This window comes from Thunnus thynnus, chromosome 19 (genome assembly GCF_963924715.1).
Source record: "Thunnus thynnus chromosome 19, fThuThy2.1, whole genome shotgun sequence".
Lineage (NCBI taxonomy): Eukaryota > Metazoa > Chordata > Actinopteri > Scombriformes > Scombridae > Thunnus > Thunnus thynnus.
Genome location: NC_089535.1, coordinates 3,082,670 through 3,201,896, shown reverse-complemented (window position 1 = coordinate 3,201,896; position 119,227 = coordinate 3,082,670). Strand labels below are relative to the sequence as shown.

The window sequence follows — 119,227 nt, the reverse complement described above, 5'->3', positions numbered from 1 at the left end:
TATAAAGACAGAATTATGACACGAAAAGACAAAATTATGAGATAAAAAGACTATAAAAATCAAAGTTATCAGAAAAGCAAGTTTAAAAAGTCAAAATTATGAGATAAAAAGACAAAATTATAGATAATAAGTAAAAGTTATGAGTTGCTTGGTTTAAGTTATGAGATAAACAGTCAGAATTGAGATGGTAATTCAGTTTAGCAGCAGCACATTACCATGGTCGATGTCAGTGAGCTGAGCTGATCCTGAACCAGCCACAACAGGTTGATCCCAGTTGTTTGCAGAGGAGGCACAAAGAGGAGGGAGGGAGGAGTAAAGACAGAAAAAACACACTTTTAGAGTTTAAAGGGGTATATAGACATTTCCGACAGTAAAAGGAAAAGTCATGATTTCCAAAAAATGCAAAATTATTAGATAAAAAGTCAACATCAGGAGAAAAAATTCAAAATTTTGATTCACTAAGCCAAAGTTATGAGATAAATAGTCAAAATTTAGATAAAAAGTCAAAATTATGACATAAAAGACAAAGTTATGTAAAGAAGTCAGAAGTTCGACTTACTAAATCAAAGTTGTGAGATTAAAAGACACAATTATGAGATAATAAGTCAGAAAACTATAAGAAAAAAGTTAAAATTATAAGAGATAAATTATAAGACAACATTATGAGACAAAAAGACACTTAATTCAATTCAGTTCAATTCAGTTTTATTTATATAGCGCCAAATCATAACAAAGGTTACCTCAGGGCACTTATCACACAGAGCAGATCTAGACCATACTCTTTATTATGAGATGGTAAGTTAATAAACTATGAGCAAAAAGAGAAAAAATTATAAGATGAAAAGACAAAATTATGAGGGAAAAAAGACAAAAAAAGGCCACATTTTTGATTTACTAAGTCGACAGAGATAAAAAATAAAAAGACAAAATCATGAGATAGTAAGTCAAAATGTTGACTTAATATCTCATCATTTTCACTTATTAAATCAAGTTTTATCTCATAATGTTAAGACAGAATTTTGACTGAAATTTAATTATGTCATAATATTGACTTTATTTTATCATGACTAACTGTTTTTTTTCCCCTGGCGTTCATGGGCCTCCGTACTTTTCTTATCACATGACGCCATGTGGAAATTAGGTCAAAATTTTTCAATCTAATTCTGTTTCTTGCTGTTTGCAGAAGAACTCAGATCCTTTACTTGAGCACTACTAGTAAAACTACCGATACTACCCTGTAAAAATACTCCATTACATGTAAAAGTTCTGCATTCAAAATTTCAGTAAAATGTACTTAAAGTATCAAATGTAAAAGTATTCATTATGTATGTATGAGCCCCTTTCAGAGTGATCTTTTACTGATATGTTTATGCCTTTGATTGTTGTATACTTACTTATATTATTATGTTTATTATATTATAGGATTGTTAATATTGATGTATTAACATGTAAATAGCATTTTAATGTGGTAGCTGTTTGACGTGGAGCTAATTTTAACTACTTTACAGTTTGTTTTTTTATGTAAAATCTTAGTCTGAAAAGTAACTAGTGACTATAGCTGTCAAATAAGTTTTAGTGGAGTAAAAAGCACAATATTTTATGGTGAAACATAATGAATTAAAAGTGTAAAGTAGCACAAAATGGAAATATTCAAGTGAAAGTACCTTAAATCAGTAATTAAGTACTTTAGTGAATAAATCTCCAAGGATAAAGTGGATGAATGATTGAAAGCTCACATCTCTTAAATGTGATACAGTAAATCATTAGCATGGTTCTGAATCACCATGAAAGGGCTTAAAATACTTCAGTCATCTCTTAATCTGACACACATTTTAATATAAACTCTTAAAAAGCTGAATTTAGTCCTTTAGTTTGGTTTTACTTTCCAAGTTCCTACCTACCTTTAAACACTCGAGGGTTAAACTCTTAATACTGTACGAGGAGCTTGAGCGGCATAAAACCTGAAAATATAAAAACAGTTAAAACATGCCACGCTGAGGAGTGTAATGTATAACAAAGGAAGCCACACACACATGCGCACACACTTAAACACACACATTACAGCTCCCACTCGCAACTCAATTGTGGGTCCCCTGTGGAGAACAACCTGGTGGCAATTAAGATCCATTGCCTCGTAACCCACCCTCTGAGTCTTTTTGTTTGTTTTCTCCTTTATTTCAAGATCGTTCTTCACTCTCTTTTGTTCAACCCTGCCTCCTACAAATTACATTTATATTGTGCTAGTTTGAAAAAGCAAAGAAACTTAAAGGATAGGTTCACAGTTTTTCCAATTTTTTCCAGTTTTCCAGTGAAAGAGGTTTTTTTCCTCGCTGTAATCATTCCTCCTGTTCATACTGGATATTAAAAGATCCTTCAAATGTGTTTTCAATGTAAGTGATGGAGGCCAAAATCCACAGTGTGTCCACACAGTCATGTAAAAGTTGATGTGAAGCTTATATGAGGCTTCAGGATTAGGGTTAGGGTTATTTTAAAATTGTGAAGCTGTCCTTTAAGCTCAATTTTAAACCTGAATTTTAGGATTGGGGCTGAATTTCTGCCAGATCAGTTATCACTTGACATGCAGTTTGAGGTCACAAAACATCTGATTTATTAATTGCAGAAAGCCGAAATCAGATTCCCAACATTGCTGCTGTTATAAACTTTAATGAGCTTGTTTTAATGTGATTGAAGGATATTTGACATGTAGAGAACTGAACTTCACATCAGGTTGTTGCATCTGTGGCTCCAGATATTTCTGTTTTTCTTCTTACTTTATGAAAGTAGAATTGCACAACATTGATCCCTACAGTGTGAGCATAAAAATCACCATGCAGAAAGGAAGATTAAAACGTGCAGTGTGAGTTAACACAACAAACAAGATTAATAAAAAATTGCTCAGTGTTTGCACAGCTTAGTGTATAAGCTGGAAGAATAACCAGGGGACTACTCTGTGCTTAATGAGGCCTGCCCTCTTGGCTATAGTTACACGGCCATGGTGGTGGTTTAGCAATGATACACAAGGCTGAACTGAAACTGTCTCCCCTGCCAATGCCTCATCTTTCCTCTATTGAATACTTTGCTCTAAAATGTAAAACCTCCATACTCTCATCTACCGCCCCCCCAAAACCAAACTTATCTTTCCTCCCAGAAATACACGACCTCCCCTACTAACGCTGCTCCGTGTCAACCAACACTGTCCTCAAACAACGCTTCATACAACTGGCCTTCCATGAACATCAAAAGACTTACTCAAAGTCCATTAAAGATGCTCGCTTACAGTTCTACTCCAACCTAATTAATAACAATCCTGGCAACCCAAAGCATCTTTTTTTCTACCATAAATCATCTGAAGCCGCAATCATCATCCCCAACTGAGGCTATATAGAAGAGTGATGTAACAGCTTCACTGACTTTTTCAGAGCCAAGGTCAACAACATCCGCTCTCTGATGTCCAGCTCTTCCTCTCTGCCTCCTCCTGTCATCATTCCTCTGTATAGGAGCTCGGTGTCTCTACTCCATTTTTACTGGTGTCAGGCAGAGCCACATTTAGGAAATCCTCAGGAAGATGAAACCCTGTACTTGTGCCGTGGACCCCATTCCCACAGCTCTGTTCAAATCATACATCCCCATTCTCAGCCCCCTGATCTCCCAACTGTCACTCCTCTTCCTTCAAACTAGTAGAGTTTCATCTTCTGTCCAGGTCACTGTCATCCTCCTCAAGAAGCCCACTCTGGACCCAGAGGTTTTTGCCAGCTACAGACCTATCTCCAGCCTTCCTTTCCTGTCCAAGGTGTTGGAGAAGGTGGTTGCTTCTGAGCTTCAGGACCACCTTAAACACAACAACCTATTTCGGTTTTTGTTCAGCACACAACACTGAAACAGTTCTGCTCAGGGTTGTGAATAACCTGCTGATGGCAACTGATGCAGGCTCCCCTTCTCTCCTGATTCTCCTCAACCTGAGCGCTGTGTGTTGACACTGTGGATCACACTATCCTCTTAGAGCGCCTCCACACCACCATTAGACTGTCAGACTTTGCACTTAAGTGGTTTCAGTCCTAGCTTTCTGGTAGGTCTCACTGGGAGGATGCCGGTCCCATCCTGTTTACTCTCTACGTGCTCTTCCTCAGATGTGTCATAAGCAGACATGTGATGTCTTTTCATTGCTATGCTGATGATACCCAGTTGTACAACAAAACTGCCCCAAGCCCTTCTGCAGCCATGTCACACCTCAGCACCTGTCTTGAGGAGATAAAGGACTGGATTAGCACAAATTTGATCCAGTAAAACAGCAAAAACTGAAACTCTCTTTATTGGCACTCCACACCAGATCCCCCCCCCCCATATCCCATCTCACCTTTGACGGCCAGGACATCCCTCTTTCCTCTTCCGTCACTAATGTGGGTGTTAGGTTTGACCCTTAGCTGACTTTTCATGACCATATAAGACATCTATGCAAAACCTCTTTCTACCATCTCAAAAATATCTCTGAACTCTGCCTCTCTCTAACCCTGTCAGATGCAGAGAAACTCGTCCATGCCTTTATCTCCTCAAGACTGGACTACTGCAATGTGCTCTTGACAGGGATCCCTGGCAGGAGCATCCAGAACAGCGCTGCCAGGATCCTGATTAGACTGTGAAAACACAAACCATATAACACCAATTCTCTTTTCATTGCACTGGCTCCTTGTCTCCTTCAGGATTGACTACAAAGTCCTGCTACTCACATACAAATCCATCAACAGACATGCACCTCCCTATCTACAGGAAGTGATCATACCACAAACCTCCAACGCACCATCAGATCTGCCAGCAGCTTGCTCTTCCGGGCCCCCAGTGCTAAGCTCCATGGGGGATTGAGCCTTCTGCTCTGCTGCACCACGCTTGTGGAACCTAACCATCTGTGGGCAGCACAGACCCTAGACTCTTTTAAAAAAGGCCTAAAAACCTTTCTATTCAGAAAGACTTTTGCAACTACTATTTTCTTTATGTTGTGTGTTCTATATTATTGATACTGTAGCCCTTTGAGTTTCACTATAAATGAAAAGTGTAGTACAAATTAATTGTATCATTTATTTATTAAGCTATTTTATACGTTATCATTGCCACTATCATAAAGGCTTTTTAACTTTAGTACCTTGACGAAGCAACGTCTTTTGCAAATTTTTTTGTGGACATGAATTAGTAGCATATAAACATAATTTCTAGGAGACCTGGCTCTGTATGACTTTCTCTTTCTGTCTGGTTCCCTACAGCTGTCATGACTGAGTGAACCACATATTCATCCTTCCGCTTGTACCGTCTTTGAGTTTCCTCCATTAAACACACAAAGCGAACACTTGACTTCCTTGGAAACAAAAGAGGGATTTCCTCCCCATCGACACCGACAGACTCTGAAACCTCAACACCCACCCTTGAACACACACTGTACCAGCACAGTGCTTTCTGCTTATGTGCACACACTGTGGTCAGGGTCGGCTACATCCAACATCCTACTGTAGGAGGCAGATTTGGGGGTTACGACTGAGCAGAGGTATGCAATGATACCCCCTTAGCCTCTCCCCTCTTCCCCCCCAGGTCCTGCATAGCTTTGGGGGAGAGGATCTTCACTGTCTGGCCCTGAGCCAAAGACTGAACCCTCTCTGTAATCCCCTCCTGCTGATATACACAGCTGCTGGTGTGTGCAGCTTACAATGGCTGTTTCAGTGTCTAGCCACAGTTTGTGTTTTCTTTTTTTTTCATTCTTCCCCTCCAGCAGACCGGTCATATCTCAATCTGCCTGACAGGGTTGAAGAGGCCCATCAGGAATGTGATGGATTTTTTTTTTTAGCTCCATCACAAAGTGGGAAACATACTGAACCCTCCAGTAACACAAACCCACTCTGAACACTTGCAGGTTTCAGGTCTGTAACCCCTTTTCCTGCTTGTAATGGTGGAAATGAAACTGGAAACCTGGGCGTATTCCTGACTCCAGATGTGGTAATTCACTCTCTCACTCAATTTTCATCTCTGCTGACTAGAGCACAAAGAATACATTTGAGTCCAACAAAACTACTAGTCTACTGTCTACAGGTACAAGTAGTGAACTAGTAGATGTAGCTAATATTAAAAAGTAATAACATAAACCTGCATTAACTGATGTTTTGTCCACTAGTTTTCAGCAGAAACAAGCAGTGAACACAACACTGACATATCATCAACTTTTAAGTTGATATGTTGAACTTGTTAGCAAACAGTTGCTTGTTTCCACATCCAGCAGTTATGGAGCAACATTATCATTCATTTGGAGTCGTGTTTCTGTCCACCTGGTGAATGTAAGTCCAATATTCACTCTCTCCTAGCTCTGTTTTTACTCTCTACCAACTCCTGAGGGAAATATCTGGCTCTTTAGCTGCTAAATGCTCCACTATGTTCACCAGCTAGTCTACAGCTAACTGTGTCTGTTTGCCGTTTGGTGCTGAGCAGGTAGTGTACAGTGGCTTTTTACAGCTTTTTCTCTGAAAACAGCTGCCTGCTGCGGCCCAAAACGACACTATGAGAGCACTGAGAGTGAACCGAAACAGTAAAGTTGCAGCCGGACAGATAAACAATGAGCTGAAACTCACTATAAAGCTCCGTAAAGCCGAGAGGAGCTGCAGAGTCACTGATAATCCTCTGCAGGTGAATCACTACAAACCAAACACATTACACACTGACAGCTCAGACTGTGTTAATATAAAAAAATATACATTATAGATGCTTTAACAAATAATTTAATCTGTTTTTATTAATAGATAATGCCCCTAAAAACATGCTAGAACTGATCATCATTCAAAGATAACAGTACACAGCACTGTTTGTGGTAAAGATGGAAATCGAAAAGCGCCAAGTCAAACCGAGTCGAACCAAGCCAACACGTGTATGGAAAACCCCCACGTAGAGAGGGGGTAAAGCTGGATGGATGGATCAACAAAACATCAGACTTTAACATGAAAGTTATGTGTTGTCACATCATAAAGCATATTTATTCTTCAACAGTGATGTGTGACAGGTTTGGAAGGCACAGACAGATGATGTCATCCTGCTGATCGGGGCGTCAGATCAGAAAAGACTTCTGTGTGTCGTTCTAGACTTCACGGACCGACCGCAGTGTTTGTCCTTTAATGGAGGACTTGTTGGAGACGTTAGAGGCAGTTAGCTTACACATCGCAGCTATTTAATGACCAACAACCAGATGCTTTATGGGGAATATTTACACTTTTAACAGAAGTTGAAACCACAAATGAGCAGAGGTGGAAAGTAACTATAACATTTACTCAACTGCTATACTTAAGTATAATTTTGAGTTACTTTACCTGATTATTTCATTTTAAGCTAATTTATACTTCTACTCCACTACATTTCAGAACAAGATTTTAAAATAATACATTTACAATACATTTAATTTATATAGTGCTTTTCAAGATGCTCTAAGACTTTGGTTAAAGTTAAAAAGATCCTAAGTAACTAAAAAACAAAATCCCAAGGTAGCGCAGGATGTTAATCACACATTAAAAGCAGACTTTACGTTAAAAAAAACACTATATGCATATAAAATACAAAATATTAGTAAAGATGATCAGTGCCTCATTGGGGCCACTTGTCACATTTAATATGTCTACGTCTTCCCTCTAAACCTCTCAGATGGTTTAAATTAAATAACTGTTTCAGGCGATAAAATATTTCACAGAAAAAAAGATATTTGTGCAGCCAAATTACTTATTTTTTATAACCCTAGATTTATTTTGTGATCTAAGGATCTGAATACTTCCTCCACCACAGCCAGAGAGATGAATATGTTTTTTTAATTATTATTATTTGAGTGAATCAGTCCTTACATAACAGTGACTATCTATAAAATATGTGTTTCTGAACATGCATAGGTCACACAGATAGAAAGCTACACTCTAATATTTAGAAAACCCTCCATATCTGACTCATAAAAGATTTAAAGCGAGAGTGCATCCTGCTCCGATGGGTTTGGGTTTGACATACAGAACATACAGGGAGGTTTAACTCCAGATGAACTGTAAGCGATTTTTCATCTAGTGCCACCATGACGTTGACATGTTGGGATTTCAATTAACTGTTTTCGATGGATTGCTAAGAAATATAATACAGATATTCACGGTGCTGAGAATGTGAATCCTAATAACTCTGGTGATTCTCTGACTTTCCCTGTAGAGTCACCATCAGATCAAAATTTTCACTTATCCTGTGAAATATCTCAACATTTACCAGAGGGATTGGCACAACGTTCAGAACAGACATTTATGTTCCCCAGAGGATGAATCCTACTGACTCTGGCCAAAGTTTTATTATTCTTATTCAAGGAAAATATCTCAACATCTACTTGATGGATTAGTGACAAGTTTTGTTCAGACATTAATTTTTCCCCTCATAACTTGAAGTCCTTACTTTTCATCATGACTTTCTTGTCAGAATTTAAATATGGTCAAAGTTCCAAAATTTGAGATGAACATATGTAGAAATGCTGCCTGCAAGTCAAAAGCCAGGGCTTCAATCTGCTCTGATCGCTTCATTTGCAACGCTTTTTTCTACCTTGTTGACTAGCGGACGTCGGCTTGTCATGCACGCTCATAAACAGCCATCCGCTCTGTAGCCTTGGTCGCTATTGCTGTTTCTAAGATGGTTGCTAAGGTGTTTACATGTGTTGTCCACTCTCATATTTCAGATCTCATTCAGCTCCAACACGTAAGGATGGAAGAAGAAGTTGACATTTGGAGTAAAGAAGGAGAAGAAGAAGTGAAATCTTGCTCCTATAGTTTATTTATGTAGCCTCCGTAACCAGAGGAAGTTTCCTGTAGCTGGCCAATCAGAACAGAGTGTACTCATCAGGAGAGAGGCCTTAAAGGACCAGTATGTAGGATTTAGTGGCATTTAGCGGTGTGGTTGCAGATTGCAACCAACTGAAAACCTGTCCCCTCAAGCCCTCCCCTTCCAAACGCGTATGGTGGCTGCGATATTCGTGAAAAAGCCGTCTCTAGAGCCACAGTTTGGTTTGTCCGCTCTGGGCTACTGTAGAAACATGGCAGTGCAACATGGCGGGCTCCGTGGAAGAGGACCCGCTCCCTCTGTAGATATTAAGGGCTCATTCTAAGGTAACGGAAACCCAACCATTCTTGTTTTCAGGTGATTATACACTAATTAAAACATACTTATGAATATTATAGTCCATTTCTGCCAAGTATGATCTGTTAGATGCCAGTGAATTCTACAAACTGCGCCTTTAAAGAGACAAGCGCTAAAATGGCCTGTTTCAATACATCCCCCAATACGAAATAAGTTTACAGTTCAGGAGGGTTCACATGCTCATGTTCCCCTCAGGATGAACTGTAATAACCTTGGTGATTCTCCGACTTTTCATCTGGCGCCAAACTAAGATGGTGAACATCAACATATGAGTACTGTTATTGTGAACTTGTTAGCATGCTGATGTTAGCATTTAGCTAAACTACAGCCTCACAGAGCTGCTAGCATGTCTCTGGTTTCTCTCTCCTCTAATTGACTCTCTCTGTCAGTCTGGGAGGTTCAGTGTTAATTGTAAAGGCATGCAGTCATACTGATGGATATAACACATGTGTTCCTTCCATGGTTGTTACAGCTGGTCATGGCTGTGACCTGTGGCTGACCTTTATTGTGCTCTGCAGCTAAAACACAGGACTACATGTGTGCTGTGGTGATGATTTGATGCAACTGTACATGTGCATTCACACAAAATACAACTGAATGCTGTTTGCAAAGATATGAACTTTCTGAGCTGTTGGCTTTCTCACTTTTGTCCACATATAGCAGTGTGATCATCAGATACAGTTTGGGGAGTTTTAGTTAAAGGGCATGAGTGGTAAAGAAAAGAAGAAGTGAAAAGGGCTTGAAAAAGGTCAAAGACGTGAAAAATTGAGGTTAGGAAATGTTGGTTAGGGAAGTGAATGATACTGAAGTGTCAAACTGCAGCTGGAAGCACATTGAACATTTATAATTCCTTAAACAGGTGCGTTTTTGTACATGTTATAATATTTTACATCTTTATATTATAAAAGTTAAGTAATTTGAATAAAAATAACATTTAATTTGACAGGATTTCATGAACCATCCATTCTTCAACTTCCAATTTGAATTTTTAGCTTCTTATGTACAATTTTGTTTTCATATTGGCAAAATATCCATCTTCCATTCATCTTCGTAGTCCACAAGTGTGGGATCCCTTTATGTCCGCAGTTTCTTACAATGATGCGTTTAATAAGAATACTATACGACAATGATTTGTATATTTTGACTGGAACAGAGCTTATATTTGTGTCAGTAAGTGTCCGATCCTTGATAGTCTTTAGGGCCTTGAGTAATGTAGCTCTTCCGGTGTTGATGAAAGCACCATATGATGAATGAATCACTTCCAAATGCGTAGACACAATTCTTCTATAAAAAAGAGTCTGCAGTCATACTTAAGCCAAAAGCTAACATCAGGAAGCTAATGCTCACAATAGGTGCATTTCCGTTCACCTGTTTTTATTCACATTTTCAATTTGCACATAAAAAAAAACCTGAGTGGAAACAACAAAAATTTGAAAAAATTCTGAAATATCACAAAGAATTGTGTCCTGTTGTCTGAGGTGTAAAAGAAGTGTAAAATGTTGGAGAAATATAGAAAATGTGACTGGAGGGGCGTGTCGGTGTCTGTGTTTGATTGACAGCAGCTGGAGGGGTGTGTCGGTTTCTGTGTTTGATTGACAGCAGCTGGAGGGGCGTGTCGGTGTCTGTGTTTGATTGACAGCAGCTGGAGGGGTGTGTCGGTGTCTGTGTTTGATTGACAGCAGCTGGAGGGGCGTGTCGGTGTCTGTGTTTGATTGACAGCAGCTGGAGGGGCGTGTCGGTGTCTGTGTTTGATTGACAGCAGCTGGAGGGGCGTGTCGGTTTCTGTGTTTGATTGACAGCAGCTGGAGGGGCGTGTCGGTGTCTGTGTCTGATTGACAGCAGCTGGAGGGGCGTGTCGGTGTCTGTGTTTGATTGACAGCAGCTGGAGGGGCGTGTCAGTGTCTGTGTTTGATTGACAGCAGCCTGAGTGTTTACTGAAGAGTAACACCAGCATCTACTGGGGCTGAAGTGACAAGTGAAAATATCTTTTAAAGAAGAGTTTCCTGTTGTCTGAGGTGTAACAGTAACTGTGTGGATAAAAAGCAAATGTAAACAGACTGATGAATAAATGATGACGTACATGAATCATGTGACTTAAACGTCACTGAAGACCTGAAAACATCAGATCTGTGTGGAGCGATGATGAGGAGACTGTAACCTTCCTCACATCAATACATGAAACAAACAGAAATGTCATATTTCCTTCACGTTTTCCATCATTTGAGCTTTGACTGTCGCTGTTTTAATGATGTCATCTCGTTGTGTCCTCTTCTTCTGTAATGGTTTAATGGCACCGACTGGAGAATTAGCACTAACTACTGTTTATCTCCTAATATTCACAAACAGGAGAAACAAATGTTCACTACTGCAGATATTTGATCATAAACCAAAGTATTGGACAAATAACATCTTTCACCTGATGATGATGCTTGATGAGAAGTCAGAGGATCAAAGTTATTACAATTCATCTTCTGGGGAACATGAACGTGTGATCCAAATTTCAATCCATCCAATAGTTGTCATGATATCTGAATAAAGAACAAAAACCTCATGGTGGCACTAGAGGAAAAGTCAGAGGATCACCAAGAACTTTCTCAGCAGAATTCATCCTCTGGAGAACATGAACGTCTGAACCAAATTTCATAGTAACCCATCCGACAGTTGTTGAGATATTTCAGTCTGGACCAAAGTGGTGGAGAGACAAACAGATACTGCTGTTTCAAAATCAGGCTCTTCGTCGTCATTAAACGTACAATATGTAATTTCAGCCGCTAGGGGTCTCATTCAAAACAATAACAAAAGACAGAGTGTGATGATGGTGTGAAGTAGCAAGGGATCATGGGAGTTGTTGTCTTCGTTGTTAAATAACCAGCTTCACCGGGATAGGATTACTCTGGTGTTAATCATTTGGGATGTTTTTACCGGGAGCCAAATTATCCGCAGAGGTCTCCTCCTCTTCAGAACAAACGGACCCGGAGATTACAGGTAAAAACACTGAATAAAGATGTTTCACCTAAAAAAAACAGTGTTTCTCCGACAATGTACGGCGACCACTGGACGTCCGGTACGGGCTGTTAGCCGAGCTGCTGCTAACACTTGTTCGGTTTATTTCTCTTATAACTTTAGATCCAGACATTCGGCAGGTTTCTCCCGGGAACCGAATTATCCGCAGAGGTCTCCTCCTCTCCAGAAACAAACGTACACGCAGATTAAAATCATTAAAATACTAATTAAAGCTGTTTCACCTAAAAAAAATCAATATTTCTCCCATGATGTTTGGTGATCACCGGACTTCCTGGAGGGGCTGTTAGCCGAGCTGCTGCTAACGTTTGTCCAGTTTATTTCTCTGATAACTTAAGATCCAGACGTCCAATGACTAAAATCCTTCTTCCGGCTAAAAGATATAGTTAAAAACCACCTAAATTTATCATGAAAATGTGGCTTAAAACTGAATAAAAGTCCATTTATAACAGTTTGTGTGGAACAACCACAACGCCGATGTATTATCTTGTATGTGTGTAAGTGACTCTTTGGTAGACGCCATTGTAGCAGACAAACACAGCGCCGCCGTATGCATCGTGTGCGTGTTTACTCTTTGGTAGAGGAGGTATGACGCCATCGACAGGCGACCAAATGAAACGGTCCGTTACTTTGATTAAATTACAGATTTCTCTGGGTTTGAAAATTGTTGGAAACATTTGGGATAATGTAAGTACACAACTCAACAACATATATAACATAGGTCTAGTTGTTTTTAGACATTTTAATGTGGAATAATTACATATTATAGCTTTAAAGGTCTTTGCAGAAACGGTTTTATACCAGTCTCAGCCATTCTAACCGGTACTGGTTTTCATGCTATCACATTACTTCTGATGAGTGGAGCCACTTACAAGCTACAAGCTGATGAAACAATGAGCTCTGTCCTCGCAGGGCCGAAATGACACGAGGAACAAGTCAGCATAGAGATTTCAGCAAGGACACAGAGGGAATGATGAAATTTAGCTTCAGGCTGAGAACAACACAGTGGCTTATGTGTGTGTGTGTGTGTGTGTGTGTGTGTGTGTGTGTGTGTGTGTGTGTGTGAGGCTGCATGTTTATACAGCTCAAAGCTCATTACAGCTCAGAAACAGAGAGGAAATGAGACACTGTAAAAGCCAAACTCTCACTGTTAACCCCCCCCCACCGGGTGAGAACTGCAGCTCATTTACAACCTTTTCTCCGAAATTAGAAAACATCTTCTTTCTTTGTGGTTTCTGAAGTTCACTCTCTGTCACGGGATATGCATGGCTCTGGCTTTTGTTTACTTCTTCTGTGCAGTAATGCGTTTTAGTGCAAGGACACATGCATGTATGTAAAATGAAATGCTTCAGGAGTGAGGTCATCGCAGCTGTAGTGAAAGGTTATTGCTGGAGAGAGACAGCTGCTCGAAGAGGCTCTGATTGTCTGCACCTGGAAATCGGCATTAACATCTTCCAAAACGTCAGCTCATCACATATAATGGAAAGTTTGTTTTAGTTTTCTAAATCTATAGATTTATAGGATTATAAATTATCCAAACCTATCTGTCGCCAGAGAAGAACGTTGAGATTTACCTGGATTACCATCACTGACAAGGTTTGTAAAGAGGCTGTATCCTGCACATTTCCAGGTCTATATTTATATTCTGGGGCTCTGCTGGATAATCTTTGCATGATTTACAGTTAAAAACTCCTTATTTATCTTATACTGACCCTTTATGCAGCCCCTCAGTTCAGCCTCTGTCTGAAACAGGTCGTTTTAGTTCCTGTCTCTTTAAGGCCCCGCCTCCCGATGAGCCCAGCTTCAGGATGCTTTCACTTATTTATCTCCTTATTTACTCCAAATGTCAACCTCTCAAATCCATCTGTACATGTTGGAGCTGAACCACATCTGAAATATCAGAGTGGACAACACATGGAAACACTTTAGGGCTGTTTATGAGCGTATGCGACTAGCCGACATCAGCGAGGTAGAAAAAAAACCATCACAAACGAAGCATTCAGAGCAGGTTGAAGCCCTGACTTTTGACTTGCAGGCAGTGTTTCTACATACAAGTTTTGGATCTTTGACCATGTTTAACATCCAACATCAGAACAGCATATAAATAACATAAAACCACAAAAAGCATGATATGTCCCTTTTAAAATGTTCACTTCCTACAATATGTGCGCATGACAAATACGGGATGATTAAGGTCGTTGAAATAAAGGTATATTTCAAAAAGATACTCATTCGTTTAAATGAGACTAGTACCAACGCAGAGGACTTCAGCAAAACTGTGCAACATCATCTGGCAAGTTGCCGCAGATGTAAAAACACATTTTAAATATATTATATATTATGAATAACAACTCACTCACATTAATGTTGCCTGTTGCTTGCTGCATTTTTGTATTGCAGTGGTGTTTTCTGTGTGAACACCAACTTAGGGTCGGTTTATGATCAGTCAGAGCTGCTCTGTACGATGGGTTGTCCCACCTTGTTGGAAATCCGAAGTGTGTTTATAATTCTAGAAAGATGATGGTTGTGAACTCCAGTCTCCTGCATGAGAGCCAGATGTTCTACATGACCTCCACACCCTTAAAAGAGTCCTCCACAGATTCATCATTTCACTCCTAAGACTCACAATGAACTTTTTTTTTTCAAATTGATGTAGCTTCTCATCTAACTGTCAGCAAGCGTGTTTCCCCAAAATGTTTCTTTGTGCAACAGGCTGTGTCAAATATATATATATATATATATATATATATATATATATATATATATATATATATATATATATATAAGGGAAGAAACCTGTAGCATACTGCTAACTCTGAGAGTAAAAGGATGTTTTATGCTTTTGTTGCCATATGCAGAAAGATATTATAGGAAAACTAATGAAATATGCTGTCAGTGGAAGTTTTGCAGATGCGTTCATTAAAAGGAGTCCTCTACAGATTCATCATTTTACTCCTATAACATTGTCTGACTCACAGTGGACAGTTTTTTTAAAAAAAAGATCAAAATCAATCCTGCAGATTCAGAGATGTCGTTTTTTTCATTCCACACATTCTTCCTTGTCAAAACGTGGTGCCTACATTACCCACAATGCTTTTGAGCGCTATTCCTAGGTATACTGTCCGGGCTGATACCACCAGATGAGTTGTGTGTGAGTGTCGATGTTTGTACAGACTCTAAAAAACCTCCCACAGATAAAGAGAGAGGTGTGAAGGAGAATGTTAATGGTACCTGTGACAGGAAGAGCCGATAAGCAGAGCGGGTGAGGAGAGAGAGAGAGTGTGTGTGTGTGTGTGTGTGTGTGAGGGGTGGGGTGGGGGAGGAGGTGTATGAAGGGGAGGGATGGAGGGTGGGGTTGCTAAATAGGGGAAGAGGGGATGAGGGGGAAAAAAGGGGGGAGGGAGATGGGAGATTAGCCCCAGGGGGCAATTTACTCTTCAGCTTCAGTCCATCAATCACCCATTCATTTACTAACAGGATCGTCTGCCAGCTGTGTGTGTGTGTGTGTGTGTGTGTGTGTGTGTGTGTGTGTGTGTGTGTGTAAAGGGAAAACACTGTGTAATTAAATTAATGTCAACAAAGTAGTGTAACACTAGAGAATTGGATTAACACAGAGAGTGATGGGAAGTACACTGCAGTGTTTCCTGTGTAGACTTTATAGGTGCATGATGGTCCGTGCAAATACGTATATTTGCTGGAAAATTCTTGTACATACATATATATATATACATACATACATACGTATATGTATATGTATATGTATATGTATATGTATATTTTATTTAATGCTTGTTATTATTCTTATGTTCTGCCTGGAAATGTATTTAAGACTGATGGAGAAGTCTTGTAAAATGGTGCATTCAGGTGCAGTACAGCATGTAAATCTGACTTTTCTAATTATCAGTAATCGAGAATCAAAGTTTTTCACAGTTTGTTTGATTTTTCAAAACCATTAAACTAAAATTTTTGATGGAGACAATCTCAGCCTAAAGGTCCACTTACTAGCACCGGAGCTTTCAATCATATCTGACAGTGAACAGCTCTGATGCCAGCAGTAGTAATATTCTAATAGTAATATTCTCTCCATCAGATATTGTTTCCAAAGGTCAATAATGAACATCCATAGTCATATGAAATTTAAATATTGCCATTCGAAAAAACAAGTAGAAATACAGTACAGAGAAATGTATCTTTTTTATTTTTTATTCATTGCAGAAATTTTAAATGTAATGCTTAAAGATCCTCTAAAGCAGTGGTAGGCAAACAACGGCCCGTGGGCCAAATCTGGCCCTCCAGCAAAAACATTTGGCCCCTGAAGAAAGCTGCACAAACCAACTATCAGTAGAAAGCAAATCTGCTTTTACATCTGTAGCTGATAGAGCAACACAAAGCAACACATTTTCATCTAAGGGACATTTTTGCCAAATTTGTATTAATATAAGTTGCTCTAATTCTGTTGTTCCTCTCTTACTAATGAGAAAAATGATGTTTGCTGTTGGATACAGTCCTCAAAGAAACAGTTTCATCGATCAGTTACAGTATATTCTTAAATTAATTCATAGAAATAAAAAATATTGTAGAAATTACAGTGACAGAACTGTCCCATGGTTGAACAAAGGGACTTATTTGACTACTAATCTGTGTCTGATAAGGTTTTTCCACAAAAAAGTTAAATGTGCCAAAATAAGGACATAAGGTGTTGTATATTAACATTTAATTTTTAATCTCAAATGTTGTTTTAGCATCTTTCAGTGATGTTTGCCAGAATACTGACTGATGACACAACAACACAAAGTCCAGTCAGTGCTTTTCACCCCAGACATGATGCAACAGCACCACCTTCAGGTCAACGTCAGGTGCTCGGTGCAGGATGATCTGCTTACAGATGAAAACCAGAGTTCAGGTTCAAGTTGAAAAGTTTCCAATTATTGGAGTGTAGATTAATCAATTAGTTGATCAGCAGTAAATTACTTGTTAAAAACAGCAGCCTTTATCTGTTTGCTGTTTCTCCAGTGTGAATATTTGCTGCTTTTCTCTGTTTTATATCTTTGTAAAGTGAAAACTTTTGAGTTTTGGGCTGTTGGTCGGACAAAACCAGACATCTGAGGACATCAGCCATTGGTTAATGTATTCATTCTGTACATTCATTTATTTGTATCTGTACTGTTTGAAGTTTCTGATCAGATACTAAACTGCATTTTGTTGTGCTGTAGTTCAAGATTCAAGGTAGAATTTATTGTCATTGATGTTTATCATGTTCACCTTAAACAGTAACAACACATGTAGTCCTGTGTTTTAGCTGCAGAGCACTACTGATAGAAATGATGGACAGAACTACCAAATATTACAATAAACTGGAATTATTATCCAATCCAAGATCATTCTTTTCACAGCATGTTTTGCTTTTTTTTTAACTTTATGACAATTTATTGTTATAAATTGATCTGATTTTAAGGAAGAGTTACAGAAATATGGAGCCATCAACAAACCCTGACATGACAACAAGTATTTTACAGCTAAATACAAAAATGTTTTCAAATGGTGAGCAGGTTTTAACTGAGACTTCATTGTAAATGAAGAAACACAGTTTTAATTCACAGTATCGCTCCTCATCCTGATAACCTTCCCTGTTCTTTCAACACAACAAGCTCTCTGTGCACTGGGGAGTCATCTCAGATCCCAAGAACACTTTGGCACCAGAAAGCAGAGGTCAGCAGTGTTTTTAAGTGAGAAATGACACACAGTATGTCTTTAAAACGGCTCCTCTTCCTGAAATGAATCATTGATAACTCCTCCCTCTTCTGCTCTCAAACACAACAAGCTCCACCCTGTGCTCATACTGTGTTTCCTTGTTCCCTCCCCTTCAGATCTACAGTTTGAAGATGGGTGTAAGCAACATGTAATGTTGTACAAGAGCTGCAGGCTGCATTCACTGCAGAAACACATGTTGTTCAGATCAGAGCTCAAACTTCTTCAACTCAGAAAGTGAAACTCAGAAGGTCGTTGCCACTGAGAGCTGAAATGGAGCAGAAAGGAGATCAGCTGGACCGAGAAACCTTCTCTTGTACGATCTGTCTGGATCTACTGAAGGATCCGGTGACTATTCCCTGTGGACACAGCTACTGCATGAGCTGTATTAAAGGCATCTGGGATGAAGAGGATCAGAGGAAGATCTACAGCTGCCCTCAGTGCAGACAGACCTTCACATCAAGACCTGTCCTGGTGAAAAGCACCATATTAGCAGCTTTAGTGGAGCAGCTGAAGAAGACTGGACTCCAAGCTGCTCCTGCTGATCACTGCTATGCTGGACCTGAAGATGTGGCCTGTGATGTCTGCACTGGGAGGAAGCGGAAAGCCATCAAGTCCTGTCTGGCTTGTCCGGCCTCTTACTGCGAGAATCACCTCCAGCCTCATTATGATGCACCTCCATTAAAGAAACACAAACTGGTCGACCCCTCGGAGAAGCTCCAGGAGAACATCTGCTCTCGTCATGATGAGGTGATGAAGATGTTCTGCCGTACTGATCAGCAGATTATCTGTTATCTCTGTTCTGTGGAGGAACATAAAGGCCACGACACAGTCTCAGCTGCAGCAGAAAGGACTGAGAGGCAGAGAGAGCTCGAGGTGAGTCGACAACAAATCCAGCAGAGAATCCAGGACAGACAGAAAGATGTGAAGCTGCTTCAACAGAAGATAAAGGCTGTCAAGCGCTCTGCTGATAAAGCAGTGAAGGACAGTGAGAAGATCTTCACTGAGCTGATCCATCTCATCCAGAAAAGAAGCTCTGATGTGAAGCAGCAGATCAGATCCCAGCAGGAAACTGAAGTGAGTCGAGTCAAAGAGCTTCAGGAGAAGCTGAAGCAGGAGATCACTGAGCTGAAGAGGAAAGACACTGAACTGAAGAAACTCTCACACACAGAGGATCAAAACCAGTTTCTACACAACTACCCCTCACTGTCACAACTCAGTGCATCTACAGACTCATCCAGCATCAATATCCGTCCTCTTAGACACTTTGAGGATGTGACAGCAGCTGTGTCAGAGCTCAGAGATAAACTACAGGACATCCTGAAGGAGAAATGGACAAACATCTCACTGACAGTGAATAAAGTGGACGTTTTACTGCCACAACCAGAACCCAAGACCAGAGCTGGATTCTTAAAATATTCACGTGAAATCACTCTGGATCCAAACACAGCATACCCACTGCTGTTATTATCTGAGGGGAACAGAAAAGTAGAAGTAATGAGTCAACAACAGTCTTATTCTAATCACCCAGACAGATTCACTGGATTTTATCAGGTCCTGAGTAGAGAGAGTCTGACTGGACGTTGTTACTGGGAGGTGGAGTGGAGAGGGAGAGGAGTTCGTGTAGCAGTCGCATACAAGAATATCAGCAGAGCAGGAAACCTGCAGGAATGTCTATTTGGAGGCAATGACAAATCTTGGATATTATATTGTGGCACTAACAGTTCTTCATTCAGGTTCAACAACATCTCAACTCGCGTCTCAGGTCCTGGTTCCTCCAGAGTAGGAGTGTACCTGGATCACAGTGCAGGTATTCTGTCCTTCTACAGCGTCTCTGAAACCATGACTCTCCTCCACAGAGTCCAGACCACATTCACTCAGCCTCTCTATGCTGGACTTCGGCTTAAAGCTATTGGAGACACAGCTGAGTTGTGTAAACTCAAATAGACAGAAGTCATTTCAGACTTCATGTGTCAAATTCTGTTGTAATTCTTCATGTTTTTGTCTCCATTGTTTCTGAGAGCTCGTTGCTGTGGTGTTTCTGAACTGCACAGAGATCAGCTGTCAATCAAACTGGGATTGTCAACACTTTTTCTCTTTTCATTTGTTGTTATATTGATGTTTTGAGTTTCTATAAATGTCACTTCTTCCTGTGTGTTTTTATCCATGGAGGCTATCGCTGCTCATGATGACGTCTTTTACCTTAACTGACATTTCTTCAGATGAAAATATAAACTTCTCTTTGTTCTAAATGTTAGTTTCATGTTTGTATTGATGTATTTGTGTTCTGTTGTTTCTCTTCCACTTCAGTGTCTTTAACAGAGAAAACAGCAGAACTTCCTTCATCATAGATGTTTTGTTTTCACCACTTTGTAAATTCATAAAGAAATGTACAATCAAACTGTAATTATCATGAAAATAATCATTTATTATGTTCTTGTACATAGCTGACATTCTGGGTTAAACTAACTGATTGTGTGGATGAAGTGAATCTGAACATGAAATCATTGAACAAGAGTCATTTAACAGACTTTACTGATTGGATGTGTGAACAATCTGAAGCTAAACATAATCAATAAAGATGTTTTTTCAACAGTGAGCAAAGTATTTTCTTCTGTCTTCATCTCAGGGTCTCATTCAAAGCTTCTGGAGGAAAAGTGAAACTCAAATGAGTTTATTTGAGGCAGTTTTCCTCCTGAAACACCACAAAGTGCAGAGTTCATGGTCAGAGCAGACAAATATTTGTCAGTCAGTCTCTGTGCTTTCAGCTTTCTTCACTAAAGCAGCTTTGTTACAGAGAAAAGAGCAGAGTTTTCAATCGCTTGTTGCTTTTAACTAACAAGGTTTTCTTTGTACATTTAGTTGATAAAGTCTTTGTTATACAGGCCTAAAAAAACTGGAAAATAGTAAGAATTAATTTGATCAAGTTTAGGTGTGAAGAATCGTCAATCCATATCTTTCATTGGCTGTTCCTGCATGGGATCAATCATGTGATCACTTGAGTAAAAGTGACTTTTCCACGTTGCTGTGAGTAGGAGTATGTCACTTGATAAAAGTGTATTGCTCACACTCAGCCAGAAACTCTTTTACTTGTACTCGAGAGTTTTCTTAAGTGTCATTCAGAGAAGTTTGATGAAGATGAGTTTGTAAGGTTTAAATCCAGACTTGATTAAAACTAATTTTGTTCTGGGTGTAATCTCTCACTCCACAAAACTGCTGCTGGGCTGAAGAGTTTTTGTAATTTATATTAATTGACAACAAAGAAATGCATCTAAAACAGTGGTAATTAGTTTCCTGACTGTGATTGATTTATTGCAGCATCACAGGTAACGTTACTCTACTACTTACTTTTCTACTGCAGAACTCATTCAGGAATCATTTTATAAAAACTCTGCACACATGAGACACTGAATTCAGTTCAATCCTAATAAACATCAGAAGGAAAAAAACGTGTTCACTCCAGTTTGAAGCTGTGAAGACGCCATAATAGATGGTTGGTGAAGATTAATGTTGTTTCAAAGTTTTCTCAGTCGTCACTCAACCACTGAGTGTTACAGTTTTTACTAAAAAACTCATATTTGAACAACAACAACAAATTAAACAAATGTAGACTCTATCAAGTCCAGTCATAAAATGATTCAATTATAAACTGAACATGTAATTATTTACATCTGGTCACATGTATTTCTATGCCAGTCACTCAAATTTCAAGAAGTCAGAGAAATCACAGCCTGTAGCATCAAATCTCTCATTCCCAAGTTCTGTTTACAACCTGAAAGCTGATGTGAATAATATTTGTAGACTGGAAACTCTTCTCTCCCATCCCATGTGACCTGAATGCAGCGTCAGTGTTATAGGCATAGGCTGTCTTTGAAATCACACACTAACATGCTACCTACTACATACTCAATCAGTATTTACTGCATAGTACCTACTAACACAGTACACAGAGAGAAGTTTCCTACAAACTACTGAAGTGTAGAAGTTGAAGCAAGAAAATATGCCAATAAAAATCATAATTAAAGCTGCAAGCAGCGTTGAACGGACCCTCATGCCTCCGTGCACATCAGGCCACAACACAATTGAAGGGCTTCTGTCACGGGCATGTAGATGTCTTCAGACCCGGGCTGTTTTCAGACAGTGCAAGAAGGAGATGAACATCACTTCCTTTGTCCACTATTTTGCCTGCTGTTGGGGCTGCTTCGCTGAAATTTCGTGGGGGCGCTATTCAGCCAGTTTGCATCACTGATATTGTCATGTAGACGTGTTCAGGCCTGGAGAAGTTTGGTGAAGACTGGAGCATTTACAATAAAGTTATAGCAACTTACTCTGTCATGGCGAAACATCAAATCTCAACGGTGTGAGAATTTTCTGCAGGGCGAAACATGTCTGTCTTGCTCACACCTGTGTCATCAAAATTATGCAAGTTTTGGGCCCATTCACTTGAATTTCAATTAGTAAATTGAAAACTCTTGATGAGTTTGTGTGTTTGTGGTTTTCCTCCTGTCCTCCACAATTTTTTGAGTCACCAGCCGCCACTGGTGTGGGGGTTGAATGCAGCTCATTTTTGTAGGATACAGGAGAAAGGCCTATATACATGCAGTACATTATATACAAATTTTGTATGCAGTTTGGTGTTATTATCATTTATTTTACAATAATTATAGGTCTTATATTTATAATTCAGTAGTGGGGATGACCTATGAGGGGAGGGAAAAAATGGAGTGAGAGTGACAGTTTAATGATAAAGTGCTGCAGAAAAATACCATCAAAACTAAAATTTGTAGCTCTGTACTGCAGTTTTTCCTTTATTAGGGCCCGAGCACCTAGCGGTTCGCTCACACTCTCCATTCAAATATATGAGTATTTTTCTGTGTCCAGCTGCAGTTACTTATTGTCTCTACACACCTGACAGTACACATTTCAATCAAACTTTGACCAGGTCATGTGGGTTAAAAGTCTTTACTTTTCTAAAAATAGACTTGATGAAAATTAGGAAATTAATTTGTTTTACACACAAACTCATCAAAAGTTTTCAATTTACTAATTGAAATTCAAGTGAGTGGGTGCAAAACTTGCATGATTTTGATGTGAGCAAGACAGACATGTCTCACCCTGCAGAAAATTCTTATCCTCACACCGTTGAGATTTGATGTTTCGCCATGACAGAGGAAGTTGCTATAACTTTATTGTAAATGCTCCAGTCAGTTTGATAAGAGTCCCGGCCTGAACACATCTACATGACAATATTCCATCAGTGATGCAAACTGGCTGAATAGCGCCCCCTACGAAATTTCAGCGAAGCAGCCCCAGCAGCAGGCAAAACAGTGGACAAAGGAAGTGATGTTTATCTCCTTCTTGCACTGTCTGAAAAAAGCCGGGTCTGAAGACATCTACATGCCCGTCACAGAAGCCCTTCGATTGCACCGCAGCCCGATATGCGTGGAGGCGTGAGGGCCTGCAGCTTAAATTTTGCATGAATTTCAGTATTTTAGTTGATTGGGGTATCAGGTTAAGACATAATAACAAAAGTGTTTCTCTCCTGTGAAGAAAGTTAGTTCAGTCTGTTTATATGACAGCTCTGAACTTGTAAATTTCATTCTTACCTCAGAGAAAATTCTTACAACAAGAAAAGTGATGAATCCCACAACTTCCTACCTAGGAAGACAGCAAATATAACTTACTGAAAGTAAAGAAATACTTGTGTGTGTGGGTTCACTGCAGGTCCACCAAGCAGCGTCAAAGAAGTTTTCACTGATCAGATCGCTGGAGGGACACATGAGTCCTGTTACGTGAGTTTTCTGTCTGTCTGACAACATGTGTCTTACCTCTGTAGGAATTTGTACTCAAATAGCTTCATGATTTTATGGGGGAATTATGAGTTACTACTGTGCACAACTCCAACATGAAATTATTTGTCCGGTGACATAACTCATAGAGTAGGTATAATAATAGGGAAATAGTCCTCCTTGTTGGCCATACAAGGGAGGTCAATTAGAATTATGATTGTTATTAATTTTAATTATGACTTCATGAGAGTATATGTCTTTTAAGGTTAAGTGACTGAGATGCTAGCATAATAAAACACAAACAAGTCCACTTTAATTACATATACATTTATTAATAATACTACACCTACAAGTACTAAACACTACAACATTTTACAAACAAGACACAAAAGGGAAAGGGAAACTGGTACACAAGGCTTTGGCTAGTGTACAAATACTTGCTTGCTTGAAAGGAGTTTGATGTGCTGGGGTGAAGAGCTGGAGTCTGGATCTTGTAATGATGAGTATGTCGGCCGGACCGGACATGAAAAGTTCCCATTGGAGGAGAGTTCCTGGTTTATGCTCTCATGCTCTCCTAGGCTTGACCCTCAACTCATGACTCTAGATTCTGAGGTTTCACCTCCTGTTGCTCTGAGTCACATCTTCAGACTAGCAAAATGCACGCTTTCCACCAGCATGGCAGAAAGCAAGAAGAAAAGACAAAACCAAGATGAAACCGGCAGCCAGCAGCCAGCTTGGACAACCAGCCTGGAAAACCAGCCAGCAACAAGCAAAAAGCAGCAGCGTAAAGCCGTCTACAGTCTCAGAAAAGACACTGTTTTAAAGTTTCTGTCTGCCTGCCCAGAAGGTGCATCCTGGCCAATCTCAGGGATTGCAGAGTTCTGGGGGAGCAGGGTCAGTCCCCTCCTATCCATGGACAGGCGGGTACAATTCCTGAATGTGGTTATTCTTTTAATCAAAGTAGTTACAATTTAACAATTGCAAGATTCCTAATTTTGCAATTTCCATAGTAGCTTCAGCCTTCTGAAAGTGAAACAAGCAAAATGGTGCTAAACATGATAGTGTTGCATAATCATGGATGATGGGATTATGTTAGTGGTACATTTCTTGGCTTTAAAGCAATGGAGTAAAAGTCTAACTAAAGTACATAACAACATATGTTGTGATATACACACATATACTAACATACAATATGAATTGTCCTTAGAGAAAATATAAAACTGCATTTGTAATTCCATGGGTTTTACAGTTTCACAGATCTCACAAGAAAGTTGAATCTAGGTATAACACATACTGTGCTGTCACTGTCACAATGTACATATTATATGACAGTTAGTTAAACAAACACACCACACTGGGAGAGTTATTCCAGCATTGACATCTGGAATAGTTTACAGTATACCAGGGAAACCATTAATGTGGTTTCATCAGCTTGTCAGTGCAGGTTGAAAGGGAACAACAGTAAATCTGGATCACTGCAAGTTAAGTGAATCAAATGTATCATAAATGATAAAACCTTTTATTTATATCACACATTTCATACAAATGTGACCCACAAAGGGCTTCACCTACTGTAATACTGTACAAGCAAACATTAAAACCATTAAAAAGTTGTCAGGAAATAAAGCAAAACATGAATTATTCCTGATTATGATGTCACAGAGACCCCATCTCCTGAGGTCAGTCATCTTGACTTCCTCTCTAGTCGATTTTAGAGAGTTTTTCTTTTTTTCTTTTTTTATTTGCACACAGTGATTGAATTACTGCATTACGTGTAGTGGTCAAACTCTCTTGTGATATCATCGCGCAAGTTTTAAGACTGTGATACAGTCTGAATAAATATATATTTATTTAGTTTGACTTCCTCTCTTCAGTCATTTGGCTGACAGCGTTGGTCTTTGTTAAAGATTAGCTGATATGTGCCAAAATAAGGAAATAAGGTGTTGTATATTACCATTTAATTTTTAATCTCAAATGTTGTTTTTAGCATCTTTCAGTGATGTTTGCCAGAATACTGACTGATGACACAACAACACAAAGTCCAGTCAGTGCTTTTCACCCCAGACATGATGCAACAGCACCACCTTCAGGTCAACGTCAGATGACACGTACTCAATGCAGGATGATCTGCTTACAGATGAAAACCAGAGCTCAGGTTCAAGTTGAAAAGTTTCCAATTATTGGAGTGTAGATTAATCAAGTAGTTGATCAGCAGTAAATTACTTGTTAAAAACAGCAGCCTTTATCTGTTTGCTGTTTCTCCAGTGTGAATATTTGCTGCTTCTCTCTGTTTTATATCTTTGTAAAGTGAAAACTTTTGAGTTTTGGGCTGTTGGTCGGACAAAACCAGACATCTGAGGACATCAACCATTGGTTAATGAATTCATTCTGTACATTCATTTATTTGTATCTGTACTTTTTGAAGTTTCTGATCAGATACTAAACTGCATTTTGTTGTGCTGTAGTTCAAGATTCAAGGTAGAATTTATTGTCATTAATGTTTATCATGTTCACCTTAAACAGTAACAACACATGTAGTCCTGTGTTTTAGCTGCAGAGCACTACTGATAGAAATGATGGACAGAACTACCAAATATTACAATAAACTGGAATTATTATCCAATCCAAGATCATTCTTTTCACAGCATGTTTTGCTTTTTTTTTTTTTTTTAACTTAATGACAATTTATTGTTATAAATTGATCTGATTTTAAGGAAGAGTTACAGAAATATGGAGCCATCAACAAACCCTGACATGACAACAAGTATTTTACAGCTAAATACAAAAATGTTTTCAAATGGTGAGCAGGTTTTAACTGAGACTTCATTGTAAATGAAGAAACACAGTTTTAATTCACAGTATCGCTCCTCATCCTGATAACCTTCCCTGTTCTTTCAACACAACAAGCTCTCTGTGCAGTGGGGAGTCATCTCAGATCCCAAGAACACTTTGGCACCAGAAAGCAGAGGTCAGCAGTGTTTTAAAGTGAGAAATGACACACAGTATGTCTTTAAAACGGCTCCTCTTCCTGAAATGAATCATTGATAACCCCTCCCTCTTCTGCTCTCAAACACAACAAGCTCCACCCTGTGCTCATACTGTGTTTCCTTGCTCCCTCCCCTTCAGATCTACAGTTTGAAGATGGGTGTAAGCAACATGTAATGCAGTACAAGAGCTGCAGGCTGCATTCACTGCAGAAACACATGTTGTTCAGATCAGAGCTCAAACTTCTTCAACTTCTCAGGAAGTGAAACTCAGACGGTCGTTGCCACTGAGAGCTGAAATGGAGCAGAAAGGAGATCAGCTGGACCGAGAAACCTTCTCTTGTTCGATCTGTCTGGATCTACTGAAGGATCCGGTGACTATTCCCTGTGGACACAGCTACTGCATGAGATGTATTAAAGGCTTCTGGGATGAAGAGGATCAGAGGAAGATCTACAGCTGCCCTCAGTGCAGACAGACCTTCACACCGAGGCCTGTCCTGGTGAAAAGTACCATGTTAGCAGCTTTAGTGGAGCAGCTGAAGAAGACTGGACTCCAAGCTGTTCCTGCTGATCACTGCTATGCTGGACCTGAAGATGTGGCCTGTGATTTCTGCACTGGGAGGAAGCGGAAAGCCATCAAGTCCTGTCTGCAGTGTCTCGTCTCTTACTGTGAGAAACACCTTCAGCCTCACTTTGAATCAACTAAATTTAAAAAACACAAACTGGTCGACCCCTCGGAGAAGCTCCAGGAGAACATCTGCTCTCTTCATGATGAGGTGATGAAGATGTTCTGCCGTACTGATCAGCAGATTATCTGTTATCTCTGCCCTGTGGAGGAACATAAAGGCCATGACACAGTCTCAGCTGCAGCAGAAAGGACTGAGAGGCAGAGAGAGCTCGAGGTGAGTCGGCAAAACATCCAGCAGAGAATCCAGGACAGAGAGAAAGATGTGAAGCTGCTTCAACAGGAGGTGGAGGCCGTCAATCACTCTGCTGATAAAGCAGTGGAGGACAGTGAGAAGATCTTCACTGAGCTGATCCGTCGCCTGCAGAAAAGAAGCTCTGATGTGAAGCAGCAGATCAGATCCCAGCAGGAAACTGAAGTGAGTCGAGTCAAAGAGCTTCAGGAGAAGCTGGAGCAGGAGATCACTGAGCTGAAGAGGAAAGACGCTGAACTGAAGAAGCTCTCACACACAGAGGATCACAACCAGTTTCTACACAACTACCCCTCACTGTCACAACTCAGTGCATCTACAGACTCATCCAGCATCAATATCCATCATCTGAGGTACTTTGAGGATGTGACAGCAGCTGTGTCAGAGTTCAGAGATAAACTACAGGACATCCTGAGGGAGAACTGGACAAACATCTCACTGACAGTAACTGAAGTGGACATTTTAATGTCAGCAGCAGAGCCCAAGACCAGAGCTGAGTTCTTAAAATATTCATGTGAAATCACACTGGATCCAAACACAGCACACTCAATACTTTTACTATCTGAGGGGAACAGAAAAGCAAAAGTAATGAGTAAACATCAGTCTTATGTTAGTCACCCAGACAGATTCATTGGTAGTCGTCAGGTCCTGAGTAGAGAGAGTCTGACTGGACGTTGTTACTGGGAGGTGGAGTGGAGAGGGAGAGGAGTTCATGTAGCAGTCGCATACAAGAATATCAGCAGAAGAGGATTGTCAAATGATTGTATGTTTGGACATACTGAGAAATCTTGGATGTTAGATTGTGACACTGACAGTTATACATTTTGGTTCAACAACATCTCAACTCCCGTCTCAGGTCCTGGTTCCTCCAGAGTAGGAGTGTACCTGGATCACAGAGCAGGTATTCTGTCCTTCTACAGCATCTCTGAAACCATGACTCTCCTCCACAGAGTCCAGACCACATTCACTCAGCCTCTCTATACTGGACTTTATGTTCATAATGGAACCACAGCTGAGTTGTGTAAACTCAAATAGACAGAAGTCATTTCAGACTTCATATATCAGATTCTGTTGTAATTCTTCATGTTTTTGTCTCCATTGTTTCTGAGAGCTCGTTGCTGTGGTGTTTCTGAACTGAGAGGGGTACTATGAAGCGAGATTAGTGGGTTAACGAGCTATGTTGAGCTTGCAGGGTTTTCAATGTCACAAGGTGGCTCTCTTTTAACCTGGCTAGATCACCATGGTAACTGATGCTGCAAACTTAACCTGGTCCGGAGCAGATTATGTTCCAAGTTTTGGCTCAAATCAGCTATAAAAAGCGCCGCCCTTTCACTAACCACCTGATTTACTGCCAGGTCAGTTTAACACTGCTGCTACTGCAGCTATTAGAATATCTATTAGAAAATAGATTAGTCTATTGTTATTTGTCACAGATAATATTCAATATATAAAATTAATTTCACTTTGATTTGGCCGAAAACTAAAGTGATTTCTACTTATCCTTCATTATGGGACAGAGTCAGACCTAAACGCACTTCCTGAGTATAATGTTTAAATCTGCCGCATCAAGTTTAAATTTTAAGAGCTCTGGATGTGGGAGGCATTGAGAGAGCACTGAGTGGTAAAATAAACATATTAACTTACAGATTTAAACAATCAGCAATTTTCTGCCAGCATTCCTCTCACACCTTATTTACAGGAACAGTGTTGCTTTTTGCTGTGATAATGTCTTTATATTCTTCAAAGCCCTCCGTCATACTGACCTGTTCCTCCTGACTGAAGTAGGTAGCACGTGATTGGTCCATTTTGTGCGGAAGAAGAGTCAAATGACGTGCCAAACATCTCCCTTTTATGGGAACATGAACAGAGCCTGAAGCAGAAAGCCTGAAAACCACCATTGTGATACCACTTATCTCTGATTGTGAGCTTAGGGTTTGTCGAGCCAGCTCACATAAAGAAAGCCTGGGTATGTTGAACTTGCTTCGTAGTACACCCCTCTGTAGAGACATCAGCTGTCAATCAAACTGGGATTGTCAACACTTTTTTTCTTTTCATTTGTTGTTATGTTGATGTTTTGAGTTTCTTTAAATGTCACTTCTTCCTGTGTGTTTTTATCCATGGAGGCTATCGCTGCTCATGATGACGTCTTTTACCTTAACTGACATTTCTTCAGATGAAAATATAAACTTCTCTTTGTTCTAAATGTTAATTTCATGTTTGTATTGATGTATTTGTGTGCTGTTGTTTCTCTTCCACTTCAATGTCTTAAACAGAGAAAACAGCAGAACTTCCTTCATAGATATTTTGTTCTCATCACTTTGTAAATTCATATAGAAATGTACAATCAAACTGTAATTATCATGATGATAATCAATGAGGAGATCATTTATTATATTCTTATACATAGCTGACATTCTGGGTTAAACTAACTGATTGTGTGGATGAAGTGAATCTGAACATGAAATCATTGAACAAGAGTCATTTAACAGACTTTACTGATTGGATGTGTGAACAATCTGAGGCTTTACATAATCAATAAAGTTGTTTTTTCAACAATGAGCAAAGTATTTTCTTCTGTCTTCATCTCAGGATTTCATTCAAAGCTTCTGGAGGAAAGGTGAAACTCAAATGAGAGTTTATTTGAGGCAGTTTTCCTCCTGAAACACCACAAAGTGCAGAGTTCATGTTCAGAGCAGACAAACGTTTGTCAATCAGTCTCTGTACTTTCAGCTTTCTTCATTAAAGCGGGGGTTGAATGGAGCTCATTGAGTGAGAGTGACAGTTTAGTGATAAAGTGCTGCAGAAAAATAAAATCAAAACTAAAATTTGTAGCTCTGTACTGTAGTTTTTCCTTTATTAGGGCCCAAGCAACTAGCGGTTCGCGCACACTCTCCATTCAAATATATGAGTATTTTTCTGCGTCCAGCTGCAGTTACTTATTGTCTCTACACACCTGACAGTACACATGTCAATCAAACTTTGACCAGATCATGTGCGTTAAAAGTCTTTCCTTTTCTAAAAATAGATGATGAAAATTAGGAAATTTGTTTTACACACAAACTCATCAAAAGTTTTCAATTTATTTATTGAAACCAAAACTTGCATAATTTTGATGCCACAGGTGTGAGCAAGACAGACATGTCTCACCCTGCAGAAAATTCTCATCCTCACACCATTGAGATTTGATGTTTTGCCATGACAGAGGAAGTTGCTATAACTTTATTGTAAATGCTCCAGTCTGCACCAAACTTTGCATGTTTGATAAGAGTCCCAGCCTGAACACGTCCTCATGACAATATTCAGTCAGTGATGCAAACTGGCTGAATAGCGCCCTCTACGAAATTGTAGCAAAGCAGCCCCAATAGCAGGCAAAATAGTGGACAAAGGAAGTGATGTTTTTCTCCTTCTTGCACTATCTGAAAACAGCCGGGTCTGAAGACATCTACATGCCCGTCACAGAAGCCATTGGACTGCACCGCGCCCCGACATGCGCAAGGGTGCGAAGGCCCATTCAATGCTGCTTGGAGCTTTAATTTCATTTATTTTATTAAGCTACATAACAGTTTGGATTTTTCTGTCAATGAGGTTATTTTTTCGTGAGAAAAACAGTGTTAGTGGAGCTTTGAGTTGAAATTATTTTGTCACAGTACATTCAGGTGGTTGTGTTGAAGCTGAGCTGCTGCTGTCAGCAAGTACGCTGCTGTTCCACTTGCAGAATGATCATACTGCATCCTCTCGTCCCCGGGAGTTTGTACTCCCAAGTCGAACTTCCAAAGTCTGAACTAGTAAGCACGCAAGTCCGAACTTGTCTCGTCCACACCTGTCCAGAGGGTGGAGCACACCTCCACCCTTCCCTACCAGGGGAACCAGTAATGTGGTTTCATCAGTTAGTGTTAGTGTTAGTTGTTAGTGCAGATTGAAAGGGAACAGCAGTAAATCTGGATCACTGCAAGTTAAGTGAATCAAACGTATCATAAATAATAAATGCTTTTATTTATATCACACATTTCATACAAATGTGACCCACAAAGGGCTTCACCTACTGTAATACTGTACAAGTAAACATTAAAACCATTAAAAAATTGTCACGAAATAAAGCAAATCATTCATTATTCCATACTATGATGTCACAGAGACCCCATCTCCTGAGGTCAATCATCTTGACTTCCTCTCTAGTCGATTTTAGAGAGTTTTTCTTTTTTTAAGTGCACACAGTGATTGAATTATTATATTATGTGTAGAGCTCAAGCCCTCTCATGATATCTTCGTGCAGGTTTTAAGACTGTGATACACTCTGTCAGAATAAATATATATTTATTTAGCTTGACTTTCTCTCTTCAGTCATTTGGTTGAGAGCGTTGGTCTTTGTTAAAGATTTCCTGATAAAAATAAGGAAATAAGGTGTTGTATTTTTGTACATTTAATTTTTAATCTCAAATGTTGTTTTTAGCATCTTTCAGTGATGTTTGCCAGAATACTGACTGATGACACAACAACACAAAGTCGAGTCAGTGCTTTTCACCCCAGACATGATGCAACAGTACCACCTTCAGGTCAATGTCAGATGACACGTACCCGGTGCAGGATGATCGGCTTACAAATGAAAACCAGAGCTCAGGTTCAAGTTGAAAAGCTTCTAATTATTGGAGTGTAGATTAATCAATTAGTTGATCAGCAGTAAATTACTTGTTAAAAACAGCAGCCTTTATCTATTTGCTGTTTCTCCAGTGTGAATATTTGCTTCTTTTCTCTGTTCTATATCTTTGTAAAGTGAAAACTTTTGAGTTTTGGGCTGTTGGTCGGACAAAACCAGACATCTGAGGACATCAGCCATTGGTTAATGTATTCATTCTGTACATTCATTTATTTGTTTAAGTATCTGTACTTTTTGAAGTTTCTGATCAGATTCTAAACTGCATTTTGATGTGCTGTAGTTCAAGATTCAAGGTAGAATTTATTAATGTTTACCATGTTCACCATAAACAGTAACAACACATGTAGTCCTGTGTTTTAGCTGCAGAACACAATAAAGGTCAGCCAGAGGTCACACACGTCCATCAGTATGACAGCATGACTTTACAATTAACAAGACTAAGAGTCGACAGTCTGTTAGCAGTTCTGTGAGGCTGTACTTTGATTTCAATGCTAATGTCAGCATGCTAACATGCTCACTATAATAATACTGACATACTGATGTTCTGCAGGTATAATGTTTATCATGTTCACCATCTTAGTTTAGAGTGTTATCATGCAACCATGCGTCACAAAACATGAAAAAAAACATAGCAAGATGTGAGATATTGAAAGATTAAAAACATAAAAGAAATGATTTAAAAAAAGACAAATTACAGAAAGATTTAGATAATAACATTAAAAGTAGATAAAATGTCAATAAATGCTGTATGTGAGATAAAAAGCAATTTTAAAAAAACATGTAGCCTAATGACAATAATGTTGAATCTAATGTAAATGAAAGAGGTGTGTGTCTTTACATTTAGCTTTGTTTTTGTTGTTGTTGTTGTTGTTGTTGTTGTTTTAGCCCTTTAGTGCATTCCTGAAGTGTTTTACCTCCTGTGTTACCATTTTGTTTATTTTAATGATATCCTGAATATTACTGAACATAGAAACTCAGGACTCCCCTGGATAATGTAACGATCATATATGTTTATATTCTGAACACCATTTTCAAACTTTGTTCTTCTGAAATCACATTTTGTCTGTTATTTTGGTGGATGGATAACAATACTTTAATACCCATAAGCTTTGGCTGCTGTTGCTTTGGAGATAGGCGCGAAGCAGAGGGTTATTAATTCACAATGCTTTGTCGTTGAAATTATAAACAAAAAATGGTGCCATATTTTCTGAGTTCACTTAAAAGTGACCTGATTTACACTGCAGATTGAAAAATTTGTTTTTAAAAACGTAATCTTTAGCTTCCGCCCGCCGTTAGAGGCTCACGTGACTGATATTTAAGATCTGTGATTGAATGTTTCTTGACAAATGCACTTTGGGAGTCGTAGGTAACTTCATCCCTAAAGTTTTAATGTACAAAATAATGTACTTTCAATGTTTTCTTATTATTTTCTAATGATTTTCTAACACAGTTGTTCATCCTTTGTTGTGATTATTCAACCAGCAGAGTTTCATGTTGATCCAAACTGTAGAAGAGAGAACTGAGAGTCACTAACGTTGTCTGTGAGAAAAATGAAAGAGATTTTTACTTCTGGAACTAATTTTACCATGTATAAAAAATCCCACTTTTTCAGAATGAAAATGTATCATTAGCGCCATTGTTTACTGCAATAAACATGAAAACAAGATTCACTGGAACAAAGTTTGGTCTCGACCTCAAATATACTTTTTCACCAGTAAAGTGAAAGAAGTTTGGTGTAACAAACATTCTTTACTGTCTGTAGCAGCCATATTTACTCAAGCACTGTACTTAAGTACAATTTTGAAGTACTTTATTTGAGTATTTCCGTTTGATGCTACTTTATTCTTTCCATCCCACTACATTTATTTGACAGCTTTAGTTACTAGTTACTCAATGGATAATATAAAAAGCTCTTAAAATACGACACATTGTTAAAGATTAAACCAGAGGATCATGTGATTGTCAAAAGTCAACATTTATGAGGAGAGTGTTGTTAGATAAGATGACCTCTATGGTTTTACCTGCTTTTATTTCAAACACAGCACTGCTGCAGAGAAACGACATGATTATAACATGTGAAAGCTTTCTGTGCACTGGGGAATCATCTCAGATCCCTTTGGCATCAGAAAGAAGAAGTGAGCAGAGTTTTTAAATGACAAATGAGCTCCATTGTATAAACAGGTGAAACACACAGTATCTCTTTTAAACTGCTCCATCTCCTGGAATAAATCATTGATAACTCCTCCCTCTTCTGCTCTCAAACACAAAAAGCTCCACCCTGTGCTCTTATTTCCTTGTTCCCTCCCCTTCAGATCTACAGTTTTAAGATGGGTGTAAGCAACATGTAATGCAGTACAAGAGCTGCAGGCTGCATTCACTGCAGGAACACATGTTGTTCAGATCGGAGCTTAAACCTGTTCAACTTCTCAGGAAGTGAAACTCAGACGGTCGTTGCCACTGAGAGCTGAAATGGAGCAGAAAGGAGATCAGCTGGACCGAGAAACCTTCTCTTGTTCGATCTGTCTGGATCTACTGAAGGATCCGGTGACTATTCCCTGTGGACACAGCTACTGCATGAGCTGCATTAAAGACCTCTGGGATGAAGAGGATCAGAGGAAGATCTACAGCTGCCCTCAGTGCAGTGAGACCTTCACACTGAGACCTGTCCTGGTGAAAAACACCATATTAGCAGCTTTAGTGAAGAAGCTGAAGAAGACTGGACTCCAAGCTGCTCCTGCTGATCACTGCTATGCTGGACCTGAAGATGTGGCCTGTGATGTCTGCACTGGGAGGAAGCTGAAAGCCATCAAGTCCTGTCTGGCTTGTCCGGCCTCTTACTGTGAGAATCACCTCCAGCCTCATTATGATGTTGTTCCATTAAGGAAACACAAACTGGTCGACCCCTCGGAGAAGCTCCAGGAGAACATCTGCTCTCGTCATGATGAGGTGATGAAGATGTTCTGCCGTACTGATCAGCAGAGTATCTGTTATCTCTGTTCTGTGGATGAACATAAAGGCCACGACACAGTCTCAGCTGCAGCAGAAAGGACTGAGAGGCAGAGAGAGCTCGAGGTGAGTCAACAACAAATCCAGCAGAGAATCCAGGACAGAGAGAAAGATGTGAAGCTGCTTCAACAGACGATGAAGGCCGTCAATCGCTCTGCTGATAAAGCAGTGGAGGACAGTGAGAAGATCTTCACGGAGCTGATCCGTCTCCTCCAGAAAAGAAGCTCTGATGTGAAGCAGCAGATCAGATCCCAGCAGGAAACTGAAGTGAGTCGAGTCAAAGAGCTTCAGGAGAAACTGGAGCAGGAGATCACTGAGCTGAAGAGGAACGACGCTGAACTGAAGCAGCTCTCACACACAGAGGATCACAACCAGTTTCTACACAACTACCTCTCACTGTCACAACTCAGTGCATCTACAGACTCATCCAGCATCAATATCCGTCCTCTGAGATACTTTGAGGATGTGACAGCAGCTGTGTCAGAGCTCAGAGATCAACTACAGGACATCCTGAAGGAGAAATGGACAAACATCTCACTGACAGGGACTGAAGTGGACGTTTTAATGTCAGAACCAGAACCCAAGACCAGAACTGAATTCTTAAAATATTCATGTGAAATCACACTGGATCCAAACACAGCACACACATATCTGTTATTATCTGAGGGGAACAGAAAAGTAGAACGAATGAGTCAACAACAGTCTTATTCTAATCACCCAGACAGATTCACTGGATGGCATCAGGTCCTGAGTAGAGAGAGTCTGACTGGACGTTGTTACTGGGAGGTGGAGAGGAAAGGGAGAGAATTTCGTGTAGCAGTCGCATACAAGAATATCAGCAGAGCAGGAGGCTCGAATGAATGTGGATTTGGACGTAATGACAAATCTTGGGCTTTATATTGTGGCGCTAACAGTTCTTCATTTTGGTTCAACAACATCTCAACTCCCGTCTCAGGTCCTGGTTCCTCCAGAGTAGGAGTGTACCTGGATCACAGAGCAGGTATTCTGTCCTTCTACAGCGTCTCTAAAACCATGTCTCTCCTCCACAGAGTCCAGACCACATTCACTCAGCCTCTCTATGCTGGACTTTTTCTTAATTTTTCTTGTGGAGACACAGCTGAGTTGTGTAAACTCAAATAGACAGAAGTCATTTCAGACTTCGTGTCAGATTCTGTTGTAATTCTTCATGTTTTTGTCTCCATTGTTTCTGAGAGCTCGTTGCTGTGGTGTTTCTGAACTGCACAGAGATCAGCTGTCAATCAAACTGGGATTGTCAACACTTTTTTCTTTACATTTGTTGTTTTGTTGATGTTTTGAGTTTCTTTAAATGTCAATTTTTCTTGTGTGTTTTTATCCATGGAGGCTATCTCTGCTCATGATGATGTTTTTAACCTTAACTGACATTTATTCGGATGAAAATGTGAACTTCTCTTTGCTCTAAATGTTAGTTTCATGTTTGTATTGATGTATTTGTGTTCTGTTGTTTCTCTTCCACTTCAGTGTCTTAAACAGAGAAAACAGCAGATCTTCCTTCATCATAGATATTTTGTTCTCACCACTTTGTAAATTCATAAAGACATGTACAATCAAACTGTAATTATCATGATAATAATCAACGAGGAGATCATTTATTATGTTCTTGTACATAGCTGACATTCTGGGTTAAACTAATTGATTGTGTGCACACCAGTGGCGGCTGGTGACTCCAAAAATTGGGGAGGACAGGAGGAAAACCAACATGGAATCTTACAACAAACCGCATCAAACTAAATCATTGTCCCCCACCTGATGAAATCAGAGGGGTGGGGGGCAATTTTATATGCCGATAAAACAATTTGCTTTTAAAAACAAAAACCCCTGAGTGGTGTAAAGGCTGCTTCTTTAAAGACATTTAGCATATAAATATTGTTTCTAAACAAAAAAAAGAGCTCATTTTACCCATGGACTGGTTCAGATGTGTGATTTTACCGACAAATTGAAATTCAAATTTATAGTATTGTTCTATTGTGACAACAGATTTATGTTCTCATCGAAAACAGACAAGATATCACATGATTTACACGTGTTTCCTATGTATTATCTTAGTATACATTGTATGGGTGATGTGGCACTGCAACTTTCAGGGCTTATAAAATCCAAACCGTTCGAGTTGTTACAAAGTTTTTAACAACTTTTTTCAGCACAGTGTCATAAGTCATGTATCAAAGTTTGAAGTCGATACCATTAACACCCTCGGAGGAGATAGCGTTTGTTCGGAGGCCAAAATCGGGGCAAAGTCTTATTTTGAAAGGTTAATTGCGGACTTCCTGTTGGATTTAGGTCAGGGGTGTCAGTGTATTATTTGTAGGTCTTGATGAGACGAATAATTGAGTTTTGGTTTGATCTCTCTACGACATTCCTACGGGCCGTGGCGGCCATTTTAGTTACATAGGTGGTGCCAGAGAGCACATTTTGGCATTTTGGGGGTTAATTATTACATTTCATCAAATATTTCACCAGACCTGATGTGCGTGCCAAATTTGGTGAGTTTTTGAGCATGTTTAGGGGGTCAAATTTAGGTTTGATGTCCCGTAATAAGAAAGAAAGAAAGAAACAAACAAACACATGAAATACAATACTTTTTTAATTAATTACAAATCATGAAAGCACCAGGGTTTAAGCAAGTTGATGAAGGTATTGTACAAATACTTGCTTGCTTCCTGGGGTGGCTTCTTGTGACGAATGGAGTCTGATGCGCTGGGGTGAGGAGCTGGAGTCTGGATCTTGTAATGTGCTTGAAAAGTTCCCATTGGAGGAGAGTTCCTGGTTTATGCTTTCATGCTCTCCTAGGCTTGACCCTCAACTCATGACTCTAGATTCTGAGGTTTCACCTCCTATTGTTCTGAGTCACATCTTCAGACTAGCAAAATGCAAACTTTCCACCGGCATGGCAGAAAGCAAGAAGACAAGACAAAAGCAAGAAGAAACTAGCAGGCAGCCTGGAACACAAGCCAGCAACCAGCCTAAAGCAGCCTAGAGTCTCAGATAAGACACTGTTTTGAAGTTTCGGCCAATCCCAGGGGTTGCAGAGTTCTGGGGGAGCAGAGACAATCCCTTCCTGTCCATGAACAGGCGGGTACAATTCCTGAATGTGGTTATTCTTTTAATCAAAGTATTTACAATTTAGTAATTGCATGATTCCCAATTTTGCAATTTCAATAGTAGCTTTAGCTTTCTGAAAGTGAAACAAGCAAAATGATACTAAACATGATAGTGTTGTATATCATCATGGATGATGGGATTATGTTAGTGGTACATTTCTTGGCCTTAAAGCAGTGGAATAAAAGTCTAACTTAAGTACATAACAACATATATTGTGATATACACACATATACTAACATACAATATTGATTGTAATTAGACAAAATCTAAAACCACATTTGTAAGTCAATGGGTTTTACAGTCCTCTGTTCTCCCTGATCTGACTGCAAATGAAGGGAAATATCTAAATGCTCCACTATGGTCACCAGCTAGTCTACAGCTAACTGTGTCTGTTCACTATTTGGTGTTGAGTGGGTAGTGTACAGTGGCTTTTTAGAGCTTGTTTTGTGGCCCAAAACAATGCTATGACAGTCCTGTGAGTGAACCAAAACAGTAAAGCTGCAACCGGACAGCTACACAAAGAGCTGAACTCTCTGTAAAGCTCTGTAAAGTTGAGGGGAGCTGCAGAGTCGCTGATAATTATCTGTAGGTTCATCACTATGAGCCACAACCAACACACTGCCTGAGCTCAGACATTGTTTTAAAGAAGTGGAGAAACTTATCCCTGAGAGTAAAGTGACACATGAGACACATGATGTCTCAATTATCTGGTGTCTTGTGTGTTGACTCAATAATAGAGTAAAAAGTGAAGACTCATTTGCCTTCTTCTTCTTTTTCTTCCTTTTATTCTCAGAAACAGTTTTGGCGATCGGCTTTGAGCTGAAGGACATGATAGCTCCTTTTCCTGACAAGCAGCTCAGCAGCTGCAGTGGTCTGTGATTGTGCAACCCTGCAGGTCTTCTAATGTGTGTGTGTTTGTGTGTGTGTGAGTGTGAGATAGACTCCTCTGCAGGCCTCGTCCACAAGCGTCCAAAGGCTGGAGAACACCTGAAGTTCTTCACAAAGTGGCTCTGCTGCTGATCGAGCGTAAAGGATTTTAAAAAGACGTCATCCTGGTTTTAGGCCACCGCACACCTGGTTGTTAGTGATTGTCTTTGACTGACATTCATTCATTTGTTGTTTGTGTTTGATGTTCATTTGTCCATAATAAACAAAATTTTCAGTCACAAAAACTGTTATGAAGTCAGATGTTGAATTCAAACACCTGGGGAGAAAAAAGTACAAACACTTGGTTCAAATGGACACTGGTGAATTTCATGGTAATAAAATGTTTTCATTCTTTTTCTACTTTCTCTTCTTTTCAGACTCTTAGATCCACTATTTTAAACGTGCAGCTCACACTGATTATTTAAATAAGGTTGTACATGTTGGGATTAAAGAGGAGTCTTTCATTGAAACCAGCAGATGGCAGAAAAGACGACCAATCAGAATGATTCACATGACTGTATCACTGTTTTTGCTTTTTGTATAGCCCAATATCACAAATCACAAATTATCCTCAGGGAGCTTTACAGTCTGTACAGCAACACAACATCCTCTGACCTTAGACCCTCGATTCAAATAAAGAAAAAACACCTAAAAAGACCCTTTATCAGGAAAACAATGGAAGAAAGCTCAGGAAGAGCAACAGAGGAGGATCTAAACATTACTGTATACACAGTTTTGCTAAAGAGCACAGTCATTAAATCATCATATAAGGAGCAATAAATCATAAATGGACTTTGTTCTCAATGTCGTCTCAATCAGATCACACTTTCGTCTTTTCTTCAGAGGAAACATTAAACTGACCTGCTCGGGCAGAAGATGTCTTTGTCACTTTTCTTTTTAACCACACAGCAATTTAATCCTAATGTCCAAAGTATACCTTGTTTCAAAAAAAGAACAATGAATTATTATTTTAAAAAATAAAGATTTCTACTCTCTGCAGGGGGTGAAATGTCCCAATAAAATATCTCTTTAGTGAGCTCCTGTTTCGACGAGGAATGGTCATGACAATTTCTACATGAATTATTACATTATGTGTAGAGGTCGAACCCTGTCACGATATTGTCGTGCAGGTTTTAAGACTGTGATACACTAACTGAGACTTCACTGTAAATGAGGAAACGCAGTTTAATTCTCAGTACCGCTCCTCTTCCTGAAATGAATCATTGATAACTCCTCCCTCTTCTGCTCTCAAACACAACAATCTCCACCCTGTGCTCATACTGTGTTTCCTTGTTCCCTCCCCTTCAGATCTACAGTTTGAAGATGGGTGTAAACAACATGTAATGCAGTACAAGAGCTGCAGGCTGCATTCACTGCAGGAACACATGTTGTTCAGATCGGAGCTTAAACCTGTTCAACTTCTCAGGAAGTGAAACTCAGACGGTCGTTGCCACTGAGAGCTGAAATGGAGCAGAAAGGAGATCAGCTGGACCGAGAAACCTTCTCTTGTTCGATCTGTCTGGATCTACTGAAGGATCCAGTGACTATTTCCTGTGGACACAGCTACTGCATGAGATGTATTAAAGGCTTCTGGGATGAAGAAGATCAGAGGAAGATCTACAGCTGCCCTCAGTGCAGACAGACCTTCACATCGAGGCCTGTCCTGGGGAAAAACACCATGTTAGCAGCTTTAGTGGAGCAGCTGAAGAAGACTGGACTCCAAGCTGCTCCTGCTGATCACTGCTATGCTGGACCTGAAGATGTGGCCTGTGATTTCTGCACTGGGAGGAAGCTGAAAGCCCTCAAGTCCTGTCTTGTGTGTCTCGTCTCTTACTGCGAGAAACACCTCCAGCCTCACTTTGAATCAACTAAATTTAAAAAACACAAGCTGGTCGACCCCTCAGAGAAGCTCCAGGAGAACATCTGCTCTCTTCATGATGAAGTGATGAAGATGTTCTGCCGTACTGATCAGCAGATTATCTGTTATCTCTGCCCTGTGGAGGAACATAAAGGCCACGACACAGTCTCAGCTGCAGCAGAAAGGACTGAGAGGCAGAAAGAGCTCGAGGTGAGTCGACAAAACATCCAGCAGAGAATCCAGGACAGAGAGAAAGATGTGAAGCTGCTTCAACGGGAAGTGGAGGCCGTCAGTCGCTCTGCTGATAAAGCAGTGGAGGACAGTGAGAAGATCTTCACTGAGCTGATCCATCTCCTCCAGAAAAGAAGCTCTGATGTGAAGCAGCAGATCAGATCCCAGCAGGAAACTGAAGTGAGTCGAGTCAAAGAGCTTCAGGAGAAGCTGGAGCAGGAGATCACTGAGCTGAAGAGGAAAGACGCTGAACTGAAGCAGTTCTCACACACAGAGGATCACATCCAGTTTCTACACAACTACCCCTCACTGTCACAACTCAGTGCACCTACAGACTCATCCAGTATCAATATCCGTCCTCTGAGATACTTTGAGGATGTGACAGCAGCTGTGTCAGAGCTCAGAGATCAACTACAGGACGTCCTGAGGGAGAAATGGACAAACATCTCACTGACAGTGACTGAAGTGGATGTTTTACTGCCACAACCAGAACCCAAGACCAGAGCTGGATTCTTAAAATATTCACGTGAAATCACACTGGATCCAAACACAGCATACCCACTGCTGTTATTATCTGAGGGGAACAGAAAAGCAAAACGAATGAGTCAACAACAGTCTTATTCTAGTCACCCAGACAGATTCACTGGAGAGGTTCAGGTCCTGAGTAGAGAGAGTCTGACTGGACGTTGTTACTGGGAGGTGGAGTGGAGAGGGGGAGGAGTTTGTGTAGCAGTCGCATACAAGAATATCAGCAGAGCAGGAGGCTCGGATGAATGTGGATTTGGACGTAATGACAAATCTTGGGCTTTATATTGTAACACTAACAGTTCTTCATTCAGGTTCAACAACATCTCAACTCGCGTCTCAAGTCTTGGTTCCTCCAGAGTAGGAGTGTACCTGGATCACAGTGCAGGTATTCTGTCCTTCTACAGCATCTCTGAAACCATGACTCTCCTCCACAGAGTCCAGACCACATTCACTCAGCCTCTCTATGCTGGACATCGGCTTAATTATTCTATTGGAGACACAGCTGAGTTGTGTAAACTCAAATAGACAGAAGTCATTTCAGACTTCATGTGTCAGATTCTGTTGTAATTCTTCATGTTTTTGTCTCCATTGTTTCTGAGAGCTCGTTGCTGTGGTGTTTCTGAACTGCACAGAGATCAGCTGTCCATCAAACTGAGATTGTCAACACTTTTTTCTTTACATTTGTTGTTTTGTTGATGTTTTGAGTTCCTTTAAATGTCAATTTTTCTTGTGTGTTTTTATCCATGGAGGCTATCGCTGCTCATGATGACGTCTTTTACCTTCACTGACATTTCTTCAGATGAAAATATAAACTTCTCTTTGTTCTAAATGTTAATTTCATGTTTGTATTGATGTAATTGTGTGCTGTTGTTTCTTAAACAGAGAAAACAGCAGAACTTCCTTTATCATAGATATTTTGTTTTCACCACTTTGTAAATTCATAAAGAAATGTACAATCAAAGTGTAATTATCATGATAATAATCATTTATTATGTTCTTGTACATAGCTGATATTCTGGGTTAAACTAACTGATTGTGTGGATGAAGTGAATCTGAACATGAAATCATTGAACAAGAGTCATTTAACAGACTTTACTGATTGGATGTGTGAACAATCTGAAGCTTTACATAATCAATAAAGATGTTTTTTCAACAATGAGCAAAGTATTTTCTTCTGTCTTCATCTCAGGGTCTCATTCAAAGCTTCTGGAGGAAATGTGAAACTCAAATGAGTTTATTTGAGGCAGTTTTTTTCCTGAAACACCACAAGTTACAGAGTTCATGTTCAGAGCAGACAAATATTTGTCAGTCAGTCTCTGTACTCTCAGCTTTCTTCATTAAAGCAGCTTTGTCACAGAGAAAAGAGCAGAGCCTGCTGTGCTGTAGAGTTTTTGTAATTTATATTAATTGACAACAAGGAAATGTATCTAAAACAGTGGTGATTAGTTACCTGACAATTGTGATTGATTTATTGCAGCATCACAGGTAACGTAACTCCACCTTTTCTATTGCAGAAGCCACTCAGGAATCATCAACTCTGCACATATCAAATGCTGAATTCAGTTCAATCGTAATAAACATCAGAAGGAAAAAACATTGTTACTCCAGTTAGAAGCTGTGAAGATGCAATAATAGATGTTTGGTGAAGATAAATGTGGTTTCAAAGCTTTCTCAGTCGTCATTCAACTACTGAGTGTTACAGTTTTTACTAAAAAAAATTCATATTTGAAAAACAACAAATTAAACAAATATAGACTCTATCATGTCCAGTCATAACATTATTCAATTATAAACTGAACATATAATTATTCACAAGAAGTCAGAAAAATTGCAGCTTGTATCATCAAATCTCACATTCCCAAGTTCTGTTTCCAACCTGAACACTGATGTGAATAGTATTTGTGGACTGGAAACTCTTCTCTCCCATCTTTCCCATGTGACCTGAATGTAGCGTCAGTGTTACAGTTATAGGCTGTGTACGAAATCACATACATCATACTACCTACTACATACTCAATCAGTATTTACTGCATAGTGCCTACTAAATGAACAGTTAAGTATGTCATTACCAGACACAGATCTGCAGAGACACAGAGACAATTGTCACAGTCAGAGAAGTTTCCTACAAACTACTGAAGTGTAGAAGTTGCAGCAAGAAAACATGCCAATAAAAACTAAAAAAAAAACTAAAAACCCTCTTGGTAAACTGGCAGCCATGATGATGATAATAAGGTGAACAAAATATTAATTTTGCATGAATTTCAGTATTTTAGTTGATTGGGGTATTAGATTAAGACATTATCACTAGAATTCAAACAAGTGTTTCTCTCCTGTGAAGAAAGTTAGTTCAGTCTGTTTATATGATAGCACTGAACTTCAGAGAAAATTCTTAGAACGAGAAAAGTGATGAATCCCACAACTTCCTACCTAGGAAGGGGTGAGTTTTCTGTCTGTCTGATAACATGTGTCTGACCTCTGTAGGAATTTGTGCACACAAATAGCTTCATGATTTTAGGGGAGAATTATGAGATTATTTGTCCAGTGACATAACTCATATTAGAGTAGGTATAATAATAGGGAAATAGTCCTCCTTGTTGGCCACACAAGAGAGGTCAATTAGAATTAAAGCTGCAAGCAGCGTTGGTCGGGACCTCGCACTCTGGCCCGTCAGGATCAGATCATTTTGCTTTTTAAAAATGAGGGATATTTCTTACAAGTGTGGTGTGCTATTATTTTGAAAGTTTGATTGACATGTGTACTGTCAGGTGTGTAGAGACAATAAGTAACTGCAGCTGGACACAGAGAAATACTCATATATTTGAATGGAGAGTGTGAGTGAACCGCTAGGTGCTCGGGCCCTAATAAAGGAAAAACTGCAGTACAGAGCTACAAATTTTAGTTTTGATGGTATTTTTCTTCAGCACTTTATCACTAAACTATCACCCTCACTCCATTTTTTCCCCTCCCCTCATAGGTCATCCCCACTACTGAATTATAAATATAAGACCTATAATTATTGTAAATAACTGATAATAACACCAAACTTCATACAAAGTTTGTATATAATGTACTGTATGTATATAGGCCTTTCTGCTGTATCCTACAAAAATGAGCTGCATTCAACCCCCACACCAGTGGAGGCTGGTGACTCCAAAAATTGGGGAGGACAGGAGGAAAACCAACATGGAATCTTACAATAAACCACATCAAACTATATCATTGTCCCCCACCTGATGAAATCAGAGGGGTGGGGGGCAATTTTATATGCCAATAAAACAATTTGCTTTTAAAAACAAAAACCCCTGAGTGGTGTAAAGGCTGCTTCTTTAAAGACATTTAGCATATACATATTGTTTCTAAACAAAGAAGAGCTCATTTTAGCCATGGAGTGGTTCAGATATGTGATTTTACCAACAAAGTGAAATTCAAATTTATAGTATTGTTCTATTGTGACAACAGATTTATGTTCTCATCGAAAACAGACAAGATATCACATGATTTACATGTGTTTCCTATGTATTATCTTAGTATACATTGTAAGGGTGATGTGGCACTGCAACTTTTGGGGCTTATAAAATCCAAACCGTTCGAGTTGTTACAAAGCAGTACAAGAACAACTTTTTTCAGCACAGTGTCATAAGTCATGTATCAAAGTTTGAAGTCGATACCATTAACGCCCTCGGAGGAGATAGCGTTTGTTTGGAGGCCAAAATTGGGGCAAAGTCTTATTTTGAAAGGCTAATTGCGGACTTCCTACTGGATTTAGGTCAGGGGTGTCAGTGTATTATTTGTAGGTCTTGATGAGACGAATAATTGAGTTTTGGTTTGATCTCTCTACGACATTCCTACGGGTCATGGCGGCCATTTTAGTTACATAGGTGGTGCCAGAGAGCACATTTTGGCACTTTGGGGGTTAATTATTACATTTCATCAAATATTTCACCAGACCTGATGTGCGTGCCAAATTTGGTGAGTTTTTGAGCATGTTTAGGGGGTCAAATTTAGGTTTGATGTCCCGAAATAATAAAGAAAGAAAGAAACAAACAAACACATGAAATACAATACTTTTTTAATTAATTACAAATCATGAAAGCACCAGGGTTTAAGCAAGTTGATGAAGGTATTGTACAAATACTTGCTTGCTCCCTGGGGTGGCTTCTTGTGACGAATGGAGTCTGATGCGCTGGGGTGAGGAGCTGGAGTCTGGATCTTGTAATGTGCTTGAAAAGTTCCCATTGGAGGAGAGTTCCTGGTTTATGCTTTCATGCTCTCCTAGGCTTGACCCTCAACTCATGACTCTAGATTCTGAGGTTTCACCTCCTATTGTTCTGAGTCACATCTTCAGACTAGCAAAATGCAAACTTTCCACCGGCATGGCAGAAAGCAAGAAGACAAGACAAAAGCAAGAAGAAACTAGCAGGCAGCCTGGAACACAAGCCAGCAACCAGCCTAAAGCAGCCTAGAGTCTCAGATAAGACACTGTTTTGAAGTTTCGGCCAATCCCAGGGGTTGCAGAGTTCTGGGGGAGCAGAGACAGTCCCTTCCTGTCCATGAACAGGCGGGTACAATTCCTGAATGTGGTTATTCTTTTAATCAAAGTATTTACAATTTAGTAATTGCATGATTCCCAATTTTGCAATTTCAATAGTAGCTTTAGCTTTCTGAAAGTGAAACAAGCAAAATGATACTAAACATGATAGTGTTGTATATCATCATGGATGATGGGATTATGTTAGTGGTACATTTCTTGGCCTTAAAGCAGTGGAATAAAAGTCTAACTTAAGTACATAACAACATATATTGTGATATACACACATATACTAACATACAATATTAATTGTAATTAGACAAAATCTACAACCACATTTGTAAGTCCATGGGTTTTACAGTCCTCTGTTCTCCTCGATCTGACTGCAAATGAAGGGAAATATCTAAATGCTCCACTACGGTCACCAGCTAGTCTACAGCTAACTGTGTCTGTTCACTATTTGGTGTTGAGTGGGTAGTGTACAGTGGCTTTTTAGAGCTTGTTTTGTGGCCCAAAACAATGCTATGACAGTCCTGTGAGTGAACCAAAACAGTAAAGCTGCAACCAGACAGCTATACACAAAGAGCTGAAACTCTCTGTAAAGCTCTGTAACGTTGAGGGGAGCTGCAGAGTCGCTGATAATTATCTGTAGGTTCATCACTATGAGCCACAACCAACACACTGCCAGCTCAGACATTGTTTTAAAGAAGTGGAGAAACTTATCCCTGAGAGTAAAGTGACACATGAGACACATGATGTCTCAGTTATCTGGTGTCTTGTGTGTTGACTCAATAATAGAGTAAAAAGTGAAGACTCATTTGCCTTCTTCTTCTTTTTCTTCCTTTTATTCTCAGAAACAGTTTTGGCGATCGGCTTTGAGCTGAAGGACATGATAGCTCCTTTTCCTGACAAACAGCTCAGTAGCTGCAGTGGTCTGTGATTGTGCAACCCTGCAGGTCTTCTAATGTGTGTGTGTTTGTGTGTGTGTGAGTGTGAGATAGACTCCTCTGCAGGCCTCGTCCACAAGTGTCCATAGGCTGGAGAACACCTGAAGTTCTTCACAAAGTGGCTCTGCTGCTGATCGAGCGTAAAGGATTTTAAAAAGACGTCATCCTGGTTTTAGGCCACCGCACACCTGATACGGGAGAATCTCAGGTTGTTAGTGATTGTCTTTGACTGACATTCATTCATTTGTTGTTTGTGTTTGATGTTCATTTGTCCATAATAAACAAAATTTTCAGTCACAAAAACTGTTATGAAGTCAGATGTTGAATTCAAACACCTGGGGAGAAAAAAGTACAAACACTTGGTTCAAATGGACACTGGTGAATTTCATGGTAATAAAATGTTTTCATTCTTTTTCTACTTTCTCTTCTTTTCTGACTCTTAGATTCACTATTTTAAATGTGCAGCTCACACTGATTATTTAAATAAAGTTGTACATGTTGGGATTAAAGAGGAGTCTTTCATTGAAACCAGCAGATGGCAGAAAAAACGACCAATCAGAATGATTCACATGACTGTATCACTGTTTTTGCTTTTTGTATAGCCCAATATCACAAATCACAAATTATCCTCAGGGAGCTTTACAGTCTGTACAGCAACACAACATCCTCTGACCTTAGACCCTCGATTCAAATAAAGAAAAAACACCTAAAAAGACCCTTTATCAGGAAAACAATGGAAGAAAGCTCAGGAAGAGCAACAGAGGAGGATCTAAACATTACTGTATACACAGTTTTGTTGACGAGCACAGTCTTTAAATCATCATATAAGGAGCAATAAATCATAAATGGACTTTGTTCTCAATGTCGTCTCAGTCAGATCACACTTTGTTTTTCTTCAGAGGAAACATTAAACTGACCTGCTCGGGCAGAAGATGTCTTTGTCACTTTTCTTTTTAACCACACAGCAATTTAATCCTAATATCCAAAGTATACCTTGTTTCAAAAAAAGAACAATGAATTATTATTTTAAAAAATAAAGATTTCTACTCTCTGCAGGGGGTGAAATGTCCCAATAAAATATCTCTTTAGTGAGCTCCTGTTTAGACGAGGAATGGTCATGACAATTTCTGCTGACGATCTCACAAGAAAATTGAATCTAGATATAACACATACTGTGCTGTTGCTGTCACAATGTATGTATTATATAACAGTTAGTTAAACAAACTCACCACACTGGGACAGTTATTCCAGCATTGACATCTGGAATAGTTTACAGTATATCAGAAGAACCAGTAAAATGGTTTCATCAGCTTGTTAGTGAAGGTTGGAAGGGAAACATGATTATTATTATTATGATGTCACAGAGACCCCATCTCCTGATGTCAATCATCTTGACTTCCTCTCTAGTCGATTTGAGAGAGTTTTTCTTTTTTTTTAGGTGCACGCAGAGATTGAATTACTACATTATGTGTAGAGGTTGAACCCTGTCACGATATTGTTGTGCAGGTTTTAAGACTGTGATACACTAACTGAGACTTCACTGTAAATGAGGAAACTCAGTTTAATTCTCAGTACCGCTCCTCTTCCTGAAATGAATCATTGATAAGCCCTCCCTCTTCTGCTCTCAAACACAACAAGCTCCACCCTGTGCTCATACTGTGTTTCCTTGTTCCCTCCCCCTCAGATCTACAATTTGAAGATGGGTGTAAGCAACATGTAATGTTGTACAAGAGCTGCAGGCTGCATTCACTGCAGAAACACATGTTGTTCAGATCGGAGCTTAAACCTGTTCAACTTCTCAGGAAGTGAAACTCAGACGGTCGTTGCCACTGAGAGCTGAAATGGAGCAGAAAGGAGATCAGCTGGACAGAGAAACCTTCTCTTGTTCGATCTGTCTGGATCTACTGAAGGATCCGGTGACTATTTCCTGTGGACACAGCTACTGCATGAGATGTATTAAAGGCTTCTGGGATGAAGAGGAGCAGAGGAAGATCTACAGCTGCCCTCAGTGCAGACAGACCTTCACATCGAGGCCTGTCCTGGGGAAAAACACCATGTTAGCAGCTTTAGTGGAGCAGCTGAAGAAGACTGGACTCCAAGCTGCTCCTGCTGATCACTGCTATGCTGGACCTGAAGATGTGGCCTGTGATTTCTGCACTGGGAGGAAGCTGAAAGCCATCAAGTCCTGTCTGCAGTGTCTCGTCTCTTACTGTGAGAAACACCTCCAGCCTCACTTTGAATCAACTAAATTTAAAAAACACAAGCTGGTCGACCCCTCAGAGAAGCTCCAGGAGAACATCTGCTCTCGTCATGATGAGGTGATGAAGATGTTCTGCCGTACTGATCAGCAGAGTATCTGTTATCTCTGTTCTGTGGATGAACATAAAGGCCACGACACAGTCTCAGCTGCAGCAGAAAGGACTGAGAGGCAGAGAGAGCTCGAGGTGAGTCGACAAAACATCCAGCAGAGAATCCAGGACAGAGAGAAAGATGTGAAGCTGCTTCAACAGGAGGTGGAGGCCGTCAGTCGCTCTGCTAATAAAGCAGTGGAGGACAGTGAGAAGATCTTCACTGAGCTGATCCGTCTCATCCAGAAAAGAAGCTCTGATGTGAAGCAGCAGATCAGATCCCAGCAGGAAAATGAAGTGAGTCGAGTCAAAGAGCTTCAGGAGAAGCTGGAGCAGGAGATCACTGAGCTGAAGAGGAAAGACGCTGAACTGAAGCAGCTCTCACACACAGAGGATCACAACCAGTTTCTACACAACTACCCCTCACTGTCACAACTCAGTGCATCTACAGACTCATCCAGCATCAATATCCGTCCTCTGAGATACTTTGAGGATGTGACAGCAGCTGTGTCAGAGCTCAGAGATCAACTACAGGACATCCTGAGGGAGAAATGGACAAACATCTCACTGACAGTGACTGAAGTGGACGTTTTACTGTCAGAACCAGAACCCAAGACCAGAGCTGGATTCTTAAAATATTCACGTGAAATCACTCTGGATCCAAACACGGCACACACACTGCTGTTATCTGAGGGGAACAGAAAAGTAGAAGTAATGAGTCAACAACAGTCTTATCCTCGTCACCCAGACAGATTCACTGGATGGGTTCAGGTCCTGAGTAGAGAGAGTCTGACTGGACGTTGTTACTGGGAGGTGGAGTGGAGAGGGAGAGGAGTTAGTGTAGCAGTCGCATACAAGAATATCAGCAGAGCACAAAACTCGCATGAATGTGGATTTGGACGTAATGACAAATCTTGGGCTTTATATTGTGGCGCTAACAGTTCTTCATTTTGGTTCAACAACATCTCAACTCCGGTCTCAGGTCCTGGTTCCTCCAGAGTAGGAGTGTACCTGGATCACAGAGCAGGTATTCTGTCCTTCTACAGAGTCTCTAAAACCATGACTCTCCTCCACAGAGTCCAGACCACATTCACTCAGCCTCTCTATGCTGGACTTTGGCTTAAAGCTATTGGAGACACAGCTGAGTTGTGTAAACTCAAATAGACAGAAGTCATTTCAGACTTCATGTGTCAGATTCTGTTGTAATTCTTCATGTTTTTGTCTCCATTGTCTCTGAGAGCTCGTTGCTGTGGTGTTTCTGAACTGCACAGAGATCAGCTGTCAATCAAACTGAGATTATCAACACTTTTTTCTTTTCATTTGTTGTTCTGTTGATGTTTTGAGTTTCTTTAAATGTCACTTCTTCCTGTGTGTTTTTATCCATGGAGGCTATCACTGCTCATGATGATGTTTTTAACCTTCACTGACATTTATTTGGATGAAAATATAAACTTCTCTTTGTTCTAAATGTTAGTTTCATGTTTGTATTGATGTATTTGTGTGCTTTTATTTCTTAAACAGAGAAAACAGCAGAACTTCCTTCATCATAGATATTTTGTTCTCACCACTTAAAAACCACTTTGTAAATTCATATAGAAATGTACAATCAAACTGTAATTATCATGATAATAATCATTTATTATGTTCTTGTACATAGCTGATATTCTGGGTTAAACTAACTGATTGTGTGGACGAAGTGAATCTGAACATTAAATAAGAGTCATTTAACAGACTTCACTGATTGGATGTGTGAACAATCTGAAGCTTTACATAATCAATAATGAAGCTTTACATAATCATTCAAAGCTTCTGGAGGAAAGATGAAACTAAAATGAGAGTTTATTTGAGGCAGTTTTCCCCCTATCTTTGCTTTTCTTTTTAATTTTATGTCCTTTGCTTTGTATATACTATATTCTGTTTTTTATACATTGTTATATTTGAGTAAGTTAATTTAGTAATGGTATATATTTTAGCCTTTTTACCTACTCTCTTTTTTGTATTTTGATTTATGTCAAGTGGCTGCTGCAACACTTTAATTTCCCCCTGCCAGTGATAAAGTACTCCAGCTATATATATATATCTATACATGTTCTTCTGTCTCCCCCCTGTGGCATTTTATATTATATTGTTAAAAACTTTGTTATGAATAAAGGTTAAGACAAAAAATGTATTAAAAAAATCCATGCAGTTCACTTTTTGTAGGCGGATGCTTCATTTTATCACCCTCGATCACACCCTGTTTGTTGTCATTCAGGTCACACACACACACACACACACACACACGCACACACGCACACACAAGCAAGGGTAAGTCAAAGTGTTTACATAATGCATTAAAACATTAGGAAAAGAAAACAGCGTGACACCTAAACATGCAAATTAAATGAATAGACAAGTTTTTGAAAGGATATTGAAAAGTTAAAAATAGAGACATAAATCCAGTGGAAGTAATAGGTTAGAGACACAGTTTTAGTGCAGTAAGAAGTTCCCCAAAATGCTACAAAGGAAATAAAAGTACAGCAGAGAAACCGATCAATCAGTGGCCCAGGAGAACACACCCCGGGATAAAATGAATAAGGTGTATGCTCTCTTTCAGATACTTTACTCTCCTGCTGCTGATGAATGAACGAGGTGAGTATTTCTCTGAGAATGTGGTCGATCTGGTTTTTTATCTGCTCCCAAAACTGGTCTGACACATCAGAGTGAAGCAAAAATCTTCTCTGGAAGTCACAATAAATCAGAGCTGCAGTCGTTCAGCTCTGATACTGCGGAGCTTTTTATACAAAGACGGAGATTGTAGGATCATTTTTTTTATATATATATATATACATTTGGATTTTCCAGAAAGCTGTGCAGTTGTTTTCTCGTTCCTCCTCCTGAGTCTGTTGGTGTGAGTTTGTGTGGGATTAATATCAGCTTGTTTGAATCTGTGAATGAAGAAACCTGAAAGAAAATGGCAGTGAATCTGAGTAAGAACGGTCCTGCACTCATAGCTGCTTATAAAGAAGTGGTGGACGGCAAGTCAAACACAAACTGGTGAGTTATCTCTGAGTTAGAAAAGTTGTTACATATCTCACTTCCTTGTTGAGTGTAATCTGTGATCAGCAAACCCATCAGTGGTGGAAAGTAACTAAGTACATTTACTCAAGTACTGTACTTAAGTACAACTTTAATGTACTTGTACTTTACTTGAGTATTTCCATGTGATGCTACTTTCTACATTTCAGAGGGAAATATTGTACTTTCTACTCCACTACATTTATTTGACAGCTTTAGTTACTTTTCAGATGAAGATTTGACACAATGGATAATATAACAAGCTTTTAAAATACAACACATTGTTAAAGATGAAACCAGTGGTTTCCAACCTTTTTGTCTTTTGACGTCTTACAAAAAGCAGTGTGTAGTCGGGGTCACATTTCACATGTCTATGAGTTGTTAACAGCTCCACCAAATAGTGATTTTTCCCTCTAAACTTCTCACATGCTTTCATTTCAATAAATGTTCAAATGATCCAATATTTCAGAAAAAATCAAAGATTAGAGAAAAAGTCCAAAAACTGAAAACAGATTTGTGGATCAGAACTTTGTTTTTTCTTCTTTCCTCTCCCATTAATCATCTCACCACCCCTCAGATTTATCTGCTGACCCTTTGGAGGGGCCCGACCCCTAGGTTGGGAACCAGTGGACTAAACTAGCTAACTGTATATAAAGTAGTGTAAACTAGCTCCACTTCCAGCAGCTACAACAGTAACATGCTGCTCTAACACTGATGCTTCACTATTAATAATCTAATGATGTCATATATAATAATATATCAGTCAGAGGGACCAAACCACTACTTTTACTGCAATACTTTAACTACATCAAGCTCATAATACTTATGTACTTTTACTGCAATACTTTAACTACATCAAGCTCATAAATACTTATGTACTTTTACTGCAATACTTTAACTACATCAAGCTCATAAATACTTATGTACTTTTACTGCAATACTTTATGATCTGAGTTGACATCATGATAGTTTTATATCATTTTGTTTTTTATACATTTGTGTGTTTTCAGGGCGCTGTTTACTTATGAAGGGAACAGTAATGATATCCGTCTGGCAGAAAAAGGAGGTAAGATCTGATGGTTGTAAAACAGAGTGAACAGATGAGTGATTCTTTTACTCTTTGTCTTGAATAATATGATCCTGTGTGTGCAGACGGTGGATTAGAGGAGATGGTGGAGGAGTTGAGCAGTGGGAAGGTGATGTACGCCTTCTGTCGCGTCCAGGACCCCAATTCTGGTCTGCCCAAATATGTCCTCATAAACTGGGTGAGACGCACAAACACACATGAACACACGCAACATGCAAGACAAGCAAATATACAGATATTCCTTCATGAGTTACAGGTACAGAGAACTTGCCCAATCATCATTAAAATACCCCAATTTTTAATTTTAATTTAGATCTTAATATCAGCAAAGTTCTTGCACATCATCAAGTCTTAGTGACTGAAGCGTTGGATCAAAAACTTATATATACAGTATATATACTGTTTATATAAAAAAGGTGGTTCCTCAGCAGTTCTTTGGGGTGGTTGAGGTGCTAAATAGCACTGCTGCCATACATAGAACCTTTTAAGCCCCTGTATGGTTCTTCAGAGGTTCTCTACTGGTTCCTCTGCTTAGTTTAGTTTAGTTGGGGAAAGAAATAAAATACACTGTATTTCCTTTTATCGGTATACTGTAATTGTGCAAACTTAAAACCACAGTTACTATAATTATAATACAGAAAATATATAATAGAAATTAAAATAGAATAGATAGAATAGAATAAATAATGTTGCATTAAATGTTGAAAGTTCTCACTCATATGACGTGTTTTATTACAGAATTATAACAGAATTATAATTTGAATAGGAAAATAAAGTTTCATCTTAGTTGTAATGAACTGAAATGACATTATTTTAGTTTTGGTTTGAGTTATAATTTAACCTAAAGCTACAAAAAGTAGCCCAAATCATCACAAACTGCCCCAACTCGTCCAGTTTAATAAAAAAGAGTCCAGCTGGGAGGAAAACTGTCCAGTCTGGCAACACTGCTGCTGGTATACTGGTATTTATAAATGTATGTGTCATATATTGTATGTATGTATACACTCAACAGACAGGTGAAGGTGTGAAGGACTCTCGGAAAGGATTATGTGCCAATCATGTGAGCTCAATAGCCAACTTCCTAAAGGTGAGTCTGACTTTGTAATATTCCTCTAATATTGCTTCTTTTTTACAGCAGCAGATTTTCATCAGTGTTTTAGCCACACTAGCGACACGGCTAGCAAAATGGCCTCAAGACAAGACTGAAATATCTCAGCAACTATTAAATGGATTGTTGTAAAATGAGGTTCAGACGTTCATGTTCCTCAGAGGATGAAATGTAATAACTGATCCTTCATCACACCAAAATTTCTGTTTATCCAATACTTTTATTTATGAAAATATGTGCAAAACTATTCCCATCAGCCTCAGCTGTACTTTGTGTTTAATGCTAATTAGCAAAAGTTAGCATGCTTTTATGCTAAGCTAACAAGGTGAACACTCACACAGACTATAAAAATACGGACGTAGTTACCGTGACGTCACCCGTTGGTTTCGAAACTCAAAGTGAGCCGCTCCAGCCGTCGCCATCTTGGCAGTGCGTGACGCTGCCTAAAGTTGGGCATTTTAACATGGGGGTCTATGGGGAATGACTCGCTTTTGGAGCCTCAAGTGGCCGTTCAAGGAACTGCAGTTTTTGGCACTTCCGCACTGGCTTCATCTTACAGCGCCAGAGGTTGCCTCTTGGGTACTGCACTGGTTAAAAATAATAGAAGTGGAACCACTGCAAATTGCATGTTAGTCTAATGTAACATGTATGTTCCTAGAGGTGCAAAAGAGGAGAGAATGTAAATTCATACAAACATCTGCTGCATCTGATTTCTCAGCACAGACCGACCTCTGCAGCAGGAAACTGAATCTGCAGCTCTGTTTAATCACAGCGAAACAGAGAGACTGTATATATGTATTTATATATATAAATGTGTGTGTATAGATTCCTCTTTTAAATGTTGTCAACAGTCATTATTGGTACAGAACTTTGACAGTACTGTATTTTGTTATGGTCATGCTAATAAAGCTTTTTGACATGAATTGACTATAGCAGACAGAAACAGAGAGCGACACAGTTTTAAATGTTATAAAGTTAGTTTATCTTTCGGTTTCCCTCCTGCACATTATTCCTGACTGACAGCAGCTCCAGCGTGATGTGACTGAAACAGACAATTATAGTTATTAACTGTTATATTATCTGTTTACAGACACAATCTTGTCAAAGGAAGTTCGAGCAAAAATCTCCCACTGATGTTTCATAACTCATTCAATCTGTTTGTTGAGCTGACAACATGAAGTTATTTAGCTCATATTTCCTCAAATACGTTTATGTTCCTCATGCTGGATCAATACATTCATGCAGTTCTCTTCCACCAGTATTCAGCAGCAGAAAACACTTTCTGTTTACGCTTTATTTCTTTACAGACTTGCATTAAAACAGGCCAACATCAGATCTCACACACGAACTGCAACTCATTTACATTTTTAATCTCACCAGTAAATACCACTCTAAATTAAATTAAACAATAGTTGTGATGCAAAAGTTTGTGCCTGATGGTGACAGGCTGAGTTAATATCTCCTTTAGTCATGTTAACTGATGTGTAACTGATTTCTTTTCAAATCTCATCTTTATTTAAATTTAAGCAACATTTCCAAAAAAAATGCTGATTTGTGGCTGTTTTGTGGATGCAGCTGTGTAGTATGATCCAGGCTCATTGATGATCACTAACATGTCTGTGATCGCAGGGAGCCCATGTGACTATAAACGCCCGGGGAGAGCAGGACGTGGAGCCAGAGACCATCTTGTCAAAGGTGGCCAAAGCGTCTGGAGCCAACTTTAACTTCCACAAACAAACACAAGAATACAGAGACGCACCCAGAGGACCTGTGGTGAGACGACCTGCAGACCACAAACTAAAATATGGAAACTTTGAGCATCATTTATAATCTCACAGCCTTTTTCTCTGCTGATATAACAGGGTTCAGTCTATCGGAAAGTCAACGCTGTGGAGGAAATTCAACAAATCAACAAAGACGACTTCTGGGTCAAAGCTCAGGTATCATTAATCTAGCAGTAGAAGAAGTATCCAGATCCTTTACTGCAGTAAAAAGTACCAATACCATAAGTATTATGAGCTTGATGTAGTTAAAGTATTGCAGTAAAAGTACATAAGTATTATGAGCTTGATGTAGTTAAAGTATTGCAGTAAAAGTACATAAGTATTATGAGCTTGATGTAGTTAAAGTATTGCAGTAAAAGTAGTGGTTTGGTCCCTCTGACTGATATATTATTATATATGACATCATTAGATTATTAATAGTGAAGCATCAGTGTTAGAGCAGCATGTTACTGTTGTAGCTGCTGGAGGTGGAGCTAGTTTACACTACTTTATATACAGTTAGCTAGTTTAGTCCACTGGTTCCCAACCTAGGGGTCGGGCCCCTCCAAAGGGTCAGCAGATAAATCTGAGGGGTGGTGAGATGATTAATGGGAGAGGAAAGAAGAAAAAACAAAGTTCTGATACACAAATCTGTTTTCAGTTTTTTGGACTTTTTCTCTAATCTTTGATTTTTGCTGAAATATTGGATCATTTGAACATTTATTGAAATGAAAGCATGTGAGAAGTTTAGAGGGAAAAATCACTATTTGGTGGAGCTGTTAACAACTCATAGACATGTGAAATGTGACCCCGACTACACACTGCTTTTTGTAAGACGTCAAAAGACAAAAAGGTTGGAAACCACTGGTTTCATCTTTAACAATGTGTTGTATTTTAAAAGCTTGTTATATTATCCATTGTGTCAAATCTTCATCTGAAAAGTAACTAAAGCTGTCAAATAAATGTAATGGAATAAATGTACTTAGTTACTTTCCACCACTGCTAATCACTGACCACAAAACCAGAGTATTCAGCTTCATTTCATTTAAAATAAAACGTCTTCCTCAGAGGGACGAGGAGGTTCGTCGACAGGAGGAGAGCAAGCGAGCGGAGCTGGAGAGGCAAACGCTGGAGAGGGAGAGGAGGGAGATGGAGGAGAAGCAGACGAAGGAGAGGGAGAAGAGAGCGAAGGAGAGAGCTCTGCAGATTGAACAGGACAAGTGAGTCAAAGAACACACACACACACACACACACACACACACACACACATTACCCAAGAATCAAAGCTACTGTTGTGTGTTTGTGTGTCAGGATTTATCAGAAGCAGAGAGAAGAAGAAGAAAGAGAGAAAGAGCAGCAGCGACTGGTGAGTAACTGAACAGACAAACACTTTTCTTACAGTACAAGTCTGGTGGTTTTATATACTTTTCTTATCATCAATCAAACTATAATATGTGTGTACAGCAGCACGTTTGCATTTCTCGTTATAACAAGAAAACATTTCCTGTTATAACGAGGAACTGTATTTCCTTATTATGTAATACCTCTCTGGTTACCATGATAAAGACATTTTCATTATCGATTAATATGCTGACTGTTTTCACGTTAAGTCAATTAATTATTTGATCTATGAAATGTTATTTAAACAATTGCATTCACAACTTCTCAGAAACCACACTGAAGTCTTTAAACTGCTTGTTTTGTCTAAAATGTTCAGATATTCAATTAAAGAGAAAACAGCAAATCGTCATATTTGAGAAGCTTGAACTATTAAATGTTTGGTTTTTGCTTGAAATAGTTTAGATTAATAGATAATAGATTAATACATAGATTCATTTTCAAATCGACTTATCGATTAGTCAACTCTAGACTGGGGATCGTGCTCAGCTGCCCACTTTGCCCAGTTGATGATACTGGTCATAAACCTCCTTTAAGGTGTTTGCTATTTTTTTTTTTCTTCTTCTTCTTTGGTCCTTCAGAAAGTTTAATTTCTAAATGTTATGCTGACTAAAGGGAACTATTATGACATATAGTCCCTTTTGTCTATTACTGTTGCAATTAGCTTTCATTTACCTTTGAATTTATTATTATTTATTTTATTATATTATTATTCTTTTTTTTCTTTTGATTTAAAATTATTGATATTGGATTTATATGATATTTATGTTATGATGAGTTATGATGAGTTTGTATGATGGAGAACAAAGTACATGAATGGATGAAATGTGTTAACAAATAAAAATAAAATCAGTGAAATAAAATCACGTGTTTCTTTTAGAACCAGCAAGAAAAAGAAAACAAGAAAACCGGCATCAACTCTGCTGCATCTGTGCAGAAAGCAAACGTGAGCATGAAAGATGCACCGACGTTTTATCTGTAAATAAAGAATTATATGATCACATTAAATTATAATTATATTAACATGTTTCTTTTTTTAATGAAACTCAGGAGGCCAAATCACTGATATCTCAGAGATCATTCAATCCCAGAGACGTCTTCAAGCAGCGAGAGCAGAACTCTGAGGTCAACAGACAGTCTCCTGCTGAGTCCAGACCCGGTAAACAACACAAATAAACAACACAAATAAACAACACAAATAAACAACACGTGACGACACCTGAACTGACTATTTATACCGACGTTGTCTCTCTGTCTCTCAGGGAAGCTGCAGAGTCCGTTTTTGTCTCAGAAATCCTTGGAGGGAGAAACTCCGCTGCAGCCTCAGTATCCGGCCTCCAACGCTCCAGCTGTGACCCCCCTGACCCCCGTCTTACCCGCCTCACCCGTCTCACCCGTCTCACCTGCCTCACCTGAGCTGTCTCACTCACCTGCTGCAGCTGTCTCACCTACACCAGCAGAGACGGCAGCCTCACCTGTTCCAGCTGCAGGTCAGACTCACAGCTAATACTGCAGCCTGTTTGTTAACCTCATCAACGTCCACCAGTCGTCCAGTAGTTTTGTGTTTTTTGCTGTAATCAGGAAGATTTTGTGTTTACAAAAATATGGAGTCTCCAAATTTCCTTTTTGGAAATCTGCCTGGACCTTTTCACGAATAAAAAAAACACTGTAGAATTGACATACTATGAGCTATCTTCCTTAAATGTGAGGCAGGTATTTAGTGTACAGACCCTAACTGTCCTCAACCTTTACAGACAAAGACACAGGCAGTTATTTAGACTGAAAACACATTTTTATCTTTTAAATTTTACTGACTTCAAATGCTTTCTGCTCTGTTTCTGTAACAAATCGAGTGCGTCTGACACTTTCACATGAAACTCTGGGAGGGTTCCTGTCCGGAAAGACCTTATTTATGAATATAGTCACTGTGGTTCAAGAGCTACAGACATTTTCATTGCTGTATTTAATTCATAGACTGTATAAAAATATGGACGTAGTTACCGTGACGTCACCCGTTGGTTTCTGAAGAGCGGTTTTGAAGCTCAAAGCAAGCCGCTCCGGCCGTCGCCATCTTGGCAGTGCGTGACGCTGCCTAACTCCCAGCCAATCAAAAACGGGCAAAGAGGCGGGGCCGAATGGCTGAAACAAGCCACCTAGCAGCTGGCGGACCTGTCACTCAAAGCAGCCATGTCCTTCATTATGCAGAACTTTACGGCTTAATAAAATTTAAACGTGTGAGTTATAAAAGAATTCACCCCCCGAACAGTTGTCATGAAAGAGGAAATTAGCTACAGAGACCAAAACCGTTTTTTGTACCAGGCTGTAAACATGTTTATTTCTGCTGTAAAGTTGGGCATTTTAACATGGGGGTTGTTAAAATTGACTCGCTTTTGGACCCTCAAGTGGCCATTCAAGGAACTGCAGTTTTTGGCACTTCCGCATTGGCTTCATTTTACAGTCCCAGAGGTTGCTGCTTGATTTAATTTAGGTTTTTGCTCCAAAATAGGTTAATAAACACAACAACACAGTCAATCATGAGCTTTCATTCCTTCTGGGTTTTTAAGGGTTTTAATTTAAAAACATGTTATTAAGCAGAATTTTGGAGTTTGATCAGTTTGATTTGTTTGACTCCAGTGTGAGAGTTTCATTGAGTAAAATCAAGTGGCACCAAGTTTGTTACAACAAAGAGATAAAATTTAATTTAAAGGTTAACTCTGGCAATTTTCTATATTTTTTTTCTTGTCAACAAATCTCATATTTGGATCCAAACCAACAATGAACTGATCTACTAACAAGTATAACGTGTGTATCTAAAGCCTGATATATCTTATTCCTCTGTTGTCGTCCAGAAACTATTAAAAACACGTCAGTGAGTCACACCGCTGCACTGGGTGACATGTTCCTTCACCATGTTTGGTCACGTTAGTTTGTTTAGAAACGGCTCCAAAGACTAACAGCATCATGTTTTCAGTCTCCAGAGAGTAGTTCTGTGTAATGCAGACGCTACTGAGCATGTGCAGGAACGTGGTTCTGTTTACAGCTTCACTAGCTTGTTGTGCTACAGATCACAACCTCTGGACTTTGTACTGAAGTTATTTACGATGTAAAATGTAGTAAAAAGTCAACAAGCTGGTGAAGCTACTTCTACAGCTCACTACTGCAGTGATGGTGGCTTGTCTGCTTTCATATCCCGATTTAATATCCTGACAATTAGAATCAAAATGGTGATTAAGTAGCATAATGTCTCTCTTTCTGTCTTTAACACACTCAGATGCTGCTTACACAGAAGAAGAGGAGTGGTCAGATGAGTTTGATGATGATGCAGATGAAGCGACACAAGGTATGATGAACTGAACTGATGATTTAAATGTACAAGAATTATTTTTATTTGATATAATTTAACAATATTTTTACACTGTGAGATCTTATCAATGTTTCATCCAATCTACAGATGAATTCCCAGCTGAAGAAGATGTGTATGAAGCACCACAATCAGCGGTGATAGAGGAGGATCTGTATGAAAATGTCTACGAACAAACACCAACAGTCAGTCCAACTTTATATTATATTATATTCATATTATACAGTAGCAGCGTTTAGTTTCTGGAGTTCAGTTTATTAAGACCTCGTCCATCTTCTGTCAGCATCATCAGACATGTGCTACAGAGATGTTAATATGCTATATGAAAATGTCATTGTGCCATTATTGTGGCCAAAAACATCATAATTACTAAGACATTTTTTACTATATTCCTTCTACAAAACCTCACTATACACACTATATATTCACTCGTTATATATTCTGGTCACACATTCGTTATATATGTGTTCACTAACCCTCCTATGAGGAGTAAATTAAAATTTCAGACATTTAATAATCATCTTACGTTTGTATCATTACTAAGTGTGTTTCCATCCACCTGTTTTTACACATATTTTCAATCTGTGCCTAAAAAACTTCAGAAATTCAAGAAGGAAAAGTCAAATTTTAAGAAAGTCTTTCCTGTCTGAGATGTAACAGCAGCTCTGTGGATAAAAATATAAACAGACTGAGTGAATAAATGATGACGTACGTGAATCATGTGACTTAAACGTCAATGAAGAGCTGAAAACATCAGATCTGTGTGGAGCGATGATGAGGAGACTGTAACCTTCCTCACATCAATACATGAAACTAACAGGAATGTCATATTTCCATCATGTTTTCCACCATTAGAGCTTTGACTGTCGCTCTGTCAATGATGTCATCTCGTTGTGTGGTTTAATGGCACCGACTGGAGAATAAGTTTATCTGCTAATATTCACACACCAGGAGTAGAAACATGCATTAATTTGGTTAAAATTTGTGTTTGGATGGAAACCTGGCTAACCAGTTTGCTGCCAAAAGTGTCAAACTATCCCTTTAAACATAAATGGGAAGCAGGAGGAGTTTAGAGGAGCTCAAAAGGACGAAAATAACTGTGAAATGTCTTTATATCTGCTTTAAAATTTCAGACTGGAGACGTTAACACAGAGAGCAGTGGACAGAACATCTCTGCCAGAGCTCTGTATGACTACCAGGCTGGTACGTACACACACACACACACACACACACACACACACACACACACACACACACACACACACACACACACTACTGTATGCTGATGACCTCACCATCACCTGTCCTCCACAGTTGATGACACTGAGATCACCTTTGACCCCGATGACATCATCACACAGATAGACATGGTGGACGAGGGCTGGTGGAGAGGTTACGGACCTGACGGACACTACGGCATGTTTCCCGCCAATTACGTTGAGCTTCTCTAGTTTGTTTCCATTGCAGGAAATGGATGAAGATGATTTCTTTTACATCAACCTGTTTGTCTTGTCTTTGTCATATTAAAGGTTTGTTTCTGTCAAAATCTCTCACTGTTTAACATCATTGACTGGATTAATACACTGTTGGAAAAATCACAATAAATATCAAATCCTTGTCTCAGTAACATACATTATTAAATACATTTTTCGTGATAAAAACATAAAATTAGTAATTCTATTATTTTATTTAATTTTGTAATCATTTTTACTTTATTTGTGCACACATCCAGATAATAGAAGAAAAACAAAAATGTTAAAACTGAATGACATAATAAGTAACTCACGTGCACTATGGTCACACTCATTTGGGTTGCTGTGCACATGGGCATTATGGGTAATTAGAGAGTGGACAAGATAGCCATAGACAACAGCTTTCATGATTTGTAATTTCAATTGGCAATTCAGAACTAAGCTGTTGTACCGTTGATTTGACTCGCTGCTTCTCAGGTAACAGTCATCCCATCTGTTTATCAGGTCAACTGCACAATAGATAACTCTGCATCATGCATTTCAATCATTCACTAGCCATAGCCTTGTGTACCAGTTTCCCTTTCCCTCTTGTGCCTTGTCTGTAAAATGTAGTGTTTAGTACTTGTAGCTGTAGTATTAGTAATAAATGTGTATGTAATTAAAGTGGACTTGTTTGTGTTTTCTTGTGCTTGAATCTCAGTCATTTAACCTTAAAAGACCTAAACCCTTGCAAATTCATGATTGAGATTAATAACAATCATAATTCTCATTGACCTCTCTTGTGTGGCCAACAAGGAGGACTATTTACCTGTTATTATACCTACTCTAATATGTCACTGGATGAATAATTTCATGTGGAAGTTGTGCACAATAATAATTCCTAATTCCCCCATGAAGTAACTAAGCACATTTACTCAAGTACTGTACTTAAATACAATTTTGAGGTACTTGTACTTTACTTAAGTATTTCCATGTGATGCTACTTTATACTTCCACTCCACTACATTTCAGAGGGAAATATTATACTTTCTACTCCACTACATTTATTTGACAGCTTTAGTTACTTAGATTAAAAATTTACATAAAATAACATATTGACAAGCTTATAAATGACACTGCATTGTTAAAGATTAGTTCCCAAACATCTTGGATGGTAGACCCTTACAAAAAAATCATTGTGTAGATATATCTTGTCATTTTTCAGATGTCAGAGTTGTTAGCAGTTCACGTGGTTTCAAATAAATAACAGTTTGAGGCCCAAAGAGGTAAAACTCTCCAATATTTCTCAAAAACATAAGATTAAAGAAACATTTTTAATAAATGAATCCAAATTTATGTAGCAGAACTATGTTTTTTCTTCTTTCCTACCCAATCTATCAACTTAACACCCCTCAGATTTATCTTGTGACCCTTATAGCAGTTCAAACTAGCTCCACCTGGACCAGCTATGATAATAAATTGTTGCTTGTACATTAACTGTTAAATATATTAAACATATCAGTCACAACCCAATTTTCTGCAAAACAAATACTTTTACTTTAGTACTTTTAAGTACATTTAGCTGGTAACACTTCTATACTTTTACTTAAGTAGGATTATGAATCCAGGACTTTACTTGTAATTAAGTATTTTTACATTCTGGTATTGATACTTTTACTTAAATAAAGGATCTGAGTACTTCTTCCATTCCAGTTCTTTGAAGAACAGGATTGATAGGAAAAAAATCTGACAAACCGGAAACTGTAGTAGTTGACTGCCTCCAGGAGATGGCGGTAATGCAACACCAAGCTGCCGTCAAACCCCAAAAACGAAGAAGAAGAAGGTACCTTACGTCATTACGTCATCATTACTTTGCCTACCAGACGTGTGATCAGTGAGGGAGGAAGAATGGCTGCAAGGTTACTGCTCCGCTCGGCTTTCAGAGCCGCGACAACCTGCCGGGCTGCCCCGGTTTCTGCCCGGGTCTCTGCCCCGGTCCCCGCTCTGACCCGCGGCATGGCGGCTGGAGGTGAGGACGACATCTACACCGTGACATGACGACAGAAACACCGCTGAAATATCCGCGACAAGGGCAGATAACGCTGCTGATGAGTCAGGCCGGACGTCGTTTAAAAATATAACAATTTATTAAGAAATCGTGTATCGTGTAAATTATATCCCGTAAAACAGAAAGAAATTTTACACAGTAGATTTAGACTCAAATGTTCTTGAATTCGGCTCAAATTGACAATACGAAAAATTATTTTAATTTAAATAAATGTTCATATTTTTTCTTCTTCTGCTCTTCATGTTCTCACCAGACTTAGACTGAAATAACCATGTGCAACCATGTTTAATCCAACTAGTAAATTAACCGCCAACTATTTTGATAATCGATTAATCGTTTTGTGTCATTTTAAAGTTTTAAGTTTATTTATTTGTATAGAACTTTTCATACATTAGTTGTAACTCAGTGTGCTGTACACATAAGAAAAAATGAAAATACATTTTAAAACTAACAAAAGATAAAAGAATAAAATATGAAAATATATTAACAATTAGACATTAAAGTACAATAAACATACAGGTAGATGTTGGTGAGGAAGTGAATTAAAGACCAGTTTGTATATCTAAGTTTTTACTTTGCTTTTAAAAGTTCACTGAGGTCACCTCTTTCAATTTTGCTGGTAAGGTTTTCCAGATTTTGGGAGCGTGAGGCTGAATCCCCGATGTTTTTAAGAAAAAAAAGTCTAAATTCTCTGATTCCAGCTTCTTAAATGTGAATATTTTCTGGGTTCTTTAGTCTCTATGACAGTAAACTGAATGTCTTTGAGTTGTAGACAAAACAAGACATTTGAGGACGTGAACTTTGACTTTGGGAAACACTGAACAACATTTTTCACTATTTTTTTTGACGAAACAACTAAAAAAATCAATAATGAAAGTAATTGTCAGTTAATAGTTGCAGCCAGATGACGTGTCATCATCTTTAATGTCTCTTGTTACTTCCTTCTCTAATGTGATTTATTAGTTTTCTGATAAAGTGATACCTCTGCACTACCGTTAACAAGTTTGCAGATTTGTTTTTGCTTTGTATTGATGATGTTGGCAATTTATTTATGACTTAACGTTGTTGGTTTGACGGCAGGGATTCCCACCGATGAGGAGCAAGCTACAGGACTGGAGAAGATCATTATGAAGGCCATGAAGGAGGGAACGGTATGAATCTAAAAATAACTGGCTGGACGACATCCATGATAAACTTTACCCTTTAACATAAGTCAGTAGATTATGAAGCTTAAGTCAGGCAGTTTTCTATGTATGAAAATGATTTTAAAAACAGATTAATGAACCTGTTTTAATGAGTGGTAAACCCGACCAAATCCTTCTCTCTGTGTCTCAGGATCCCTACAACATGATGAAGCCGAAGGAGTACACCGGCTCCAAGGCCGACCCCCATCTGGTTCCCTCCATCACAAACAAGAGGATCGTGGGATGTGTCTGTAAGTTAATGTGGCCTAAAAAAGTTCACTTTTTAAACCTTTTTAAGATAAAAGTTTAATCTATTTATCGTCAAATTTGGCAAACTACAGTCTGCTTAGGAGTAGCTTGAACTTGTTAGACTACAAACAGTATCACTATGAGAGGTGAACTGACCCTTTAAAACAGTGATTCTTAAAGGATCAAACTGGTGATTTTTCTATATTTTTATTATTGTCAATGAACCAGAACAATGAACTGATCTACTAACAAGTATTGTGTGTGTATCCAAAGCCTGATATATCTTATTCCTCCGTTGTTGTCCAAAAACTATTAAAAACACATCGGTGAGCCACAAAGCTGCACTGGGTGACATGTTCCAAACTCCAAAGTTATTCAGACAAACAGTTATTTTCATTATCGGTTAATTTGCAAGTAATTTTATCAATAAATTGTCTTTAAAATGTCAGAAAATAGTGAAAAATGTGTAAAAGTAATGCATTCAAACAGTTCAAAACCCCAAAATATACAGTTTACTATCATATATGACAAAGAAAAGCATAAAATCATCACATTTAAGAAGTTTGTACTAGTGAATATGTGGCTTTTTCTTGAAAAATAACTATAATAATTAATCAGTTATCAAGATAATTGCTGATGAATTTTCTGTCGATTGACTAATCAGCTAATCGCTGCAGTGTTTCTCCTCTTGTGAAGAAAGTCAGACTGTTTTTTCATGACTATTACGAAACGTCTGAAGCTGCATAAATATGAAGGAAACGTTCACAATGTTTCGAGTCTTAAAACAACAGTCCTGTAAGTTTAAAGGGTTAATTTGTCAGTTTATTCTTTCTAAACTGCTCTCTCTCCTCCGTGCAGGTGAAGAAGACAACACAGCCGTGGTTTGGTTCTGGCTTCATGAGGGCGAGGCCCAGCGCTGCCCGTCCTGTGGTTCCCACTACAAACTGGTGCACCATGAGCTCCCCCACTAACTCCTACATCCCTCTGTTATTCCAGACATCTGTCACACCGCTGTGCATCTGCACTCTGTCAGCTTCTCTATGAAATATTCCTTCAGAACCAGCTGAAGAAGGATCAGACCGCCATGTTTATCATTCAGTCTCCGGGAAGATTATTTATCACGGGATCAGTCTACTTCCTGGTCTTAGCTTAAACGTCTGATTGTTCTTCGTCTTGTTCTGTGTCAGTACTTGATCTACCTGCTAACCTCATCAGTCTTTGCTTTACGTGACCTGTTGGTTACATTTACACGGGGAACAGATGTGGTTTGGGACACAACATTTTGAAACATTTCCATTCAGCTGCAGTTTACATTGTAGTATGTACTGTACAACGTTACACTCGGTCCACTTACTCCTCTTATTGAAATAATAAACTTCCTGAACTCCTATTTATTGACGTCTTTGACTCTTTGGACTCTTTCTTTCATGCCTCACCTAAATATCTAAGAAGCTTTATTTATTTAGTTGGGTTCGTTGAAATTGAAATCTACAACACGAGAGAAGAGGTTGGATGATGGTTTTATACATTAACAGAGAGAAAATATTAATATTTTATACACTATGGTAGTTGAGCTCATTTTTGGAGGCTTCAAGAAGGTTTTTGTTTAAACTGAGTGCTGTTGATACAAGTTTACAGTCGTTTTACAGGCTGTAGTTTGTGCTGCTGTTGTATGTTTGTGATGTTTTGTAGGATTATTTTCATTATTGATTAATCTGTTTATTTTCTCGATTGATGGATTAGTCATTTGGTCTATAAAATGTCCACAACTCAAAGATATTCAGTTTACTGTCATAGAGACTAAAGAAACCAGAAAATATTCACATTTAAGAAGCTGGAATCAGAGAATTCAGACGTTTTTTCTGAAAAAATTAATTAAAATAATTAATCGATTATCGAAATAGTTGGCAATTGATTTGATAACTAATCAATTAATCAACTAATCGTTGCAGCTCTAATATTTTCTCCACCCTTTAGATCAATGAGAGTAAACATTAGATCACAGACACTCAAATATAGTTGTGATTTTTGAAAGTTACCAAACGTTCTTGTTTTCATGGTCAAGTACGGCGATACTGGAACCTTATTTATGAACCTAATTTAATCCACCTTTGACTCCTCAAAAAGTCGTACAGCAATTTATTTATTATCAACTGTATTTTTTATTACTACATTTTATTTTGTGTACACAAGTTATTATCTTGTGCACATAAGATAATTTGCTATAAATTCATGTAAATTCAACTTGAGATGCACACAGCCTCCATATAAGGAGAGGATTCAGATAATCAAGTTTTATTTTCATTTCAGATGGTCTACATGGTCGTGTGTTCAGGGACAAACACAAAGCCTCCAGTGTGAATGTAGCCTGTTTTAAAAACTCTATACCAAATATATACTATATATACTATACTAAATAAATATATACTAAATACTAAACTGGTACTATTACAGATGTTTTATTTAATCCTACTGAAATATGCAGTGTGCTGTTTTGCCTTCTCGTCTTCTAGCTTCACTCAAAAGAAGATTTAGTAAATTCTAGTAAATTCTCGTGTTGTAAATAGTAAATAATTTCTTAATAGTCACATTTACTGATAAGTCCTGCAGTTATAAATGATTATGAACTATTAATAAAGGGTTAAATGTTTCACACATGGATTTATAGTAAATTATCTAGCTCGCACAATGTATAAATAAAGTGTATCACCTTTCGGGACTTTTCTATTTAAGTGTTTGAACTTTGTACCTAAAACTATATTTGACGTCAAAAACGAGCGACAGGTCAACAAACCCGCCACGTCATCACCGCGCGACTAATTCTTGACAGTGAAGGAGGAAGAATGGCTGCAAGGTTACTGCTCCGCTCGGCTTACAGAGCCGCAACAACCTGCCGGGCTGCCCGGGTCCCCGCCCTGACCCGCGGCATGGCTGCTGGAGGTGAGGACGACATTTATACCGAGACATAAAGACAGAAACACCGCTGAAATATGAGCTAAAAGAGGCGGCTTGACCGCAGCGCGTTAGCCGGTTAATGTTAGCATTAGCAGCGACGTACCGCTAACTGTAACTGAGGTCAAACGTTATTTTCAACTATTTAAATCAAATAGTTGATGGTTCCTATAAACAAGCTCAGTTCAAGTGTGATTATGTTGTTATTTGATGTTGTACAGTGGAGGACATCTTACGTAAAATAGATATATTAATGAAAAATCGCTCTGCTAATGTTAGCGGGACCAAGCACAACCTATCTGAAGATAACGTTAGCTTCCGATACGGAGTTTAAGGGAAACATTAAGAATAAATATATTTAGCGACTGAATCTCTGATGTTTCACCACTCACAATTATGAAAAAGTGGTAGACATCGTAGCAAAATCCTTAACATTGTTTAAACCCACTTGAAACCGGAAAAAGGGCGATTTCACTGATATATCTCCAGCTAATGTTATATTTAGACCTGTCGAATCTGGACTAGGTTACCAAGGAGACCGCAGAGACTCATTTAACACACGACTTCTCTGATCTTGTGGTTAGAAATTCTACATTTCTCCATTTTTGTCGGTCATGTCCATGTAGAGCTTCTCTTTCTCACTTTAACACAAAGGTAGAAAAGTTATTTTTACCTTCTGAAATGCAATCACTCAATATCTTTATAGAGTCAGTTTTTTCTAATCTGTCTAATGTGAAGCTGTGGTCACTTCTATGATTAGTAAAGGCGACTGAAAATGACGTCTCATCTGCTGCTTTTATCCTTTTTCTCTGACTTGATTTGGTTGTTTTGTTTGCAGGGATTCCCACTGACGAGGAACAAGCCACAGGCCTGGAGAAGATCATCATGAAGGCCATGAAGGAGGGAACGGTACCGATCATTTCTATCAATAAGCATTTGTCTGCAATGATAGTGTGTGTGTTTGGGTGGTGTCCTTTGATCATATCAATCACAGCTGATAAGGACAATATATGCAGAAGACTTACAACTACAGTGATTAGTCGATTATTGGAAGTAAATAGTTGGTTGAAAGAAAATAAATCGGCAATAACTGATCAATAATTTTAGTCATTGGCTGATTCCAGCTTCTCAAATGTGGATATTTGATGCTTGTCATTGTTTTATATGACAGTAAATTGAATGTCAGACATAATTAGAGCTGAAACATTTACTTGATTAATCAGCGGATTGTAAATTAATCTGCAACTATTTAAATAATTGTTGAATAATTTGTGACATTTATCAATTAAAAGCTGCTGAGATTTTCTGTTTTATATCCTCATAAACTGAATATTTTTGGCTTTAATTTGAAGATATTTGAACTTGTTTTCTAATAATCTGCTGATTAATTGATAATTAAATAAACTTTAGTTGCAGCTCAAATGTCTTGTTTTGAAAACAACACAAAAATATTCAGTTTACTGTCAGAGAGACTAAAGAAACCAGAAAATATTCACATTTAAGAAGCTGGAATCAGAGAATTCTGACTTTTTTCCTCTTAAAAAAATGACAAAACGATTAATTGATTATCAAAGTAGTTGACAACTAATTGATTAATTGTTGCAGCTCTATTAGAGTGCAGAATAGTCTCACACACACATTCACACATCGCTGGTGCAGCCATCAGGAGCAGTTTGGGGTTCAGTCATTTGCTCAAGGACACTTGGAGGAGCCGGGGATCGAACCGCTGATCTTCCAACTAGTGGGCTCCTCCTCCTGAGCCCCTTCAGCGACCTGGACTGAGACAGGCTGCAGATAAACAGATGGAAGGACTCCCTCACGGTCGCCTGTAGAAACAGCGTGCTGATAAAAATCTCTTGCTTCGCTATTCTTCAGCCAAGAGATCGAACGGCAGCATCTCCAGTTTTAAGTAATTAGTCTTTGAGTAGATAAGAAACATCCTTAAATCAGACTCTGTTATCTGCTCCCAGCAGGCATGTTGTGGGACAAACTGGGAAATGAACTCAGTTATCTCAGATGTTTGGTGTTTTAATAATAGTGTTTTCAGCGGGAGGTCTCTGAGCACATAATGAACTTGGATTGTCGCCGTGGTGTCGGTCTCTCTCTGCTTTACTGTTGTATTAATTACAATAAGAGGTTAATCCAGATTGGACCGGATAAAAGAAAGTTTCCTCCTCACGTATCTGGTAACTCTGTTCAAAAAACCTCCACAAGTTTAAATGTCTAAAATTTTTAAAAGAAAAACATTTCTGACTGTTAGTTGCAAGAAAATGTTGTTTAATAGTGATGCAGCCGTGTATTAGCATGCTCTTGTCTACTGCTTTGAGTCCATGGTAAGGTGGTGTCATTCCCACATAGTCCATTCACTTCCATATATATATTTTGTTTTCCAGCACTGCAATCAATCTTCTGTAGAAGTTAGTGGTGGTCGTCCCTGGAGAAGGAAGGCATCTTGCTGCTAATTAGCTTTAGCTAAGTGCCACGTTTCCAGTCACTGTCACGTCGTACTGAGGAGGTTATAAAAATGTTGAAATATAGCTAATAGCCTGCTATATCTAAAAAAAAAAAAAAAAATTGAGTCCCAGTGATTTATAAGTATCCAGAAGAAAACAAGAATATCAGCAGAAAAATGTAAGCAGAGGTGAGAGCAAGCAGAAAAGCGTCTGCGCTGTATGAAAGCAGGAAGTAGTATTGGCAGGTCATGTGTTAATTAATGCTTTGTTTGTACTGGAGACCAGCAGTTATACTGGACCAGAGCTGCAATGATTAGTTGATTAATCGAGTGTTTTGTGGCTCAGGTTGGACCTTTGGGGGGGCGACTACGCTCGACAGCGAGCGTGATCGATGCAAAGAGTCTGTTACCTTATTTTCCTGTTTTAAACATTTGATAAACAAAAATGTCTATTATTGCTTCAATAAATGAAACTGCAGTTAACAAAACTGTATACATATACTCATATTAATACATAGAAAATACGCTGAATGTTATCTGAAACTGAGGTGATCAGATTTAAAGGCTTTCTGACAGCCGTCCGCAGTCGTTTTTACATGAAATCCAGAAGAAGAAGAAGAGAATCAGGTCTGTGTCAGCTGATTCTCACATACTGGAAACACTGACATGACGTAAAAAAAGTACGCTGCGGTTGTAATTCAGCGTTTTTAAGATTTTTTTTTTTTTACCAGAAATAAAAAACGCTTTTATTTTATGAGAAATGACAGGAAGTCCTCTCTCCTGTTAGCGTTAGCGTTAGCTTCACCGCGCAGCGTTCAGACAAAACAACGTTTATCCAGCAGCTGCTGTAGATGAGAGCCGAGTTACTGCTGGAAGTTTCTTCAACACTTGTTTGATAAATTGCTGTTAAACACATTTGGAGAGGATTTGAATTACTGTTTTTATTCTCAATTCTTATTATTTTGGAGCCGAATAAAACCTCTTCCTCTCTGCAGGAGAAACCTGTCAACTATTTTAATAATTTGATTAATTGTTTTCAGTTGTTTTTGCAGCAAAAATGCCAAATTTTAGATATTTCCAGCTACTTTTTATCTTCTTCGCTTCTGAATCGATTGACAAACGACAAGTAATGTTGTTTTTTTTACTGTCAGTCAGTAACATGATGTCACTAATAATGAAATAACATGTAAATAAAGTGAAATATTGCAACAATAACAGTGTAAACTTGTGTTATATGTTCAGTATCTAAACAGCATAATGATGTGATCTGAGGTCTCTCCCAGCTGCCTGAATAAAAAGATGCATCATAATATAAATATATGAAATAAAACACACAGATTCAGTTTTATATCGACTTGTGTTGTTCACACAGAAGATGATCATTTCTGACCCGGTTCCTCTCTCTGTGTTTCAGGATCCCTACAACATGATGAAGCCGAAGGAGTACACCGGCTCCAAGGCCGACCCCCATCTGGTTCCCTCCATCACAAACAAGAGGATTGTGGGATGCGTCTGTAAGTTACCTGTTTATCAGCATTTGGCTGTTTGTTGCGATGTGATATCGTGTAAATCTTTGGGTCCCAGTTGGAAAAAAGTTTCAGAGCAGCTCAGGGACAAAACTTCTCTTTGATGTTCAAAAAATAAAAGAATCATCAGGAGTCAGAGGTCTGAGCAGCAAACTGTACTTTAAAGAGAGCAGAGGAGAGTTTCTCGGCTCAGGACGTTGTCTTTTAGACCATCTGGGTCTACAGAGGTCACACCTTTTGTCTGACCTTTTTTATACCAGCCAGTTACACCGTTATCATTTCTTTACATCATCTGTCACCGACCCAAAGTCTCAGGAATAGGTTTTGGACAGAACTGGATATTTCTGACATATCCAGTTTCATCCAGTTATGCTCTTTTATTTTTTACAGCTGTTCCGGGCGACTCTTCTCCTGGCTTTACTGCTGTTTTACAGCCTTATTTCTTGATCCTTTCTCAGTTATTTTTTTTTTTTAAAAAGTGAAGTTTAATATAAACACACTTGTACTTTTGTCTGGTGCTCTGAGTGTGATTACCTTTAACATACTCTGTGCTCATATAGTGATCACAAGTTTTCTGTGAAGTATACATTCAATATAGTGATTAGTTCAACACACTTCTACTTAATGCTTTATCATCTTAACAGTAATCATTTGCATTTTATCTTTCTCTTCAGCTTCATCAGCACAATCACAGCAGCAGCGTCAGATATTAATGACACACTTGTTTCTACAGTATTTCAGTCATTTTAACAGTCATTCATATTTAGAGATAAATAAAGTCATTTAGAAATATATTCAGTAACAAAATACACAGAACAAAGAGTGTATTCAGTTCAACTCTGTTGTCTATATAGTTGTTTAAAATGAAACATAATCTTGTTAATACATATGAAGACAAATACGTCCTGATTGTTTAGTTTATAGTTTATATGTTTAGTTTATAGTTTATATTTCACTGCGTCCAACAGTTAAATAAACTAATTTAAGGGAACCTCGTCAAATTAAAGTATCAACATCAGTAAGAGCCTCAAAGATCCAGTCTGGATTTCACACACAGTTTTATCTTTAATTTAACACCTGGTTTGTTTTAACTGTTTCATTTCTGTGCAGTTATCTCAGAGGTTGTTTGTAAAGCTGCTACTGACGATTACTTTCATTATCGATTAATCTCTCAGTTATTTTCTGGATAATTGATTAACTGTTTAGTCTATGAAATGTTAAAAAATGGTGTTCACAAGTTCTCAGAGGTTATAGTGATGTCTTTAATTTGCTTGTTTTGTCTGACTGACTGTCTAAAATGTTGATATTCAATTAAACTGTCAAATATGAAAATGAAAAACGTAAAATGTTCACGTTTTTTTACTTGGAAAAATGACAAAATGGACTGATCGTCTTCTCTCCTCCGTGCAGGTGAAGAAGACAACACAGCTGTGGTTTGGTTCTGGCTTCATGAGGGCGAGGCCCAGCGCTGCCCGTCCTGTGGTTCCCACTACAAACTGGTGCACCATGAGCTCCCCCACTAACTCCTACATCCCTCCTGTTATTCCAGACATCTGTCACACCGCTGTGCGTCTGCACTCTGTCAGCTTCTCTATGAAATATTCCTTCAGAACCAGCTGAAGAAGGATCAGACCGCCATGTTTATCTTTCAGTCTCCGGGAAGATTATTTATCACGGGATCAGTCTACTTCCTGGTCTTAGCTTAAACGTCTGATTGTTCTTCGTCTTGTTCTGTGTCAGTACTTGATCTACCTGCTAACCTCATCAGTCTTTGCTTTACGTGACCTGTTGGTTACATTTACACAGGGAACAGATGTGGTTTGGGACACAACATTTTGAAACATTTCCATTCAGCTGCAGTTTACATTGTAGTATGTACTGTACAACGTTACACTCGGTCCACTTACTCCTCTTATTGAAATAATAAAGTCTTTAACTGAAATGTATCTGCTGTCAGTGGGTTTTACTTACCGATACTCGTCTGTCTGGTCAGCAGTAAGATTGAATCCAGACAATATCTGCAGCACGGCAGAGATCAGGGCTTCAGTTCCTAAAAGCATCTTAAAAGATGGATTCATGATTATTTTGAAAGTTTGATTGACATGTGTACTGTCAGGTGTGTAGAGACAATAAGTAACTGCAGCTGGACACAGAAAGATACTCATATATTTGAATGGAGAGTGTGAGCAAACCCACATCTTTTTGAACATTTACTGATTCCACATAGTTTTAGATACAGACTTCATTTGAACTTTAAATGAGTCACGAGACTTTGACCTACAAATCTTTGACCTGCAAATAGTAATGTTTTCAAAATAATATGAAGGAAGTCAAAACCAGCTTTTTTGGAGAATCAAATATATAAAGCTTGCCAAGCAACACAATAACATCCAATAACATATTTTTCTCATCTTGATGAGGGTAAAAGGATTGCTTGTTCAGATAACCAATTTGCTACCTGCTGCCAAAAGGATGCAACCACTGGACAATACCAAAATAAATGCATAATATCCTCCTCCTCATCACCACAAAATCTACAGATGTTATCATCGGTTACTCTCCATATCTTGCATATCTAGCATTTTTCTTGTTGGTAACATCTTAAAAAAATATTTTAGCTGAATGTGATGGGTTCATGATTTTACAAGTGTCTATTAAACCAGCAGTCAGGTGTCCATGTGAACAGTGAAAGAGGTTTTCATTGCTGTAATCATTCCTCCTGTTCATACTGGATATTAATAGATCATCAGTATGTACAGGAGGAATCATTACAGCAAGAAAAACTCCTGACTGCTGTATTTAAGGCAGACTTGAAAAGTTGTGAACCCGTCCTTTAAGGTTAAGATGAAAAAAAATCCATCTTAAACTTAAGAGATGTTTCCCAAAAGCCTAACTGAAGACTCTTTGAAATGATGGTAGATTAACGAGTGACTCCTAAACACTCGTAGGAGGTTCAGAGCATCTTAAGAAGCTGCAGAAGGAACCAAAAACTACAAGTTTTCATTGTTTTTTCATCTTATCATGAACACAGTTGTTCTTTTAAGTGATGTTTGCTATAAAATGTGTAAATTTGAAAATGTTCTGCTGAAGATCTTTAAAAACAGCTCACAAATATGTAGTTTCATGTTTAAAAAAGTGTCAGTAACTTCCTAAAACAGCTGGTAACTGTAGTTTTTAGCAAACAAACAGTAAATAGTGCGTTTTTTGGGGACTATTTTCAGCAGCGGATGAATCCACTTCCACAAGACTGGATCAAATGCTCCCATCAGCTGGTAGTAGAGGGACAGTGTATGAAAGGTTCTTTTGGTTTTAAGACCTTTAATATTTTATTTTATGTTGTGGTCATGTGTGTTTATATTTCATGTTTTATCAAATGATGATGATTCCTGATTCCTGAAAGTACCAGACAGACAGGAAACCGGGGGCAAGGTGTTATTATTCCAGAATAGTAGTACAATTATTTTCATGATCTATTTATCACTCTGACGAGTATTTCCTCCATTTTTATTAATCATTTAGGATAAAAATGTAAGTAAATGGTTAAAAAATGACTTTAATAACATATTCAAATGACTTGATTTATCTAACCAACAGTATAAAACCCAAAGACGTTCAGTTTACCTTCATAGATATTCAAATATTCACATTTAAGAAGCTGAAAGCAGAGACTACAGTGTGTGTTCATGGTGATGAAGGAACATGTCACCCAGTGCAGTGGTGTGACTCACTGACGTGTTTTTAATAGTTTCTGGACAACAACAGAGGAATAAGATATATCAGGCTTTGGATACACACACAATACTTGTTAGTAGATCAGTTCATTGTTGGTTTGGATCCAAACATGAAAAACACTTTAGAATATCACCAGACATCATTTTAATATATCGTCCTTCATCTGTGAACCAGTGAACGTCACTGTTGAGCTCCTACCAGCAGAGGGCGCCACATACAAACACTTCCTGCTCTGATACACTGATGTCAAAGCTCTCAGCGTGTTTACATGGTCTTCACATCTCCTCTGTGGGTGGTTTCATTCTTATGAGGCATCAAGTAACATTAGACACCTTTGTTAAAATCTTATGTTGCTGCCACAGGTGAACAAAAGGAAGAAGAAGAAATCTCCAGGCTCGCTACTGTGGATCATTAAGTCCAGTAATTTAAATTATTGACTCAGTGTCAAGTACTGCACTTAAACCCTGAGAGCATGTGAGAAGTTTCGAGGGAAAAATCACTATTTGGTGGAGCTGTTAACAACTCATAGACATGTGAAATGTGACCCCGACTACACACTGCTTTTTGTAAGACGTCAAAAGCCAAAAAGGTTGGAAACCACTGGTTTCATCTTTAACAATGTGTTGTATTTTAAAAGCTTGTTATATTATCCATTGTGTCAAATCTTCATCTGAAAAGTAACTAAAGCTGTCAAATAAATGTAGTGTATGTTAATATCGTATTTATTCATTTAAATTACAATTGAACACATTGGATCTACATAAAAGCCTCTTTAAAATCGATTATGAAGTGCTTTTGTCCAAACAGATAAACTGACGGTGAAGCATGTAACACATAGCTCCATATAAACCAGGAACATCGTCTTTGAAACATGTTGGTTAAAGATGATTCTGGTTATGTAAAAACAGTGACAGACTCTTACGAGACGAGTAGTGAGGTGACAGAACACGGTGACAACAACATCGACGTTTCTCAGACTCCCATAAATCACTGCTCCCTGTGACCTTTACACGCCGCAAACCACAGCGACGTTAACAGCAGCAGCTCGTCGTTCTGTGTCGACACCTTTTAATGCACAACAGACCTGAACTCAGCCTCATAGCTGCAGATTTAGGTCACCGAACATACAGAGAGAGAGAGATGCTCGCTGTCAGTCTTTGACATTTGTTCGATTTTCATATAACAAACAGTAACGATCATCTCAGAATATTAAAATCTGAACTATAGCTATATCCATTGATAAAGGTTATTCACATCAAATTGAAAATATAATATTTATTTATTAAAACACAACTCTTCAGTTTTCCACAAGAACAAATCACCATATTAGAGCTGCAATAATTAATTGATTAACTATTAAATTAATTGCCAGCTATTTTGATAATTAATCATTTTGAGTCATTTTTTGAGTCAGAAAAAATGAGTCCAAATTCTCTGATTCCAGCTTCTTAAATGTGAATATTTTCTGGTTTCTTTCATCCTTAATGACAGTAAACTGAATATCTTTGTGTTGTGGACAAAACAAGACATTTGAGGATGTCATGTTGGGCTTTGGGAAACACTGATCCACATTTTTCACCATTTTCTGACATTTTATGGATACTAATCAACAGATTAATAGTTAATGAAGATAATAGTTGCAGCTCTAAAATATGTGTCATAATATATCATCTCTGAAGATTTTGTTTTAAAATGTTACTTTTCTTCAGCCCTGCAACCATAGATTGACTAAACGTGTATTTTCTGGATTTGCAGGTGTGTAGCGATGAATAAATAAACAACAACCACTTTGCTTTCTAACAGAAACAAAATGTAGCAGAGAGTTGCTGTGCTGAATATAAAGAGACTCCACAGCTTTGAGTTGTATTGAATCCTGCAGCAGACACAAGTGAGTCAGATCTGAGGCGTCTTCAGCTGCATAATAAGACAGACTACTTCTACCTCGTCGATAGATCTTGACCCTAAATGGACTCCGAGGTTTTCAGCATGATTTCTGTGTTTTTTAAAGTAACTTCTCAAAATGCAAAGTGCTTCAAATGCTTTCATCATTTAGCGATGAACCTGATTCTGAGCATCTCAAACAGGAACAGAGGAGCAAACAGTGGTGGAAAGTAACTAATAGGGATGTGCAGAGATCCCAGTATTTGTATTTGTATCTGTATTTGTTGAGGCAGCAAAATTATTTGTATCTGTATTTGTATTCGAATAAAAGAGGAAAGAGGCTTAAAAATCCTGTTTTTGTTTTAATTAGACTTTTAATTTTAGAAAAATAAAGTGTTACAATAAGTGTTCATGAATAAACTACCTTATGAAGGAGGTCCCCACACCGGGTCTTGAACTGGAGTCTCCCAGATCATAGACGACTGCTATTTTTTACAACCTAACTTTGTGGAAAGGAGAAGGGGAACAACAGGTTATGGAGAGTCCCTTGGGAGCACTTCATGTGTGTCAGTAGTTCAGCTTTATCTCTGGGGAACACCCCCAACTCTGGGAGTGATGTCCAAATAAGGAAATGTGCGTCATGTAGCAGGTGGATGTGACTCCCCTCACTGAGACCTGCTGATAGACGTCACAGCGGAGCAGAGGAGAGACACTGAGATAGTGATGTAACCGACCTGTGTGCTGGTATTTAACATGTTTTTTTTTCTTTCGGAAAACAAATAATTTTAAAAATATTTGTATGAAACAAATATTCGTATATAAAACCCACAATGTACTTATTTGTAACTAAGTACATTTATTCAAGTACTGTACTTAAGTACAATGTTGAGTGACTTGTACTTTACTTGAGTATTTCCATGTGATGCTACTTTATACTTCCACTCCACTACATTTATTTAACAGCTTTAGTTACTTTTCAGATGAAGATTTGACACAATGGATAATATAACAAGCTTTTAAAATACAACACATTGTTAAAGATGAAACCAGTGGTTTCCAACCTTTTTGTCTTTTGACGTCTTACAAAAAGCAGTGTGTAGTCGGGGTCACATTTCACATGTCTATGAGTTGTTAACAGCTCCACCAAATAGTGATTTTTCCCTCTAAACTTCTCACATGCTTTCAGGGTTTAAGTGCAGTACTTGAATAAATGATGCTGAATGTGCTTTAGTTCGTCTGGCTGTGTGTCTTGATCTCAGAGAGATTATCTAATTAAATACAGGTTATATGTGTACATATTTCAATAGGGAGAGATCAATTGGAAGTGTATAACATTTATTGATGTTAGTGACAGAAAGACCCCATCGATGTGAATCATCTTCATAAAGCGAAGGCTGTTATGAAGATAGCAGAGAGGTCAGGATCCCCCTGGGGTCTAGATGCTGATGGTGGTGGAGCGGAGCCGGCAGGAGGTTGATGGAAACCTTTGGATGAGTCTCCTTGGACATCACGGAGGCCATAGTGGTGATGAGGAGGAGGTGAGTAGGTCTGAAAGACAGAATGGTAGAATTGAAATGATATTTAAAGAACAGCATCGAAGGAGACTGAATGGCTCGAGCAATGTGGGCAAGAAATGTGATGGGTCACGTCGGTATTGTGAATGAAGGGTTTTTAGACGTGATGGAGAGAAATAGCACAGGAGGAAATAGCAGACATTCACCCGTAGTGAAATAAAGACAGAGTGAGGGAAGAGCGTCCACCAAAAGTTTCAGGCACTAAAAGTAAAGTGAGGATGCTTTCAAAAATAATACCATGAATAGTTTTTTTCATCAGTTAACTTGATCCAAAGTTGAGTAAACAGCAGAAAGTAAATCAATATGTGCCATGAGCAGCTTTGCCTTTAAAACAGCAGCAGTTCTCCTCAGTGCTTCAGCTACTCGGCAGGTCGGTTGTTCCTGCATCTTGGAGAAGTTGCTGCAGTTCTTCTTCTTCTGTGGATTTCGGCGTCTCAGCTGCTTCTGTGTCTTCATGTTAATCCCAGACCGACTCCATGATGTTGAGATCAGAGACCATCTGTTGCAGGACTCCTTGTTCTTCTTGTTGTTAAAGATATAGTTCTTTACGACTCTGGCTGGATGTTTGGGTTCGTTGTCCTGCTGCAGATGATCAGACGCCTCCCTGATGGTGTTGCATCACGGAGAAGAATCTAAACATCTAACGTGCCTTAAAGTTTTGCACAGTACTGGATATAGTACTGTATATATATGAGATTCCGACTTGTGAATCCCGTTCATGCCAACTTTCAAGCTAAAATTACGAAATTCTGATTTTTCTGAAAGCTTTGATATATCCAACTTGTTGCTTCATGCCTGAAAATAAAGCAGATAAGGACGCTGCGGCCTCACATGAGCCAAAGTCCGTCCTTCTAGGTGATTAAACCCAAATTTACTTGATATGGTGCTATGTTTTTAACTCTCACTCGACCAACTTTGTAATCATACAACCATCTTGACTTATCAGATGATGTAAACACTTCTCAAGTTGTAAACATGAGAGTCTTTCCCATAAAAGATAACACCTTATTGATCCCTGGGGGGGGGGGGTTACCCATAAACCCAAATTCAATTAAATCTATATACAGATACAAAAAGTAAACAGTAGGTAGAGAAGAAACTGTATGACAAACTGAAATTAGAAGCCTCATGTGTGTTTAATGAGCATGATGATGTTAATATGTGCAGTGATGTGAGCTTATTCTCCCTTTTAACCTCTCCCACATTTTGCTCTCCCATTAGTGCTGAAGAAAAAAAGTATTTCTGGCTTCTTCTTTCTTTCTGACTGCCACTCTCCCATCCTCCTCCTCCTATCAGTGAACGGTAAATGGACAGTAATGAGTAGAGGAAGAGCTGTAATACGCTGAACCAGAAGAGACAGTCTGAGTAATAAAGCATAACTCGTGCTTTCACAAACAAACAATGAGACAGACACATAAACACAAACACTCATGCATAGGGAGGGAGGTGGGAAATAGCAAGGAAGTGGCGGTGTGGGTAATTGAGCATCGCTGTCCTTTCGGTCGTCATAGGAACGCTATCTCACAAGGGATTATGGTGTTTCAGAAAGCTCTTAAGTTCCAGCAGCTCATTGCATGGTCACAGAAAGTCATTAGAGATGCTACAATGAAGAATTTCATGTCAGCACGAACCAGAAATAGAGTGAATTTGTCGAGTCGGTATCACCTTGACTAGAAGCCTCCGCTTGGTAACTTGTTAAAGCTTCAACAGGCTGCCACACAGCAAAACAAAGGAGCCAATACAATTAACAAATTAATTTATTAATACAGTAAAGCCTTTCTTCACAAGTTTGTTGCCAGTGATTGAATAAGTATTCGGATGCTTTATTTAAAGCAGCTATAATCTATATTTTCAATACCTCCACAGTCCGATCTGTCAGTGTGTAATGTGCTGGTCGAGGCTCGTAGTGATGAACCTACAGAGAATAATCAGTGACTCTGCAGCTCCTCTCGGCTTTACGGGGCTTTATAGAGTTTCAGCTCATTGTTTAGCCGTCCGGCTTTACTGTTCTGGTTCATTCGCTTTCTTAGCATTGCATTCTGGTTTCAAACCTGGACGTAGCACTTTGACAGCAGCATACAAGATGGTAAATGATGTAATCTGTTCTCTGAAAAAGAAGGACTGTTGTGTTGCCCTGGTCATTGATTTCTCCAAAGCATTTATCTTCTTCTGGATAGACTTAGATCAATTGGGTTTAACACAGATGCACGTAACTGGTTTCACAGTTATCTTACTGGCAGAACTCAATCAATAGTAGCAGACAGTCATTCCAACATTTAAATCCAGCTTTTTTTTTTCATGTGTACAGTAAAGTAGCACTTGGATTTTTCTGTTTTACAGTGGACCTACTAAAATATGAATCATAAAATTTTACATTTCCCACACTTCTTGTCTTCTTCAAATGTACCAAATTTCAGGCTGACATGTAAAAGCACTACAGGTGAAATAGTCCAGGTGATATGTGCCAAATTTGAGGTGATATGTTCACTTTTTCATAAAAGCATGAAACTGGGCACACTTGTACAGTTTGGGGCCCTGAACATTTTCAGAAATGGAGCCATCATAAAAACGCCTCGTGGTGGCCATGGCGACCAATTTACTTTCCGCTATAACCTAGTTATGTATATTGCATCATATCTCCTGAACCAAACATGATAACACAGAGAAAGTGATGTTTACCCCCATGTTTTGATGGCCAAGGATTATAATGATACCATGTACAGCATCATAAACTGTTCACCTTTTCTGTATTATCATGTTTGGTTCAGGTGATATGGTGCAAAATACGTAATTCGGTTATGGTGGAAAGCAAAATGGCCACCATGGCCGCCACAAAGTGTTTTTGTGATAAATGTTCAGGGCCCCAAACTGTACAAGTGTGCCCAGTTTCATGCTTTTATGAAAAAGTGAACATAATTTTCACATATCACCTGGACTAAAATAGTAAGCAGTACATTTTGGCGTTTGTGTGCCAAAGCTCTCCAAAATAGCGAAAATATGCTTTTAAATATTTCACAAAATAATGCTACTCATTCTCAGTGGGTGTTGTCCCTTGTCACCATTTCTGTTTGTGATTTTCATGGACAAAATCTCAAGATGCAGCCGGGGGAAAAGAGTGTCCGCTTTGGGGACCTCAGGACTGCTTCTCTGCTTTTTGCAGATGATGTGGTTCTATTGGCTTCAACACATGGTGACCTCCAGCGGGTACTGGGACGGTTTGCAGCTGATGTGAAGCGGCGGGATGAGAGTCAGCACTTCCAAATCTGAGGCTGTGGTGCTCTGCCGGAAAAAGGTGGACTGCTCCCTCTGGGTTGGGGGGGAGTTGCTGCCCCAAAGTGGAGGAGTTCAAGTATCTCATGGTCTTGTTCACGAGTGAGGGTAAGATAAAGCGTGAGGTTGACAGGCGGACTGGTGCAACATCAGCAGTAACGCGGGTGTTGTACTAAACCGTTGTGGTGAAGAAAGAGCTGAGCCAGAAGGCAAAGCTCTCAAATTACCAGTCAGTCTACGTCCCAACCTCACCTGTGGTCAGGAGCTTTGGTTGGGACTGAAAGAATGAGATCACAGATGCAAGTAGCCGAAATGAGTTTTCCTCTAGAGAGCATCTGGGCTCAGCCTTAGAAATAGGGTGAGGAACTCGGACATCTGGGGTGAGCTCAGAGTACAACCGCCATTCCTTTGCATTGGAAGGAGCCAGCTGAGGTGGTTTGGGCATCTGGTTTGGATGCCTCTCTCTGGAGGTATTCAAGGCACATTCAACGGGTAGGAGACCCCGGGGCAGACCCAGATCAGAATTTTTGGGTGTCTTTACTCAGCTTGATGCCACCATGACCCGGTCCCGGATAAGCGTTGGAAAATGAATGGAGGGATGCTTTTTAAAGGAGACATATTCTGCTTTTAGTGATTTTCTGTCATTTATATCCTGTTCTGATGTTGGATGTTAAACATGGTCAAAGTTATAAAACTTGAGATGAACGTATGTAAAAATGCTCCCTGCAAGTCGAAAGTCAGGGCTTCAACCTGCTATGAATGCTTCATTTGCAAAGTCACCTATATTTCCTCCTTGTTATGATATCAGATTGTTCATGCCCATAATCAGCTGTCTGTTCTGTAATATTGGTTGCTAAGGTGGTTGCTAAGGTATTTCAGATCTGATTCAGCTCCAACATGTATGGATGGATTTGAGAAATTGAAAGTTCAAGTAAAGAAGGAGAAAAAGAAGTGAAATCCTGCTACTATAATTTGTTTACGAAGCCTATGGAGCCGGAGGAAGCTTCCTGAAGCTGACCAATCAGAACAGAGTGGGCTCATCGGAGGCAGGCCTTAAAGAGACAGGAGCTAAAACAGCCTGTTTCAGACAGAGGCTGAACTGAGGGGCTGCATAAAGGACCAGTAGAAGATAAATAAGGAGTTTTTAAATGGAAATAATGCAAAGATATTCCAGTAGAGCCTCAGAATATAAATATACACCTGGAAATGTGCTGAATGTTGTTTTTGAACTGTTACATTTCAGATAGTACCAATAAATCTGATACTCAGCCCTGTTTGTTTCCTGTCTAAAAACCTGCTGCTGCTGTTGCTCCACCTGCTTCACTACATGTCTTCTACTGTAAATGCTTTTATCCCTCATTAGCGGCCTCCTGCAGGCTCTGTTCTTTGCGTTTGTATTCATCTCTCCCGTGGTCTCATCTGCTGCTCAATATTCCTCACAGGGAGTGACAGAGACACGAAGTTGTGACACCAAAACCAATTTCATTTGACCATTTTCTCATCAAACCTTATGAAACTTTAGTGCTCGACTTAACAGGAAGCCTGTAGCAAGTTGCAACATGAGCAAAAATAATTAGATCCCTGAATGAGCAGGACTCTGAGTGCAAGTAATTTCATCTCAATGAAATGAAAGGTGATGTAAGAAGTACGGTGTAGAGCAAAACACAAGGTCCCCGCAGAAAAGTACATGTGAAGAAATGAAATATTTTTAATTTCTTTTTCATAAACTTGGGGGTATAGTCTGCCAAGGCCTCTTTTAATCCATTTCTCTGTGATAAATGTTGGTACCTTGGTCTGACAGGAGCTTAAATTGGGTGTAACGGTGTGCTGTGAAGCTCCTCGGGGCCGTTAGGAAAGAGTCTCTGTTGACTGTTATGTTTTCTTACAGTACAGACCGACGTTGACTTGAAATAATTCAGAGAAGGAAATGCCAGCATTGAAGATTGGTGGTATGTGTGCTTCAAATGTTGGCAGGTGTATTATCTTAGAGTGCCATATTTCCTTCCGTTTACTATTCATGATGCTGAGGCTCGTGGATGGATTGCCTCCAAATACACAATTTTTCTCCCCTGAAGACATGGTTTGCAAAATGTCCTGTCATAATAATAATACTTTTTATTTATGTAGCAGTTTTGAAGCAACATGCTTTCTAGATTAAAATGATTTACAGAATAAACAAATCAGAGACACATGTGACCCATGTTTGAAATACAAGGAATAGAAACATAGAGCACATACTGTATATCAAGCAGCACTGAGCGCATACATGAAACAGATGAAAGTACAAATAAAAAGAAGCAAGTTCATATATAAACAAATAAGATGCAAAAAAAAAAAGAAATAAGCTTCATGTGAATAAAAGAACAAGGCTATAATCATAATCTGTAAATTTGTCAAAACTGTCATAAGTTTGACTTTAAAACATTGTCACAGTTTAAGGTGTAAAGCTACAAACTCTAAAAGTAAAGAGGTCTTTTTCTGAGCGTCACAACCCCCGCGAAATGACTTGTCTCACTATCAGAATTAAATCTGTTCGGTCCGATCACATTTCAAAAGCCTTGAAGAGCCGCATGATAGAATTGTTTTATCGCCATTCAAGTTAGCCGGAGGGCTAAACCGGAAGTAGCCGACTCGGCCAGCGAAAGTCACTAGTGCACATGCTTTTGAATGGGGCCCCGCCTCCGACGCTGTATCCAGTTCTCTTTATACATCCATGGCTGAAACTCACTATAAAGCTCTATAAAGCTGAGGAGAGTAATAAAATATTGATTATATTTAGTGGCATCTAGTGGTGAGGTTGCAAATTGCAACCGACTGAGCATGTAGGAGAACCTACGGTGGCTGTGAAACTTGCAAAAGAAGGCAAAAGGTCCTCTCTAGAGCCAGTGTTTGGTTTGTCCGTTCTGGGCTACTGTAGAAACATGGCGGTGCAACTTGGTGGGCTCCGTGGAAAAGGATCCGCTCCCTCTGCAGATATAAAGGCCTCATTCTAAGGTAACGAAAACACAACCATTCTTATTTTCAGGTGATTATACACTAATTAAAATATACTTATGAATATTATATTCCATTCTGCTAGATGCCACTAAATTCTTCACACTGGTCCTTTAAGGTGATCAGAGAAACTTTCCTCCTTCAGCAGATGAACGTGAAGACAAGCTCTGTTCGTACGTCATTCTGCACGGAGAAGCTTAAACATCACAGTGATGGAACAAGAAGAAAAACACATTTTTTGAGCGGAGACTTTTAAAAAGCTGTCAGCAAGTCTGCCTCCTACTGAATACAATCTCATTAACAATTTACAAGACTGATGCAACTTTTTGAAATATCTTTCTCCCCTTTACGCACCGTGTTGTCAAAGGTCAACAATGTGTAGTAGGAGGTTAAAAAGAACCAAACAGAGAAGATGAAACATTTATGAGTCGAAGCCAGAGGTGTTACATAAACTAAATCTTTAACCAGCTCAAATTCTTGACTTGTGCTGGCCTTGTCTCCCATCAGCCTTTACTCCTGTTCCTGTCTGTCTTCGTAATGGAGTGTGAGTTATCTTGCCTTCAGGCTGCGTTACAATCCGGAGATTCAGCCATCAAGCCCGACTCTGTCCTCCACAACCAGGCGGAGGAGACTGTGTGTCTCTCTTCTGGGTCAGAGCACTGCAGAGCTGGAGGGAATAACGTTAAGACACAGTTTGATATATGTGCGACAGTCACGCTGCACTCCTCTGACCCGGCTGTCAGAGGCGGCGAGCTGCAGGAGGGAAACAGGGATATCATCATTTGGTGTGTGTCTCCTTACATAAAAAGCACAAGTACTTTTCACACGTTTATCATGATACAGGAAAAAATAAAGAAGAAACAAAGACTGTAAATATTTTTCAAAGAAGAGTACTTTAAACATGTCTGGAGGGGATCTTAACTACATCTGTTTTCTCAATAAAAGTTATTTTCAGCTACCGTTCACAGACAACTGCAAACAGACAGCTAGACGGAGTGCCACAGAGTCTCAGAGGGGTATATCCTGAGAGGAAGGAGGAAGCTGCGCCTTTGTTCCTGTAATTTTCATGCAAATCATCGTCTGTTGTGCCAGAGACGAGACAGCTGGAGGGAAAAGAGACAGACAGGTATAATGATCCTTACGGGGTTGTAGCTTCACAATAACAGGAAACACTGTTAATTTTGGCACCTTATTCTAATTAAGGTTTTAAAGGATGGGTTGCCAGTTTTTTTAAACGTACAATGTATGCAATTTCTGCTGCTCTCAATCAAAACAATAAGAAAAGACTGAGTTTGATGATGTTGTGAAGAAGAGTTGTTGTCTTCATCATTGCAATCAGTTTCTCCCAGTTAGGATTCCTTCAGTGTTCATCATTCAGCCGACCTCTATTATCCACAGAGGTCTCCTCCTCTCTAAAACAAACAGACCCGGTGATTAAAACTGGTGAAAACACTAAATAAAGCAGTTTGATGCAAAAAAAAAATCAGTGTTTCTCTGCTGCTAATGTTTGCTCAGCTTGTTTCTCTGATAACTTAAGATCCAGACGTCCGATGACTAAAATCCTTCATCCAATTAAAATATATAGTTAAAAACAACAAAGATCTAAAAAGTTTATCATAAAAATGTGGCTTCAAACTGAATGAAAGTCAATTTATGACTGGCGGACAACCACAACACTGATGTATTATCTTGTATGCGTATACTACTTTGGTAGATGGGTCTGACGCCATTGACAGGTGACCAAATAAAATGGACCATTACCTTGATTAAAATTACAGATTTCTCTGGGTTTGAAACTTGTTGGAAACATTTGGGATGATGTAAGTACACAACAAAATATATAACATAGGTCTAGTCATTTTTAGACATTTTAATGCAAAATAGTTAAATATTATAGCTCTAAAGTGTGTCTTAAAACAACAGTCAGGAGCCCAATGAACATTAAAGCTGTTTTTCTTGCTGTAATCATTCCTCCTGTTCATACTGACCATTAGAAGATCCCTTCATAATGACCTTACAATGGAAGTGATGGGGGACAAAATCCACAGTCCTCCTTCTGTGCAAAAATGTATTTAAAAGTTTATCTGAAGGTAATATGAAGCTTCAGCATCCAAATGAGTCAAATCAAGTAGATATCTTTCAACGTTACAGTCTTTTTAGTGCCAGTCTGTCAAAAACGTAATGTAATGACACAGCTATCATGGTATTATGTTTATGTTTGGATGACAAAATGTGGTGATTGTGTTGCACTTGTGCTAAATTAGTTATATTTTGGTTATATGAGTATTTATAGCTAGTTTAATTAGCTAGTACACTAAGCTATGTTAGCTAATTTTTCCGTAGAGCTGTGCTGATTGGAGACTACTGACCAATGGGTTTCCATGTTTGTTGACCAGGTAATAAAAGTCCCCACACAAATCAAAGTGAGTGTCGGTCCTCGTCTCACACGCAGACTGAAGAAGAGTTACCATGGTTACATTTGCTGTAGTACCCAGTTTGGCCACTAGGTGGAGTCTCTTGCTGTTTAATGAGATGGAGTAAATTGTAAATCCAACGCACCTCCTGCTGTCCAAGAAAGAAGAAAGCGTGCATCACTCTGCTGACTGTGGCAGTTGTGTTGATGAACACTGCAGAATAAAGTAATTGTTGTGTGGCAGCTGTCTGGTTCAGCTCGCTATCTGAGGCTCATGTTAATGCTATATTAATATCTTCAACAGAAGCAGCTGCTCAGTTAACACAGGCTGAGAGCTGAGTGTCAGACAGCAGGGAGCGCCACTGTAGCTGTGGTGCTAACAATCAGAACAAGCAGGACCAACACGTTCTCACTCCCAACTCGTCAAATATGGACGCTTGGTCAGGACCCCCTGGCGTCACTTTTTAACGCACTGGGTACCCCTTTAGCATCATTTTTCAACACGTAGTATCACAGTAATTATATTTTATGCTGTGACAACGTGGTGGTTAAGGTCTGGTTAGGTTTAGGCACAAAAACCACTTGGTTAGGGTTAGGATTAGGGTTAGGGTTAGTTTCTGCCAACAACATTACAAGCCATCCATCAACCCCTCCACCTCCAAATAAGAAAGTAAGTCAGCTTATATAGATGTCATGTGAAGTAATTTACGTCACTTCAGAAATGTTGATATGATACGTATTGTTGAAATGTTAATATGTTCTGTATTAAAGGTGTTGAAATGTACATATTCAACGTATCTATGGTTTGCAGAAACATACAATGCCAACGTTTTAATCTGGTGATCAGGCTGAAATTTGTCACCTTATGTAGACGTCATCGGTCTCAGCGTCTATTTCAGACGTTGTGGGAGTTCAACAGAAGTCTATTGGACTACCCAGCACGTTAAAAAGTGACGCCACGGGGTCCTGACCAAGCTTTGATATGTGAGGAGTTGAGAGTGAGAACGGGTTGGCAGGACACGTGAATCCATCTAAATCTAAAGTGTTGGACTGTATAAGTGACACTCCCCTGCTCTAGGCATAAATGCATTTTAGCAGTGGCAGTAAATATAGATGTCCTGCATTGAAAAAGCTGCCAGACAGTATTGTGTCTGTTCCAGCTGAGCAGCCGTTTCCAACACCTGGACTAACGTTAGCTACAGTAAAAAAAACAGGCCTGTGTATTTAATATAAAACCTGTCAGACTGAAGGCTGTTGTGGGGAGATTTTATATTTATTCATAATGTTACAGGTTATTTACTGTTGAAGGATGCAGCTCTCTTGATTAGTGGAAAAAATGTGTCATTTGTTTTAATTGTTAAATATGTCCAACACATCTGGTCTTATTTAATTTGTGTCCTTTGATGAAGCTGAAAATTGTGCAGCTGTTTGGATTTGACTGCCAGTTGTTAACAGATGGAAGCTTTGCAATTTAAATGAAGTCATTATTTTGTGTTTTTTAATTTACAACTCTAGTAATTTACTTTATCTGTACCTTAAAATCCTAATGTACTTTTTATGTGTTTTATTATGGATAACTGTCCAAGTTATCTCATAAATTGTTAACAATTAATCAATAATTATTTGTTAACATGGCTGACTATCAATAAGGAAATTGCTTAAAATTTTCAGCCCTAGATCACTAAACACACCAGCATCTCAGTTCATTGGTTATTTCATTTAATAAATACAGAAAAGCATCACATTCACCAACAATCAACCAAAATTCGAGACCATCACTTGAAATTATGACTTACTATACAATATTCTGCAACTCTGATTATAGATTCCAATATTGCCTCTACAAATGATTTTATACTTTTATACTGTTTATCATACATACAAGAAAACCATCTCATAATAGTTTTCTTGTAATTATGAGACAGTAAGTCATAATTAAAGATAATAAGATAAAGAAGAAAGTCCCTGTTTTTTTTTTCTTTGGTGAATTCAATGTGCTTCCACTCATACACATAGACATATACACACTGTAATTCATCACAATAAAGTATTTACTCCCATCATATTTATCTTATTAAGGCAGAAAGGTCTGCCACAGGTGCTGCTTGTGCGCTGCATCCTCTTCAGCAGCGACATCCATCTTCATCGGTTCCTGGCTGCAGATGAAAACCGAAGAGAAGGAATGAAAACAAAGAAAACATTATACATACAATAATTATGGCAGGTTTTTTTTTTATTTCACACATATAAAGATAAAAGACGTGAATGAAATATAAAAAAAAACTATGTGTGAGGATGTGGTAGAAATCTGTAACAGCTTATATGAAAACCACATCCAAAAGACATACAAAAGGTAAAATGCAAACATACAAAATCACCAATACAGTTTAAATATTTGTATTCAAAAAACTACACTATAAAATAAGTGTAAAATTATAGTTAAAAATGCAGAGTATTTCCATGTTAACAGTATGAACAATAGTTACTAGGAATGCTTATTGATTATTGTTCCAAATCAAATGTTTTTGACAGCAGACAATAACACAAAGAAATCCATTAAATGTCCATTTGTATTCCACAAGATAACTCCATGATATTTGATAGAAAACTGACCACATGATGTTTTATACAAAGGAAGATGAAGCCTGTCTAGTTCGATAATTATGAAAGTGTAAATTACTAAGAAAATTATATCTAAAACTGTGAGGTAAATTATATCTCACTTTAAAGACAAATGTACAGATTTGAAGAATTTTCATATAAATCATTAACTGCAATTTAATAAAAGAAGTGCACTTAGTACAACAGCTTTAGGAAAAGTTGTTAATCTAATAAACTGTTTCTGCAGCAGTTGGAAAAGTACTTGCCAAAACAATATTAGAGTATGTTAAATATGGATACATTAAACTGTAATATAATGTTATTTTTCTCAGAATCCCAAGAGATTTAGTGATCTTATTGCAGACAAAAGGTTTGGACTTCCTCTGCTGAAGTCTATGTTTCTGATTTAAATATTTATTACTAGCTTTTACTCTGGAGTCCTGTAAACTGAATATTCACTCTTATCGTAGCTCCAGTTTGGTCTCCACCGACTCCTGAGAAAAATATCTGACTCTTCAGTTGCTAAATGTTCCACTTTCTCCACCAGCTGGTCTCTATTTCACAATAGGATCAAAACATAATAATAATAATTATCGACTTCTTCCTTAATTAACCTTTTCCTGCATAGTGGTCACTACAGTGGACAGCTATTCAAAAGCCGTTTTCTTATATATGCATGGGGTTTTTAATGGTATAGTTGCACATCAGCCAACACAGTGGACTCTAGTGTTTCATCCCATACACTGCCATCCATTGGCCAGCCTTTGTAAGTGCAACACAAATTTCTCAAAACCAAGATGGCCGACTCAGCTCAGGAATATTTTGCCAATCTTTCTATAGTAATAGACCCTTGCAGGTAAATAAAATTTTGTAACATCAAGTAACAACTAAGGAGTAATACAATTGTTAAAATTTCCAAGTATTGATTTTATGAAGGGAGAAAATGACAATTAATCATCTGTCCACTAAGACAAACTCCTTGAAAAATGCGTGTTTAAAAAAAATGAAGTTCAATTTTTTTTTTTCATGCCTAAAGAGGAATAAAAACACTTGGAAAAAAATCCTGACTGAGGTTATCATAATTCATGCATGAAAGGGTTAAATGGAGTTTTTTTCCAAGGAAATTTCAATTTTCCCTCTAACTAATACCAAATTTAATACTTTTTACCCAAAAAAATCTTTGGAAATGATCAGGAAATTATTAAAATAGCTGTAAAACAAAGCATAACTCATGCATGACAGGGTTTTTGAAATATAGATGCAGGTTGCTATATAGAGTTTTATATTCTTCTGTCTTTGGTGTTACTGTATCATGTTGTTCATACAACACACTAGTTTGTTTCAAGCATTTGGCCACCGTATGGACATCTTTACTCTTCCCAATGACGAAGAACAACAGTGGAATAAACGTGACTACAGCTTGGAAATTTGATATAAGTTGAAAACTGCAGTGTGCTTGACACTTAAGGGCATCGTAACGCTCACATCAGACAGACATAAAGTTTATAGCAAAATGTATCGCCTGCAATAGTGGAGATTGAAAGTGTCTGTCTATGTTTAATAACTCCATATATTGGGGATTATTGCAAACTATTACTGTTATGTGAGGGGTATTGATTTTTTTGGGGGGGGGGGAGTCAGATGGGGTTGGGGAGAATTAAACCTCAGAGCTTTGTGGAAAACATTAGTGTCAAAGTATCTTCAGAGAGAGACAGGTGAGATGAGTGCAAGCAATAAATTGAAGATAACAGCTGGAGTCCTGGGCTTTAGCTTGGCCGCCGAATGATTTGGATGACTGTACACGGTGTCTCCTGGTTCACTGCTCCCTGGATGTCTACTATTCAGTCTTTCATTTGAAATAGTATGCGTCAAAGGATTCAACTTAATTTATCTCCCTTTTGAGAGGAGTGGACTGAAAGTCGCTCACTTTACTTTGTGTTATTGTGCTGCACAGATAAGGAAGGCGAGGTACTGTTTTCTGTTCAGTCCTTGTACTCACGCAACCTACAGAACCTCAGTTACAGTGAACAGTATAGAAGTTACCCTAAATTAATTTGTTGTAAATACAATAAGTGTCTGGAACATGTTTAAAGCTTCAGTATCAGGAGTGGAAAGTAACTAAGTACATTTACTCAAGTACTGTATCTAAGTGCAACTTTAAGGTACTTGTACTTTACTTGAGTATTTCCATGTGATGCTACTTTATACTTCCACTCCACTGCATTTCAGATTTCAGCAGCTTTAGTTACTTTTCAGATGAAGATTTGACACAATGGATAATATAACAAGCTTTGAAAATACAACACATTGTTAAAGATGAAACCAGTGGTTTCCAACCTTTTTGGCTTTTGACGTCTTACAAAAAGCAGTGTGTAGTCGGGGTCACATTTCACATGTCTATGAGTTGTTAACAGCTCCACCAAATAGTGATTTTCCCCTCTAAACTTCTCACATGCTTTCATTTCAATAAATGTTCAAATGATCCAATATTTCAGCAAAAATCAAAGATTAGAGAAAAAGTCCAAAAACTGAAAACAGATTTGTGTATCAGAACTTTGTTTTTTCTTCTTTCCTCTCCCATTAATCATCTCACCACCCCTCACATTTATCTGCTGACCCTTTGGAGGGGCCCGACCCCTAGCTTGGGAACCACTGGACTAAACTAGCTAACTGTATATAAAGTAGTGTAAACTAGCTCCACCTCCAGCAGCTACAACAGTAACATGCTGCTCTAACACTGATGCTTCACTATTAATAATCTAATGATGTCATATATAATAATATATCAGTCAGAGGGACCAAACCTCTACTTTTACTGCAATACTTTAACTACATCAAGCTCATAATACCTCTCTCCAAAATCTCACCTGTTCATTGAGGAATATTTACTCTACTCTTCTAATGATTTTCAGTCAAGACTAAAGCTCCATTAACATTACTGGAGGAGATGAGGAATGAAATATTCTCTGTGCTCCTCAGTTACTGAACTCATGCTGTGGATGGGAATTCAACCATGGAGAACTGACAGCATAAGGTCTGTAATAGACATGGACATTGAGCAGGACAAAGCCTCCCCAGAGGGATGATGAGAAGTTGAAGGTGAGTCAAAGATACTGTGTGAAGTCAATAAAAATTGTCCTCCTTCTCATTGTTATATCAAATGTGAACACACATGAAACACATATTGATATCATTCAGTGTGACCTACATTTCCTGAGGATATCATTATCTCAGATATGCATCACCAATAAATCTCCATGAATCCACTTAGAAACCAGAGAATAAAAGAAGCTGCAGAATTTACCTGAGAAAGAAAGAGAAGAGCGGTACCGACTGGACCTACAGCTGACATCAGAACAGCTCATTTGATGAGCTTGATGATGGGGTCTTGCCATGGATGTATTATAAGAGCTGGATACGGGACTAAAAATGGCGCCCATTCAGTCCTCTAGGAATTGCTCGCCTGGCGCATACACCAAAAAAAGTTTCTAGCTTCCGGGTTTGCTTCCGCGTTGTTCGGCCCACTGAATATGCGCAGTAGTGTTTCCCCCATTGGCCCCGCCCGCGAGCTCCCGCTCGGTCCATAGACTTTACATTGTGATGACATCACAGATTTTTAAATTGCTTTTCTCGGCTCGAGGAAAGTTTTATAAACATGAAACCTCCTTGGATCAAAAGTTCATACTAGAAAGAGTCATAATTGACGTTGTTTGCAGTTCAAGGTGTCCAGTCAACAGTTTTACAGGTGTCTCTTTTACAATGGTGGTCTATGGGGAAAATGCTTTTTGGGCTGCAGGGCGATTTTTCGCTACAATACCGCGAGTGGACACTGGGAAAAATTGGCTGCAAGGCTGAGCGGCGGCGCCCTATCCAGCTCTTATTATACATTCATGGGTCTTGCTCTCCTGATGGTTTCATTTTTTTCTGTCATCATACTGGCTCTGAAATAGGCCCATATGTTGGCGTTTCCATTAGCAAAAATATTTTTGTTGTAGAAGAACAAGCAATGCTTCCCACTGAAAAAACTCAAGACATCCACTTTAAAATACAAGCATGTTGGTCCAGACGGGATTTTCTGGGGACCATGAATGTCTGCATAAAATTTAATGGCATCTGAAACTTGTGGAGATATTTCATTCTGGTGGTGGACCGACTGTCAGAACAACACTGCTAGCTTGGCTAAAGATCTATAGTTACCCTGGAAAACACTTATTTAAGTGCTTACAAATAAGGAACTACAGTGTGTGTTAGTAGCACAACAGTAACCTCCTCAGTTCATTCTTCAGCTATTGTTTTTTCCTCTTTAAATTAAAATTGTTTGGGGCAAAGTGGTGAAGTGGCACCATCAAAGCTTCCTGGTCATGGAGAATCTGACATACGCTACTAAAGAGAACCTACAGAACAAATACTGCTTATCCAACCAAGAGAAAGAAATGCAGCTTTTGTGTGACAGAATGATGAACTAGTTAATAACTGCATAGACATATTTATTAATCATTATTTCTAATTCTTAGTTGTTATTTTTCTGTATGTATCCAATAGCTTTTTGTGTTGAAAACCAATAAATGTATTTTACTACAAACGACATAAATCTACAGATCCTGGGAAGAAAAGAAATATTGATTTGTGCTCTTGATTTAGTAATTCGTGCCTTGGATCCAGCTTGGAGCAGTAACTGATGCTACAGGAGAAATGTCTTCTTTATTGCTTTCTTAAAACTTCCATCTGACTCGTAAAAATAGTTCAATCGAGAGCACAAATGATTGAATCAGGAGCACAAATTATTAATTTGGGAGCGCAATTCATTAAATCTAGATCACAAAGTGTTCGTTTGAGAACACAAATTAGTTTTTTTTTTCCCTCCATGGACCCTTACAGGCTCCGTATATATCAATGGTTAATGGTTGTAAAGTAGGATGTATGTTGAAAGAATTGATTCGCAGTCATTACTGCCACTTATCCAAAAACTCCAGGGACCAAGGGGGAGCTGAGGAAGCGTATTTCGTGTCACTTCTCTGAAAGCTCGTTTTGTCATATTTACACTTTACCTCATGGTGCTGAAGTGGTTCCATAATGCAGCTGGAAGCCTTTAAACCTGCTTTATGTAAGTAAGACACATAAGTCAATGAGGAGGTTAAAGCACGACACTCACCGAGCTTCAGATATACAATCTTGCTGTACAATAACCCTGCAACAGTATACATACAGTGGATGCACCTGATAAATTACACATTTACACACACACAGACACACACACAGACAGACATGCACTTGCAGACAGTACCCGGAGAGCTGGAATGCACCATTGTGAGCCTTAATCTTTCATTCAGTTTGAGTTGAAAGAATTGCCTCTGGCTATAAAGGAATTTCAGCTAATACTGAAGGAGTGCTTTTATCTCTTTCTCTTTTTTTTACTTTTGCTCCCTACGTCTTGCTTCAAGGATTTTCTGAAAGTTTTCAACTCCGCCTGGACCCAGACCTTCAGAAAGTTCCTCCTGACAGCTCTGCAGCCGTTCCACCAAGCTGACTGTAATATTATAAGTTGCACAGACTTACAGTAACTCCTCCAGAAAGTCCCTTCACAGTGTGAGATGGTCTTACTGCAACTTAAATTAATATTACATCTTAAAGAGTAAATGGCCACAGGGCTAATGAGAAGAAAGTCTGCTACAACTATCAGGGCTGATCAGCATTAACGCTCTGCTGTACTGCTCAGATCTCTCTAATCCAGCACTCTTCAGTTTAAAGCTGAGGAGGTGACGCTGAAGAATCTGCTGGAGAACAGATTAAAGCTGTGCAGACAGAAGTAATGATAGTGTCAGTGATGATTGTAGAGAACTGGACAAGAACTCAGTGTTTCACTTTGAATTTCTGAAGTTGTCTGCTGGGCTTTTTTAGAGATGTAGTGTGAGTTAATATTCCATTAAAGTGAAATTAAACTGCCTTTTGTCCACTACAGCTACATTTCTTCTCTGTAAATCACTTGAGAAAACATCAGAAACCAAAAGGGTGAAAATTATATGTAAGTTCTTTGATTTCACGATGGCGCCACCTAGTTTTGCATCATTTAGATTAAAGGGGACGTATTATGCTTTTCCTTATTTTCAGACATATATATAATGTCACCATATTGGATGTTCATGTTAAAAGTGGCCAACATGTCAAATAATGAGGTAAACGCATGTAGCAGTGATCCTCAGACTGCTCTGAACGCTAAGTTTCCAACGGTCTTTTCTACTTTCATCCCGAGCTGACGTCCGTTCGTGACAGATTTCTTTATATGGACATCTGCTACGTGCACAGCGCGCAAGTTCGCTGCTCCGCTCCGAGAGTAGTTATGCCAAGCCACGACTCCATTACACAGCGCAGCAAAGCAAATAAGTAGTTTATCTGTTGGAGGTGTGCTGGTTGTCTGCAGCTCTTCACAAAACATCATCATCACTGTGGCTGTTTCTGCTTGTACTCTTCCTCCCTGCGTTATTCCAAACTGATCCGCTGAACAAATAACTCCAAATAGCTCCATATGTTATAGTTTCGACCGTTTTTTAGCGCCGCTAACCAAGCTCTGCTAAATCAGTGAGGAACACGTTTTTCCTTCCTATAAATTCTTCACAATAAAAGTCTCCCATTAGTCATTCATTTAAAAGCTTTTAATTTGAAGCAGTAAAGCAGGAAATGTTTGGTTTGCATTGACGGTAAAGTTACACAACTCTGATACGTAAAGTTGACCAATCAGAACAGAGCGGGCTCAGGGGGGCCTTAAAGAGACAGGAGCTAAAACGGTGTGTAAGAGAAACTGGTATATTGAGGGGCTGCATAAAGGGCCAGTATAAGATAAATAAGGAGTTTTTTGAACTTTGAATCATGCGGAGCTACTGAAGTGGAGTCCAAAAATAAAAATTTAGAGCTGAAATGAGCATAATTTGTCCTCTTTAAATATCATTCCATCATCAACTTACATAGCTGGAGTCATTACTGATGCCATGCAGTAAATCAAATCTTTACACAAAGCGATAACGTGTCGTTCTATCATCGGCAGAGCAGACGGTCACACTGAGCCTGATTGCATCCTGCTACACTGCTGAATGTAAGAAGCTACAACCTACAGCCACCACAAGGGGGGGCTACATCCCGGCTTCTTATCTAACTTACAGACATGAACACACATCTTGTGCTGCACCTTAGCTTGATGAATGAGCCGGGAAAATTGCACCGCTAACATCAGTTAGCAGGCTAGATAGCTAATTAGCTCAGCTGCAGCACATTAAACAGTGTGTAAACTGTTCAGACCCGTTAGATGCTAGTTTGGTCGTTGCTCTTCAAAATCCCTGTTAGCGACACGCTGTCTGTCCATGTACTTGTAGCTACAGCAGTTTGTTTACTTTGTCTCTGTTCATACGGTGTAACACCGGTAGCCTGCCAGCTGCTGTCAATCAAACACAGACACCGACACTTATATTTCCCCAAAGACCTTTTTTATTCATTCTATAAATGCAAAACTGTTAACAATATATTTTTTATAAAACATGACATTATTTTTTAGGGATTATTAAATGTGATTTCAGTTGGACTTTAAGTGTGTGTTGCCAGTATGTGTGCCAAGAAATTTAAATGAGTCCATGATGGTTATATGTGGGAGATTTGGGTGCAGCGCTGTGCCTGAAATCAATTCTAAGTTTCTGGGTTTTGGATGTGTTGAGCTGGAGGTTGTTGTTATGTCACCAGGTGACTGTTTGGGCCTCCAGCCTCCAATAACTGTCAGTGCTTTTGGACATGAGGCCTATTATTTATTTAATTTATCCTTTATTTAGACAGGAAGGTCCATTGAGAAACAAAATCCCTTCTCTCAGGGAGTCCTTGTCAAGACGGCAGCACAAGCAGTTTCACCTAAAAAACAATTTCACATAATAGAACACATAAAATACATAAAAACCACACAAGGGAAAGAGTAAAAGAAAAGAAGCATCCATCAATATTCATAACGCAGTCCACCACAAGTCAAGGATTATGTAAAACAGCAACATGTTTCCTTCAGGGCAGTTTGTAAAAGACCTTTAAAGGTATTCAAAGAAGGGAGTGCTTCTAAGGAAGTTCATTCCACGCCTGATATTATGTGTGTATCATTAGTGTACTCACAGTAAAGACTTTTACTGAACTGTGCTGTGATGTGAAAATGTTTGTGTATAAAGAGAAGAACCAGTGGCAAGTTTAAAGAGGACATTATACACATTTTCAGGTCTATATTTATATTCTGGGGCTCCACTGGAATATATTTGCATGCTTTACAGTTTAAAACTCATTTATCTTCTACTGGCCCTTTATGCAGCCCCTCAGTTCAGCCTCTGTCTGAAACAGGCCGTTTTAGCTCCTGTCTCTTTAAGGCCCCGCCTCCTGATGAGCCCATTCTGTTCTGATTGGTCAGCTTCAGGAGGCTTCCTCCGGCTCCGGAGGCTACGTAAACAAACTATAGTAGCAGGATTTCACTTCTTTTTCTCCTTCCTTACTTTACATTTCAGTTTCTCAAATACATCTGTACATGTTGACAATGTGAACAACACATGGAAAAACAGCCATTGGTCGGTATCTGCAACAATCTGACATCAGCAAGAAAAAAACCGTCACAAAGCGTTCAGGGCAGGTTGAAGCTCTGACTTTTGATTTATTCATACATTAATCTCAAGTTTTGGAACTTTGACCATGTTTAGCATGCAATATCATAAAGTATATAAATAATAAAAAACCACAAAAAGCATAATATGTCCCCTTTAAAGTTTTTTTCACCTTAACATAGCCTCCTTTCCCACAGGAAGCTCCTGACCCAGTAGCGTTTGCATGGTCTGATGTTCATGTCCATTAATATATTGAAGAGCTGTGAAGCCTGAATTTATAATGTTAAACACAGTGAAAGGCTCTTAATAAATGAACAATTAACAAGTCTAATTAAACAAAGCAAAAAGCAAATCAGTTAGTTCCATGTGACATCAGGACTGCCTGCTTTGCTGAGCAGCAGTCAGTCTTGAGAACACAAAGGATCGAACTCCTCCAGTCAGGACAGATAGATAAAGCAATCTATCTTTTTCTGGGACAAAAGCTTGCTCTCTGACTCAGAGGTGCTGATCCTCATCTCATCTGCGTCACACTCGACTGCAAACTACTCTGAAGGTCACAGCGTGGAGGAAGGACAAAATCACCCACCAGGAGCAGGGATACTGCTGTACCTTTTCTGTCACATTCAGTAATTACAGATGACAACTGCAAGAATAAAGGAAAGAAGAGCTTTCTAGCAAAGCGTTAAGCTAGTGACCGACCAAAAGCAGCACCTGTATTTATGAAGCACCTCAGAAGGAGTCAGCATTTTTTAAGTTTTTCCAGGAACATCTCTGACTGCTTTAAAGCACTCAGTGTCACTTCTCGCTGGCTCTAGATTGGACGGTTTATGTGTCTGACCGCTTTATAGCGCGCCATTTCGCTTCTCGCTGGCTCTAGACTGGACGGTTCACGTCTCTGACCGCTTTGAAGCGCGCCGTTTTGCTTCTCGCTGGCTCTAGACTGGATGGTTCACTTTTCAGAGTGCTTTAAAGCGCACGGTTTCCCTCCTTGTTGGCTCTAGATTGGACAGTTCATGTATCTGACCACTGTGTTAGTAAAATGACACACAAAGACACAGAGAAAGGAACGTTACCTAACAACCAGTGAGCCAAAAACTAATTCTGTATGTGTCAGTTTGACATGTATGCACGTTCACACACTTGGATATTTCCTCATCATAGATGCAAAAATTCCAAACTTAGCTCTCCCTTATAAGCAGGTCTGTCTGCAATTACTGCTAATGTACTCTGTCTCCATGACAACTGTGTTTTCCTGACAGGTCCTAACTTTGATCCTGTGATCATTGGGGCTGCCTCAGTGCACCAGCTAACAAGGCTATGTGTGTGTGTGTGTGTGTGTGTGTAAGGTGAGATATACAATAGAAAAGTGTGGGTTCACTGCCGGTAACGTCTTGTCTCGTTCCCTCTCCGTCTCCTCTGTTCTACCCTCTTCTCTCTTTCTCTCATCTTCTCTGAAAGACCAGGGAGCTCACACACAGTTAACAAGAGATAATGTGGAGAACAGATACATTTGTTTGGCTCAGTGAGTATGAATAATTGGTTGTAAATTTGGATCAAGAGCTACTGTAATTGCTAAGATCGGTTACATCTATCAGAATGTACCACAAATCCCAAACAGCGGCTGTGAGCAGCAGCGTTAGATTTTGAATCCATAATGACTGATGTTGTGAGAATAAAAACTTAATTACACGGTTGAAAAGCTACAAATTTACAACCACAAAAAACACATTTCTCTGTGAGGTTTGGTTGGTGATACTGAACCCAATTCAAAATGAGCTCACAATGAGACTAAAATTGCATGAGATGTTCATTATACACTCCTCACTCGAGCCCCAAACGGACGAGATTTATTTCTCTCGAGGAGGTTGGGGTTAAGTACCAGCGCCGCAGCAGAGAAGCTGCTCTACACTGCTGGAGAGACAATTATTTTCCTCTCTTACAATAAACACTGAAACAGCGATGTTAGTCAGAAAATTACACTTTGATTTCAATCTTCTCATTAGGCGTTTTCAAATCTGGCTGGCAAAAAATGAACAAATGATTCTGATTCTTTTATACGTATTGGGATTGTACTGGTACTGTACTGGAACATACGGCCTACAGAAAGTAGACATATACTCACACTCTAAATTCTAAAACTAGAGTCTAGACTGGCTTTCTCCTGCCTACTCAGCTGTATATGTTACCAGATGAGCTAACAGCAATAAAAACGCAGGCATTATAACCTTAAACTGTATTAAAAGCTTATTTGAGTACTGTTTGGCCATATTTAGCTGCTTTAATTAGTGCAAGTGGTGACTGACTGACACATGTTTGTCCTTCTGGGCTTACCCCTAAATTCCACCGGGCACGTGTGCATCTATTTTTTGACGGAGGCCGTGTTAAGCAGCATAGAGCAGATCGAGCTGGGCAGGAAGTCAGACACAGAAACAGCATTGAGCATCTGGTCAATTTTCAAAATAAAGCACCCTGTGCAGACTCCTGGTCGTCTATCAACAATAAACACAATTAAAACAGACGACTTTAAACGGCGGATGGCTTCCCCGCAGTGAAGACACTCTGCTTCTGACATGCTCCCGGTGGAATAGAGCGCTGTGCAGAGCACGGAGCAAAACCGCATCGGAGCCGGAACGCGGCGCACACACACCCGGTGGAATACCGGGGTCACCGTAGCTGTGTGCGCTCACCTCGCTGCTGTGCTGAGACCATTCAGCACTAAAAACCTGTAAACTAGACTCAACTCAGCTGCTGATACTGATACTGGGATACATCCCAATTCTCTTATTTTATCGTGGACTCGGTGCATGTTAGCCAGTTAGCTTGTTAGCCTGTGGATACTGTTCCTACTGAGACTCACTGCTGCAATTTCGCTGATAGTTAGAGGACTTTAGTGCCTGTCGGTGTCAATTTTTATTTAAATATACCTTTATTGTCTCAAGGTAATTTATTATTTCTGCGACTGTCATGATAAATTGGTCATATTTACTGTTAAAAAGTAAAAACACACATAGCATCAACACAGTAATCATAGTAAGTAAAGTAAAAGACTGCAGGAAAGTTTACCTTATATTTATATTTCCATTTTCTTATTATTACAGTTTTACAGTAAATGATTTATGCAGTAAATGTTTGTATGAGGAGTTCACAAGCCACTGGTTCAATTTAAGAATTCACAGCATCAACTCAGTGTCCATCCTAGAGAGGTATTTCTGGATATTCTCCGGTGGGTTGAATGCATGACAGCCCATGTAATTCAATGCAGCCTTATGGGAGTTGCCTCCAATTATTAGCCATCATTACCACCTCAGCTCAGGCTGAAACTGTCTCTCTGAGCCTCATTTTGTTTTCTCAGTGTGTGTGTGTGTGTGTATTCAGAGACAGACAGCGCTGTCTCCCACCAGTCATCGACTAAATTACTTCAGTTACGGAGAAAAGTTTGATTTCAGTGCATCTTAAAAAGTCAAGTGTGTCATTTTCATATCCAAGGACACAGGAGACGATGAAGATGTCGTGAAAGAAAGACTGGTGAGTAATTTGTGCTTTCTAATCACTGCCTGCGGCAGCTGTGTCATATTCATCAAACTGAGAACACCAAGACAACGCTTCAGAGCGTCTCTCTAATGCATCATGAGCACATGAGGAACTTCTGACAGACTTCAGGATTGATTCTTTCTATTACTGATTTGGGTCACTTGAAGTCTTGTCCTCACAGACTCCAGAAGGTTTTTTTCAATATAATGTTGTTTTTTTCAAGATGACAATAAAGAAAGTCAAATATAAATTTAAAAAAAATACAAGAGATTATCTAAACCAGGCGTTCACAGTCTTTTTTGCACCATGGACCATTTTGATGTTTCCAATTTTCTTGTATTTCATTATGGTTACTCATTAAATTAATTACAGGTGTTTCCCAGATTGGCAGTGCTGAAAGTAACTAAGTACATTTACTCAAGTACTTAAGCACAATTTTGAGGTACTTTTGAGGTATACTTCCACTCTTCATCTACATTAATTCAACATGAACGCTACAAACGTATCATTGATTACATTTCTGACCTTTAATAATGAAGATGACATCATGGTTTACAGGTCCATGTGATGAACTGATGATACGGACGTGATGATAAACAGATGTTCTGCTGTCAGAGAAACTGTCCGATGCAACATAATCGGTGCTCTTCTTCTTCTGTTATATTTATTTCATCGTCAGGTATAAAAACTGGTGTATCAGGCAGCTTATTGATGTGAAAACGACTGGTTAAGGGTTTATCTTCAGCTTGTGCATGTGTCGCAATGACTGAGATTTATAAAACAGAACTCACAACTTTATAAATCTGATGAAAATAATACATCTGCACATTTCTTTCTTTGTGCATGTTGGTCATGATCTATGCAGTTTTTTCTGGCTCCTGCACTCTCGTCACCAGAAAGGTGCGAAACAACAAATACTGGATATGCCGAGGCAACGCTACACTCCTGGCACCAATCATAACAGGTTTATCTGGAGGTAAAACCAAAAGTGTTTTTTCCAACTTCATTGCAGGAAGACTGTGTGCACACAATGATAAGAAGTACAGTAAGCCAGTTGAAACAGGAAGTCGATCAGCAAGCTGTTGACAATTTAAGTAATAATTTTATCGTTTTCTCTTCCAAATATAATCGTCTAACCTGTTGGTTTGTGTCCAGACTGGTCCAGATCTCAGCCATTAACTCGGTGAGATAACGTCATGATTACTGATAGAAACGATGGACAAAACAATGAAAATAAGACCTAAGTTCTCATAAACCGGAATTGTTCCTGATGGCAGTTACATAACGTCTACAGAGCGTTCAGTCTGGGTCAACAGTGCATAAAACCGCTGCAATTATCACCCAAATACTCCCATCATCCTCCACTCTCAGCCTCATTATTATTTCTCTGTCTGCGTGTGACTCGAGATGCTTTTAACTTCAACCGCTCTGACATTTTCAGAGATGGACCTTTTCAAAGTCTTGTCTTTGACATTATCCAAAAAAAAAGGCCTTTTTTTTGGACCAATTCTGAAGCCACATCCCTCCTCCAGTATTTCAACTTGTCGCCAGGCTGCGGAGCACTCAGCGGAAACCCAGTGACACAGCACGAGCTTCAGGAAAGAGCGAACGTTTGTTATTGTGACTGAAAGCGATGTGAAAGTGACAGTGAGTCATTCATCAGTGTGAGAGCGCGCCACACTGATCTGTGTGTGTGTGTGTGAGAGTAAAATACTTAGAGCTCTTCACCGGGAACGCCAGATGCCGCCTTTGATTTCGCTGTAACGTTTTTCTTTAATGGAGATGACATTCTGTTTGTCTCAGTGTGCATGAAGCTGCGGGACTGATGATGTGTGTTTGAGACAGAAAGACAAAAGAGAAAATGCATTTCAAAATAGTGTTAAATGACTTCTCACCATGATCGTGTTGGATTTTATCAACAGTATGTTGCAGCTTTGTTGGACTTTGCATCAAGAACTTATGAACAGTTTAAACTCTGTAAACAAAAATATGCTGTTCAAAGTTTAAGACAGTTATTGATTGACAGAAATTGATTGATTTTTGTCTCTGTTCATGCATGGTGTCCACTACAGCGGACAGATATTTGGAAGCCATTTTGAACCATTTAAGTTATAGCACCATGTCCCAACTACCAGGTGTTGAACCCCCAAAGTGTCGTCTACAATTCCATCTGAATATCATTTTTGACTCTTTCTGTGATTTTGAGTTATTGAATCATAAATTCAAAATGGCGGAGGGAATATCTGGTAAATACTTTTATTCTCAGAGAAAAAAACAGGTAAAAATATATATTTTTCAACTGAATAAGATATAATAATAATAATAACTTATATAGCACCTCTTAAAAACAGAGTTTACAAAGCGCTTTGACAGACAAAGCAAAAAGCAAAGACATGAAACAGAAAACAATAACAGATCTGACCTTAAAAAGATGGCGGTCAAAGGCAAAGAAAGACAATAAAGAGATGATAAAAAGTTTAAAAGACAGATGATCTAAAGACAACATCACATAAAAGCAAGTCTTTATTTATTTATGATTTAAAAGAAGTCACTGATTCTGCAGCCTCATCTCCTCAGGCAGGTCGTTCCAAAGTCGAGGGGCCCTGATGGAAAAAGCACCTTTAGATTTAAGCCTCGACTTTGGAACAGACAGAAGGGCCCCAGCTGAGGATCTGTGGGCCGGCTCGTACGGGGGTCAACATATCTGTTATGTAGCTTGGAGCTTCAGACACAGACGTGCTTTAAAAGTGATCAGTAAAATCTTAAAATCAATTCTAAAACGAACAGGGAGCCGACGGAGAGAAACCAGAATCGGGGTGATGTGATGTCGTCTGTTAAAACCAGTAACCAGTCTGGACTGGTTGGAGGCGGAACAGGGATTTTTGTGTTATAGCGGAGAGGAAGGAGTTGCAGTAATCTAGTCTGGAGAAAATGAAAGCGTAGATGATTTTTTTCAAGGTCGGACTGGTGGAGCATCGGCTTAATTCTGGAGACGGTTCTGATTTGGAGGAAGCAGGACTGGACACCTTTGTTAATGTGTGGTTTGAAACTTAGACCTGAATCGAAGAACAGAACTCTTCATGTAGGTGGATAGGGGACCAAGATGTTAGAAATACTTTTATCAAGTTTTTAATACTGAAAATACATCTGTCCACTCCAGTGGACGTCATGCACCGAAGGGTACATTCTGCCTATCAGGCCTCTCTATTGTTGTTATTTAATGTTCCTATGTGTATTTATACCATTTGCTCTTAGTAGTAAAATAATATATATAAAAACATGTTTTTTTTCCTATATTGATTTCCATGAATCACTTTTTACAGTGGACACATTTCTAAATACAATATATATATATTTTTTAAAAAGTTACTGACGTGATTTTTCACTTGTTTAAGAGTAAAAATAAACAATAAAAATATTATTACTCTTTGATTTCATAATTCATGCATGAAAGGGCCTTTTCCACATCACCACGAACAAATCAAAGCAGAGCTGAAGCTGATCTGTGAGGAAGAACGTGACGTGTGCGATCTTCTGTAGAAAGTCACGTCCAGACAGGAAACTGGTTCTCTGGTTATTCTGCGTCTGTTCGACCGTACGAAGCTTCTTCCTTCTGACTAAACAAAATCAAACGGCTGATGAAGGCAGAAGCTGCTCTGTGTTGACGATTTCTTCTGAAAACCATGATAATCACAGTAATGACGCTGAAGGAAACAGTTGGCGGGATTGATACGGTCAGAATGTTTACAGGTCAGCTCAGAGCGCCGCCTCTCTCCTCTTGGAAGCTTTCGATTCTGCTAATTTTGCTTCCTCCCGTCCTCGCTCCTTCGTCCACCAGCCCATCACACACAAACCGATGGTTTAAATGTGTCTTTGATTAAGTCCAGATCTCAGATCCTCCATCCAGGGCTTTCTAAGTGAACCTCGAACACGTTTTAAGACCCGGGGGGGATCACGCCTTCCAGTCAGCAGCTTCTAAGTTTTGGAACAGTCTTCCAACAAGCTTAAGGTCTTTAGATGATGTGGACTCCTTTAAAAAGCAGCTAAAACCCCATTTGTTCAGACAGGCATTTGGGTAGTATGTGATATTTTATCTTAATTTGTCCATTTTATCTGCTTTCCTTGTATATTTTATCTGGTGTCTTTGTTTTTTATTTATTCTGATTTTATTTTATTTTGTTTTTATTTCACTTTATTTTATTTTATTACACTTTATTTTATTTTATTTTATTTTATTGTATTTTATTTCTTTGACTGTGAAGCTCTTTGTAACTGGTGCTTGTTAAAGGTGCTCTATAAATCAACTTTGCTTGCTTGGATGAGACGAGGAGAGAGGATCTAATGCAGGAGTCTTTTACTGCACAGCAGCAACCCTTTGATCAGAATCTTTTTATTGATCGTCCAGCTGATCTGAAGGAACAGTTATATATTATATTACATATGTGTCAAACTCAAGGCCTGCGGGCCAAATGTGGCCCGCCACGTCATTTTATGTGGCCCGCGAGAGAAAAAGGTCTGATTGTAAAAAAAATAAATAAGTCAAAAGCGGGCATTGACCGAAAACTACATTTCCCACAATGCATGCCAATTATGTTACCCAGGAAGTGACGGTATCCCGCCGCTAGACCGCAATGTATCAACATCAATGTGATTTTCCCAACAAGTGGAATTGAGAAATATAAATAATGAGCCCAAAATGTCCAGTAAGAGAAAAACTGATGCAGACGGAAGCAGTTTCAAGAAAGACGGGAAGGAGAAAACATGTTTGTGCTTCAAGGAGAAAAAACGGTTTGTCTTTTGTGTTATGAGGCGGCGTCTGTGGTCAAAGAGAACGATCTACATCAGCATTTTGACACCAAACACGGGGCGGAGTTATTAATAATAATAACTTGTGTTTGATGTTATTTTTCTTTATTCTCTTGGATGGTTTGATTGTTGATTGATGGAGTAATGTGGGTTTCATAACCTGACAAATTAAAAAGATTTATGTTATAATCACAAAGCAACAAGCAAACATTTTTTTTTTTTACATCTATGCAAGTATATATATATAATATTTGTAACTTGAATAAGTAATACATTCAGAGTTATTGAACATTAAGGAGTAGTTACATTTAAAAGTTACATCTGTCCCTTTGAGGGCAACGATTATGCTGATGTGGCCCTCGGTGAGTTTGACACCCCTGCTGTAGATGATTCAAACTACCCATGTAAACAGGACAGCTGTCGAGTTATTCATAAAATATTACATATGTGTAGAATCTGAATCATGAATGAGTCATGGAAACACTTTTTTTTAATGTTTTTTTCTTCATAATCTAAAAGATTTTACTTTTCTTCTTCTTTTCTTGTTTTCTGAAAAAAGAAAAAGACGCCAGACTTTCTATATCTGTGCTCCTTAGATCTTTATTTATAGCAGCTGTTATTGCTCCCTCGGGTCTGTTCTGTTCTTTCGGTAATAAACTGATTTTAATTGTCTATTAATCGCCACATTCTGTGAGGCCTGACGCTGCATTAGATCCATAATCAGAAGTGAAGCAGCAGCAGTCATCAGGCGTTTTTTTCCCTTTTAAACTGTTACTTAATTAGTTCTACACATGTGATAGTTGACTCATGTGTGATCTAACGGTAACAGTGTTTGACAGTTAAGACGCTGTGTGTCACGAGTAATCGTCGTCTCCTCTACGCGACGCTGCAGTGAGTGAGGAAGTCCTGTTTGGTGAGTTAAACGTCCTCACGTCCCCAGGTTCTCTCTCTCTCTCTCTCTCTCTCTCTCTCTTTTACATCCCTGCTGGGAGGAGCTGAGAGGTGAAGAAGAAGAAGAAGTGAGGAGAGCCATGTTAGCTGAATGAAAAGCATCTCTCATCTCCTCCCTCCCTGATTTACTGCTATAATGTCAGATATGTTCAAACAAGCAGAATTAGCAGGAAGGCCACTGTAGGTCAGTGTCATAATTCGTTAGACTGTGTCGATGTGTGTTCAGCTCCAACATGAACCCGACTTGCTGAGTCAGGAGGCTGAGGCAGAGTATCTGCCGGGCTGTGTGAGGTCACGCTGGGTGATGATCACATGAGTTATCAAGACACATCATCAGAAGCGTCGGAGCCTTTTCACGAAGGGCACGACAAACATCGACTGTATCAGCATCTTTCTGAGTAATTGGTCTCTTATTTTAGCACTTTCTGCATCTTTTGATGTCCTGCTGTCGTCATGGCAACGACGATGGCAAGAAGAAGAAGAACAGACTGACCTACAGTTTTATAGTTATAAAGGATAACACAGGATACACGTTTTAGTCACTTGATAGCTGTCAGTATCCGTCTCATCCCCTCCAGCACTTCTTCCAGCTGCTCTCATCAGACTGTCGCTGTAGGGTACCACTCGCGAAGAGGAACACCTTTAAAATGTCCTTCAGTCATCTAAACTCGTCTTCTAACGGCATTCGTAACTCAGTTTTACTGTGATGTTTTACTGTCTCTGCTTTGTTATTGTTACGTTCGTCCTCCGTTGTCGTGTCAAAGAGGAGTTTCTGTTCGACAGACAATAAAGTTTCTTGAATCTTGATGCATTCAGATTGTTCAGTTCACATAGATTTCAGGCACAGCAGCATGAAGTATGTGTACTTTGATTGTCTGATAGGAGAGTTTGACGGGTCTGTTTGGGGAAAAAAGTTTCTTTTTTGGATGTGTAGGAGGGAGGGGGTGTGCCCAAATACAAATATGTTATTCAGCAAAGCACAAATAGTGGGTTTTATTTGAATATTTGTTGCATACAAATATTTTAAAAATGATTTGTTGGGGGTGTTCCCCAGAGATACAGCTGAGCTACTGACACATGCAAAGTGCTCCCAAGTGACTCTCCATAACCTGTTGTTCCTCTTCTCCTTTCCACAAAGTTAGGTTGTAAAAAATAGGCAATAAATGAAAAATGCAAAACAAGAATCACCTTTGAAGTTCTTCTACATGTTACATGGTGTGCTGTCTCTGTGTTGTGGGTGTATAAATAGGTAGAGGTCTGTCTGCAATGAGATGATGAGTAAAGTTTTAGCTCAGTAATCAGCGCAGTCGTCTATGATCTGGGAGACTCCAGTTCAAGACCCGATGTGGGGACCTCCTTCATAAGGTAGTTTATTCATGAAGACTATTTGTAACCCTTTAATTTTCTCAAATTAAAAGCATAATAAACACTAAAACAGGATTTTTAAGTCTCTTTCCATTTTTATTCAAATATGAATACAAATAATTTTGCTGCCTCAACAAATAGAAATACTGGGATCTCTGCACATCCCTAGTAGGAGGTTATGTGCATCAATTAATATGTAAGTCTGCTTTATATTTGCCATCACTGTAAATATTAGGTGCATTTTAATATGTGTAACTTGACCTCCAAGTTAAACAACCAACATACATACATGTGACTCCAGAACGACACATAGCAGCGTTTTCTAATCTGGCGCTGCTGTCAGCAGGACGACATCATGTGTCTGTGTTTTCTAAAACCGTCACACATCACTGTTAAACAATAACGATGTTTTATGATGTGACGATGCTGTGGTTCAGGTCCGGTTTGGTTTAGGGAAAGATGATGGTTTGGGTTAAAATGATCACTTTGTTAAGGTCAGAAACATGTGGTGGGTTAAAGTTACTACTTCCTGAAAGTTAGGCCACCTTTGTCGTCATGGCTACTAGGGATGTGCAGAGAGCCCAGTATTTGTATTTGTATTCGAATAAAAGTGGAAAGAAGCTTAAAAATCCTGTTTTTGCTTTTATGACACTTTTAATTTTAGAAAATTAAAGTGTTACAATAAGTGTTCATGAATAAACTACCTTATGAAGGAGGTCCCCACATCGGGTCTTGAACTGGAGTCTCCAAGATCATAGACGACTGTGCTGACTACTGAGATAAACCTTTAGCCAGACCTCTACCTATTTATACACCCATAACACAGAGACAGCACACTGTGTAACATGTAGGGAAGAACTTCAGAGGTGATTCTTGCTTTGCACTTTTCACTTATTGTATATTTTTTACAACCTAACTTTGTGGAAAGGAGAAGAGGAACAACAGGTTATGGAGAGTCCATTGGGAGCACTTTATCTCTGGGGAACACCCGCAACAAATAATTTTTAAAATATTTGTATGAAACAAATATTCGTATAAAACTCACTATTTGTGCTTTGCCGAATAATATATTTGTATTCGGGCACACCCCTAATGGCTACAATAATAACCACGGTGTTGAGGTTAGGGGACGATCATAGTTACGCTTTTTAAAAAACAGGAAACGAACAGCGTCTCCTGTGGTAAAGCAACCGTTGGGTTAAAGCCTCCATCCTCCTCCTCTGAATGAGGAAATCTGTCCTCTCAAACATAACTATAGGTCTTTTGTTGGGTGACTAACATTACAACCTGTTGTGTTGTTTTTCTTGGGAGGAAAGTCTTGAAATTTTGGTCTGGATGGTGGAGGAAAATATCAGCAGGTCACCAAGAATTTCATAACAATCTGTCTGGTAGTTGAGGTCATTCGGAGGGACGGACAAACATCTGCGGCAAAACAAACTCACATGGACCATTTTACAGCAAACTTTCTACAGATGGCATGACAAAGATTATTTTCAATTAGAGAAAAGTGAGACAAAAGCTTTGTAACCAAATCATCAGAGCTCTCACAGCTGCAGGAGACGGTATCAGAACAGAGCAGGGTGGCACAGCGGTGACCTGCTTCTTGTTACCATGCACAGTTTCAGTGTGGGGGGGAAAATGGCAGCTGTCTGACAGGGAAGGCTCGGTGCTAAAATGCACCGGCTGACAAAATTTGCATGACATCCGACTCCAACCGGTGCCAATTATCCTGCAACACAATCTGCTGTGGAAATCCAGTTCCATCTGTTCACTTGTTGGTGTTTCAGCTTACATTTTCGAAGTACTGAGAGGCTGTTGTTTGACTTTAGTCACGATTAAGATTCACTTTGTTAACAAAGTTTTGAACAAACAAAAATGAAACTTCCAAAAAGTTCACACAGTTATCTTGATGGATGTTATTGGCTGTAGAGTTTGTAATCACTCGAATACTCAAAGGTCAAAGTTTTCTGAACTTTACTAGAAGGTTCAACATGTTTACACCTGAACTATATATATATCACAATTCACAATCTATTAGTTACACTGAAAGTCCTACTAAACTATGGACTAAGAAAGCTTCTATTTGCTTGTGTTAATATTCTAACTAATTAACTATATTAGATTCTCACACTGACTGAATAAATAATAAGACTTAAATATATGAACAATGAACCTTATCCTGTTACTGTCTGCTAATGAATTCGACTTTATGCTTCCACTCCGCCACATTTCAGAGGGAAATATTGTACTTTCTACTCCACTACATTTATTTGACAGCTTTAGTTACTTTTCAGATGAAGATTTGACACAATGGATAATATAACAAGCTTTTAAAATACAACACATTGTTAAAGATGAAACCAGTGGTTTCCAACCTTTTTGGCTTTTGACGTCTTACAAAAAGCAGTGTGTAGTCGGGGTCACATTTCACATGTCTATGAGTTGTTAACAGCTCCACCAAATAGTGATTTTTCCCTCTAAACTTCTCACATGCTTTCATTTCAATAAATGTTCAAATGATCCAATATTTCAGCAAAAATCAAAGATTAGAGAAAAAGTCCAAAAACTGAAAACAGATTTGTGTATCAGAACTTTGTTTTTTCTTCTTTCCTCTCCCATTAATCATCTCACCACCCCTCACATTTATCTGCTGACCCTTTGGAGGGGCCCGACCCCTAGGTTGGGAACCACTGGACTAAACTAGCTAACTGTATATAAAGTAGTGTAAACTAGCTCCACCTCCAGCAGCTACAACAGTAACATGCTGCTCTAACACTGATGCTTCACTATTAATAATCTAATGATGTCATATATAATAATATATCAGTCAGAGGGACCAAACCACTACTTTTACTGCAATACTTTAACTACATCAAGCTCATAATACTTATGTACTTTTACTGCAATACTTTAACTACATCAAGCTCATAATACTTATGTACTTTTACTGCAATACTTTAACTACATCAAGCTCATAATACTTATGTACTTTTACTGCAATACTTTAACTTCATCAAGCTCATAATACTTATGTACTTTTACTGTAGTAGGATCCTTCATGCAGGACTTTTATTTGTAATGGAGTACTTTTACATTGTTGTATTGGTACTTTTACTGCAGTAAAGTATCTGAGTACTTCTTCCACCGCTGCATTTAACTGCATTTCACACTTAAAACTAGTTTGATAAATAGTTTTCATTCTCATGTTTGTGATTAAAAGTGAAGATTTTTTTGCTTTTATCAGTTTGATAAACACAGGCCGTTGAGAAACAGCAGAGTACTTTGATTAATGCTGCGAGGAAGCTTCTATTTGTCCACAGAAGGTTGTGGTGAATTATTATATCTTGAGAATAAGCAATTACTCGTCTTTCAGTCCTCAGGGGTCACACAGGGGCAGCAGTGGAAATTTGTTATGGGGAACTAATCTCTGAAGTTCATAAAAGGAAAAATAGTAATTTAAAAGGATTATGATTTCAAAGCACAAGGTCAATGACAGCTTACAGAATGTAAAAATATTGACTTGAATATAAAGAAAGAGGCGTCTCCAAAAAAAAAAAATTGAAAGAGACATTTTTTCTTTTATTCTTCACAACACAGCAGCTGTTCGTTAATCCCATAATCCCTCACCTCCTTGTGGGTTTTGGTGCCTCTCTAGACGATTATGAGCTCATCAACCTGTAGCTGGAAATCAACAAGCACTCCAAGGAAAGGAAAAATCCACAGAAGAGAATAAAAAAACATATGAAAAGATGAGCATGATTATAGTTTTCTGCATATATTAAATATTGTCTGCTGAGTCCTTCTGATTTTCTTTCTTTTTATAGTTTTTTTCTGTATTTTTATCATCATTTTCTCCTCTTTCTGCTTTTGATTTGTTTGTTTTCGGCTTTGGTTTGGTATTAGTTTCCTTAAGTCCACTAGTTTCTTGCAGCGTTTTTTTACATAGTTGAATCAAATGTTTGTTTGTTCGTTTGTTTTATTGTGAAACCATTTTGTAGTTTAGCCTCAGGACGCCAGCGGTCCTCTCTCCTCCCGCCCCGCTACGTCACACCCCTTCTGTAAACATGGACGACAGTGTTCACAAAAACAGCATCCATTTAAACGTATTTAAATTTAAACTCAAGCCAATTAGTCAAAAATTAACCGCTTTGAACTCAACACCATATTGTGTGAATATTTAGACCGACAGACATTTGGACTATTGTGGTCCGTCACTTTAGGCGTTTTTAATCCAACGTAGGCGAGGAGTGGAAGAGGTTAGAAGTAAAAAGTTTAAGTTTCTTTACATCTGAAATAAAATATCTCTTCTTCAGGACGTTACTGTCAGGCTGCACAGTGGTACAGTAGGAGACTGTCCTCCTAAGAACGACGACACGACAGGTCGTAATGTCAGTCGGCCAAAAATGACCCATAGTTACGTATGAGTGACAGACGCCATCTAGTGGCCGTAGTAATTATGACCCGGAGAGTCAGAGGAGGCGGGTTGTTGGGTGGGCGGTTCAACACTTAACTTGCAAAAAGTGAACTTTGGACTTTCTCTGCAGGAGACTGTTGTTCGTTTCACATTTCCAACCGCGAGTCGGGACAGTTTTGTGGTATTTACCGTTGCCATGACGATGAAGGTGGCCAAACTTTAAGCAAGTAGTAACTAACCCACAACACATGTCTCTCTAACCTTAACAAAGTGATCATTTGTGCACCTAAACCTAACCAGACCTGAACCACAGTGTTGTCACATTATAAAACATCATTATTGTTTAACAGTGATGTGTGATGATTTTGGAAAGCACAGGCGCTCCTATGGATCGTTCTGGAGTCACATGGTCAAACCATGTATCCGGTCATGTAATTCTTTAAGTCCTCATGCAATATAATTCTATAAAACTAAATTTTGAGTTATAAAGCGCCCGGCAGGTGCGATGGACATGAATTACCAAATTAGAACATATTTGCTCTTGAATTCATACATGAGTACACAGAATTTACTAAATTTGTGCTCCAAAGTTAATAATTTATTGCACAAATTACTTAATTTGAAGGACTTGTTGTACAGTATATGTGCACAAAGGGACAAATAATGAATGTGATAACCGAAGTACATTAATATGAAGTAATGGGGGCTGCATCAACCTGAAACTTGTCCCTGCTGTTAGTGTTTGTGCAATAAATATTCATCTTATTAGCTGGTTAAGCTAATGACACCAAAGCTGTCTGAGTTTGGCATGTATCTTATAATTTGGCAAGTTCTTTTAAACTTCGCTGCCAGCTGAGACGAAGCAGCTCCTCCTCCTCCTCTCTAGCAGCGATACCTGCAGGCGATGAATCACATCAGCAGCAGAAGGAGGACGACAGAGGACAGGAGGAAAGTCCACCTGTGCAGACGGCCGCTGTGTACACGCCACATGAATCAGGTTGTGGTGACAGATGGGTTGAAATTGTATGTTGTGTCTGGATTGTGTTTCATAGACGTTCTGGCAACTTGGATAACAAACAAACACTTACAAAACTTATGGATCTGTGTGTGTGTGTGTGTGACAATTATTCATAATAAAGGTAGAAGGTCATGCAGATTACGGGAGTTTCTGTAGTAGTTAAGAATTTAAAAATAATTAGATTTTTCAGAAACATCTTTTTATTTGTTTTCAGAGTTATGCAGTCATATTTCTCGTGCTATATTTTCTTAATACATCATTTTATTGTTATTTCGGTTATGTTGCTAAGGTTATTACTGTGGAGAATACAAGTGGCAACCTCCAGGGCTGTAAAATGAAGCCAATGTGGAAGTGCCAAAAACTGCAGTTCCTTGAATGGCCACTTAAGGCTCCAAAAGCGAGTCAGTCCCCATAGACCTCCATGTTAAAATGCCCAACTTTACAGCAGAAATAAACATGTTTACAGCCTGGTACAAAAAACGGTTTTGGTCTCTGTAGCTAATTTCCTCTTTCATGACAACTGTACGGGGGTGAATTTTTTTATAACTCACACGTTTAAATTTTATTAAACCGTAAAGTTCTGCATAATGAAGGACATGGCTGCTTTGAGTGACAGGTCCGCCAGCCGCTAGGTGGCTTGTTTCAGCCATTCGGCCCGCCTCTTTGCCCATTTTTGATTGGCTGGGAGTTAGGCAGCTTCACGCGCTGCCAAGATGGCGACGGCCGGAGCGGCTCACTTTGAGCTTCAAAACCGCTCTTCAGAAACCAACGAGTGACGTGACGGTAACTATGTCCATATTTTTATACAGTCTATGGGAGAATATCCAGCCAGAGGGTAAACAGTACAAATAGGTAATGTGTGTTCTTTTTCTGGGTTGATTATGCGTCAAGCTATCGATAATGCCTCAGGGCTCCAGTAGGGGGAACCGCACTCCTCTCCGAAAGAAGTGTACGGGTTTCTTCATCCCTCTTCCCTCACTATTTTCCCTGTTTTAAGGTAATTACTGTACTTAAAGCACTATAAACTTAGCGACACACATTGTTGATACTTGTTGTTTTGTCATTGTGAGTGAAAGAGGCGAATTTTGTACTTTTATGTTGTTAAAGAGTTTCTGGCTAACTCCGTCACCATGTAAACTAGCTACTGCTGTTGTCTCGATATAGTGTCTAACTGTTGTTCCGCCATTTTCTGCATTTAAGTTTGTCTGTAAGGTGTTTAAAAACATTATGTTATTACTGTAGAAAGTCAGTTCATGTGTTAGGTAAAATATGAAAGTTAAAAAGATAATTTAAGTTACAGTCTATGTTGGTTAAAAATATAATTTACATTATTTAGAAAAAAACTTAGTTGTGGAAAATGTGGTCCTGAGACTGCGTGTATCCATACTGAGAAGATGTGTGAATTTGGTTGTACTGTACATAATTAAGACTCAATACAAACGAGTGAAAACGAGAGAAGTGTGCGGGTTTCCTCATCCCTCTTCCCTCAATATTTTCCCTGTTTTAAGGGCACAACATTTCCTGGGAGAAACCGTAAACCTCAAACGTAACTGTAGATGTTTTGGGTTACTGGTAATTACTACCTATTGTGTCGTTTTTTTCTTGGCAGCCTTAAAATGTTTCATGTGTGTAACTCTGACTGTAAAAGTTTCAGAATTAAACAAAGCCTGCGTCTTGCTCTTTATTATGTCATGTCAGAGAGAATTATAAGACACAGTGTCACAGCTCGCATCCAAACTTGCAGAAACAACACTTCAGATCATTGGAGTTAAAGAGCACCCGTCCCTTCAGGCCGTCTGTACACAGTCAGTCGACATATCGCTTTAAAAAAAAAAAACTCTCCACCTGGAATAAGAGCTGCTTCCCTCTGGCAAACCACTTAAGGTTCCTCCACGGAGAGTGAGCCACTACAAACCTTCATTTGTGCCAGTGTCACTCAAAACTCTAATCTAAAAGGGCAATACTTAAAAGGATTTCTGTTATCTGTCATGCACTGTGCCCATAGGGATTGTTTGAAATGGTGTGTCATTTTAAGAAGAATAAAGAGTATAAAATAGTTCTGACTAGAGACACTAAGGCTTGAGGAGGGAGAGGGGAAAATATAAAATATATTTCCATTTATTTTGATGGATGTCAAAAGTAAAATAGCAACTTTTTCCATGAAAATATGATTCAAACAGAAAAACAAAGAAAGTAATGAGCTCTACTTGTCGGCTTCATATTAAAGGATAGTTTCATGATATTTAGACAGTTTAGACAAATCAAGTCAAAGCATTTTTAGAATGAAATTTCTCACTTTGTGTCCCTCCAATGAGCAGCTCGTCAAAGAAACATGTTAGTGAAGGAGGGAATTTCACGCTAAAAAAAAACTTTGAAAGATATCCGATTGATTTGTCTGATTGAGACGGCTGAAGCATCAAATTAACTTCAGATAAACCTTTGAATACTTTTATGAACAGAAAGCAGACTGTGAACAACAATCACTTACAGTAGAAACACAATGTTTCAACGTTCATTTAGTCACTGAGTGTTATTTTAAAACAGACATAAAACACTGTGAAGCCGTCCTCAAGTCTCTTAAATCATTTAGGTTGCTACC

The 119,227-nt window shown here is 38.9% G+C and overlaps 7 protein-coding genes and 2 long non-coding RNA genes across 9 annotated transcripts; 8 read left to right on the top strand and 1 right to left on the bottom strand.

The window, feature by feature from the left end:
• Nucleotides 1-17,097: 17,097 nt before the first annotated feature.
• On the top strand, nucleotides 17,098-30,419 carry LOC137171293 (uncharacterized). Its single transcript, XM_067575218.1, has 4 exons — nucleotides 17,098-19,882; nucleotides 24,331-24,620; nucleotides 26,634-26,694; nucleotides 26,879-30,419. Exons 1-4 carry the CDS (start codon nucleotides 18,211-18,213, stop codon nucleotides 28,678-28,680), a joined length of 3,825 nt encoding a protein of 1,274 aa, XP_067431319.1. The 5' UTR covers nucleotides 17,098-18,210; the 3' UTR covers nucleotides 28,681-30,419.
• Nucleotides 30,420-34,631: 4,212 nt separating this feature from the next.
• LOC137170667 (tripartite motif-containing protein 16-like) lies at nucleotides 34,632-39,707 on the top strand. The gene has a single exon (XM_067574186.1). It carries the CDS (start codon nucleotides 34,769-34,771, stop codon nucleotides 36,443-36,445), a length of 1,677 nt encoding a protein of 558 aa, XP_067430287.1. The 5' UTR covers nucleotides 34,632-34,768; the 3' UTR covers nucleotides 36,446-39,707.
• A 966-nt stretch (nucleotides 39,708-40,673) lies between these two features.
• Nucleotides 40,674-43,146, top strand: LOC137170668 (tripartite motif-containing protein 16-like). The gene has a single exon (XM_067574187.1). It carries the CDS (start codon nucleotides 40,839-40,841, stop codon nucleotides 42,513-42,515), a length of 1,677 nt encoding a protein of 558 aa, XP_067430288.1. The 5' UTR covers nucleotides 40,674-40,838; the 3' UTR covers nucleotides 42,516-43,146.
• A 5,753-nt stretch (nucleotides 43,147-48,899) lies between these two features.
• On the top strand, nucleotides 48,900-52,005 carry LOC137170669 (tripartite motif-containing protein 16-like). The gene has a single exon (XM_067574189.1). The coding sequence runs from the start codon at nucleotides 49,307-49,309 to the stop codon at nucleotides 50,975-50,977; it is 1,671 nt and encodes a 556-aa protein (XP_067430290.1). The 5' UTR covers nucleotides 48,900-49,306; the 3' UTR covers nucleotides 50,978-52,005.
• A 534-nt stretch (nucleotides 52,006-52,539) lies between these two features.
• Nucleotides 52,540-63,741, top strand: LOC137171167 (drebrin-like protein B). The gene is made up of 15 exons (XM_067574947.1): nucleotides 52,540-52,849; nucleotides 53,881-53,936; nucleotides 54,023-54,135; nucleotides 54,970-55,044; nucleotides 56,695-56,838; nucleotides 56,928-57,005; nucleotides 57,897-58,048; nucleotides 58,140-58,194; nucleotides 59,107-59,172; nucleotides 59,277-59,385; nucleotides 59,489-59,716; nucleotides 61,498-61,566; nucleotides 61,678-61,772; nucleotides 62,721-62,790; nucleotides 62,902-63,741. The coding sequence occupies exons 1-15, from the start codon at nucleotides 52,767-52,769 to the stop codon at nucleotides 63,036-63,038; spliced, it is 1,530 nt and encodes a 509-aa protein (XP_067431048.1). The 5' UTR covers nucleotides 52,540-52,766; the 3' UTR covers nucleotides 63,039-63,741.
• A 1,159-nt stretch (nucleotides 63,742-64,900) lies between these two features.
• On the top strand, nucleotides 64,901-67,937 carry LOC137170976 (cytochrome c oxidase subunit 5B, mitochondrial-like). The gene is made up of 4 exons (XM_067574671.1): nucleotides 64,901-65,067; nucleotides 66,187-66,257; nucleotides 66,442-66,541; nucleotides 67,398-67,937. The coding sequence occupies exons 1-4, from the start codon at nucleotides 64,947-64,949 to the stop codon at nucleotides 67,508-67,510; spliced, it is 405 nt and encodes a 134-aa protein (XP_067430772.1). The 5' UTR covers nucleotides 64,901-64,946; the 3' UTR covers nucleotides 67,511-67,937.
• Nucleotides 67,938-69,321: 1,384 nt separating this feature from the next.
• LOC137170943 (cytochrome c oxidase subunit 5B, mitochondrial-like) lies at nucleotides 69,322-75,415 on the top strand. The gene is made up of 4 exons (XM_067574617.1): nucleotides 69,322-69,479; nucleotides 70,330-70,400; nucleotides 73,358-73,457; nucleotides 74,880-75,415. Exons 1-4 carry the CDS (start codon nucleotides 69,383-69,385, stop codon nucleotides 74,990-74,992), a joined length of 381 nt encoding a protein of 126 aa, XP_067430718.1. The 5' UTR covers nucleotides 69,322-69,382; the 3' UTR covers nucleotides 74,993-75,415.
• An 11,181-nt stretch (nucleotides 75,416-86,596) lies between these two features.
• On the top strand, nucleotides 86,597-88,403 carry LOC137170844 (uncharacterized). Its single transcript, XR_010924679.1, has 2 exons — nucleotides 86,597-87,705; nucleotides 87,866-88,403. It is a non-coding gene; the product is annotated as an uncharacterized lncRNA (long non-coding RNA).
• A 2,632-nt stretch (nucleotides 88,404-91,035) lies between these two features.
• Nucleotides 91,036-98,273, bottom strand: LOC137170618 (uncharacterized). The gene is made up of 2 exons (XR_010924640.1): nucleotides 95,239-98,273; nucleotides 91,036-91,489 (listed from the first exon to the last, which is right to left on the bottom strand). It is a non-coding gene; the product is annotated as an uncharacterized lncRNA (long non-coding RNA).
• Between the last annotated feature and the right edge of the window lie 20,954 nt (nucleotides 98,274-119,227).

Excerpts from the sequence above, each read along its gene's own strand:
- LOC137170667 (XM_067574186.1), top strand. The coding sequence starts at position 34,769 with ATGGAGCAGAAAGGAGATCAGCTGGACCGAGAAACCTTCTCTTGTTCG.
- LOC137170976 (XM_067574671.1), top strand. The coding sequence starts at position 64,947 with ATGGCTGCAAGGTTACTGCTCCGCTCGGCTTTCAGAGCCGCGACAACC. Across the intron at positions 65,068-66,186 it reads CCGCGGCATGGCGGCTGGAG|GGATTCCCACCGATGAGGAG; the intron begins GTGAGGACGACA and ends GTTTGACGGCAG. Across the intron at positions 66,542-67,397 it reads GAGGATCGTGGGATGTGTCT|GTGAAGAAGACAACACAGCC; the intron begins GTAAGTTAATGT and ends TCCTCCGTGCAG.
- LOC137171293 (XM_067575218.1), top strand. The coding sequence starts at position 18,211 with ATGGAGCAGAAAGGAGATCAGCTGGACCGAGAAACCTTCTCTTGTACG. Across the intron at positions 24,621-26,633 it reads CAGAGTTCTGGGGGAGCAGG|CTCTCTGTGCAGTGGGGAGT; the intron begins GTCAGTCCCCTC and ends CAACACAACAAG. Across the intron at positions 26,695-26,878 it reads TTTGGCACCAGAAAGCAGAG|CAACATGTAATGCAGTACAA; the intron begins GTCAGCAGTGTT and ends GATGGGTGTAAG.
- LOC137170943 (XM_067574617.1), top strand. The coding sequence starts at position 69,383 with ATGGCTGCAAGGTTACTGCTCCGCTCGGCTTACAGAGCCGCAACAACC. Across the intron at positions 69,480-70,329 it reads CCGCGGCATGGCTGCTGGAG|GGATTCCCACTGACGAGGAA; the intron begins GTGAGGACGACA and ends TTTTGTTTGCAG. Across the intron at positions 70,401-73,357 it reads AGGCCATGAAGGAGGGAACG|GATCCCTACAACATGATGAA; the intron begins GTACCGATCATT and ends TCTGTGTTTCAG.
- LOC137171167 (XM_067574947.1), top strand. The coding sequence starts at position 52,767 with ATGGCAGTGAATCTGAGTAAGAACGGTCCTGCACTCATAGCTGCTTAT. Across the intron at positions 56,839-56,927 it reads ACGCACCCAGAGGACCTGTG|GGTTCAGTCTATCGGAAAGT; the intron begins GTGAGACGACCT and ends CTGATATAACAG. Across the intron at positions 61,773-62,720 it reads TCTACGAACAAACACCAACA|ACTGGAGACGTTAACACAGA; the intron begins GTCAGTCCAACT and ends TTAAAATTTCAG.
- LOC137170668 (XM_067574187.1), top strand. The coding sequence starts at position 40,839 with ATGGAGCAGAAAGGAGATCAGCTGGACCGAGAAACCTTCTCTTGTTCG.
- LOC137170669 (XM_067574189.1), top strand. The coding sequence starts at position 49,307 with ATGGAGCAGAAAGGAGATCAGCTGGACAGAGAAACCTTCTCTTGTTCG.